Here is a 144179-nt window from a genome sequence, read left to right as displayed (position 1 = left end):
AACTGAGCCAGGTTGGGAGTGGGGATAAGCATTCAGATTCTCAATGAAATGCACATTCCTATTCTACTCCAGAGAGTCAGTGTTGTACAACTAGATTAGGATGAGGCGTGGCTGCCTCTGCGAAGGGGATGCCTTTTCTCTTCTGCAGACACTGCATCCTTGCAAACAATTTTGCATTCTTTTAGAAAGAGAGCATGTGTGCCCATTTCATAGATGAAGGTTATGATGACTGATCCAACATCACCCAGTGAGTTTCCTGGTTGTGGGTAGATTTGAGCCTGGGACATCCCGTTCTTAAGTCTGACACGCTGACCACTATCTCACATTGCCTCTACGTAGATCTATAGCTAGGTACGGAGTTCTCACTCACTCAAGATCCACCCATCCCCAGGGTGCTGATGAGCAGCTTGGAGTGTGGATGGTCTGGAACCGAGTCCCAGCAATCTATCCAAGTCTGGTGGCTCTTATATCTTTCGAATGAGGAAAACGGGTGCTTGTTTCAACACGGTGGACTCAGCCTGAGGAATTTTCACGTCCTCCTGACACCACACGGAGTGAATAACTGCTGATATCTGTCACTCCACTGCAGTGTGGAAAGTGCAGCCTTTCAAAAGCCACAGAAAAAGCAAAGGTGTGCATGCCTTCAGACCCTCGCTAATGCCATTGTTGCTTTCCATGAGCCAGAATGACAGATGCACAGGACAGATGGGAGAGAGAGGGTGAAGAGCTGGCCGAGTGCAGCAGCGGGAGGGAGCAAGCCACCAACTCCACATGCTGGTGGCAAACCACAGACTTAGTTGAGGGGGCTCAATAAGCTGGTGTGCTGTTTTGTGTGCCCCAAGCTGGCGCTTTGAAAACCTGCAAGATCTGTCCAGACAGAGAAAGGGTCATAGTGTAGTCGGAGAGGATCTGTTTTGAATGCAGAAGGGCTTATGTTCAGCACCCAGCATCTCCAGGTTGGTGGTGTAGGTGTAGACAATTCTGAGCTAGATGGACCAAGGTTCTGACTCAGTATAAGGGAGCTTCTATGACAATATTGGGCCAAAGGGGGGAAATGAATGCATTTGCACACCCAGGCAATGATACCCCACCTTCAACACTCATCTCTCTTTATTTTTAAATGTCACAGCATTTGTCAAACCAGGCTCTCCCCCTCATTTTCTGCCCATGCCCTACCATCTATCTATGTACCACCCCTTTCTCCTTCAGCCAAGTACTAAGTGGCCAGGTGCCTGCCTTCCTGCTTGCATGCATGCATGCAGATTTAGAGTACCTGATCTTTCTAATTTAAAACACACCCTCCTTGTGTGCCTGTTTTCTTCCTAGTGAAGTGCAAAGGCTCCAGATGATACCTGCTGCTGGAAGGGAAAGAAAATAACCTGAGGCTAGGAGCACAAGTTGGGAGGGACATCCTTTCATTCCTTTGCCAGTTCTTTATCCCAGCTGGATCCTCTAGTCTTTGCTACGATACCGAGATAAGACCAGGCCCACTAAAAATTAATGAGGTGGATAAGCATACGACAGCTGCTGAGATAGGGCAGGATGGGTTTAAAGAGTCCAAATGAGCCTCGCTCAGGGTGTGGGGGTAGGGAATAAGCAGAAGGCCCCACTAAAGGCAGCTTACATTTTCTTGGTGGTGCTGAGAAATGTTCTATGTACATTTAAAGCAAGTCTCTGTATATCTTTCAATACAAGGATTTCAACATATGTTCCTGGGCTGTATGCACTCAATGGAGGGGTGAGAAATCAAAATTCAGCCCCAAGGAGATCTCAATTCTGCAATCAGAAGGTCCACAGCTCAGCAACAGAGCATTTGCTTTGCATGCAGATGGTCCCAGGCTCAATTTCCAGCATCTCCAGATAGGCTGAGAGAGCTTCCCTGTCTGAAACCCTGGAGAGCTGCTGCCAGTCAGTGTAGACCAGGGGTTCCCAAACTAAGGCCCGGGGGCCAGATGTGGCCCAATCACCTTCTCAATCCGGCCTGCGGACAGTCCGGGAGTCTGCATGTTTTTACATGAGTAGAATGTGTCCTTTTATTTAAAATGCATCTCTGGGTTATTTGTGGGGCATAGGAATTCATTCACATTTTTTCCCAAAATATAGTCCGGCCCCCCACAAGGTCTGAGGGACAGTCAACCGGCCCCCTGCTGAAAAAGTTTGCTGACCCCTGGTGTAGACCTTACTGAAATAGATGGACCAATGATATAAGGCAGCCTTTTATGTTAGTAGAACTTATGCAAATTAAGGGGCACTGTGCAAGGAAAGGACATGGAGACTGGGACTGCTTTCAGACAACCTGCTTATTGAGCATTCATTCTGATTGGTTTGCAGGAAAATTAAACAACTTCTGTTACTTACTCCTCCTGATGGTTTTGCAGGGAGGTTAGATGATGTTGCATCAAGCAATCCTTATCCCCCACTTTCTGATACATTTCCCCTTCACTTTCCTTATCACAAAAGGTATGTTTTGGGAGTGGGTTTGTTGCACAGCAGCTTCAAACTAGGCTTTATTTTGCCTGGGTCAAAGACCCAGTTTGGCAAAACAACAACAACAACAATAACCCACTGACATTTGCGTACACACACAGAGAGAGAGAGAGAGAGAGAGAGACTTGGAGACTCAATGGGGCCCCTCTGGAGGCTTCACCCAGGGCAAAACCCCCAGCTAGCCCCCCGGTAGCTACTGCTCTGAATAGGGAGGTGTTTAAACTCTTGCAAGGATAAGCACTAGTGCAATGGAATCCCCCAACCTCTTCTCCACCAAGCATAGCCTGTGCTGCCCCCAAATCTGTTCAAAATATCTCCCAAGGCAGTGCTTCTCAGAGGAGGATTGCCCCCTTCAGGTTGAACCCTCACTACAGCTTCCTGGATTCTGGTACAGTAGATAGAAAAAGGAAGAACTGGGAAAGGAATGGGAATTCTGAGTCACACATTTTCCACCCCAGCATGCCAGACGTGTCTTGGGGCACACTACCTAAGTGAACATTGCAGAGAACCTACATAGGCAAATTCCAGGAAAGTGCCTCCTGCCCACACCCAGCAAAGGTGACAAGTCCACCCACCGAACCCTTCATTGTGTCCAAAACTGACTACAATAAATGCCGCCTGCTCCCCATCTCCAAACTACAAGTGAGGAGGCCCTCCTTAGCCCATGACTCAAGCACCAGCTGTTTCACATTCCAGGAGTCTCCCCCTTTCCAGTCTCTCAGCTATAAAAGTCACCCACTGACGCAAATCCTCCCACCCCACAAAAGTCAGAGACAGATTTAGAATCTAGTTATTGACAGTAGCAGGGAGGGCTTGGACACCCCCAGGTACTAAAAGATGAGTTTATGTATCATTCCAGTAATCCATTTCCTTCAAGAGCTTTGACAGAGGAGGATACGCCCTCCAAGAAAACGATTCCATCTTCTTAAAGATGCTAGTGGAGCACTCGGAGGAAGGTGGGGTGGGATAGTGAGCCAAATAAAATGGTGGATCTAGGACCAAGTCATTTGTCAGTTTTTGATGCGGTAAAGTACCAGGAGATGGTTTAACTTGTACCACATCCGTTTGACTTGGTGAATTTTGCAATTTGATCATGCCCTCATGTGTATTTAATGTGCCATGCAGAACCAATAAACACTCATATTTATGAAATTCCATCTTTAAAATATTTCTGTCCTGCTTTCCCATTTCTAATGCTCAAAGTGTATTGCAAGTTTTAAAATACAACAGCAAACTATAAACAACTATTCACAAATGCTTGAAAAAGAAGCAGCAGAAGTACTGAAGCTCCATGCAGTGACAACGGGTCATCCTTTTTATTGTCCCCATGGGACAAGCCTGCACCATCACATAGTGCTATGAGAGGGATCCTGCAGGGAGGAAATGGGGGTGCGTGAGAGAATGCTGTCAGGATTCAAACTAGGAGCCTTCATATCAGCGTGTGGCTGCCCCGCACCCAGTGAGCCAGAAAGTTGAAGCAGTTCCCTAGGCAACTACCAGTAGGTACCCTCAAGCCTTGGACTTGCCCTGCCTATACAGGCTGGCCATTGGACCTGCTTGAACAGGAAGAACTATAAAAGAGCTTTCTGTTGCAGCTGAGCCTTTCGTGAGAACAAGGTCTTCCTGAACACTGGTATGTTTCTGTCAGTCCTTTGGTGCAGGCTTCAGGATTGTACCTTGATGCTAATTCCTGCTTTGTCCTCAGCTTTGATACCTGATTAGTTCCTTGTCTTTGACCACCTGGCTCATCTTCAATCACTGTCTGCAGCTCGGCCAGGACAGATGTTTAGCAGCTGAAAGATTTGTTTTTGTGTATAGAAGATCTGAAGGTCATCAAGTGTAGGGAGGTTTTAGGGCCTTCTGTATTCCCCAGATATTAGACCCGATGCCAGAATTTAGACCTTTGACACTTAGCCTGCAATTATTACTGAGGAGCATGGCCTCACTGTCATTTTATGTATACCCTTTGCACCTTGACTGTGAAATCTCCCAAGTGGTTTGGAAAAGTTTGCAAAGCGAGAGCTTTGCCCTGCAAGGCAAGAAAGCTGCTGGGTGTTTCTGACCTGTGCTTACATGAATCTATAAGAAGGCACTCTTGTCAATTATACATAGCAGTATGAGACCTCTAGAAAATGCAAATGACTTCCTCTGAACCTGATCTCTCATATAATCAATCCATCCAAGGCACATCCTTAATCGGCTTACTTTGGGCCCTGCCTGACGCACTGCAAACCACTGGTATACCTACTGACACTCCAGCAATGTAACTAGCATGCACTAGCTACCTGGGGTAGTGCATGCCCTGCGCATTGGGGGCTGGGCAAGGTAACTGTGGGGTGGGGCAGGGCACACCAGAATCCCAGTGCCCTAGCCATATTCCGCTCTGGCGCTCTGCGGGTTTTTGAGCAACGAGGAGCCTGCAGGGAGTCCGCCCACTGCCTCCCCTTCAGCTGTAGGGTGACTGAGGGGGAGGCAGTGGGCAAACGCAAGCCCTATGCTGCCCTTTTGGGCAGCGTGGAGCCTGCAGGCGCCCGAGCCACCACACCACTCCCAGGAAACATGTGGCTCAGGCGTACTGTAGGCCCTGCGGTAAGTGCCGCCCAGTGCCCCCCCCCCCGCGCTACGCATTTGTGACACATGGAGGAGTCCTTGCACAGCATACCCTTTTGTACTCATCATCTATGGCAGGGAGATTTGGATCCTGCTGGTACTCTAGGTACTGTAGCTTGTTTCTGGGGAAAACCCCTCCACTGTGGTCACCGAACTAATAAGCTATGTCCACTTCTGAATCCTGGTCTGCATAAGGCTAGCCTCAGCTCGGACTAGGTTCTATTCCTAGCTTTGCCCCCCTTCTTACTTCCTCTGTCTCAATGTTCCTGACCAACTCATAAGGCTTGGAACTCTACAATTCCATGATTCTGTGATTCTGTTACATTGTTTCAAGTAAATATCCCCCACTTTCCAATGCATTTCTGCATCACTTTCCATATCACAAGAAGTCTGATATTCTGGTGAAGTGGGTTTCATTGCATAGTCTGATTCTGGCAGAGTGTGATTGAATCCCACCCCAAAATAGTGACACTCTGGAAGTGCCCTGTGTTAATACTTGCCAGTACCCTAATACATCCAAGATTTCATTTGTTTTCTGTGCAGCTGTAACAAATTGGTAGCTCACAATAACTTTAAAATGGACTGTGAAGTGCACATTGGATAAAATACTTGAGAACTGACTGTAAAATCAATCGTGAAGTTTGGAATTATTCCTCTAATTTTATTTTGGCCCTGCCAGTGAAATTTCAACAAATGCACTTGGAAGAAGAAATAAAGGAGTTCTATATAGCTCCATATGCTCTTCTTGCCATTGTCAGCTTTTTTACACCATTGACTTTCATGATGCTGACCTATGTGAGCTCTTGACAAATGCCAGTGATGACTGGAATGGACATCTGCAGTATCAGATCTAGAAGCTCTTACTTGTACATTCAGGTCAGAGGATTTTGAGCTGTTGGTCAGAAAGTGGAAGAGGTTTTAATCTTTTCCATCTGAATGACCATTCACTCAAGGTGAATCTAGAGTCCCCATTCCAATTAAAGCATTTTATTTTTAGAAATATGTTTTTCCCACAAACCTATCCATTTGTTTTATTAATAAATATGGTAAATAAATACTGAAGATAAACACTCTGAGTGTATGAGGGAGAAATCACAGCAAAGGAAGCAACAGAAAGATCTGGACCTACCTGCTGGGGCAGGGATAGCCAACATGGCGCCCTCCTGAGTTAGTGCAGTTATTTCCATTTTACAATAGTCTAGAATAGACTATTGTGTGTTTGCCCAGCCACATGATCTGCGTAACACTAAGGATTTGTTAAAGCTGAAGTGGTTTTTTTTCTTGAGGGCATGACTTTGGTCATGAAGGCTGCAGCACAATAACTTTCTCAAATGCACTTGACCTTAGGATGCATTGCTCCTAAGGAGGACAGTGACTCAATTGAGATGGACACTTTTACAATGCACACGAAGTCTCTAAGTGTGGATGGGGGCCTATCTTACCTAAGTTAGAATTCTGTCTGATCTGTATGTTTTTGTTCATACTAATAAAAGTAGATAATGAGAACTTAAAATACATTGAACATAGTATTTGCCAGGGGCGAAACTAGGCTTTTTAAAAACCTGGGTCAAAACCCAGTTTGGCACACACACACCCCACACACATCTGTGTACACACAGAGAGAGAGAGGCTGCAAGCTTCAATGGTGCCCCTCTGGAGGCTTCACAAGGGGCAGATAAACCGGACTAGCCCCCCTGTAGCCATGGCTCTGTATTTGTTTTAAAGACAGACACTAAGTCACCCAGTGAATGTTCTGCCTGCATGGGACTTAAACAAGAGTTTCCTCAACTCAACACTGGCACTCTGTAGACTAAATACCTATCACAGTGTCCAGAGATTTAAGGGTCCCTCTCACTGGTTTTCCCAGTAGTGATGTATGGAAGTGAGAGCTGGACCATAAAGAAGGCTGATTGCGGAAGAATTGATGCTTTTGAATTTTGGTGCTGGAGGAGACTCTTGAGAGTCCCATGGACTGCAAGAAGATCAAACCTATCCATTCTTAAGGAGATCAGCCCTTACTGCTCAATGGAAGGACAGATCCTGAAGCTGAGGCTCCAATACTTTGGCTACCTCATGAGAAGAGAAGACTCCCTGGAAAAGACCCTGATGTTGGGAAAGATTGAGGGCACAAGGAGAAGGGGACGACAGAGGATGAGATGGTTGGACAGTGTTCTTGAAGCTACGAACATGAGTCTGACCAAACTGCAGGAGGCAATGCAAGACAGGAGTTGCTCTGGTCCATGGAGTCACGAAGAGTTGGACACGACTAAACAACTTGCAGAATCACCCACCGTCATGGGCCTTTTGTTAGGCAGGCAGTGATGCTATCTGGGAATTTAGACTCTGGATTTAAGGGTCTTCCTTTCCCTCCCTCTTTATATGGTAATGTGCATTGCTTCCCTTACTTAAAATGGGATAAACTGGCCCTGCTGTGCTTGGGCCCTCCTGCTCATTTTTCTGACTGGGGCTCCGGCCTTCTGCCCCACAACTCCTACCTCACAGGCACCACCCATAGGCAGAAGCTGGCTATTAAGGCTGCTGCTGCAGCAGCAGCAGCAGCTACTCCCGAGAGCTGCTTTTTCTCTGTTCCAGCTCAAAACTGCCCGTTAATCCTGTGAATCACGCGGCCCCTCCCCCTTTAATCAGCTTCTCCCCCACCTCGCTTTTCCTCGCCAATGTTTGTTGTCAGCCAAGCCTGTGTTTTGGCCATGACAGCCCTGCGACTCGAGGCATGTGGGGCTGCAGGAGGCCGGAGGCGGGGCTTTCACCCTCCGCAGCCTCCTCTCTGACAGGGCAGATTATATGCTTCTTGCTCACTTTAGGGTAGAAAAGGAGCTAGTGACAAAGGTAATTAGCGCCCCGTTCCCTCCGCCTGCCAAGCTGCTCTCAAGTGTCGGGAAGCACCATTGCCCAAGGAGCCGATTCCCCCACGCACTGCAAAAGCGACAACAAAACAAGCTGCGGGGCTCAGACAGCCCTCTGCTGCCCGCCGCCCTCTTCCTACACGGCTTCCGTGGGGCTGGAGGGAAGGGTTTGCTTGTTTGTTTTTAAGTGAAGGGGAGATCATAGGCGGAAGTGTCGCGGATCCCATTCCTCATATTTGCAAAAACGAGTCCCTCTCTCGAGCTTCTCTATCAGTCCGCAGCCTGCTTCTCGGCCATTATTTTTTTTCAGACGAGATGCAAAGAGACCCGTTTCTCTTCCTCCGTGTAGAGCTCCGGGGCAGAAGTCCAGCTGGACAGAATGAGCAGGGGGCCCCCGGGGTGCAGCCAGCCAGAATCACCCCATTTCGAAGGAATGCACACGACCGTCTAAAGCCGGCGTGGAAAACCACTAGTGTAAATCCAGAGTTTCACGTTTACCGTCAAGCGCACTATTCCTAGTGAATCTTAAGCCCTCTTCGAGCGCTCTGTAAACGAGTTAACTAAACCAGTGGGAGGAGACTGCGGGGGCGGGCCCGTAAGCTCCGCCCCCGTCGCCCTCCGCAGGCTGCTGTTTGAAGATGGGCGTGTCCCCACGTCCTTTTTAGAACGCTGATTTCTCCAGGGTTTGGTTTGTCTTTAGCAGAAGCTGGATGCTGTAGCAGCAGTTTTACTGCATGGGGGTTTGACTAGACGACATTTGAAGTACCTCCTGGCTCTATGTTGAGAGGCAAAATAGCCCTGAGAATCAATTGCTGGGGTTGCTAAATTATGACTGTAGACTTCATGCGTTGGCTAAGCAAAAGCTTCTGTGTGTCTACTATTTGAAGCAGGTTTCTAGAGTAGATCCATTTTCACCACTCTGGTGTCCTCCTGCTGTTTGGGGCTACAACTTCCATCAGCTCCACCCAGCACAGCTGAGCTGATGGGAACTGTAGTCCAAAACATCTGGAAAGCACCATATTGGCAAAGCCTAGGCTGGATGGAGCCTGATCGGCATTGCTCTTCTTTTGTTTTAGTTCACACTGAGCCTCATTCCAAGTTTAGGAAGTATGATTTTAGAAAGGTATGCCCTGACACAGGCTGAAAAATGCAGCACTGGCCCACAAGCAAGGAATAAACTATTGGAAAGAAACCAGTTACTTGGGCTATTTTGGTTGCCTGTTCTATCTCCAGACATTGTCAGTTTACCCATTTTTTTAAAAAATGGGCAATACATCCCATAAGATCTGACCTTGTCTTTGCAAACAGCTACAGCTGGACTGGAGTTTGTATCTTCAATTTGCAGCAAAAAGGTGGAGATGGTTCCTTTCTCATGGCCTGGCCTAGCTCTTCTCAGTTAAAATTGTGAACGGCTGACGTTGCTGTCCCAAAATCCTGCTGCTAGGGATGGCTGCTCTGCCTCCTGCTGAAACTGGCCACATCTGTCATCCTAGAATGGGAAACAGCACCTGGAAGTGTTGTGGCAGAAACGGGAGGGAAAGCTGGAAGGGAGAAAAAGGACATGGCTTGATGGACTGGTAGGAGTGGGGCAACAGGCCTGATGTGTCTTGTCTATGACTCTCCTTTTTGGTCGCCAAAGAGACATTCTGCTGCTGCTGTCTTTAGGCGATCTTTTTGTGGACAATTGGAGCCCCTGAAGTCGTGAACGCATGTTAATGATAGTGTGTGCTGATCTTTATATGTGAACGCAGCTGGGTGTATTTTGCTTCCCTTTGTCTAAGCAAACAAGGAAACTGTTATGAGAAATACTTCTAACAGTGCGTTGCAAACACTCCTACTTTCATAAGAGGCACATGACAGATAGTCTTTCTTCTGACTAAACTGTGGAGCCACAGCCTCTTCTCTCTCTCTCTCTCTCTCTCTCTCTCTCTCTCTCTCTCTCTTTCTTTCTTGGTGTAGCTTTCAGTATAGCTGCTGCTTTAAGGGCTCTTCAAATCACAGGCCAAAGAAGATGACATATGAGAGCTGTAGCTGTGTCTTTCTGAACACAAATTGCCAACTTGGTGGTCTTGGGGCAGTTTCAGACCCTAGATTTGGGGGTCAGGTTTTTTATTCTTATTTTAAAAAATGGTTCCAATTCAGATTGGGCTTCTTGCACTGACAACTTGTATAGGAATAAAGCTCCCATTAAAATGAATGGGAAGCCCCCCCCCATGCAAATTGCTGGTGTGGTATGGGGTGGGGCAGCAATCCAAATCAGGATCATCACCAAGGCAAAGTCCCCTACCCCCATGCTAGGGTCCCACTCTGTAATGCCCCTTCCAGTGCTCATAATTTGCTCATACTGGAGGTTTTTTGTGATTGAAGGGCTCAAGGTGCCACTTTTTAAAAAGTAATTGCATTTTTTAAATCACCAGGTGGCTCTCCTATGTCACAGCTGTCTTCATTCTGCCCCTTTGCATTGATTAGAAGTCCTTCACCACACACACACACACACACACACACACACGTGTCCTTTTCTGCTCTCCCCTTTGTCGGATATTAAAAATCATTTGTGCCATCCAGAGGGAAATATTGCTAATGTGAACATATTAATTTATTTAAATTCATGCCAACTGAAAATGAAATGATTGCTTTGTTTTGCAGCCCAGCCTCAATATGCTCACCTGCTAGGAAAACATATTTAATCCACTACTGCCATAATAAGAGCTGGTGCCAAATGTTTCCATCCCTGGGAATGGAGGAGAGAGGGCCCTGGCAGGAGCATCCCTAGACTCTCCTCCCCCCCTGCCCCTGTGGGCCAGCTCAGAATGGATTTCCCATAGACATTTCCAGCAAGAATTTAAGGTCTTGTCGAATGGATATTCCTTTTAAATCAGTAGGAAGACATTTTAAACCAGGAGGGTTGCAAGTTCAATACACACTTGTTTGTTTTTAGGCCAGTTTGAGTCTACTATGCTACTGTAAGGAGGAATGAAAAAGAACCTATTAGAGATGGCCATTTCTTCTGTCTGTCAGTGGTAAGTTTTTGTTTCTTTCTAATTTAGCTTGCATTTCCTCCGTTATCTCAGAAAGGCACCTCTGTTGAGGTTTTAGCCATCTGCACATTTATTTACATTTAATTGATTAATTAAATCAATTAATTGGTTAAATAAATTAAAGCAATCCTTTATCTGGCTGACAGGCCTTATACACATGTCTGATATTCATTTTATCCTTAGTCATCTATCTGCGCTTCTACTTTCCCAAATCTCTTACAAATATGCCTGGCCTTTCCAGGCATATTGCTCACACAGGGACAACTTCCGCTGGGTAAGTGCAAAGTGCTATGTTGGAATAAAAGCTCCGAGATCTCCCATTTCTCATGCTTCAAGCTCTGCTCTGTCTAGAGGTTACTCATTCAAAGAAAATGATTTTACGGGAAACCTACTTTTCATAATCTCCACAGCAACATTGCCCCGCCCCCACCAAAATTGGTGTTGGGAACTCCTCTCTCTCTAACAGAGCTATGAAAACAGCATGATGAAAACACAACTTTGTAGGGAGCTAAAGAAAGTAGAGGGGAAGACACCCAAAGTGCAGCCTTGTCTCCCAAGAAGGACCATGCCTACTCCTTTCTGCTAGTGGCAATGTACTAGTGAGAAAGTCCAGGGGCTGGTACAACAAAGAGAGACTTGCCATACATTGAACATCTTATTCCATCATGGAAAGGATGTGCAAAATGGCAGTGCATTTGGGTCATTGTTTGAAGGAGGACTTCAGGGTGCTTCCAGACAGGTGGATTTTGTGGGATGGGTGCTTCTCAAGCATGCAAATGTTTCATGTCAGGGGTTGGACTGTGGCATGGTGGGTGGAAAGCAGTCCTGCAAACCGAGCAACGGATACGGAGAAGATGTTGCCCAAACATGATATTTCGTGACCTTTGATCTGTTGAGTTCCTGAGCATACAGCATGGTGCGTGACATGCTGAAACCACGAGATGCACATGGCTCAAACTGGCTCAGTTTTCAACACAGTGATACACAAACCTGGGTCCAGCCTTTTCAATATAATCAAGTCAGGTCAAGAGAAGCTGGTGCTCGAAATCAGTGGAGGAACAGTAAACACATAATAAAGGCAATGGCGTCCAGTGGCTATATTGAGTTCTGCCTCTTGCATTAGACTCCATGGTAAACAAAGGAAATGATGAGCCACAGCAGGTAGAAAAATGCCACTTGGAATCATAATTTCTTCTCTGTCAAACGTTCCTTTTCTACTCTGGGGCACTGTTGTAAAGGAAACCCCTGGGGAATAGGTTAAATAAGTTGGTGGGTTTTATAAAGGTAAAGGGACCCCTGACCATTCGGTCCAGTCGTGACTGACACTGGGGTTGCGGCGCTCATCTCACATTATTGGCCAAGGGAGCTGGCGTACAGCTTCCAGGTCATGTGGCCAGCATGACAAAGCCGCTTCTGGCGAACCAGAGCAGTACACGGAAATGCCGGTTACCTTCCTGCTGTACCTATTTATCTACTTGCACTTTGATGTGCTTTCGAACTGCTAAGTTGGCAGGAGCAGGGACCAAGCAACAGGAGCTCACCCTGTTGCGGGGATTTGAACCGCCGACCTTCTGATCAGCAAGCCCTAGGCTCCGTGGTTTAACCCACAGCGCCACCCATGTCCCGGGTGGGTTTTATAAAGTCCCCCCAACTCCTACTTGATGGGAAGCAGCAGCAGCCAGCAGCAGCAGCCGCTTGCAGTATTGGTGTGTCTGACCAAGCACCAGGAGCAATCTAAAAGCTCCCCCTGCTGGACATTTTGGGGAACTTCTCAAGCAGTCATGGACTTTTGAATCAATCCTTGCAAGTGATCCTGGCTGTTCACAGAACAGTAATTTCTTGGATATTTACACTCCGACTGAAAATCTGAAATAGAGTACCCTTGGATGTGTTTTGCAGCGAATGAGCAGATCCAGCACCATTATCAGAATCAGTTGTAATCGAAGTGGAATGTAATGTAGTGCCCCCAAACAACCAAATTGTTCTTTAGAAGGACTGTGTGAACGCGACAACTCCAGGTGCAGAATTTTTGGTACTGGGCACGGAATTTAGCATCTTGAGAATGTGTCAACTTCAGCTGGTATCTGAAGAAGTGTGCATGCACACGAAAGCTCATACCAATGACAAACTTAGTTGGTCTAGGTCAGGGGTCCCCAAACTAAGGCCCGGGGGCCGGATGTGGCCCAATCGCCTTCTAAATCCGGCCCGCGGACAGTCCGGGAATCAGCATGTGTTTACATGAGTAGAATGTGTCCTTTTATTTAAAATGCATCTCTGGGTTATTTGTGGGGCATAGGAATTTGTTCATATTTCCCCCCCAAAATATAGTCTGGCCCCCCACAATGTCTGAGGGACAGTGGACCGTCCCCCTGCTGAAAAAGTTTGCTGACCCCTGGTCTAGGTGCTACTGGAAGGATTTTTTTTATTTTGTTTCGACCTGTAAAAGAAGTTAACCTGTAATAAAAGAGCATTCAACAAAGGGAGGGTAGGGAGGGTGAAGCTCTGGAGCCGACTGCGCTCTCTCAGGTAGGCTCTGCCCCTTTTAACTATGCGAAGAGCTCCTCCTCGCCCGCCCCGCCCGCCACAGATAGGTTCATTAGAACTGAGGTTTGGCGAGAACCTCAAAGGGCTGCGGCATGGGGAGGCGGAGCAGGAATTTATGCCGTTGTCTCAGGGATCGGGGTGCTGTGCAGTTGATGGTGCCCCCTAAAGTAGAGTGGGGGCACCTCAGGCCTGGGGGCCAGATGTGTTCATCCAATTTTTTTGTAGCTCCATGCAACTCTCCTCCCCCTTGCTCAGCTGTGCTTTACACCCTTGTTGAGTTTGCTTGGCTAGAATGTGTCCTTGAACTCTAATAATGCCTTTTGGTTGCCTCTTGGGTGGAAGCTAGAGAGGGGTGTGGGTGAGTGTGTACAGAAACTAGCCTACTCTACAAAGGTAATATTCATATTATTGCTCCAATGAATGTGCATATTCATTGCTGCAACTGTCCACCTCTAGCATTCGGCCCCCAGGTGGTTGCCCAGGAGGGCATGTGGCTCTTGGGATGAAAATAGCCTCCCACCCTGGTCCCAATGAGCGGCTGCCTTCTTGAAAGCCCTGCTGCCCAGGCAGTGAGGACTAATAGCCCCTCAGTAAGGTGGCCTTCCCCTTCCTTTCACTGTCCCTGGTTCTTGGTAGACACCAGCCTGAAGTGCTGCAAACCGGATCTGCCAATTTTGCATAATTAATTTGAGAATTAGGTTGCCAAGGCGGGCGGGGGCAGGAATGGGCCATTTGCAACCCTGAGGATCAAGGCCAGTTTGACTGTTTCACCCCTCGGATGCATCCTTAGCATGACAAGCAGCCCTGGCCCCCACAGGCTCTAGCAGTGCCCAAGGCATGATTTCAGCCTCCTTGCTCATTCCGCACAGAGCCCTTCCATGCTCCCTGCTCTCCTGGTGACCCGAGGAAGCTGAGGCCTGGAGCAGCCCCTTCTTTTATGCTGATTCATCTCCATATTCATGCTTTTGCCCCCAAGTCTGCGTTTTTTAATCCATCTGATTAATGAGAGCAGATATTCCGCGTTTGATTTGATTACCCTCTGTTGAGTCCCATAGCATCTGACATCAAGAGACACCCCTGGCACGGCCCTTTTCCATAATGGGTGCTTCTGTCTGCCTGCACTTCCCACTCTGCCCTTGGCTTCAGGAAAGGAGTCTGATGTGAGGGATCAGTTGTCCTGGATGTACCCTGTGAAAGCAAAAGGGGGAGGTATGCTGCAAATCTGGTCTCCTTATTGTTGTACAGTGTGTGAAATAATCCCATATGACAGGAGACACATGGAGCATGAAAGAATGAGGACAACTTCCTTCAATGCCCAAATTGCCCAATTACATTGTGACGGATCAGCGGGGGAAAGGGAGGAGACTTTCCCTACTGGCAGACCTCTTCTATTTTTTGCAAATGTTTCCTAAAAAAGAATCACAATGCACTGTCACCACTACCTAAACCTACCTGGGGAAAAATATTCCCAGCTGCATGAGCGCCCTACTGAAGGGGACCCTTCCCTCCAGCCCAGCTCTAGGAAATTTTTTTAAAGGTGCTTTAGATTTATTTCACCAAAGCCCATGGCATAAACATAAAACCTTACAGGAACTTTAAACCCATCCTTAGATCACAAAGGGGCAGGTTTAATCATTCTGTGCGCAGACTTAGAACATGGGGAAGATATTAGTGAGAAATTTTGTTTTAAACCCAGGAAGGCAAATATCCCAAGTATTAAAGAAGAACTTTGTTTGGTAAAAGGGAGGAAAAATAGAAAAGGCAACTCTCACACACACATACTTGCAAATGAAAATTTTAAAGTCTGCCTAGCGGCATGCTACCTGCTTCAACAGAGTCCTGGATTTCAGAACATGTGCAGAGATTACTGCACATTTCTAAGAGAAGGCATATTTGGTCACTTGGCGGGATGGTTCCAAAATACAAAGATTACAAGTGAAGTCTAACGTTTTTATGTGAATCTGAGACAAGTAAAAGCTAGCCTCTTTGTGGAGATGGACTGTTGCTTACTCTATCTGTGGTGTTGGTGGTCTTTGTGGTCAAACAGAAATGTATTTAGAGTCTAGATCTACCTTTCTTCAGATAATCATGCTTCAGATGTTGAGAGGAAGAATGGAATCAAAGAAGCACCCCAAAGAGAAAATGTTGCAGTAATGGGTAACTTCAACTACCCTGACATAGACTGGTGACATATGTGCATCGCTTCTGACAAAGAGGTAAATTTCCTAGATGTCCTCCAAGACTGTGCTCTGGAATAGCCGGTCATCAAATGGAATGGCCTCCCTGGATTTAACCTCAGGTGGCATCCAGGACTTCGTGCAGAATGCAAGGGTTGTTGAACCAACTGGGTGCAATGACCACGGTGCTATTAAATTAAAAATACATGTAAACAGCCACTTGCCAAGAAAATCCAACATGGTCACATTGCATTTCAGAAGAGGAAACTTCCCCCCAAACAAGAATATTGGTAAAAAGGTGAAGTCAAAGAGCAGGGTGTGTGTGTGTATAATTAAAAAGTGTGTTCCATCAGGTCTGTTACAAGCTGATTAGCATTTTGCTACAGAAACTTCAGTTTTAGTTGGCAAATATCATTTTTAGAGGCATAGAGCTACCTGTCTCAAAGAAGAGGGTGAACCCAGTGGATGCAAGGGGGACAGATCCCTTTTCTTGTTGGCACTGTGCTGCATGTTGCCACTGTGTGAAGTGTCTGCCTCCATTTTTGAGAATATAACTACCAAACCAGCTGGTAGAGATAATGTCTGAGAGAGAGAGACCATCACGCCAGTGCTGGCTTTTGCAACCCCAATTGCCCTGCCATGTGTAATCTGATAGGTGGTGCAGAGAGACCTACAGATCTGCGAGCTGCAATTGACTTATGGCTGCAGGCATCTCTATAAACAGCTCCCATCTCTGCCCCAAAGTAACCCCACGTGAATTGCATCACAAGGCTAAGGTTTCTGGCTGCTTGCAGGGAGACATTAAGTCAATGCATGGAGTATGATTTTCAGTCGCAGTTGGGCGGCAAGGGGGGGGGGCTGGAACTGTGCGTACAAAAACCACTTCTGCTGGTAGCAGCAATTTTGTTCCCGTTGGCACAAGCTGATTAAAAAACTCCAAAATCTGAAAGTTGAACAATTAGTGCCGCCAGGGCTGAGCTCAGTTACATTTCAGAACTTTGCTCCGACGTGCCAGGAAAATCAAGCACTCTGTTAGGCAAGGATATGCAGGTGGCTGTGGCTCTGTAGCTTGCCGGGTGACCTTCATTCAGGGGCAGGGCCTGCTCCATTATGGCATGTCTCTTTCCTGCTCAATGATACCCAGTTGCCCCTTTGAAAGAATCTAGGGGAAGATCAAACCGCAGGAGTCAGAGCACGGCCAGATGCCCAGGTGCATCACTCAGCCATTTGCACAATTTTGCTCCCATTCCTTGGTGATGGAGAGCAGACGAAGGCAGTGAGATACTACAAGTTCCATCCACGTTGTCAAGCGAGTTCCACAGTGGAGCCAGGTTGGTCAAGTGGACGAGCCTGGCAGGTCGGGAGGCAGGGCTTGGGAGAGCCTGGTGGGTCAGGAGGCACCTTTCCAACCAAGTAATGTGTCTATTTACTAGGGTAAAATGTGCCTTAGAAATGCATACATTACATATGTTGGTAACAATAGTTGTTGTTTAGTCGTTTAGTCGTGTCCGACTCTTTGTGACCCCATGGACCAGAGCACGCCAGGCACTCCTGTCTTGCACTGCCTCCCGCAGTTTGGTCAAACTCATGTTGGTAGCTTCGAGAACACTGTCCAACCATCTCGTCCTCTGTCGTCCCCTTCTCCTAGTGCCCTCAATCTTTCCCAACATCAGGGTCTTTTCCAGGGAGTCTTCTCTTCTCATGAGGTGGCCAAAGTATTATTGGTAACAATAATATACCCAAAAATGAATTACGTTCAGGAAAATTGCTTGCAAAAATGTGTATGTTAGGCAAAGTTGCATACAAATATATGTATATTAGGAGAAATTCACCCTAAAATGCTGGTGAATTTGCACGAGGACTTTAAAAATCATTACCATCAAACTGATGTGGAAATGTGGAGAACCAAATTTAAGATTGGAAAAATGAGAAATTGAGAGAAACTGAAATGAACAGATTCGCCCATCCTTACCTGTGGCACTGTCAGAAAGCAAGAAATTGCGTACGAACAGACCAGGAACATCCTGAAAAGAAGACTACAGTTTGTGTCACACATGCTATGTCTTATATGCTCAAGGAATAAAGGGTATGTCCTGCTTTTGTTGTGCTATAGCTCAAGGTTGCCCCTCCAGACAGCAACAACGCAACGAAGCTGGGGAAGTAGCACAGAACAACTAATAAAGCAGAATGCTGTGTAGATGCTCCAACGTAAATCTGCCGCCAATGAAGTTTTATTGCACCAGTGGCATGTTGCAGTCTGCAGGAGCCCTTAGTGCGGCCTTCTGTTCCCACCCGTTTGTCATGATGCGTCATCCTCCGGTTGGCTGTTGTTCTGTGAGTTTTTGTTTACAAGCCAGCCAGACTGACATAGAGCTGCAAGGGAAAGAGGCAGCTGGGAGGAAACAGGTGGCAGAAGCAGCAACGAACACTTCCATTGATTATAGCCTCTGTGGCTATAAAGCATCCTGAAGATGTGTCAGCAGCAGACAGTTCCTTGAGCAACTAACAGGGGAATCCTAACCAAGAAAGAGCAGAGTGGTGTATCTGCCACCACATCCCAAGCCCTGTCATCTCTCACCAGCCAGGGCAAAATATGGGGAGGCAGCCCTCTCTTTGCAACACCAGTTCCAGCCTGGCATATCTAAGGGGCTCAAGGATTGAATACCCCACCCCATCCCATTTGGGGACTTCCTGCTTCCTACTGCTGGCAGAAGAACCTCTAATAGTAGCTGCCTACCTGCCTGGGTGCAACTGGGGCCTCTTCCATAGTAGAGAGCCCACTCCCTCCAGTAATGGTCCTTTCAATTGGTGGGGGCTGGCAGAGAAGCAACATTGTGCCATCCTAACTCCTCCACCAACACAGCAGTAGGATTGCGCTCTGAAGGGTGAAGCAAGCAGCACCTGAGCACGTGCAAAAATGGAAGTGTTCCGAGGGGAGTGTCCTGAGAACCTGGCCCTATTTGTCTCCCTGGGCCTGAGACTCCCATTTCCTCTGCTAGACTTAATGTAGCATCTCCTGCCAGAACCAAGTTTTGAGAACAAACGGAGGCCGCTCTACTGGTTACTCTTGCTTAAAAGAGTGTCCAGTACACCGCAGAACAAGTTTAATTTATATCATATAGTCTTTAAATGTGTCAGATAAGCCAGATGAAGATGTCTGAATGTGTCAGCTGAGGGAATTAGCAGGCACAAGGCACTATTACCCTACGAGGCAGGAAATATTGGGCAATATTACCCAATTCCTGCCTGAGCTGGCACATCCAGTCATCTTTATCTGGCTTAATGAACTGCAGCGCAGGCAGCGTCTCAAGGAAGAGCGCTGAAGACATCTCCCTGTCCTGCTTTGCTCTGTGCGTAACAACAGATATAGCACACACAAGGAAAAATCAATACCAAATCTTAAAAGCAGCAGCAGCGAGTTTCTTTTTATAGAACACTGTCCCATTTGCAGTCTTCTTTTGTCCTGACCTAAAGCATCTTGTCTCCAGTTAAATTTCAAAGAGGACTGTTTGGACTAATACTTTTTAAAAGCAGAGGAGAAATGCAGAAATGGTAAAAGCAGCTGGTGGTGTGTGCGTGCGCGCACATGTGCGCACACGCACTGGTGAGCGCTGGGATACTTCATGGGCAACATGGATCCCCACTCAATGAAATCTCTGAAGAATGAGGGCTGCCTCCCTACCAGGAGATGATGCCAGATAAATCATACCTAGAGTGAAGGAGAGACTCTGCTTCCATTGTTCGTCTTTTTTAGGCTGCAACTGTATGCCCACTTAGCAGGAAGTGAGCTCTGTTGAATTAAAAAAATGTACTTTTTGTAGACCTGTGTAAAGATAAAGGTAAAGGGACCCCTGACCATTAGGTCCAGACACGGACGACTCTGGGGTTGCGACACTCATTTCGCTTTACTGGCCGAGGGAACCAGTGTACAGCTTCCGGGTCATGTGGCCAGCATAACTAAGCTGCTTCTGGAGAACCAGAGCAGCACACGGAAACACCATTTACCTTCCCGCCAGAGCGGTACGTATTTATCTACTTGCACTTTGACATGCTTGCAAACTGCTAGATTGGCAGTAGGATTGCGCTTTTAGGCATTTCATTTGCCCTGCTCTACCCTTCCCCAACTCCTAAGGAAAATTAGGCTGCATATGTGCCATGCATTTAAAGCACACCCACCCAAAGAATCCTGGGAACTGCAGTTTGTTATGGGTGCTGGGAATTGTAGCTATGTGAATGGGTAAAATACAGTTCCTAGGTTTTCTGGGGTGTGTGTGCTTTAAATAGATGGTGTGTATACACAGCCTAAGAATATAGGGTGATAAGGAGATATACACAAGAAAGGGAGAAAGGCAGCCAAAAGCTCCTCTTTCAGGATGTTTAACTTGTGCCTCCTCCAGCATGGCTTCGCAGGCAGAATAGCCAAGAGGCTGCGCTGCTCACCCACAGTGGGGCTGCCCTCATGGGTGAATTTCTCTAACCTGGATCTTAGTCACTGAATGTCAGCACCCTTCAGAAGTCTGAAGGTTGATTTACTGAGAGAAGGAGGATTATACCTCTACAGTGATTGCTTTGAGAGATCTGGACCTGGTGTCATTTCACAATGGATGCTTAAGAACACCTTTAAACACTGTGGGCATTGTTACTGCATGGCAGCAGATGAAAACAGAGCCAGTTTTGAATTCCATTTGTATTATGAACATGGGAAGAAGGCGGGGAGATGGCAGTTTAAGCACAAGTTATATAAAAGGCTTCTACTGGGCGGTAAACCCCAGCAGAAGTCACAAGGGGGCAGCAACAGCAGAGAAACAGATTAAAATTGATGGCAGGCAGCTGACTGTAAGAGCAATCTCCCACCCAGAGATATACAGGGAAAGCCTAACTGTCTATTCAGAAGCAAGTCCTGTTGAAATCAATGGGGTTAGGATTGTGCCGTTAGTAAGACGCCTTGGCAAAAGGAGGCAAGGGAAAGCATCAAAAGCCTACTGAATCGTCCTCTTGGGGTTACTATGAAGCATCATAGGGAGGGAGAAACAAAAGTTCAAGTCAAAAGCTTCATAAGATAACATCAGTCACAGTAGCTTGGGTAAGATAATTTATTATTATTATTATTATTATTATTATTATTATTATTATTATTATGCTCTACAAGACTGACCAAACTGGAAGCTTCTGACAAAATGTGAATATGTTCACACCACTCACCTCACAGAGTGTTTGTTGTGGGGGAGGAAGGGAAAGGAGAATGTTAGCTGCTTTGAGACTCCTTCGGGTAGTGATAAAGCAGGATATCAAATCCAAACTCCTCCTCCTCCTCCTCCTCCTCCTCCTCCTCCTCCAAAAATGTTTTGTATGTGGCTTTGGCTCTCCTTTAAAGTGGAAATGTGAATTTCTCATTTTCAATAAAATGTACCCCCTCCCTTTTCACCTTCAGCTCTCAATGAAAATTGAGGTTTACCAGAAATTTTTTAATGTAAGAACACTTTTTAAAACAGCAGCAACAACATCATCAAGCTTGCCATTCTTTTCCCCAAACCGGTGCTGTTTGACTACCATGGGTGCACAACTTCAGTTCTTTGTCGGACAGGCAGAGGCTTCCAATCACTGTTGGGTAATTTGAGGGAAATGTCCTCATGAACTGTGGATGAAAAGTAAAATAAAGCACTAGTGTAAACAAGCCAGCATTATTAGGCCACAAAAAGCCTGATCTAGCATTGGTGTTAATTGTCTCATCTGTTACCCAAATACCTATTTATTCATTATTTAGAGCATTTCTTTTTCCTGAAAAGACTCCCAGAGAGGAACTTGAAACATTAATAATAAGACAGTCCCTGCCTTCAGGTTTCCCCACCTTTGCTTTACAACTTCAAAAATATCGAGGGCATGTACAGGTTTGCCCAAAATGGACTGGTGAACTAACCTCTGAGGCCTCGCAGGCTTAATTAGACCCGTGGACTGTAGGTTCCCCATCACTGCTGTAAATCCTACAACGAAAGCATCTCATCAGCCACATAGCTACAGGGAACCTAATTATTAGAGCTGGGGGATTATGTATTTTCACAAAAAGAAAAAGAAAAACACCTTTGTGGCCTTCCTGTTGATGTCTGGTAAGAAGAAAAATGTGATTTATTCTGCCAGAAATAAGCTGACACAGAGCTCCTGAGCTTTCTAGCTAGGAAGATGAAGAAGCTTGATGGGGAGAGTAACCACAGAGTTGGTGTGTGTGTGTGTGTGTGTGTGTGCTCGCGTGCAGAAGACATGATCAAATTACTGGCAAATATGATCTGAAGTAAAACTGGCAGTTGGAGTGTTTCGGAGAATGAGTCAGTCAGTGTCACTGGTAATGCGGCCCCAGTGGCCAGGCAAGAGCTATTTCAATGTGATTTTGCTTCAGCTCCAGTTTCCACTCAATAATGCAATAGGCACACATCAGTTTGAGCTAGCTGGGTTGTCCTAAGGAAGCCTGGAGGGTTCGTGCCCCTCCCACTCCCTGTTCACGACAGCTTTAGACGTGACTTGAAGGAGGATGACTGGCAAGCAGGCTCCTCCTTAAGTGAAGGTCAGTGCAGGCTAAAGAATGCTCCCGGGAATGATCAGAGGGAGCAAGCCTCGTGCTTGTGCTGCCCTTCAAATGGATGTCAACGTGTTGTCAGGACATATTGCAAATACAGGCTTGCCTCTTAGCACAGAAACCTGGTGAAGGTGGCATTTTCAGCAGTGACACCCAGAATGCCTTATAGCAGGGGTCAGGAAACTTTTTCAGCAGGGGGCCGGTCCACTGTCCCTCAGACCTTGTGGGGGGCCGGACTATATTTTTTTTGGGGGGAATGAACGAATTCCTATGCCCCACAAATAACCCAGAGATGCATTTTAAATTAAAGGACACATTCTACTCATGTAAAAGCATGCTGATTCCCAGACCATCCGCGGGCTGGATTTAGAAGGCAATTGGGCCGGATCCAGGCCCGGCAAAGGAAGCAGCCTCCTCCTCCCACAGTGAGGCGCTTGTCCGGCCGGGAGCGGTGGTTGGCAGAGGGGGGGGGAGAGTGTGTGTGTGTGTGTGTGTGTGTGTGTGTGTGTGCGTTCCAAGTCTCTGGTCCAATCCCTGTGTCTGTGGGGCACATGCGCAGTAGCGCGGAAACGGGACACACAGAATCTGGGCGCAGAGACACAGGGACTTTATTATATAGGATGATACGCACAGCCTTGTAAATAAGGCCACAAAACTTACTAGCCTGCTGGGGACTGGCAGAGGAATGGTGGAGTGTTCCTTCCCTCCTGCAGTAATCCACTGTATTTCTATACCTGAAGGAGCGTCTCCACCCCCATCGTTCAGCCCGGACACTGAGGAGGTCCAGCTCTGAGGGCCTTCTGGCGGTTCCCTCACTGCGAGAAACGAAGTTACATGGAAGTAGACAGAGGGTCTTCTTGGTAGGGGCTCCCACCCTGTGGAATGCCCTCCCACCGGATGTCAAGGAAATAACTATCTGACTTTTAGAAGACATCTGAATGCAGCCCTGTTTAGGGAAGTTTTTTATGTCTGGTGTTTTATTGTATTTTTAATATTTTGTTGGAAGCCACCCAGAGTGGCTGGGAAAACCCAGCCAGATGGACGGAGTATAAATAATAAACAATATGTTGTTGTTGTTGTTGTTGTTGTTTGTTGTTATACTGGGTACAAAGTAGGGGTCTTCCCGCCCCTAGCAACCCACTTGGTTCGGTGCTGGGCCCAGAGGAGAAACAGAATGATCTCTCCTACTTCTACCAGCCCCTTGCATGCAATTTCTTGTTACCTATAGTTACCAGGCTAGTGCTTAAATACAAGGCTGGCATAATATCCGTGAAACAGGAATAAAAGCCTCAACCAATGTCAGACATATGCAAAAAGAGGGAGGAAGAAGAAGAGGAGGAGGAGGAGGAGGAGGAGGAGTAGTTTGGATTTGATATCCCATTTTATCACTACCCTAAGGAGTCTCAAAGCGGCTAACATTCTCCTTTCCCTTCCTCCCCCACAACAAACACTCTGTGAGGTGAGTGGGGCTGAGAGACTTCAAAGAAGTGTGAATAGCCCAAGGTCACCCAGCAGCTGCATGTGGAGGAGCGGAGACATGAACCAGGTTCCCCAGATTACGAGTCTACTGCTCTTAACCACTACACCACACTGGCTCAGCACCAGCTCCTGTGAAATTTAAGAGCTAGTCTTCTAGTTTCTTAGACTATCAAGTTAGCCTGTTCTGAATCCCTTTTTAGGACTCAGTACCATCTGGTTTGCTGTAGCTTTCTAAAGGAAGGAGGTTTCCTCTGTTGTTTAGGCTGTTCTTCCTCCAGTTTCCTCCCTTCATCAGAGCTAGGTGGTGATGGGCAAGCAGAATAGCTCCACCTGACATAATCAGTTCAAGACCCATTATAGGTTCAAGAACTGAAACTGCAGAAAATTTTCAAGAGCAGAACATTTTATAAGTTACTGTACCTTTATTATAACTTTCCAACCAGCTAATAATTAAGAAATCAAATGACTGTTCTAGTCAATATAGCATTTTCATTTGCTATGAAGTATGCAAAAAAAAACCTATTGTGCTGCTAGCGAAAATGGCCATGACTCCATTCAATTGACAAGCAACATTGCAGTCTTGTGACTGCCTCACATTCCGCTGTGAAAATGACCAGCCAGCACTGAGAGGAATTCTGGGAGCTTCATGTCAAACAAGGCCTCATTTATTAGGTATGCATAATCATTCCTATTTCCATATTTGTTTCCTTTAACATGATGCTGTGCTAGTAGTCAGATGAGCTGATCTTCATGTGCATAGCAAATTGATAACAACACGGCATTTGTACAGGATTTTTTTTGGGGGGGGTGTTATTTGCAGCACTTTACATATAATATATTGGGGTAATTCTTGCATCAGCTGTGTAAGTGTTGCAAGTTGTGGTCTGTGTTGCAAATTGAGAGAATTTAAGAGACAGAAGGTGGTTGAGAGAGAAAGAGAGAGTAAAGCTAACCCAAGGCCACCTAATTTGGCACATATGTGAAATTGACTTGAAACATACATGCACTCCCTTTTTCCTAACACTCTACACAACAGAGAGTTTAAGACTGTCCCTGTTCACATACATAAGGGTTTCAATATTAAACCTTCAGTACCTTCCAGGAATAAATAGTAAAATAATATTTCATTTCATTTGTTATTTATTTGTATAATCCCAATGTATTTGTTTATTTGTGTGTGTGTGTGTGCATTTGTTTATTATTTCACAGGATCTAAATCAGTAGCCAGGTATAATATGCAAATGTAATGTGCTGACAGGACCTCACTCCTGTTAGCGATTGTGCTGCAGCGTTCTACAATAACTGCAGTTTCTGGACCAAGCATCAGGGAAGGAATCCAGTCTTGAATTCACGGGTGCCAAGACTACTGTGATCAAGCTATCCTAGTCCAGGAAAAGTCAATGCTATTGTACCATCCGAAGTTAGTAATAGGGAGTCCTAGCCCAGGGGTTGTCCACCTGGTCCCTACTGCCAACTACTGGGCATTTCAGGATTCTAGGTGGGCGGTAGGGGTTTTTACGGCACAAGCTGAATCGCTCCTACCATCGAGCCCTGGGGGGCAGTAAGGAAAATTTTACCATCAAGAAAGATGCATTAGTGGGCGGTAGGTATAGAAAGGTTGACTATCCTTGTCCTAGCCATTAAGGCCACCTGGGGCTTCAGTTACAATGCTAGATCCCGAAGCACCCCCAGACTGCATACCTGCTTTTGCAACCCCATCCAAGGCAGGCAAATGTCCAAGTTATCAGTCACAGGACCCCCACCCTCCAGCACCTTCATCTTCCTTGGATTGAGGCTTATTTTCTCTCATCCATATCCATCCCACTGCAGCGTTCAGGCTGCAGTCAGGGCCTGCACAGTGTCTCCTGATTCAGATGTGGAGAAGCAGAGCTGAGTATCATCAGCATACAGAAAAAAACCATGTCCCAGATTCCCCCCCTTTTTTATAACATTTTATTAATTGTCCAAAAATAACAAGCATTATAAACAGCAAAAAAAAATCAGCAAAAAAGCATTATAAACAGCAAAATCAATATCAGCAAAAAATGTTCATCGGTAATGTCCCACATCATGTAAAAAGGTCAAGTTATCAACAAGGTCATTTTTTTTATAAAGTTGCAAAATGCACCACCACAGCTGACAATATTGCTAACAATATAAAAGTCAAAATAAAACCAATTATAAAACAAGTGTTTGAGACAATGAGTTTTTAAAAAGTAAGTAACTAGGCAACCATGCAGCTTCAATAGGGAATTTTCACAGACCTTGTCAGGCAGCCCTCTAAATAATAAATAATCCTATTAACATCTGGAAGATTGTGTCAAATTCCATATGGCTGGCAGTTCCTCTTCTGGACTTCCTGCAAAATACTTGTGATGTACTGAGCAGATGTATGAATCTTCCTCAATATTTAAAACATGCATTCCAGCTGCAGTTCCACATGGAGGCTGGAGACTCATCTTGCACAAACAGCCCAGAAAAAAGGCCCCTTGGTGGAAGGAGGACTTATAGTGACCAGGAAAACAATATAAAAGAATCTGCAACACAGAGGAAAGAGGACCTTTGCACTCCATTCCCAAGAAAGTACTCAAAGGTAAGCCCAAGGGATGCCGAGAAGAAGTAGGCTTATTGTAGCTTTTGCCTGAATCTTACTTATGGGCATTTCGTAGGCAAGCGGGGAGGGGGAGACACTTGGCTTTGCTCATGTTTTGTTCTGTGTCTGTGTGTCAAATAGTTTCTCTGCCTTGAAAGTTAATACCTTATCCAAAAGCATCCATATGCATACCTTACATCAGAGTCATAGAGAACCTGTGGCCATTCATGACCATTGATCACGACAGCTAGGGCTGATGGAGTGTAAAAAAAAAATGGAGAAGAAGCTGCGGTATCAGGTTAAAACTGCCTTGGACACCCAAGTTTCGGATGAAAGGGCATCAGCGGGCTAGTTATATTATTGTTGTTGCAATTTTGGTGCTGGGGAGAAGTGCTTTTGGGGATTTTTTCATACAGGTGCCGGAATAGCGTAGCTGGCTTTGGGTACTGTGCACCTTGACTTGGGATAGAGTGTGGGTGGAGTGGCTGCCATTTGCTTCCCAGTCCTCAATCCTAGTACCTAGCAAATGCCTAATCCCGGTCAGCAATCCTAGTACCACTCCTTTGCATTAACTTAAATTTCTGAGCAGTTTTATTCATTAAGCAGCCCCTTTCCTATGTGAACAAGCCCGAGTGGATAAAAATCAGCACACAAAAACTGGAGGTTCTGCTCTCCCAGTTGCCTTTTTCTAAAAAGGCGAAAACCTTCCTGTTAAGGTTTATTTCCTGCGCTCAAGTGAGTAACGGCTAAAGCCTTTGTATAACTGATCCGTTATGCAGAGATTGCTCTGCAAGCCTTTAAAATATTTATTTTCTTCTTTTGAAAGTCAATTTACTGCTGGCGAAAGGTGCTGGCTTCCCTTCCCCAGAGACTGAAGCCTGCTCTTGATCAGTATTCACAGAACTGAGGTGAGCACCAGCCGTGCTTGTTCCTCCATACTTCCTAACAATGGGCCTCCCCTGAAAGGAGTACCTCTTGTTTATTTGTATTTACGTATCTAAGACCATTTCTTATACTGCTCAACATATAAAATACGTTTCAGCAGTGTAGGCAAATATTACACAACTATACCATAAACCCACCCATGCAAACTACAGAGAACATCAATAAAAATACTACAAATACAACAGGATTCAGGGAAAGCCTGGGGGCAGGGAGGGAAGGTGTATTTTCAGAAGATGCAGGTAATCAGTGGTAATGATGACAGAGGCGGCATCATAGAAGCAGCATAATGCTATGCAGCAGTGGTTCCCAATTAGCTAATTACTGAGGACCCCCTATTTTTCAAAAGCCAAGCCACAAAATGTGGGGCAGCCCCTAATAAGCAAAAATTTTTAGGTGTACTAAAAAACAACAGACCATAAAATCTGTGATATTACTATAAAAAATGACAAAAAAATAGTTGGGGGGAGGCAAGGGTAGGGGGCCATGCACCCCCTGGGTGTGTTTATTGCAGACCACAGTAAGAATAAATGATCCAGAGGCATTCTCCAAATTCTGGACCCTGAATACAAAATTCAAGGCACTTTAATAACATTCTCTTTACATGGTTAGCTCGTGAATGATCCCTTTCAGAAACATGACTGGATAACAGAACATGTGGACAGCTTGTGGACTCCTGATTGGTATACAAAAAAGCACGCTCCTGTCTACTAGCTGTACCATGGCAACAGATAGTTCTGAACAAAGTTTATAAATTCACTATTCTTCTGTCTCGTGCAAAATGTTTTGGTAGTCTGTTAAATGAAGTGCTCAGTTTGGAGCATCTGGTCTCTTCAAGGCCACTTCACCTTTCTGGTATGTGAAGCTGGTAAGCGAGGCCCTGCTTGTTAGCAAAAAGACAGGTTGAGGTGCATGAAAAATCTCTGCTTAGCTAGGTATATACTTTTATGCAGGACAATGGCACAGATACATTGTGGTTGTGACTGGGAACATGTTTATGCAGGCTCAGCACTTAGCAGGCTGAGGTCAGTTGTGTATCAGAAACGTGTTCTGTGACAGAGGGTGAGAGCATGTCAGTATAGGGGTACTCTGTACTTCACCTTCCAGCTAGCCTGAAGGAACTTGGCAGATCTCCTGTGTTCCTAATAGGCACAGCCTCTCCTTGGTATCCTGCTAATCTGCTGACAGCAGACTATAAGCCAGGGGTCAGCAAACTTTTTCAGCAGGGGGCCGGTCCACTGTCCCTCAGACTTGTGCGGGGGCCAAACTATATTTTGAAAAATATATATGAATGAATTCCTATGCCCTACAAATAACCCAGAGATGCATTTTAAATAAAAGGACACATTCTACTCATATAAAAACACCAGGCAGGCCCCACAAATAACCCAGAGATGCATTTTAGGGAAGCTTTTAATGTTTGATGGATTTCTGTATTTTAATATTTTGTTGGAAGCTGCCCAGAGTGGCTAGGGAAACCTGGCCAGATGGGCGGGGTATAAATAATAAAATATTATTACAGTGGAACCTCGGTTTACGAACACAATTGGTTCCAGAAGTCTGTTCATAAACCGAAGTGTTCGTAAACCGAAGTGAACTTTCCCATTGAAAGTAATGGGAAGTTGATTAATCCGTTCTAGACGAGGAAAAACACCCCCTAGAACGGATTAACCGCTTTGCTCTGATGCCTTCGCGGAGGCCGGGGAGCGTTTCCGCGACTGGGCTGCAGCCACGAAAGCGGTCCCTGGCCTCCGCAAAGGCATCGGAGCGAAGCCCCAGCCTCCGGAAGGCATCGGAGCCGGGACTTTGCTCCGATGCCTTTGCGGAGGCCGGAGACCACTTTCACGGCTCCCCGGCCTCCGGAAGGCATCGGAGCGAAGTCCCGGCCTCCCCGAAGGCATCGGACTCTCAGTAGACCTCCAGCACCTCGGTTTACTAACTTCCGGGTTAGGATAGTTCGTAAACCGAGGTGTTCGTAAACCGAGGTACCACTGTATTATTATTATTATTATTATTATTATTATTATTATTATTATTATTATAAATAAAAGGACACATTCTACTCATGTAAAAACATGCTGATTCCCAGACTGTCCGTGGGCCAGATTTAGAAGGTGATTGGGCCGCATCCGGCCCCCTGACCTTAGTTTGGGGACCCCTGCTGTAAGCTATTGTTCAGTAGAAACTGATTCAAAGCAAAAATATTAGAGCTGTGAAAGCAATGTATGAGAGCATAGAATCATAGAGTTGGAAGAGACCACAAGGGCCATCCAGTCCAACCCCCTGCCAAGAAGGAAACACCATCAAAGCATTCCTGACATATAGCCGTCAAGCCTCCGCTTAAAGACCTCCAAAGAAGGAGACTCCACCACACTCCTTGGCAGCAAATTACACTGCCGAACAGCTCTTACTGTCAGGAAGTTCTTCCTAATGTTTAGGTGGAATCTTCTTTCTTGTAGTTTGAATCCATTGCTCCGTGTCCGCTTCTCTGGAGCAGCAGAAAACAACCTTTCTCCCTCCTCTATATGGCATCCTTTAATATATTTGAACATGGCTATCATATCACCCCTTAAGCTTCTCTTCTCCAGGCTAAACATGCCCAGCTCCCTAAGCCGTTCCTCATAAGGCATCGTTTCCAGGCCTTTGACCATTTTGGTTGCCCTCTTCTGGACATGTTCCAGCTTGTCAGTATCCTTCTTGAACTGTGGTGCCCAGAACTGGACACAGTACTCCAGGTGAGGTCTGACCAGAGCAGAATACAGTGGTACTATTACTTCCCTAGATCTAGATGCTATACTCCTAGTATACTCCAGTGTATGCTCAGAAATGCCTGCCTGCCGTATTGACCCCAGTGGGTCTCAGGTCATGACATTCACGTGAGTCCCAGGTAAAGACACTCAGGTATCACTTCTACTTATTTCAGAGATAAGCTATGGCTGCTGTCAGCCTTTGCCAGCTCTGAAGAGACCATCCACTGGGCACTCCATCAACTGTTTATCCCATACAAATGAGCTGTAGCTAAAGGATGAAGCCAACATTGCTCTAGATTTTACATCATACACCTGATCTTTGAAGGCTTGTTTGCAGAAATGCCTAGTTAAGGCTTCTCCAGCAAAGACCCATGAAAGAGACCCACAAGAATGAGACATTTGGTATTTGGTAAACAAAAATGACCTTTCTGATTCATTTAGAGCCAGCACAGGGCATCCGTAAAGCCCAACAGGGAATCGGAGCTCAGTTTCTAGTGTTGTGGCTTCAGAGGAAGAGAATAGCCACAGTAGCCTGCCTGGCAAACTGCCACAGTCTTTGGAAAAGCATGTTCCTCTGTGCTTCTTACTGTTATGTCTCTGAAAATAGTTTCAAATAAGAGGCCTTGTTCTGTAGCTGAACTGCACAGCTCCTTGTAACAGCCTCTTGTGTTCCAAAGGCATCCGGGATTCCTTGGCAACCGAGTGGCCCCTTGCCAGGCACCCATTGTTAGTCACTCGGTGGGTTTGAATGAGCTGCATTGTGGGGGGAAATTCACATTCATTATATTGAATGTGGATCTGTGCTTCCATTACTGCTGCAGGGGAGAACCAAACTCAACAACAACAAAATAAATGTAGGCTTCTGTCAGATGTTATGCATAAAATGTATTTAACCGACCTAAGTGCCAGACTTTGGCTGTTAATAGTAGCCAAGCAAGCAAGCACGTGAAGGTGTTGCAGCGATTTCTAGGGATGTAAAGAGCTGGTGACTTCTGTCCCATTCTGTGTTTATCGTAATCAGTGCTATTCTAACTGACATTCAGCTTCCATTGAAACCTACATTATTCATTTCACTGGCCACTATGCCTGAAACGAACATGATTAATTGTGTGATTAATTTTGATGGAAGGGAAATGTCCAAAACAATGCAGAAAATAACATAATTATGTGTGTAACGTTTGCAGACTAAAAAACTTCCCACTCATATTTCACTTCTGTGATTTCCGTTCCTGACCTCAAACATGCACATTGTGACAATTTCCACTCCCATTTCCAATGAAGTTTCTGACATTCCCAGCTTTTTCCTGGGTTTTATTCTCCATGGATCTTTTCTTTTGCAAACTGATATTATGGTACATTGGCTATTACCTTCCAGTCCTCTGGCAGGGAGGCTGGTGATATATACCCTGGCCTTTGACACCTGGTGTAATTCCATTTTTTGTAATTCTAAGTTTTAAAACTATTTTTAATATTGTATTTTCAGTTGTTGTAACTCTCCCAGAATCCTTAGGTTGGATGGGGGATTTATTATTATTATTATTATTATTAACCTTATAGAGGCCAACAACTGAAGGAACCTGGAATAAGTTAACAGAAGCTAATATAAGAATTAATCCTCCACTGAGTATATCAGTCCAGTTTCAGGTTCAAATGTACCCCAAGAAAACCATACAAATAAAACACCTGTGAGAAAATATTAAGCATGACATCATTTGCATGTAACTAAAAAAAGCCTTAACATAGCTGCAAAATAGGGTCAATAATACCCACAATGTAAAATACATAAGGCTACTACAAGGATGATGTGTGGGGTTTAGTAGACCCCACTGTTTTTAAAACATACACCGACATACTGTGCCATTAACATACATATAATTATTACAATTGAAGAACAGTAATCATGAGTTGTGAATTACCCATAACAGTAGCAACAAATTTCACAGAACCATAGAATATTGCACTCCAGCAGCTTGGGCACAATTCACCACATTTCACAGCTGCGTGAGTTGGACAGGCCCATTGTTGATGCAATTTTCTTTCACTGTGTCACCCACAGAGATGGCACTTGCCCCCCTTTTTGGTGCCAGCAGCGGCAGACCCTACCCCAGGAAAGCTGGCTATGTCCCTAAACTCAAGCCAGGTTAGGTCAACTCTAGAAACAAATCATCTATGAAGTTATATTGGAGTGTTCACAGCACTGTGGGCTGTTTGGTTTTTAAATAACTTGGGCATTTATATAGGCAATCCCTACTGAATTTGTAAAAAGCCAGCATTTTCTTTTAATATATTGTTATGAATGTGGGGGGTGGGGTGGGGAACCAGCGTTAGAAACTAATCCAGCCTTTTAATTCCAAGAAGTAGCCAACATAGCTTCCTGGTGAGGTGATGGGAAATTAAGGTGTTTGGTGCAGAATGGCAAATGGGTGTAGCCCCCTCCCTCAACAGAATAAGCCAGAGCTGAGAGTAGAATTTGGGTAGTAATGTGACCTAGAAGTAAGGCAACAAGCTGGAGAGAGTCAGAGCAATGTTTGATTTCTGTTTGAATCCAAGGCTGCAGCTATGGGAGAAGCAAGATTCCTTTGGGCTGTTAATGTTGTGAACCCCTCCATTGTAGGATCAGGTTGTATACATGTGTAAATAATCCATATATCATAATGGCACCACAGTCTCCACTGTGCCTCATTTCCAAAAGGAAACACAAACCCTGAGTATGTGCCTGGAACCCCTGGAATTTCTCACCGCTCAGAGATTGGGGTGGCATGCAGCAATATTTTTACTGAAATACCAGCTGGAAAGTCACACACCATCAAGACTGAAGAATACTCAGAGCATGGAGTTGTAGAAGGCTAACACAGAAGTTTTACCATTTTGTTCCTTGCTGTTGGGTACGTTTGTCCCCGCCTGGTGATTGGGTCTCTAAACTGGGAACCTGTTACTAAATTTGGAATCTGTCCCTAAATGGCTATTGGAAGGATCCTTCTTGTCATAATGCCGAGTGGGGGTTAATTCTTGGGCACCTTTCACAACTTCAGGAAAACAGGCCAGAAGCTCATTGGTAGTAAACAAACAAAAGAAAAACACTGCTGGATCAGATGAAAAGTCCACCTAGCCTAGCATTCTGTTCCCACAATGACCAGCCAGATGCGTGTGGAAAGTACTAGCACTCTCCCACTTGTGTTCCCTAACAACTGATATTCAGAGGAATAACTTTGATATTGGAGGTAATATATTGCCACCCTGACTAGTAGCCAGTGATATCCTTATATTCCATGAACTGGTCTAATCACCTGTTAAAGCTATCCAAATTGGCGGCCCTCACTACATCCTGTGATTGGCAAATTCCGTAGCTCATCAGTGCACTGTGTGTACTTCACCTGTCTGCTCTGAATCTCCCAACATTCAGCTTAATTGGAAAACTCTGGGTTTGAGTACCATGAGAGGAGCATGGAGATTCTTTCTGTCCATTTGTCTTCACACCATGCATGTTCCCCAGTTGGCAAGAATTTCCACAACACAGAGAAGGCCATATTTAACCCTCCTGGTAAGCCAAGAGTGTGAACTGCACACCTACTTCAACCGGTGGTAACAAGAACTGTATACACACCCAATAGAGAAAGACCTAACTGTGATTCCCTTATCAATGAAATTATGGACCCTTTGATGGAATAGGTGAACATAATCCCTTTGTTTCTCTCCTCCTTGGTGGCTGGAGCCTGAGAAACAGCAGAAAAAAAGGTCTTATGTTTTTCTTCACTCTGACTGATTACACTGGAGGCAGGCTTCACCATATACTGGTTTTATTGAAAGTAAAATGTATCAACCTTTATGAACATATTGCTGAACCTCTTATATAATGTTCCTGGTGAACATTTTCACACGACCGCGGAAACACATTGTGGCCTTTTGCTGAGTTTTTTCAGTGGCTGCTGTGAAATTGTTCACCTACTCAGGAAGCATCGTTCTCAACATGTTTTGATTTCATTTGGCATCTGCAGGGAGTCAAATCTGGTTACATAGTCCTGTGACATTATCCTATTCACTCTTAGATTCAGGAGCATTGTGTGGGCAGTGCCAGGGGGGCTGTGGCTCCAGGTGCATAATTTCAGAGTGGGCGTGAACCAGGAACCCCTCACTACAGGTGCCCCCAGCACAGCCCAACCCAGTGCTCCTCTCTGCCCACCAAGGACCCCATCAGCTGGCCGGGCTTCTCCCTGTGTGGGCAGGCAGGTGGCTCAGTGTGGCCCTGCTTTGATCCAGTGGCAGTGGGGTTGATCCGGTGGCATCGGTGGTGACAGCTGGGTCACCCTGGGCACCGACAACTCATATGTATAGACCACCCTCTCACAAAATATCAGGGTGGTGCAAAGGAATATAAAAACATTTTGAAAATCAATTTCAAGCAGGACAGAATATCATTCCACAGCATGGGTCCAGCGACACTAAACGGCTGACTTCTGGTGAAGGCCAGTCCAGGCTCTGTGACATGAGGGACAGCTAACAGCAATCCTCCAGGTCTCAGCAATCTGGCTGGGATATGAGGGGTTAGGGAGTAAGTTTTGTGGAAATAAGTTATGTGAACATGTTTTAAATGAGCAATTACAGTCAAATTGTGAGAGCAAAAAAGGTGCAAAGACCGTAAGTGATGGGGGAAGGACGTAAGACCCGCTGTTAACCAGTATTGGTCATTGCTGAATTATTCAAAAGTGTAGCAAAAAGAAGAGTGGTGTTTTTTTAAAAAAAGTAATTTATAAACATACAAAACTAGAAAATTACATGGCAATTTAAAAACAGCATACAAAATTACAGAAAATGTGAAAAGCTTGTGGCAATTACAGCAATTATATACAGAGGAAAAATAACTGCACTTAAAACAGGATTAAGCCAGGGAAAATGATGTAGAGTTATTGATACTCAAGTCTTTCTTATGTGCAGAATCACTGGAGCCCTACACTTCACTTATAGGGAAGCTATTAATTGAGCCTAACAGTAACAGTTTCCATGCAAAGTCTCCACAGGAAAAGAGCCTTTTCAGTGGTGGCATCATGGCAATGTAATGTTGTCCCCAGAGAGGCTTACCTGGTGCCTACATTGATGCTATTTTGGTGCCAGGGGAAGAAGACCTTTTTTATTATCACAAGACTTTTCTTTTGATTAAGCGTTAGTTTGCTTTCTCCCCTCTGCCACATGCTTTTATGCTGCTACATTTTCTTGCTATCCTATAGTGTTGTATGTATTTTTAAATTTGCTTTAAAAAACTACAACGGGATGACATTGTTGTAAGCTGTCCTGAGAATCTGGTTCTAGATCAGCCTATAAACATTTAGGCTAAAGGAATTAAATTTTTTTAAAAAATGCCTTCTACAGCTGAAAGAAAGAAAAGAAAAGGTGTATATGTTATATAGCAATTGCATAGAACCTTTGACCCTCCACATAGTGTTGAACTGCAGCTTCCTATTACCCCTAACCAAGCTTGCCATGGCTGATGGGAGTTGTAGTTCAGCAATATCTCGAGGGTCAGAGGCAAGCTTTCGCATGCCTGTAATACAGAATGGTGGCTAGATTTCTAATTCACTGCAGTTTAACAGTACCACAGCCACACTAGGCTTGTGACATATATTTTGGGAAGTGTGTTTTATTTTCCAACTTTACATACCAGTACCGGGTTTTTGTTTTCTTGCTTTCAACAAAGCTGACAAATTATTGGCTCTGTTCTCACCTCAACCCATCTCCCAGCTCTCCCCCTCCCCCAATGGCTGCCTGTCTTTATTATGATTCGGATTGTGGCGACTGCTACATGGACATGTTGACTGGATTCTTAATCACAGGCACTTCATCCAAGTCAGAGAGGCTCATGAGCCAGGCAGGCCTTGGCACAGTTGTGATAAAGGCAGAAACCCAAAGGATCAGATGGCATTAAATGTCGTGGTGCTGTGCTCCCTAGGAGACAATATGTCCTAGAGCCAAATCACACACAGAGAGACACTCCATTCCAGAACCGTCATTTAATGCAGCTACTCCGCAGGAGTACCCCAGAGACGTGACATTAACTCGGTCGCTCTTGATTCCAGAGGCACAGCATTAGCTAGGATTCCTCTACCCAGCGCTCTTAGCAAATTGCTAAGAGGAACAAACTGGCTGAGGTGGTTAATAAAGCAGAGGAGATGGAGGTAGAGGCGATTGTGGGGAAAATGAGGGCAGCTGGGGGTGGGGTGGGGGTGGCATAGGAGAGATGTTGTCAGGTGATGGACAGAGCAGAAGCAGTGTGCAGATGACACCTGTGCATTTGTTGGAAACACATGCCTAGGGCTGTGTGTGTGTGTGTTTGCACAGGCAGCTTAATTTCCCCCCTCTTCCTTCACAACAGGATCTGGAGAGTTTTAAGGCCTGAAAGAGTCAGCAAGTTGTTTGTTCTAACCATCTGTCTCATTTCCCTTAGCAACAATTTGTCCTTCTCTTCTCCTTGGCGAAGCATCTGAAGCAAAGTCTGGCTGTTAACCCCCTCCCCCTCCCAGTCATTTTTGTGTCTTTCTCACCTCTGTTGGCTCTCTTGTAGGTCATTCCCTATATATACCATACATAGATCTGTGACGTCTCCTCTCCATCTGTCCTTTGAGTATGATGTACATGCTAACATTCTGGGGGCGTGATGCTGAGAGAGGAAGCAAGTACGTTAACATTCTGAGGGAGGGAGCTTTGAGATGTGCATGAGATGTACTTGGAGGTATACAAACTTGGTATAATCTTGCTGTACATTGGCCTCGTTCCCCCATCACATTCAGCCACACTTTAAAACGAACTATGGTTTAATGCTCACAAGCAGCGTGGTGGTCTACGCTACAAAAAAGGTCTTGCGATGCACCTCCCTTGTTCCTGGTGCGCTGTGGATGGAACGAGCCAGAGTATGGTTTGTTGTGTCATCTGAATTAGGGCTCGTGGTTTGTTTCTCTCCCAACAAACCACAAGTGGTAACCAAAGTTTGTTCTTGGTTTGCTGCTCATGGCTTGTTTCAGGAAAATAAAACCATGCGCTCAGGATGGGATGACTGAAGAAGCCACAACAAGACTCTGGCTTGTTTTGTCCATATTTATTTATTTATTATTTAGGAGTATTTATGTCCTGCCTACTAACTGAAGTTCACAGTGTAGTTTACAATATATTTTAAACACAATAAAATAGACAACGATGCAATAGTCACTACAGCAGGGCAAAGGGGTGTATAAAAATTCCCTTCCCCCCCCTTGTTCTTTGGTGGTCCAACCATGATGGCCATTCTGCAGCTGCCTCTCCTGGCCTAGAATGGATTGTTGAAGCAGCTAGATATTAGTCTCACACAGGCCAGAACTTCTTCATTGGGTGGCTGCCACTGTTGTCTCTCCCAGCCTCAGGTGGCCGATGCAGGAGGTGCTGGGGGAGCAAAGATTTCAAAAGCCTCCGTCCCATTCCTCAGGTGTTCCAACGGCCCATTGACTCCACCACCCTGCCTACAACTATGAAACACCATCTAGGTTCCCCGTATGCTAATGCTATTGAGCTCGACTCATTCTACAGCCTCAGTTAAAAATAAAATTTTAATGAAGGGCTTGTCTACACTCCAGCCTTTTTTACTCAGGGTTTTCCCTCAAGGCACAGCTATGCACAGTGTAGCCCCTGCTCCTCGTGTTTGTTGAAGAAGGCTCCAGCTTATATCCAGAAGGCTCCAGCTTATATCCACAGCGCAAGAAAAGGTGTTCAGACATTACATCACATACATACCTTGGGTGTCGTTGCTGATGTCACATTTGTCTGTTTGTTTAATTTGTATACTGCCCTTCATCTTTAGATCTCAGGATGGTTCACAACATAATAATCTATATATATATAAATGTAAACTGGGCATGTGGGTGTGTTTCCACTTTTCACCAAAACCGCTTGACCGATTGAGGTGAAATTTTGACACAGCATCACATGCGAATGTCCGAAGGCTATAGGAAAGTTTGCTAAGACAGATGTCACACCTGTGCCAGATAACCCCCCCAAAAACCCGTGTTTCAAAACACACCACTCAGATGAAAATGCATGCTGGGAAAAGAACCAGGTTGCAAACCATCGCCCTCTAGCAGTGACTACACTGGTACTGCACCTATAAAAACTTGCCTCTCAACAGCACCTCAGCTCCCGTTTACATACTAGGCCAAAGTCTTTACAGACCAGGCCGAATGGAGGTACTGACTCGCCTGGGTGGGGGTTGGGGGAGGAGGGGGCAGGATATGTCACAGATCAGCACAGGGTGGGGGGAATCACACGGATGAGCCACAGCAATGTGTGGCAGGGCCATCTAATACAATATAAAAGCACAAAATAACATTATAATAACAAGAACAAAAACCCCATAAACCAATAAATCCCTGTTCAACTGTAGCCAACTGCAGCAGTCTGCTTCTGCAGCAGCCATTCTGCCATTTCCGTCTCAAACCTTGCATTTATGGCACAGTGTAATTCTTGCAGGTTATTTCCCCCCCTTTTTTAATAGTTCAACTTCGGAAGGTGAAAGACATCGAAGCCCTGCCCTGTGCATCCTGAGTGACATCCCAATAAGATCTGCCACAAGATATGCATGTGTTAGGTGCAAGACCACAGGGGATATGGCAGACAAATATTATGTAAGTCAGGCTTCCTCAAACTCAGCCCTCCAGATGTTTTGAGACTACAATTCCCACCATCCCTGACCACTGGTCCTGCTACCGGTAGCTAGGGATCATGGGAGTTGTAGGCCAAAAACACCTGGAGGGCCGAGTTTGAGGAAGCCTGAATTGTAAGTAGTGCAATGTAGAACCAAGAATACTTAGGATGACCTTGAAACCCCCAAGAGTTCACTTCTAACAATAGTATGTATGCAATTTGGAGCAATAAGAGAAGCCAGTGTCTAACATCCTCATTAAACTATGTTAATTATCCGAGGGAAATGTCTTAGCAGGAAAATTAGAGATTTCTGTGATATTGGACAATACCAAAGGGAGAATTTTTTTAAAATAAAAAAATTATACTTAAGCCTCTGTGGCTAGAACTCTATGTTTAGCATACTCAGAGTTTGAAGAATACCATAGCTAAAGGATCAATTTGTCTATAGAGTTAGTAGCAACTGGTGTGCTCTGAATTACCAAGTGCAGCCAGTAGAGAAAACTGGTTAGAAGCAAAAGGCCAGGGAACTATGCATAATGTAGGTAGCATTGCAATTGGACTTGCAAAGATTTTACCGCCCTGCTCCACCCCAGGCATCCAACAGGGGAAATCTAAAAATGCTGTTTGAATGATTAATACCATTTTACTACCTTCAGCATCATAGAATCAGCCAGTAGTTCCAGAGCATGAATTTATGTCTGCAGTGCAATCAGACATTTTCCTTTTGAGAGTGACACAATTTAAGAATTGCAACAGACCATTCTCAAAATAAGTATGTTAAGTAGGAGAATAGGAATGTTAAGACCAATGCTCTGGAAATATTATCAACACCACATATTTCATGTATTAGTTCAGTGGCAGAAGATGACATCTAAATCTATATCTATATATATATATAAATGTAAAAATCGTGAAATCCCGTTTGCCACTTTTCTCCGTAACCGCTTGACCGATCGTCCTGAAATTTTGACACAACGATCCAGGCCACTCCTAGAGCGTTGTTGGGGGCAAAAATTCCTCAAATCGCACACCTGCCCAGGTACAGACCTGCTTTTCCACCAAGTCAAACAGCGCCCTCAAGTGGTGTAGTACCCTCCTCCACCCCCTCCCTTCCTGTGAAATCTAAGCCACACCCACAAACCAAATGACATCATCATCAACCAAGCAACTGAAACACACCAAGGCAGCCATTTTATCTAGGCCTTTGTTTTAGGCCCCTGACAGGCTGCCAGGCCTCCACTAGGCCCGGGGACAGGGCCGGCTCTTCATAGACCCCCGGTGGCACAGCGCACCACGGCGGGGGGCTGGTAAGCTGGGCGCCGGCCCGGAAAGGACGGCGCCGCGCGGCGAAGCCGCGTGGAAACCAATTGCGCCCTGCGAGGGCGGGGCGGGCGGCGGAGCGATCTCCAGGGCGCGCGATCTGCTCAAGACGGCCCTGCCCGGGGAGGGGGATAACCCACAGCAACGCACTTGGGGGCAAGGCAAGGGGTTTTACTTTACCTTTTAGCAACACTACCCCCCCAAAAAAACCCCACCAAAGAACCAACATTGCCAAGTGGAGGTCGGAGCCTGCCTGGGGGGGGGGGGTTGCCACAGGCCGCAGCACGGCCTTTGATTTATGTAGGCCCCTACACTGCAAGGGGTTTTTACTTTACAATTTAGCACCACTACCCCCCCAAAAATTCACAAGACAAAAATAAATATGACTTATTTTATGGGTATGTCTTATTTTAGACACAGAGACACTGATTGTAAGCCTCTGTGTCTTTATTATTATTATAAAAAAACAACCATTCACTTTCTCTCCCCAGTTTAAGTCCTCAGATATTTGCAGTGCACACCCCCACCCCATTTACAATTCCCTACCTTCCCCTTGCCACTTCCTGGGTTTTTTTATGGAACTGAACAACTCAGGTACTTCAGAACGCGCCTTCTGTTGCCAGGCCCTTGCAGGGCCAGACAGAGGCCCGGCCCAGGTAGATAAGATAATGTGTCCCCGTTTTTAACCCTTTTGTTACTTTTTTCATTTTAGTGATTGTGAATATGCTGACCGAGGCCCCCTATGCTGATACGGAGGCCCGCGTCAAGTGCCCCATATGACCCCCCTCCTTCTGTCTGGGCCTGTCTGTTGCTATGGGGCTATGGGGCTTCGCTATTTGACCCCCCCTCCCCAGGTTGGGATTCTTTAAGAAGTTCTCAGGGTCCCAGGGCACATCATCACCCCCGATCCTTAATCTAAACATATAGAAATGTTCACGATGCGTGCACAGGGGCCAATGTATGGCGACACAGGGGGGAGGGGATAACAGAGGGCTCAGACAAAAGTAAATACTGGGAAATGGAACCCAGAAACTGACAGCTCCTTCTCCAAGGATGGGGGCCAATGTAGGAAGATACCGGGGGTAGGGGCCAACACTCCCCAGGGACAACAGAGGGTTCAGACAAAAGTGCATGCTGGGAAATAGAACCCAGAACCTAACAGTTCCTTTTCGAAGAGTGGGGGCCAAGGTATGGAGATACAGGGGGGAGGGGCCAACACTCCCCAGGGACAACAGAGGGAAGGGTATCCTACCGAAACACAGGGATGAGCCGGGGTGGAGGGAGGAGGGGCAGGATACGTCATGGATCGGGACAGGGTTGGGGGGGTCACAGGAAAGAACCACAGCAACGCGTGGCCGGGTCAGCTAGTAGAAAAATAAAAAGTCTCATACAGATGGTAAAATATTATTTGATTGCAGGGAATGAAGCTGAGTTGAATCCCAAATCTGTTGCATTTTAACCACACAAGCAGATTACTGGACTGTATAAAATAAAATTGTGACAGTTACTCGTTTTCCTGTAAACAAAACAGAAGTAAACTATCATTATGAGATTAATATGGATGTTTAAAATCAGGTACTGTGAGAAACATGCCATTATAATTCATGTGCCTATGGAAGGAAACATAGAATTAATGTACCAAAACAGAGAGTGTTGCACATTCACATTGATCAGCTTTAGCAAGCTTTTTAATTCAGACCAATGTCTTGAGATTATTGAAATACAGAAAATGCTACCTTTGGCCATGTTTGCCTCGCTGTATTTCAATTTGAATTTGCATGTCTCTATACACATCAGAATGGCTTGGTGTGTTTTGAAACCTCCTATTTTGTGTACACGCCATTGGTTGGAGACAGGGTCAGCTCCATCAGGCGCTTTAAACATTTCCACCTTCTCCCATGCAGGATCAGTAGCCTGAAGTCCCAGGAGAGATGTGCTCTGGCTGAAACAAGGCTGAGAAAGAGGGAGAGCTTCCAGCAAGGCACTTGCCTTGTCTGCTCATGATGCTTATGAGAAATGAACTACTGTATATGACGTTTGATAGGCACAGGAAGGTGAGTAGAGTGCCAGAAGTGAATGATTCCAAAGTGCAGGTAGGAAGTGGGATTACACACACCCTGCTGATGTCGTAGATTTAGGACCACCCCAAAACAGGTATTCTTTGTACACATCTGGGATTCACTCACCACACTTTGAACAAGCAATGTTTCCAACTTAGAAACGGCATCAAAATGCAGGGTTCTTTTTAGCAGAAACTCCAAGATGTCTGTGGATCCTGACTAGCTTTGTGTGCACATGGGCTAAAACAAAAACAAAAGCAGTTTGGAACGCCTGGAGCTAGATTAACCACGAATGTGTGCACAGCCCAACACAGTAAACTACTCCTCTGGAAATGGTTTTCTGCTGCATACTAAATCAGTTGCAACAAGATTTAACGTCTGGCAAATGGCAGGAAGAACATTACAGGATTTACTTACCTTGGCCAAGGTCAAAGGTCACCACACTGCATCAATACCAAGCTATAAAGTATGACTAGAGTAAATGTTATATAGCAACAGAAGTACTCATAGGAGTAGGAGTACTTGCATGTACAGTGGTACCTCTACTTACGAATTTAATGTGTTCCAAACACACATTCATAAGTCGAAAAGTAGAAGCAACCCTATCTAAAAATTCGTAAGTAGAAAAAATCCTATCTAAACCGCATCCAAGATGGCGGATGGAGCTCCATTCGTAAGTAGAAACATTCGTAAGTAGAGTTATTCGTAAGTAGAGGTACCACTGTAGTTTTATAATAAGAGCAGTGTTTCCCACGGCTTGCAAGCCTCCCAGCTGTCAGTCACATGACATCAGGTGATGACTGCCAGGACTTCAAAGCAGTACACATGGCTTGCAAAGAGCCCTGCATGGTGCTTTAAAGTGCTGCTGGACACCTAAAGTGGTGGCTTCAAGTCTGTCTTCTGCAAGAATTGGCTACATGATCAAGTTGCCCATGGAGAACTTGGTTGCACAGCCTATCTAGTGGGCTTGGAGTCACCACCAGTCAGCTGATGGGATGGGACTTCCTACCTGCTTTTGACATCAAGTGCACTGCCTGTGGGTGTAGTATGTGTAAAACAGTCTTGTGGGCCAAATGGAGTCCCTTGCTGGGCTGAATTTGGCCTGCGGGTCAGGTTTCCCACCACTCTTTTATACTGATGTATTTATACCTTACATATTTTCAAAAGCAGTTAGTTATAGAAACATATTTCTCAGCTGTAGAATTGCCAGGGAATAAAATATTTTATTTCCAGAAAGCAGTTGTAAGGGCAGGAAACAAAAGATATAATCCTTGATGTAAGGTGATAAAAGCACAGTTCTATAGCATTTATTCAGGACACAAATTGTGGAACAGCATCAATATTTGATCCTGAAGATTTGTACAATATTAAAGTACAAAAAGAAATTAAATTGTGACTGGCAATATGACTTATTAAAGAAGAAGAAGAAGAAGAAGAAGAAGAAGAAGAAGAAGAAGAAGAAGAAGAAGAAGAAGAAATGACACAGTCCTATAGTAAAAAGCCACAGGGGGGTGGGAATAATTCAGAATTGCCAGCAACAAGTGGCAAATTTAATATTGCTAGAAGCAAGTGACATAAGTGTACAGTTTGATAGGACTGATAAGCAGTGACAGGTTTGGCCTCTGGCATAGAAAGGTTGGTATAGTGCTTTATTTTTTATAGCTGATGTGAATCCTGTTGCTGTTGGTGGGCTGAGTAATGGAAGAGGCACTTGCTTACAATGACCACTGTAGTGGAACAAGTTCTAAACTATAACCCAACACCTGGGGGAGGGCAGAGGTGGTTTTAGGGCAGCATGAGTGTAGCCCTCAGCCGGCCGCCATTTTGTCACCCCCCCTCAGGGTGACACCCAGGGCATTCTGCCCCCCCTTACTACATCCCTGGCCTAGAGTCCTCCTGCCTCCTTCCTAAAATCTAGTTAGCACTTGGTCAGCTTTGGGAAGGAGACGGGAGGACTCTAGGACCCTGAGAGAGCCCTAATGCCTCCTTCCCAAAGCCCAACATGGCAGGAGGGTTGGGGGGAGGCTGCCACAACTGGAGCATCACCCAAGACTGCAATTATAGGCAATTCTATATACGAGACTTAAGGGGTGGTCCTCTTGACATTGTTATCATTATGTTTATTACTTTACCCACTTCAAAATGTGGTAAGCCAGTCCTGATGCATTTGGCAGCGATCTTGCTCCTTCTGCTACTGAGGTTCTAGTCTTTTGCCCCCAGAGTTGAGCCCTGGTGGTGCCACTGCCAAGACCTACTCCAGCAGTTTCCTAGAGTTAGTCTGAATGTTGCCCCGCTTAAAAGAGTTGCTTTATCTGCTCTGTATTTTAGATCAAGAAAATAGCAGTAAAAGCACCAGGGGGCGGGTATCGAATCCACACGAATGGTTTATAATACCATCTCATAGGGAATTGCAGAATAGTCACCAAGTATGGGGTTGGAGGCTGGTGGACAGCAAACTTATCATTTACAACTTTTGTTGTTGTTGTTTAGTCGTTTAGTCGTGTCCGACTCTTCGTGACCCCATGACCCCGTTTACAACTTAATTTCTTTTAAATATCATTTTTGTATTCGTTTTGCAGAAGCAAAAAACAGGCCAAATTTGATGTTTCCCTGGTTTACCAGAAGATGGCGCTGAAGAATAAGTGTTCCTTGAAATGCTCTTATTTGGTACCAGCGTGGGTGGTAGAACAAACAGGTAAAAGCTGTCACTGGTTCAATTTCCACTAGTGAGAGAGGCGGCAAGCATTCAGCATTCGTTATGTTCCTTGCATGCAATTCACAGGGCTTTGCAAGATTTTGTGCAAACCTAGTCAACAAACTATTAGCAACATGCAACAAAACAAGACAGCAGCCTCTACACTGCAAACCAGGTCCTTCTCCAATCTTGGCTGCTGCTTGACAGAAGCAGGCAGAAATATAATCTCTGGCTCCTGCTGACTCAGGCAAGCAAAGTCATCCAAGCAAGGCACATTTTGTAGTAGGGAACAGCAACAAGCTAATTCCTCTTGTTGCTGAAGACAGCAAGGAAATCCGCCTGGGGTGGTTTCGTGGAGCAAGGAGGTTGAGCCTTATCAGAGGACTTGTCTATTGCTGTCAAAAATGACGTTCACTGCGGCCACGGGCCTTCAACAAGAAGCCAAGGAATGTGGAGGATTCAGCCTGTGCACCGCTATCAAGCTCTGGCAGTGGAGGATATATTGTGCCTGTGCCCAGCCCTTTCTGAGGGCCCTGTTCATTCACCTCAATAAACTTGACTATGTCCAAAATATTATGGTGCTAAATGCAGAAGAACGAGTTAGCTTATCACATGAGTTATCTTTTTAAAACTATTATATTGTTAAACAGTACTTTTTGTTTCTATATATTGAAAAACAAACTTTATTTAAAGGAACTAAAGGAACCAAACGAATGAAAATTCAAATGTTTCTGTAAAATATTCATAGATATACACAAAACGTATACCATTTCTTTGACATTTCTTTTGTGCAAAACTGTCGGTTAACTTGTCATCATTGTATTATTCATTCATTCATTCATCCCCTGCCCTTCATCCTAAGGTCCTGGAGTGGAATGTTGCATATTGCAAAATTCAATGCAGAACTTTTGATCACTGAAATTGCTGAACAAATTAAATGTTCTTGAGATATAGTAGAATGCAAGCATACACACACTCTCTCCCTCTCTTCCCTTTTAAAGTTATTGAATGATCTTTAACTGGTTGTATTCACATCTGATAAAAGAGAATTACATCACAATGTGATGTCACTGATGTAAGGAACTTCTCTAAAATCTATGCTGGTTTGGTTGGAGTACATTAGGAGGCACTAATACTTCTGAATACCAGTTGCTGGAAACCACAGGAGGGAAGAGTTCCCTTGTGCTTAGATCCTGCTTGGAGGTTTCCCACAGGCATTTGGTTGGTCACTGTGAGAAGCAGATGCTGGATCAGATGGGCTATTGGCCAGATCTGGCTTGCTCTTATTGTGTTCTTTTTGTGTTATCAACATTTGGAGGGCATCCCAATGGCTACCTCTGCCTTAGACTGCTTGCTGATGGTAGCCTGGAAGCAGAGTTCTAATACCAAGGCCACCCATGGCTTCACATTCTACGCTAGCTTTGAAAATGTGGTTGTTGTCTCATGTAAATAGAATTTATTCCTCGGGGGGTTCCCCCCCAACAAAATAGACAATGTGAACAATCTTCATTGAGCAATCCTAGCAAGTTCAAGATGCAAAGGCTGATGTCCTCTGTACACTTATTCTGAACAAAATTTCATTTAAATCAATAGAACATTAAGTAAATGTGATTAGGGCTGGGTTGCAATGCTGCAAAGAGGCTTAACAGATACAAATAAGCCACCAACATGCCTGGAATCTCCTAAACAGAATTCCCTTTGGTAGTGCGTGATTTTGTATTCTTTGCTGTGGTGCTTTTATTTAGCAAAACCTGCAGCAGAGGCATACGGTATGTAAGCAGTCAAATGCTGCTTAGCAAATGGGCCCTTTCCTTAAGGAACCAGACAAGAAAAATTTGTAAGTTGCACTGAACATAAAATGCCTGTGTAGTAAAAGGTACTAGTCGCAATAGCAGTTACTGCTTTGTTTATTCCTTATGTACACTATAACGTAAGCAAAACAGTCTACCCCAAGGAACATGCCATCTAAACCTCAACAAAAGAGAGACAATGGAAGGACAAGAAGGAGTGGAAGATAGAATCATGGAAACTATGAATGCAGTTAGCTTAATATTTCTACCGGTAGGAAGTGAAGTTTAAGAGGTTGGGCTAAAGTCTTCATGGAAAATGTATTTTGAAGAGACATTTGACAGGAAAGAGGTGGCATAAGGAGCTGGCAATGGTGAATGGGTGTTGTTTCAGATTGCAAACCTATACACCCATATCTAGACTTGATGGTACAGTACTTGCTTCTGAATAGGAGCTGAGATGCATATGGTTCCAGGCAACTCATTCATCCCAGATCTTAATTAAAGTGGGCAATCCTATGATCACACATATGTGGCCTGCCAAGGTGGTGGAACTGAGATGTACACTTGGGAGAGGAAGGGAGAGAGGATAGGCAATGTCTCATTTCTCTTTCTCCAAATTCAAACAGGAAAACCTCCCTTTAGCTTTTCCTTCCTGTCCCACTTCCAAACTCTGATGGACACTACAACAGGAACAGTGAAAAGGACTGAGTCAGAAGGTGGTAGACTCTCCTTCAGTGGAGGTTTTAAGACACAGGTTGGATGGCCATCCATTAGAGATTCTTTAGCTGTGCACAGGGGATTCTTGCATTGCATGGGGTTGGACTAAATGACCATTGGGACCCTTCCAATGCTACAATTTTATGATTCTGAAGTGGAGAAGTAATCTAGAGCTCAACTCCTTCTGTTAAGTCTCTGGTTACCGACCAGGTTAGTCAGGCAAAACCACAGTGAAAGACCCATTCACATTAATCAAGGCAGCTAATGATCTGTTTTAGGAAAATGATCCCGCTGTCTTACTTCTGTCTAAAAGATGTATATTGTTGCTGTTCAAATGCTTTCCCTTTTATTCAATTACAGTAAACACCTTGCTTTTTAGTCTGCTGCATCCAGATGGTAGTTTCTTCCAGAGTTAATTTAGCACTTAAACATTTATCTGTAAGTGGAGATAGCAAAGTATCTCAAGAAAGAGGGAGGAGGGTTGCTAAGTGAACAATTTGTTTCCAGAGTGCTGCTGGCTGTATTTTATTGTTTATTGTTCATTTTAGTTATTAAATTTGTATACCGCCAATTGGACTCCCTACTTGATTGAATAAACCTTTATTGTATTGTATCACACCTCTTTACTGTTAAAAGTGAACCATTAAATGAATATTTCTTGAAGCCCAAGCCTGTACTGCTAAGCTACTATTCTGCATTTTCATCACAAACTTCTTGTGGACAATTGCCTGGACGTCACTATTTTGTTGATGTGTAACTTATCCTTTTATTAAAGACTTCTGAAGAACTGTTGAAGGCCAGCCTTCCCAAATCTTTCGTTGCTGATTTGTGCAGCTCTGGGCCCTCCCTTCCTTGGCCCAGAAATACAGAATTATGTTTTCCTGGTAGAGGATCATCTGTAACTTGTCATAGATGCAGTGCAACCACAATCCTCCCTGCCTCCACAGCAAGAGAAAGAAAGAAAAGTAATAAGCAATTTCTTTCACAATTAAAAAAAACAAAGGCAAGTATTTGTACTAAATAATTATAACTTGGAGTATTATTTGAGATGATTGGACGAGTGGGAGTGACTACCTACCTGCCACAAGAGGGGATTGTGAAGTGCCTAAGGTGGGAGGTTGTACAATTTTGTGGAACCCTGGGGCATGCTCACAGAAGCTGAGGGTTCCATGGAACTCTGGGTAAAATAAAACATTCTGTGCTACAGAAATAAAGTAACTGTTTGTGAATCTTTCATGAGGCTGCCAAGTATTTGTAAATCTTTCAGGAGGCTAACTATATTGAGTCAGGAGCCAAAGAGAATCATGGACCATAGAGCACATTACAGCACTTCAGCCTGGATTGTAACCAATGCATGTGTCACTGAGGGAGGACCTCCACTGGATGATTGCTGTTCTCAAAGGTCCACTGAATTTGGGAAGCAACTTGCAGGGCAATATAATATTATTATATAGCTGTGATCAGAACTGCAGGGCCGCTGAAGTGGAACAAGCATATGGAAGCTCACTGGGAACTGTATTTTAGATCCTGGCCCCTGGGTGTGCTTCCTTGTTCTCAGTAGTTCCTGAAGACAGAAGGAACAATAAATGCACTGGATTATTTCACATTGTCAAATGATAAATGTCAGTGCATTCCTTATGCCCTTGCTGCTCCTCCTTATGCAAACTGACTCCTCCATGAAACAAAAAACTAATTGCACCAGTCTGCCACCGCTCAACTCTCTCCCCCTTCCCCTTTCCTACTGTATTGTTTAATTTATGCCAGGGCTCTAGAGTGAAAACTGTTTTTCATATCAGAGCTAACCTCAGAGTTAGGAGAATATACAGGTTTCTAAGCATGTGCAGAGAGCTCTTCCTTCGACACTGAGAAACCACTGCTCCCCCCCCCCCCCAGTTATTAAAGAGGAGCAAGGGTCCCTTTCAGGGGACATGGCAAGGATTCTAGACAGGCTCGAGCATAGCAAAGAAAAACCTCGTTTTAGGAATTTAGCAGAGAAGGTAGGCTTCTCTTTCCCCTCTCAGCACCCGCCTCTTTTTGCCCCGAGGTGCGTGCAATCGGCCGCCCCCGCGAGGCCTCCTCTTTTCGCCAGCTCGCTTCGCCAGGCCCGCGCTTGCCGACAGCAGAGGGCGCAGGAAGGCCCCGCTGTCGCCATAGTTACCGCTGGGTGCGTAGCGGGACTTACGGAGCTGACGCAGTGGGCGGCCCGGCGGGCGGAGGCGGCCCTGGCACGAGCGGAGGCGGCATTAGAGAATTGGGGCGGCGGGGTGCGGGGTGGCTGCCGAGCCCCGGGATGGAGGCGGCGGCGGCAGCAGCGGCTGCGGCTTCGGCCCGGTGGCGGCGGCGACGGAGACGGCGGCAAAGGGGTGAGCGGCTGCAGGGACGTTCCCGGCGACGGCGGCGGTGGTGCCGGGAGAGCGGGGTGGGGTGGGGTGAAGTGAAGGGAGGGCGGGTGCTCCCTCTGTCGCTGCGGGCGAGGAGTGAAGGCGCCCCCTTGGCGTGAGCGGGGCGGGGGGCGGAGGACACCTCCTGGCTCCTTCGCGGCGAAGGGAGGCCGTTGCGTCTCCCGCGCGGGAGCGAGCTGAGAGGCGCCCCTGTCCTGGCATATGGCAACGCGGCGGGAAGGCAGCGGGTGCATTCGCCTGCCCACCCCCGCAGCGCCGCCGCTGCCAGAGGTGGAGGGCCCCGTTGCCATGGTGAATGGGGAAGCATCCCTCTCCCCGCTCCCCAAACCCCGGCACTGCCGCTCCGCCGGCATGGCCGCAGGATGGGTAAGGAAGCAGCGCGCCCTGGAGCCTTCCTGCTGCCCAAAAAGGTGCCATCTCCGCCCGCTTCCCCTGATCGGGGAGGGGACTGTGCGGGGCACAGCCTGCGGCTTGGAGCGGAGGGAAAGGAGCAGGACGTGGGGGCGGGAGGAGGCGGAAGCGCATCCTCGGGTGGCTCTGGCAATGGCTTTTCATGTGGCCTTGGGCTGCGTCTCCCTTCCTCCCCCCGGGTCCGCCCAACGTCCTCTGCCAGGACTAGGTAGGGTGGGTTGCTTGTGAGATTCATTTGGGCGTCGGGAAATCGAGGAGCCGGGGTTGGGGCTCCCGGGTAGCAGGCGCAGATGGATGTGCACGCGCGTGCTTGCGTGGAAAGGAAGGAATTTTGTGGCCTTCGGCACAGCAGTTTTATAACGATCCGTTTTTGCTGAATTTAATCTGGACATTCAACACCACGGTGGTTTATGTTGGGCTCATACGGAGCTGGCGGTCTGAAGCTACTTCCTTTATATATTCTGGTGTTCCTGTCTTGGATTGCAGAAGAAAATGTCATTCGCGTTTGCATGTGCATTATGGGGGCTGGATTTGTATTAATAGGCATTTACTTTGCAGGAAAAGGGGGACTCTTTCTATATCTTGAGGGAGTGGTGGAAGGAACTGGTCCTTTATATCTGAGTGGGTTGTCTCCTCAAGAACATACCTGCTGGGCCTGAATATCAGGCAATATTATCACTGGGTGCAATCTGTTGAAAGTTACATGTGCTCAGATTACATTGAAATGTAATGAGACCTTGTGGTATGCAGTGTGATCCTATGCATGCTTGCTCAGAAGTCCTTTTCAATTCAGTGGATACTACTTCTGTGTGTTTAGCTTTGTAGCTTTTGTTCCATTGACTTACACATAATTTAAGCATGCCGCATTTTGATAGGACATTGTGTTTATGTTTGGATTATTAGGTTTGGCTTAGTTCAATTCAGTTTATAAAATCTGGGAATTGCATTTCTTAACCAGTGGAAGCCCCAAAGAAACTTAACAAACAATAAATAAAATGCAAAAAATACAATACACTGTATATTAAAGTATTCCTTAAAATGATAGAATGCAAACATACCGCAGGATTCTTCCAAAATATCATCTAAAGAATAATTATCCCCATACAAAACTAGAATTGACACCAAATGACCACCAAAAGCTAGGTCACTAGCTATCCAAATGCCAAGAAAAATAAATATGTATTTGTGTCGCCACAAGAGGAGCTTATATTTTCCAAAATTGGAAACCTGTTTTTTGTTGCCATGCTTTGGACATCTCTTGGAGGGAGTTACACAGAGAAGAGGCTCAGATTGATATATTTATTTCACAGGTTTACAGGAAGCTGCCTTATCCTGAGTCAGACGACTGGTCCATCTAGCTCAGTACTGTCAACACTGACAAGCAGCAGCTGTCTAGGGTTTCTGATGGGAACATTTCCAGTCCTGCCTGGAGATACCAGGGATTGAACCGGGGATCTTCTGCATGCAAAACATGTATTCTACCACTGAGGTACAGCCCTTTGTATATATTTATATCCTCCCTTTCCTTCAAGAAGCTCAAGGTGGCATACACGCTTCTCCCACACCCGCTTTATCTTCACAACAACCTTGTGAGGTAGGCTAGGCTGAGAAGCTGTGAGTAGCCCAAGATCATCCAGTAAGCTTCACAGCTGAGTAGGAATTTGAACCTTAGTCTCCCAGATTCTAGTTCAGCACCCTTATTGCAGGATTCTAGTAGATTCATATGGAGGGAAATGGCTATAATTGTCTAGAAGTCACACACTGAGATGAGAACAAGACAAATTTTGGAACACACTGCCTCAAAAGCCTTACAGACACAGGCAAAAATTGTTAAAATGGAATTGGGGGTTAAGCCTATAGCTAGGTTGCAACTATGGTGTGTGTTTTTACACACTTGTGATCTGGACTGGACAAGTACCCACTTGGGCATTTTATATTAATATTACATGACGCAGCCAATGATATGATTGTGGATCTGTGAAGGATGCCTGTGGGAAGGGTGGTCAAATAGTGAATGTGTTTTAAGACTTTGGTATACAATGTCAGTGGGTGGATCGCTAATTTAATGCACTGGATTATATCATTTCTTTGGTTGATGTGCAGTGGTATTCCTAGAGAAGACAGTGCTGCTCACAGTGAAAATAGATAAAAGAGCTGTTTTCTAGGAGTGTAAATGGGTAACATTTGATGTACTAGTGATTTCTTGGATCAAGTGCTCCCCTCCCCCCTTTGTTTGATGACCTGGCACAATTGCTTAATTCCGCGCTGTTTCTACCAAAGTCTTGCTAAACAGAGCAGGTCATGAAATTCAGTGTTATAATAAATAATCGAGAGTATTCTGGGTACTGTGTGTGCTATGATATCAAGGCTCACAAACCTTCTGATTCAGGAATGTACATTTTGTTTCATTCATCTGTTACAAAGACATCCTCGTGATAATAATGAGCTTAGTGGAACAGATGATTTTTGCCTTTTTAAAGTAGAGAGGTCATACCATTAAGTATTGTATTGCCTATTATGCTATATTCATGCAAACTAATATTAACAGTATTTATGATACTTCTGTTAGGGCTTGCAAATTTTGTCCCTGCTCCATCTGTGAAATAGCACAGATAAGCTCCTTACTGCCAATAGACTCTTATTGTGTGGATCAGAACTTCTGCTGAAGGTGAGCTCGGAAGACAGAGTCCCACCAGGTCGTCCCCCACCCCAACCTTTCACTCATTGCAAAGTGAAATTGTATTCAGCACTGGTGGTGAAGCTACAGCCACTAAGTCCACAAGAGGGTTTTGGTAATAGTTTTGTTATTATCTCGTCTGCAAGCCATCCCATACTCTGAAAATCAGTGTTCTCCACTGAATATATGGAGGAGGGAGAAAGATTGTTTTCTGCTGCTCCAGAGAAGCGGACACGGAGCAATGGATTCAAACTTCAAGAAAGAAGATTCCACCTAAACATTAGGAAGAACTTCCTGACAGTAAGAGCTGTTCGGCAGTGGAATTTGCTACCAAGGAGTGTGGTGGAGTCTCCTTCTTTGGAGGTCTTTAAGCAGAGGCTTGACAGCCATATGTCAAGAATGCTTTGATCAGGGGTCCCCAAACTAAGGCCCGGGGGCCGGATGCGGCCCAATCGCCTTCTAAATCAGGCCCGCGGACGGTCCGGAAATCAGTGTGTTTTTACATGAGTAGAATGTATTATTTTATTTAAAATGCATCTCTGGGTTATTTGTGGGGCCTGCCTGGTGTTTTTTACATGAATAGAATGTGTCCTTTTATTTAAAATGCATCTCTGGGTTATTTGTGGGCCATAGGAATTCATTCATTTTTTTTTCAAAATATAGTCCGGCCCCCCACAAGGTCTGAGGGACAGTGGACCGGCCCCCTGCTGAAAAAGTTTGCTGACCCCTGGCTTTGATGGTGTTTCCTGCTTGGCAGGGGGTTGGACTGGATGGCCCTTGTGGTCTCTTCCAACTCTATGATTCTATGATTCCATGAGATGAAGTGCATTTTCAGCTGTTGCTTGGGCCTTATTTATAGTGTTTTACTGATCAGAAGGTCGGCGGTTCGAATCCCTGTGACGGGGTGAGCTCCCGTTGCTTGGTCCCAGCTCCTGCCAACCTAGCAGTTCGAAAGCACGTCAAAATGCAAGTAGATAAATAGGAACCGCTACAGTGGGAAGGTAAACGGCGTTTCCATGTGCTGCTCTGGTTTGCCAGAAGCGGCTTTGTCATGCTGGCCACATGACCTGGAAGCTATACGCCGGCTCCCTCGGCCAATAATGCGAGATGAGCGCGCAACCCCAGAGTCTGTCACGACTGGACCTAATGGTCAGGGGTCCCTTTACCTTTACCTTACTTCTGTATTGTACTGTGATGTAAGTAGAAAAGTTGCTTGCAAGCTACTGTTGGTCTTATTGATCAGAGCCCCACCCTTCCTTCTTTGATCATGCCCATTAGCAATACCACGTCATATCTGTGTTGTTTCTTCAAAGAAAAAGACAATTTATGAATTTCAAAAGAAAATGGTGCCATGCATTCCTAAAAACTGTGCCGTTACCAAGGTTTAAACTGTTCTGGGTTTCAGCCCTGCAATAATCTATTTTCAGTACTAAGGGTGAGCCCTCTAATATGTGAATAAATAAATAAAAATGCTTCTGAACATGTACTTTTACATTAGTATTAAGTTACTGCAGTGGGCACCCACCCTTAGAAGTGAGGAGAAATGGATTCCAGGGCAAATGCCTTTACTCCCATGCAGACCTTACCCCTGCACCAACTCAGTTAATAAGATGTTTGTGGGGGTGTTGCAGTGTTAATACTGCAGCAGAGACTGGTCTGCTGTATGAGTCGTGCTCAATGTGGAAAAAGGCACTACTGTAAACGGAGGGAACATCAAAGTTCAAAACTATTTGACACTTTGATGCTCATAGTTCTGAAGTCGCCAGCATGGCACTCGTGGGGACAGTGGAACCACTGCACCCGCCCCATGGCAGTTGTGGATCCTCTTAAGTGCTGTCCTCACTGCCCCTTCATCACGAAGTGACTTCCCCTGCCCTGAAACATACAAGGAGTTGAAGGAGGAGGTTAAAGGCTCGGAACAACATCTTAGCAGAAGAACAGAAGAAGCATACATGACTGAGAGGATAGGAGGGCAAGGAGAACAATCTGGGAGACTAGGGGGAAGAAAATGTAGCATCTGGGGAGGAGAAAGTGGGGTGCCACAGGAATTGGAGGAGAGAGAAAAGGAATACTCCACTCGGAGTAAAAGCCAAGGGATAGGAAGAGTTGCTTTATTTGTCATGTCTGTGGATGCCCGCAGCAATTACACCAGAATATATAAATGCAGTTGCAGAAGTGATGCCTTATTTTCAGGGCTTAGCTTGAAAAACGATGGAGTATGCAGCAATGATTTGGCCAGAGGTTATAATGGAAAACAGAGAAGTGTGTATCATCAGGCAGTTACATCTCTACAACACTTCTGCATTTCTGAAAAAGTGATTGCTTATACAAATATATAGTTGTTTGCCTCATCACACAGACCTCACACACTGATTTCTGATACTATACTCCAGTGTAATAGAGAGGTTACTGCATTTTATATTGGGTAGCAGGAGGAAACTTCTGTGTGATCAGATTGTGCAGAAAATGCTCTGAAGTGGTGGCAGCTGGGAAATAATAGAATTACAGTACAGGATAGCATAAACTCCTGTATTGGTAAGTACTCACCTGCCATAACTTGTTTTTTCATTGGTTACATTGGTTGCTGCTAGGCATATCTGTATGGTGAGCTGTGTTGGTAATAATGGATAAGTATAGCTGAAAACATTCCAGTGGTCTGTAGCATTCAAACTGAAATTTATTCTGTATGGGAACAAGAAGTTTTGCTCTGAGAACCACTGTTTAGAATGTGTTTGTGCAAACTGTTAGATAGCACATGTGAAATCTTAGTAAAAATGACACTACTACCATATCAGACTCATTTTATGAACTACTCACGCAGCATTTTTTTTTAAAAAAAAGAACACAAGGAGGCTACCTGCTTCCCTTGTGGTAATGGTACACTGATTTATGAATCTCTTACCTTCTGCCTTAATTTTTAGGTCTTTGACAGTGACACATTGTCATCAATGTTGAGACATATCTGCCTTCCCCTAGGTAGGTAGGTAGGTAGGTAGGTAGGTAGTTAGTTAGACAGATGATAGATAGATAGATAGATAGATAGATAGATAGATAGATAGATAGATAGATCATCCTAGGTAGCAAAGCTTTCCTCCTCCACAGCATGGTGACTGTCATATATTGTGAATGTATTGCATAGGAGTTAGGGGTAGTCTACTATACAGTAATGGCTGAAATATAGTTGAACAATGTGTTGGCTGGTAGTATGATTAAGCTCTAATAGTCTTTAGGCCAAAGGAACAAGCTACTGCCTACACATACCAGAAAGTCTAGTATTTTGAAGCAAGCCTTAAGTAGGCTATTCTCTGTCTATTAAATGCGACCAATCACTTCACAAAGCTTGGATTAGGATTACTATTTTGTAATCCTAATAAAGATATTGCCCAGCTGTGGATTTTGAAGTTTATAAAACTTGACTCAGGAAAACATACATGGACAAATTCTTACTGGAAAGTATAAATAATCACATGCTTGTAGCAGGAACTACTGACTTAAAGTTGAAGAGTCATGTAAGTAATGTGACAATAACTGTTGAAATGGATGTTTATCTTCTCTATTGGTAGAGCTAAGAGGAGAGTAAGAAAGCTAGTTCCTCAAATGATTACAAATGATGGTTTTCATTTTAAAGAACTGAAAACAATTGTGTAATTAGGGAGAATAATAAGCAATGTAGATATAATATCTGGGTACATAACTTTCTGCTATCGAATCAGAAATAATGATGCTAAATGAGTACAGATAATTACGCCCCCACCCACTTTTTGTAAAAGAAATATTCCAGAGAAGACAGGTTCAGTTATTGAAATGAATTAAATGTTGCACTATGGCAGTCTTTCAGTCAGTGCAAGATTTTCAGCTTGCCAGATGGCATAGTCCCTCCTCTCTTCTCCCTGAACGCTGTTCTGGAGTTCCTCATGACACACACACCCAGCCAATTTCAGGGGAGAAAGCCCTGTTGCGCTAGTGGATATTCTTGGGTGGGCTTCTGCTGTGGGACTGGTTAGTTGAATCCTGCCCATTATATTCACTGTACCAAGTTTTGTAAGAAGACACTTCATTTAGTATGTGTGTATAGAGTATCATGTTATTTGAGACTTTTGAAATGTATGTATGTAGATTTGAGTGTTGAGTTACGGTTCACTTGTTCGTGTATTGAGTAATACAGGAAACAATGTCATGATAGAGTGGCAGTTCTTTGTCTCTCAGTAATGTTATAATGTTTATATATATATATATAATGTTATCAGGGACGCAGGTGGTGCTGTGGGTTAAACCACAGAGCCTAGGGTTTGCCGATCAGAAGGTCAGTGGTTCGAATCCCTGCAACGGGGTGAGCTCCCATTGCTTGGTCCCAGCTCCTGCCAACCTAGCAGTTTGAAAGCACGTCAAAGTGCAAGTAGATAAATAGGTACCGCTACAGCGGGAAGGTAAACGGCGTTTCCGTGTGCTGTTCTGATTCACTAGAAGCAGCTTTGTCATGCTGGCCGCATGACCTGGAAGTGTATGCCGGCTCCCTCGGCCAATAATGCAAGATGAGCGCCGCAACCCCAGAGTCGGTCACGACTGGACCTAATGGTGAGGGGCACCTTTGCCTTTACCTTTAATGTTATAAATGTCTCTTAATACTGAAAGCCGAAAATACAAATTTGGAAACTTTTTCTCTCCCCCCCTCTTTCACACATATAATTTACTTTCAACAGAATGCTTTGTGCCAGTGCTTATCTGTGAAATTTCTTAGGGCTCCTTGTTAGAATGAGCAACAGATTGTCATGCAACCCAAGTAACATTACAGTCTGAATGAGGATAGCATCGCAGTGTGGTCTCCCAGAATGGGAAGCTAACAACCTAAGACTAACCATGTCAGTTTGGAAATGAGTCTGTTAATTTGAATAGATCAGCTCCGATGTGTTCCAGTCAGCATCATGGTCAATGGGAGTTGTACTCCAAAACGTCTGGAGGGCACCAGGTTGGGGAGGATGGAATAGATTGAGAAGCTGGGCCAACTTTTATTGATTATACAATTGTGGAAGAATAAACGTCTCTCTCTCAATGATAGAGCACACATTTTGTATGCAAGAGACCCCAGGTGCCATTGCACAGACTAGTCACTGTTCTACCATGTAAACTCAGATCTTTAGAGCAGGGGAAACACTGTGAAATTAAACAACTGTGTTATCATATGTAGTTAGTTCCCAGAGGTACATCTATCTTTGTGATTCTGTGTGTATACAATGGAGATATGTAGTGTAACGTGCATTTGGTATGGAACACGTAAGTTGAAAAGTGCTGCTGTAACTTCTGTCAGTACTTCACATCTGTGTGGTATTCCCTGTACCTCAATCCATACACATGTACTTCAGTGCATGTATAATGCTAATATATAATATTGCCATGCCAAGGCGTATGCATACATGCAATATATTGTCCTAGATGATCCAATATTTCTCAAGCAGGTGGGTCAGTCCATGTGAATAGGCTATTGTTCCCAGTAGGCTTTGTGCCAGTATGTAACATCTTTGGGGGCAAGTGAGCATGGAATCAAATGCTATGGAGTTTATAGTCTTCCTTCCTTCCTCAGGGTGTGGTTTCTTTGATGTGAATCAGTGCCATGAATGTCAATGGTTACTGCTTGAAAAACATGAAAAAGCTATTTTGTCTTATGATTGAATGACTTCTTACACATCATACCAAAAGGAATCTTTGCAGAATAAGAAACACACTAAATTTGAATACATGAGTTGTTTCTTTTCAAGAAATCACACTGAGATGGCAGATGCTGTCTAACTAGTTTTGCTGTAAGGCAAGCATTTAATAGGCATAACACATACTGTAAGGCAGAGGTTTTCAACCTTTTTGAGTCCACGGCTCCCTTGACCAACTACCTTCTTTCTGCAGCACCTCTGTGGGGGTCAGGAGCCCAGTTATGTCACCCCTTGCCTGCAGAGCCGGCAGCCTCTCACCCTTTTTCAAACACCCTCCCTTGGGGTGTTTTCCCTCAGCCCCCTCTCCACTCTCCGCTGCTGCCCCTGGTCTCTGAGCTGCCGCACCCCAAAGATATCACACTGCCCCACAGTGTCCTTGGAAGAGGATGCCCCCAGCCTTAGTGGCCCAATGAAGACTGACCAGAGGTGAACATGGGGCCAGCACCTTACCTTGGGAGGTAGCAGTGGCAGCAGCGGGCGCTGCCAGGCCTGCATGGTGGAGAGGCTCACCGGGCACTCAGTTCCCAGGCAGGTCTTGCACGCAGAAAACACAAAAGAAGCCAGTGCAATGCCTGTCTGCCCACCTGCCTGTCCGGCCTTCCACTTGTCTGTTCATTCCCAACAGTAACGGCTGGTGGACTGGCTGGCTGGGCTCCCTCACCCACTTGCTTGCGTACTCCGAAGCCTTCTCAGCTTCTGTCAGCCAGCACCCCCTGGTCAGCCCCAGAGGCACCATTTGCCTGGGGAGTATGTAGCCAGGGCTGCTGCAACAAAGACTCGTGCAAGTCTTTGGGAGGCAGAGACGCAAGAGGGCATCAGTGGAGGGACAAAATGAGGGACAGAGGCCAGTGTTGCTCACGGCACCCCTGACCATCATTCAAGGCACCTCAGGGTCCCATGGCTGGCACACTGATTGAAAACCACTGCTGTAAGGCAACTGAAAGCTAATTTGTGCAAAAATGTATGCTACTCCCACTCTTTATTAGCTTCTGTAGCCATTGGTTTAGGTGTAAGATTCAAGTCTTCGTTTGAACACATAAGATTGACACTTCTTTACAAACCTCTGAAGTATAGTCAGAACTTGGAAGAAAAAAAGTAGTTTCATTTGAGCAAGGAAAGAGAGATGAGATGTTGCAATCCAGTATGAGATAGAAAGTATCTGTTGTGGGTATAAACTTTTATCGTAATAAAAACAGTGGACTTCATCAGAACCAAGCTTAGTATCTTTTGACTGCAATCCTTTGGTGGATAAATCCACACTATGTGTTTTTGACCCTGCCTTCTGTTATTTCCATTCCCTCTATTTGAGCACAAACCAAACATGTACAAAGAGAGATTTACCTGCTCTCACACCCTTAAAAAACCACAACCAGCTATGGAAAATAGCAAAACTTTTAATTATGATTTATTTCCATTGTGCTCCTTTAATTTATGTTGCTATTTTATTGTTTTTTCTAACACCCAATATTGTGCACAAATAAGAAGGCTTGCAAGTACATACAGGTAGGTGGAAGCAAGTAAAAGTAAAAAAGGGATCACAAATCTCAACCCTCTAAAGTTGGAGATTTCAAAAATATTTGAAAAACATTTACTACCCCCCCAACAGATCAGTACAAATAAATTTATCTTTTTTAAAGTGGCTGCTTTCGTGCCAGGCAGAGCCTATCCAGAAATAGACACAAGCACTGTCATAAAAGAAATGAAGGTAAAGGTGAATGAGGGGGCATGGATATGGAAGTACCGTAGCTGAGAAGATTTATCCATCCAGCAGCACAAAAAGCACTGTTGGGATGGGTAGAGTGGTTAGGTTTTGAATTTTTAACTATTTGTTGGATTGTCCATGGAGGGGGAAATGAGCAAGATTGCAGTTGGTTGAAGGGGATGTCATATGGATGGCCTTAATTTAATGAGAAGACAGAGTGTAACCCACACTAAAGGGCTTCTAATTTTTACATGCCAATATATCACAAATCGTGGTGGGTGGGTGCGCACGCACGCGCGCGCGACATGCAAACATCACAATGTGGGAAAAACCATGAAGCCAGCCAATGCTTCTCTTGATTTCTGCAGTCCCTGTTAACTCTGCCAGCTCAGCTCTGCCCTGCCTCCTGTAGGGGACAACGAATCACAAGAGCAGGCAGTGGCAAAAATCACAGTGTGGGCAAAACTTTGAAGCCAGCCAATGCATCTACATAGCTCCATTCATATTTCAGACATTGTGATATATCAGTATACAGTATCAGGATGTTTAGCTGGTGATATATCACAGGGTTGAAAACCAGATATTTCCCAGCTCTAGTCCAGAGTGCATGTCCAACTACACTCAGCTTTCTCTTGTCTGTGTATAATGAAACCCAAGAGGACAGGATCACATCCTCCCAAGGTTCCCTGAACTTTCACTTGGTTGATCAGTTCCTCCCTGTTAGTGAGGACCAGGTCTAAGAGAGATGGCCCTCTTGTGGCTTCTTCCACCTTCTGGGAAATGAAATTGTCAGCAAGAGAATTGGGGAATTTGTCTAAACCACTGAGCCTAGGGCTTGCCGATCGAAAGGTCGGTGGTTCGAATCCCTGCGATGGGGTGAGTTCCCATTACTTGGTCCCAGCTCCTGCCAACCCAGCAGTTCAAAAGCACGTCAAAATGTAAGTAGATAAATAGGTACTGCTCCAGCGGGAAGGTAAACGGTGTTTCAGTGCACTGCTCTCGCTTTGCCAGAAGCGGCTTAGTCATGCTGGCCCCATGACCCGGAAAAACTGTCTGTAGACAAACGTCGGCTCCCTCGGCCAGTAAAGCGAGATGAGCGTCACAACCCCAGAGTCGCTTGCGACTGGACTTAACTGTCAGGGGTCCTTTACCTTTACATTCTTGGCAGAGTTTGAGTTCCAACAGATAGTTGGAACAGATAGTTGAAGTCTTCCATGACTACTATGTCTCTCATTTTTGAATATTTGGTAATCCGCTCTAGTAAGGCACCATCCAAGTCTTCAGTCTGGCTTGGAGGTCTATAGAAGACACCAGTAAGGTCCCTGCTTAGCATTGCACTATATGCCCTGTTCATTTCTGTGGGAGAGATTTGAGTTCATGCTGAAGTTTCTTACATTTAAATCAAGAGGATATAAATAGTGTTTGACTTTGGGTGGGTTGGACTGACTGGGTTTTGTAACCAACATTTTAAAAACCTTTATCACTCCCATGAGTTAGCCAGCATTAGAGTTGTCAACATTTGTTGTTGTTTTTTGAGGAGGGGGAAGGAGCCTTGGATTTACTAAATGATGGCTGAGGAGAATTACACCTAAAGCTTTTCTTTATCATCATGCTAGCAAAAGCTTAACCTGCTTAATTTCTGTCTGTCATGCCCTAGTTGAAGATGTTAGGAGTTCTGCCAGGAAAAAAAGTGGTCCTAGCCAGAATGTTGTAGTACTGTATTCAAATACTGCAAGAAGAGAGGAAAGGATTTATCTGGGCAAAGAGTGGATAATGTCTGTATAATACCTAGCACGATTTTAGCTATTTAGACAAGTTAGGCTTATGAAACCCTTCTTGCTTCCCTTAACCTGTTAGAGATAGTGATTGGAAAGATTCAAGAGCATAATTGCTTTAGCGCCTAGAAAACTGAAGCCCTCATTATTAATTTGAAATCTTTTTCCAGTCACTTTAATAGATTCTGCTTATTAGTTTTGTTTTCTAGTCCAGATCTATTGAAACAGAGGTCTGCCTTAATAAAAATCAAAAATGTCTGGGTATGTTTTTAGTTTTGATCCATAGTTAGCTGCAACAGACAGAAAATAACTTTTTCATATATAGCAGAGGGGGTACTTGTAGAACTCATGATGTTTTTGGTCTACAACTCCTGTCATCCCTGATCGTGCTAGCTGGCAAACTTGGGAGAGGAAGAAGGTATCTGAAGAAGTGTGCATGCACACGAAAGCTCATACCAAAATAAAAACTTAGTTGGTCTTTAAGGTGCTACTGAAGGAATTTTTTTATTTTACTTGGGAGAAGAAGTTCAGCAACATAGGGGGGGGAGGGTCCCCCATACCTGTCATAGTTGGATTCAGCTGCATTTCTGATATGTAGATGTATGCATTGGTGATAAAATCAACGGTGGATTTAATAGATAAACCTTTTGCAATTTTACAAAGGCTTGAGTGAAAGATTGGGCTAACTACCATAGTCCCTTTTCTGTTCTGTTCTGTTCCCTTTCATTCTCTTCTGAAAATCTTCCACTGTAGCTAAACAGCAGAGCTAGGTTTTGTGATACAAGACAACAGAACAGAGTAAAACTTCAAATCTATTTTGCTTTATTCTTCAGAGTGGTATGCTTGTGTTTTCTCCATTTTGCATTTATCTTAGAAAGTGTAGAATGAGTTCTCCAGTGGAGCACTTTCAGTTTAATCCAGGAAGTTTCTCCTTCTTCTAGTCTCAGAGTGAGCAGTTCCAAGAGGAGGGAAAGAAGTAGAATTTCAAATCAAGTGCTCTCTGAAATATATTTAGCTTCCTCATCCTAATGCTTGTTCCAGGATACAGAATTTCAAACAGAGCTTGATTAATCAGCTCTCTCTGCTGGGAAAATTTGTCATCTAAACCAGTTGTTCCCTGCTGTTACCGGTAGTTTAGTGGCCTTTGTTATGCATTGTTTTCTGCTTACTACTTTGTAGTCACCAATATGAAAATCTAGCAATTAGTCAATAAGATAATAGCCCCTATAAAAATCCAAACATAGGTGGAACCAAATGGGAACAATTAACTAGCTGTTGGAAGCTATTCAGCTTTGGAATGATAAAAGTAAACTTCTTGTTCAGCCTCTCCCTGCTCATAAAATGATTTTAAAACCATCTATTTGCTAAGTATCATATATTCTAAAATTCCATATATTTGAAAATCATCTCATTGTCATCAACTCTTTATTGTGCTTATATACATTTCCCTCCAAACAAGTCATTGTAACATACACAAAAGGAGATTTAAATCATTTTACTCAGGTAATCAGATATCAAATATGTCCACCCACAACATTTTTTTAATTTATAAAACATATTTGTAGACTGTCCTCCATGTAAAATATCTAGGGAGTGTACAACAAATACACAAGTACATAAAAATACCATAAATACAAAATGATACTAAAAATGACTGGTTCATCTTGAAAAAGTTTAAACAACTGAATAGGCCTGCCAGCATACAAAGATCTTCAAGAGGCATTTGAAAATTAGCAGCAAAGATAGTGACCATTGAACTTCTTTGTTCCAAAACCAGTGGCAGATCATGAAATAAGTAAAGCGTAGCCTCTCTTCAATATCTCTTTTTACCTCTTATCTCTGCTTGTTTTGTCTAGTTGAAAATGGAAGTTTTAATAGCTGCTACTGTCCTACCAGAAATTTATTTTCAAGCAGGTAGATAGATGTTCTTGGTTAATTCCAAACAGAAGTACATTCAACTGATGGGAAATCTCTTCATGTAAACTTTTTCAGCTCTGTGTTGAGAGCAACATACTGGTACTTTCATGAGGAGTATTATATTCCAGTTTGTGGTACAAAGCAGCTAAGCCTCACTGGAGGAAAGAGATTCAGTTAAATCCAAAGTAAAACATTGAATGTTTTTCTAAAATATATCCCCACCTTCAAATATTCATTCAGGGGAAGCAAAATAGAGTATAAAATGAAACATATAAGGTTACTAAAGGCAAGGGATTACAAATACAGTGATCCAAACCTGTGTCTTTTTGTGTGTGACTGTTTAATTTTGATTTTCATGCAGTTGTATTTTTTCCTTATTTTAATATGTTATTGAACTTTTGTGTTCTTGAATAAACAAAGAAACAAATAAAAGTGTATGTGTGTGTGTGTGAGAGAGAGACTAAAGGATAAAATAGTTTTCAATCTGCCATGTTTAGGTAAGAGTCTTGGTTACCTGAGTTCCTTAAGGGTCCTTCTTTTGCTTATTCCTCTAGGGAGCTAAGGGCAATTAATAGGAGTTCTCTCATTTCCTCCTGTCAGCAACCCTCTAATATAGAGCAGACTGAGAAACAGTGCCTTCTCCAAGGCTGCCCAGAGAGTTTTCTGATTTAGCCCAGCTTTTCCTTGTCCGAATCCAGCTCCCTGCCCATTACCCCAAACTTAAGTGACTGTGAGTGCAGTCCTAACTCCCCCTGTTGCTGGCTTAGGGGAGGTTAGGATGGTGTATAGAGGTCTCTTCCAGCAGGTGCTGAGGGAAATAAGTCCTCTGGGATGTTGATGGTAGCATCTGAAAGATCCAGGGCTTTGTGAATTCCCAAAGGGGGCCAAATCCTTGAGCTCATCTGCAACAAATTAGCAACTCCCCCTTCCGCTCTGGCAGCAGGACTTTGGATGTAGTCGTGGATTTGCTGCTCCACTTTCTTCTGCTGCTTCTGCTGGGGTAGGTGGGTGGGCTTGCTTTATAAATATAAAGGAGACCAATACCTTTGTGCCTTTAAGCCTTATATGGAGAAGGGAATTTCTGTAAATACAGTTTGTTCATGCAAGGGTAAGGAAAGGTACAGCTGATACAGTTCCTTTCCTACATTACTATTAAAGACACGGAAGCCTTGTTTGTCCTTGCTTTGGGTCACTCAAAACACCCAATGTCAGGTTCTGCAACTGTATTCACCACGGTTGATGAGAGTGATGAGCTTCAGCCCTCCTCTCAATTTTGAAGCTGGGATGAGCAGGTGGAGGGTCACCTTTCCAGTTTTGCTGTGGAGGCACACAGGGCACTGAAGAAGCACAGCGCCACAGCAAGGACAAGTTCGTTTCCTCCCAAACTGGAGGAGGCTGGCTGCATGTTTGGCTCTTTACTTCCAGGGTGCTTGGTGTGCCTCAGAAGCACAGCATAGTTCTAGGAACAATCCTTCCTCCCTCCAACTTGGAAGCTAGGAAGAAGATCAAGGGACTGTTCTTCACCTCACATAGTGTTTCAGGGATTGAGTATAAGGTCAGGGGTGCAGCCCTTTAGGGAAAGGAGAGGTTTGGTGGTTGCCCAGCTTTGACTGACTATCAGACCAGCAAAAAAAATTGGACCACCCTGTTCAGTATTTAGCATGGCTAAATCAACTGTAGATTTGATCCCAGCTGGGAACCAGAATTTGTGAAGCAGACAGGTGGAATCCACAGAGGTCCACAGTGTCCTGGGTTCCAGGAAACACCAAATTGCCTAGAACAATGATCAAAAGGCTAGTTTTTGGATGGCTTCCCATGCACATTCAAGAGCAATAGTTTGCTAATGGTGAAAGGATAACTGTTGACATCTGCCTGTCTTATATTACACAACTTATCTGTCAAGATAAATACCAATATTAGTAACACAGAACAGCCTATATTGTATTTCTACCACACTACAACTTGCAAATGTTTTGTGGTAATACCTTCAAGAACATATCAGCTGATTTTGTTATAACATCGTATTAAGAATGATTGTTTACTTTATTAACTACCACTCATTTGGACAGTTGATAAATGAGTGCTTTTCCATTCTATAAATACCTACCTATAATTATAAGCATCAGTAAATTTAAACACTTTGGGTGTAGTTGATATTTATTGCATTCTTGCTTATATAAATGTTTATGTTACTTAGTTTTTGTATAGGGCATCTGTTAAAGACACTCTACATTTCATATGTAAGTTTGTGATGGTTTGTTTTTAGACAGTCAAGTGTCATTTTTTAAGGGTTAGGCAGGCATTCCCAAACTTCGGCCCTCCAGATGTTTTGGACTACAATTCCCATTAACCCTGACCACTGGTCCTGTTAGCTAGGGATCATGGGAGTTGTAGGCCAAAATATCTGGAGGGCCGCAGTTTGGGGATGCCTGGGTTAGAGAGACAAAAATGGGAGTCAAAGGAAAGCTCCTACTCAGGAAATTGGTATGAACTATGTTGCATTTGAGAGGTGGGAATGTCTCCTCCTAAAATTCTATTTTAGTATTAAGTTGATATTTCATTTCATTGTTGTTGTTTTTATGTTCCGTTGCCCTTGTTTCCAAAAATGAGAATAAAAATAAATTTAATATTTTTCTGATCTTAGAGCAATAAGCTTTTAGCTTGATTAAAGCAAGCTGTACAAATTGTCACAATAAGGTTAGCAGAAATCCAGTAAAAAGTGTTTGCTGTGTTTTGGAGGATGGGCCAGTGGGAATCACCATTCGCTCATCCAGTTATACAGTATATGTATAAAAAGTGGTGATACCTTTCAATCTGGAGGCATGAGTTTATCTTACTCCCACTTACTGTGTTCCTATTTCCATGTACTGTACTGCATTGTTTATTTCTGAGAAGGACTTTGCTGTCCTACTTTACAAGGTAATTGCATGAAGTATGAGGGACTATGTTGCTTTCCAAATAAATATGGCAGTTTTTTTCTGTGTTCAAATTAAATTTCTACAAATCCTAACTAATGCCTAAAGGCGATTTTTCTACATGAATATATATTGCAGTTTTGCTTTGCATATGTTTTGAACAATATGCTTAGGAAGTGGCAGACTTTTTATCCTAAAGCAACTGCTTGTTTACTATGAAAGTTCACTGCTTTGTATTAGCAGACAGAAGCTATGCGTTTGTTTTGAGGAATGTACACAGGAGACCAAATCTCAGCTGCTAATCCTTCCTGCTTACTGTTCCATGGTCTTAAAACTACTGTTTACTGTAGATTTGTGTCTCGTTCCCTTTCTAAAGTTTGCTTTTAAGAGGAACAATAGCTGTTGTTCAAGTAGTGGAATTTTGCTTTGTGACGCTTCATCTTATGTGAGAAGGTAATTTGTTTTTGGACTTTTGAGTCTTATTTTTCAAAGCATAGATGTATTTATTGCAATTATAAACTGGCTGCACGCATTCATTTGAAACTGAAGCCCAATTATAAACAGTAAAACACTGTGTCACACACATGACCCAACTCAGGCTTATGAATATTCTTTTCAGGGACATTATTAGCTCAAGGAATACTTCTCTTTACCCTAATCTAGAGGATTTTTATAGGTGCACAGGGTCAGAGGAGAGTCTGCATAAATACGGAACCAGACTTGCAGACATCTACAGAGGTTCCCATTTGAAACATGGATAAGGAATCCTGTCCGGCGTGCAGTATTCTTATGGATGTCTATGACCTAGTTAATCATGTAATGTTGCCTTCTCTTTTGTATGAGAAGGAGGGGCAAAAGAACTAGGCAGGCATTCTTGGCTGGAGAAGGTAGGTGAAGGGAGGAGGAGGAAAAAAGTGGGCTGTTGCAAGAAGTGTTCATTCTGCATAAGGATACCTGATAGGTAGTATAGATTTATATATTGTCTTATGAAGTGTATATAGCGTAGGGCGCAAATCATTTCTGCAGAGCCTACCAAATTATTTTCAGGAGAACACTGCATGTCCTTAAGTATGTTTACTGTGGATACTGGAAGTATACACATGGAAATAAACATGGATATATATGTTGGCTGAGACAAGTAAGTGTGAGCTTTCTGGTGGTGCAAGTAGATAAATAGGGACCGCTCCGGCAGGAAGGTAAACGGCGTTTCCGTGCGCTGCTCTGGTTCGCCAGAAGCAGCTTTGTCATGCTGGCCACATGACCCGGAAACTGTCTGCGGACAAACGCCGGCTCCCTCGGCCTATAGAGCGAGATGAGTGCCGCAACCCCAGAGTCGGACATGACTGGACCTGATGGTCAGGGGCCCCTTTACCTTTACTTTTCATAAATGTGCTTATAGGTGCCCACCTTCTCTTATACTGTTCCTGTAACTCATTGTTTGAATTACAGAATTTGTGTGCAGTTGCTATCTATACCGGTAGGTAAGGACTCTTATGCACTGATCTTTGAAATTGGACAAAAGTGCTTTGCTTCCTTTATAACTGTAAGTCATGGGTTTTGTCTGGCCTTTCTGCTCTGAAACATGCTTCATTCGTATGGTAATGAATTAGCCTGACCCAAGATGCTACTTAATGCACTAGTCCATAGAGTCAAAGTGATTAGCGAGATAGAAGCCAATAACCAAAGTAAAACAATTCATCTTATTGTCTTTTGGAAAAGACATATTGCTCATAGGTACATATTAACAAGTGATTTATTTCTTTGATTATATGATACTTCCAGTTCTGCCAGTTTATGCAGGAGAATAATAAGCAGCCCTAGGAAAAAAATATGTAGATAATAGTCTTATGACTTATATGAAATTAGTAGCTTCATACTGAATTAGCTCTGTTTTTCCAGAGCATCCAATCTATATATATAAAAATGTAGGCATTGCGCGTGCGGAAGTCACAGCCTTTCTCCATAACTGCTGAACCGTAATGTAACAAATTTGGCAACAACGTCCATGCCCATCAGGGAGGGATCTGGCATAATTTTTTTTTCAAAAAAACACACCTTTCACACCTAAAATAATGATTAAACACAAAAAGTGGCGCCCAAATTAGACGTCACCACCAGAAGCTCTGAAGACTCCAGCAGCATCCAGTAGAAAGGAAGATCGCACGCTGCTGCCTCCAAAGCTGTGCCGCCAGATGACATCACAAAATTCCACAGCAACCAACTGAAAACAGTCCTTTTGCAGCAACAAGGCCCAGCTTTTTCAATAGGCCACAGCATTGCCAAGCAGGGAAAAACAAACAGAATAGGGCCTTTCACAACGGGAGTGGGATGGGCCACAGGGATGAGGCACAACAAAGGGAGGGGGGAATAGCCATTGGGGGGGGAAGAACCCTGAGTCAACCAAAGCAGTGGGGGTGGGTTGGGACAGGTAAAACTGAGTAGGCTGCAGCATTGCCCAGCAGGGAAAAATGAGTAGGCCTCACCATTGCCCAGTAGGCCACAGGCAAAAACAAGGGGCTTTCACAACGGGGGGGGGGGTCACAAAGGGAGGGAGGGGAAACACATAGCCATGAGGAGGAAGGAATAACCCTGAGTCAGCCAAAGCAGTGGGGGGTGGGTGGGTTGGGACAGGGAAAACTGAGTAGCCCGCAACATTGCCCTGTAGACCACAGGCAAAAACAAACAGAATATGGGCCTTTCACAGGGTGGGGGAATCACAGGGATGAGGCACAACAAAGGGAGGGGGAACACATAGCCATGGGGGGGTAGGACCCTGAGTTAGCCAAAGCAGTGGGGGTGGGGACATTTTCAGGAACACACGTGGGTGGGGGAGTCTTATTTTTGAAACTTAAAGTAGGGGAGTCATGGTTGGGACAGGGCAGGTGAGGGGACTCTAAAGGGAGACTCTGCAGGTCCATTTAACAGAAAAAGGTCCATTTAACACAAAAATCCACAGCAACGCGTGGCCGGGCCAGCTAGTAATAAATAAAACATTCCCAAATGTCAGGAGGTCAGACCAATGGGTCATGGTGGGTGCTGAGGGTGGTGGTAGAATAGGAGGTTAAGCAGTTTTCAATCCTGGATCGTGAGATGGGAATAATAGGTACCGGTAGGTGGCATGCACAGATAAAAATTAATTCAGTTCAGAATCTCTGTTGTAAAGGGTGCTCCAGGTAGTGGCAACAATAAATTTCACAGCCTGCTGTAAATCCGAAGCTTTGTGATAATTTCCTTTTTAATGTTAAATGTCTACCCATTTGGTATGTTGCCTGCTGGAAAAATGCCAGTGTTATTATTATGAAAAGCAGCCAGTGAGTTTATTAAGGCTGAGCAGTTCTGATCTCTGGCTTCTCATTTCCAAGTACAGTACAACACTATTTGGTTATTACTATTTGCTTTAGTTTGCAAAGTGCTTATTTGTTCTTGCACTAAGGTGGGAACTGAGACTGAAAGAGAGCAACAGAGCAACAAAGCCACCCAATCAGCATAGGACATTGAATCCAGTGTTCTAGGTCTATACTTATCAAACGACAGTATCTTTCATAGCTAGATGTTTAAGTATTATTTTCTCCTTTACAGGGTTCTGTAGTTGTGTCTATGTCCTCTTCACCCATAGCTTAAAAACAAAGAAAAATCAACTGTTGTACAAACCCTTTAGTAGTTTACTAATAAGATGTGTTCAATATGACCTTGAATTACTTCTTAGCCACTACTTAATGTTTAAATATTAAAAGGAAAGGGTAGAAATAATAATCCACAGTCAAACTGCACCAACCATGCCAGAGGCGTCCTTCCCATAGAGGCTAGTGGCTCGTTGCGCCAGGGCGCTGGCCTCTCGGGGGCACCCCAGCAGGGTGCAACGAGCCACTAAGCCCTATGGCTCCGCCGCTGCTGCCACCTCCTCTCCCTTGGCTGCTGTGAGTAACTTCCCCCTCCTCCCTCCCTCCCTCCGCGAAGGACAGGGCGGCTACGGGGCGTGAAGTAGAACTGCGGGGAGAGGGGGGATGTCAGTGCACACACTCCCCCCCCCACGCTGCGGCCACGACCTCTTTATTATTTGGGGAACGCAGAGATGTATTGGTGGGACTCAGAGAAAGCCGTCCCTCCCCCACCCCCGCGCCTTGATTTATAGACTCTGTTGGGCTTGGAAAAGCAACTTTACAGAGTGATTCTTTTTTCTCTAGTAAAGCTTCTTTGGTGGTGCAGGCAGGGACTTCCTGCTGCTGCTGTTTCTGAAGTGGGGTCTCGCTGTAGTACTTTGCAAATGTGGACAGTTTTGAGAGAGTGTGTGTCCCTCCCCTTCTACCTTCCCTTGGCTTTCTCTTTATGGTGGCGGGGGTGGGGGTGGGGTGGGAGATACCTTGCATACTGGATGCCCTGCAATTAACTCTCCTCTCCCCTGCACTATATGCAGTTTGCGAAGGAAAGATATTAAACCTTTAAGAACGTTTCACCTGGGCAGCAGCAAGAGCGCCAGAGGCGGGCTGTAGTCAGGTAGCCCCGATGGTGCCCTCTGCCCCAGGCTAAATTTTGGGAAAGGGAGGGGACGCTGGAGGGACCTTTGCGCCAAGGCGCCGGATGTGCTTAAGACGGCCCTGAACCATGCTTATGCTGCTACAACACAAAGGCCACATGTACAACAGTTAGAGAAACACTGAAATAGAGGCTGGGATTTTCTCGAACAGAAAACTCACCACTTGTTGAAATCTACATTGTCTTATTTTGTTATGTCTTTGCAATAGATACCGGTAGCCCTCAATATGGACTAGAACCTGGTTGTATTAGGCACTGAACAATCACTTAACAAGGGGATTCCCAGTCATGCCAGAGTGACCCACAGGTTCCAAATGAAGTAGTCTCTCACTTGGTCATGACAGCATCTTTCTGAAGTCAGCATAGTTGTACACCAAGCTACATCTGCAGGGTTGTCTCTTTCAGACCTTTCATTATTGGTACACTTGTACCATTATGCTCCTACAGAGAGAGAGAGAGAGAGAGAGAGAGAGAGAGAGAGAGAGAGAGAGAGAGAGAGAGAGAGAGAGAGAGAGAGAGAGACTTGCATTTTAAAACAAAGAGCTATTCTGAAGTAATTTAATGCTTGAGTTGAACAAAAGACAGGAAACTGTTACTCTCTTGCTCTGCTTCAGCGCTTAAAAACAGAGATTTTGAATCCTCATGGAATGGGGCAGTGATCACTGCCAGGGCAGTAAAGCCGTTTGGAATGCAAGGGGAAGGGCAAATACATGTACGTTTACATGATGTGTGTGTCCTGTGGTCATGAGACCTTGGGAGGCCTTTGGAAATCCAAATTAGTGTAGGGGGAGAAACTCTTACTTTCTGGAATGTGCAAATAAGGTGTTTAACTCATGGTGAACATAGGTTTGAATTGCATAGCATCAATATGTTCTTTAGCTGGTAAGGTAAAGGTAAAGGGACCCCTGACCATTAGGTCCAGTCGTGACCGACTCTGGGGTTGCGGCGCTCATCTCGCATTATTGGCCGAGGGAGCCGGCGTACAGCTTCCAGGTCATGTGGCCAGCATGACAAAGCTGCTTCTGGGAACCAGAGCAGCACACGGAAACGCCGTTTAGCGGTACCTATTTATCTACTTGCACTTTGACGTGCTTTCGAACTGCTAGGTTGGCAGGAGCTGGGACCGAGCAACGGGAGCTCACCCCGTCACAGGGATTCGAACCGCCGACCTTCTGATCGGCAAGCTCTAGGCTCTGTGGTTTAACCCACAGCGCCACCTGCGTCCCCCTTCTTTAGCTGGTAGACAGCGACTACTTTCCTTGCTGATGGTATCTACCCTGTTGAGTTTGAAAACCACAAGGATTAAGCATTCTTTAGACAGGAGTTCTGATTTCATTCAGTTTAGCTCACTTCACTGATTTCATATTTAATAAGTTTTTCATTTTTCCTTTTGCATTTATTCTCTATTTAGATCTTAATATCTTAGGCAAAGTCAAGAATAAGGTCTAGTACTTACAGAGGTTGTAAACCTGTGGCTGTCAAAAGGGGATGGAGAATCTTTTTGGCCCAACGGACTAGATCTTAATTCCCCCATCACCCCTTTGACATGTGGGTGGGGCCACCTACCTGTCAATTATCTGGTGTCTTGATGATGTCAGGTCACTGATACACGAGCAGTCCCTCCCAACCACCTGTCAAAGTTGACCTGAAAGTTGGGGGAAGGAGTCTGCTTCAGTGGCAAAGTAGCAACTCACTCACCCACCTCAGCTGATGCCACCCAGTGATGCCAGCTGATTGACAGGTGGGCATGGTTTGGGGGGGGGGGATTGGACCTCCTGACAGACCAAACACTTCTCACCCCTGCTGTAGTACATCACGTTTCAGATAGGGGCTTACATGACTGAATATTTCTCAGTAGCCAAAACAGTGCTGTTCATAGAACGCTAGCTTGTCAGTAAGAAGGCTAGACTTTCCCTCTGACATCTAGCATTGTGCAGAGAAGCATTCAGTCATGAAATTTGAGAAGAGATACGCCCCAGACAGAGATACCTTAATGAGAAATAGGCCTAATTTCAATACGTTTTAAAAGACCCTTTAAATGAATTGGACTAAAGTCAGTTGTGCCATGTCCCATTTATTTTTGTGAGAAATAAACATGTAGAAGCAAACATGTAGTGCACTGGGCTGCACTTACTACAGCTTGTTTGGTTCAGCTTCCAGAAGCTGGAAGAACACAACTTCTTCTTATCCTAAGATTTGAGTGGGAATATTAAGAGTTGTTTAGTGGGTAGTACCAGTAGTAGGAATAGCAGCAGCAGCAGCAGCAGCAGCAGCAGCAGCAGCAGCAGCAGCAGCGACTGCAAACAGATGTTTATAGCTATGTAAAACACAAAATTTCCACCCTCAGAAAGAAACACCTCAAATTACCCTGTGGCTGATTATTAAAACCATTCCAGAAAGTGTTTCTCTCTCTCTCCCCCATTACATTGTTTGCCATAGCCTGGGATGAAGCTAGAAGCATTTGCTCAAGTGTCTTGTACCTGACTACATAGTATTTGCTGAACACTTTTGCTATAATTTGTATTTTACACTGGAGATTTCTGTGCCCTATGGGACTTCAGAGGTGGGAATTTAACTTACGGTAGGAAAATGGCAGAAATGGACAGGATGGCTGCTTTACTTTTAAGTTTAAAAACCAAAGAAGAATACTGAGGTGATCCAATTGCCAATCTCCGGATGTCATGTCTGGTTTGGCCCTCACTTCAGGCCATTTAGATATTTTTCCTGCACTGTGGGGAGGGTGTTAAAAGGGAAAATCCCATGTAGCTTCCTTAATCACAAATGCATTTAAAAAATAAAATAAACAGTGGTGTGATCATTTCTGGAGATCTAACAAATGAGATCTGTTGCACCATCAATATGTAACATATTGTAACATGTCAATTTTATTATTTGTGTATTTATTACATTTATATACCGCCTTTTTGCCAAGGCACCCAAGGTTAGTTACAATGTTAAGTTTATGAAACAAATAGATTTCCAGGGGTGGTGGGATACATGCTGCCGTAACAGCTCTCTCAGGCTGTTGATGAAAACATATGTGTTTTTCTTGACATAGGTATCCTGGCTTCTGGCTTCCCTCAGGTCACAGAGGTCTTAAGTATTCCCAGGGAAGGTGCCGCACTGGAGAATTCTGGATCCTTTTTAAATGGTGAATTTTGATACAAAGTCAAATTCTGAAAACAGACGGAGGGAATATTTTTAAACAAACAAAATGAATGGTAAGAAAACCATGCACTCTTTATGCAGGGCTTACAATGACATGGTGTTTCCTCTGTCTCAAACTTGGTCAAACTTTGTCATTAGTAGCTCTCTCCCCCCGCCCCCCAAGCACTGAACATTCACTGACAACATTCTAAAGGATTGGGACCCCTTTTACTTGAGACAGAAGCCTTTTCTTGGAAATAGTGCCTGGTATATTAAAGCTTCCAATTCACCACTTAAAACAACCTGTAAAACATACCCTCAAGAATGGCTAAAAGTAGCACTGACCACTAAGGTTGCTAGCCTGCAGTGGTTTATTTTTTATTAGCCCACCTCCCCACACCTACCTTGCTAATCACTTGTGGTTTAAAAGGGGGGGAATGATAACTATTTGTCTGAAAGCAATTCTTACCACAGACAAGCAGACAAACCTGATTAAAAGCAAACAATGACAGTGAACAAATCCCCTCTCACCTCCCATTAGGTTTGTTCCCTTGATAGAGGCTCTGTGCCTTTGCCAGATACATTGAAGACAGAAATTCAGCAGATTCTGCTTTTTCCATTGCTGCATCCTCAGGTTGGGGGCAGGGTGGGGACTGCTGAAATTCTCCTTGACATATTGTTGTCAAAGACACCAAAGCCCTGCCCAGGGCCGGAGCTAGGTTTTTTTGCGCCCTAGGCGAGATCACCTTCTGGTGCCCGCCCCCCCATTTCCCAGGGTTGTTGACTTTTTAAAGAAAAAATAAAAGTGGAATAAAAAATAAAATGAAAAAATAGAAAAAATAAAAATTGAAAAAATAAAAATTGAAAAAATAAAAATAGAAAATAGAAAAAATAAAAATAGAAAATAGAAAAAATAAAAATAGAAAAAATAAAAAATAAAAAAAAAATAAAAAGAGAGTTCCTTGGTTGTTGGTGAGGGGAAGGGGTAAAAAGCAGTCTCTTTACCTGGCCATCAGGGGCGCGGAAGGGGCGCCAAACTCAGTGGCGCCAAACTCAGTGGTCAATCAGCCGCCAACTCGCTCGCGGCGCAAAAGGGGCCAGCAGCGCTCCCGCCGCTGTCCATTGCCCCGGCGGCGCAGAAGGGCCCGCGGGCCTCCTGCCGCCGCTCAGCCTTGGGCCATGCAGCCCACGACGCTCCGGTCGCGCAGAAGGGGCCAGCAGCGCTCCCGACGCTGTCCGTCGCCCCGGCGGTGCGGAAGGGCCTGCAGGCCTCCCGACGCCACTCAGCCTTAGGCCATGCAGGCTCTGAGGCGCGTTGGCGGTGGCCGCCTGGCTGGCTGGCTGGCTCATGGTGCTCGGCCGGCCGGCGCTGTCGCTGCTGCGCTGGGCGCGCACACACTCAGTTTCCCCTGCCTCCCCGTCATGCGGCGCGGCCCTGCGCCCTCTGCAGGGCATTGCAGGGAAGCGCCTCTGCAGCCAGCAGCAGGAGGGAAAGCGGCGGGCAGGCTGGCAGCGCCCCCTCCACGACAGCGCTCTAGGCGGTTGCCTAGCTCGCTTATATGGACGCGCCGGCCCTGCCTCTACCTGTCATATAAAGGAAAAGTTTACTGTAGCACTGTAGTGGGAGAAGGCCTATCATTTAAAGAGTTGGGTGCCCTCAGGCTCTGATCTGAGGAATAGATGGGATGGAGTATAATAGATGGGATGGAGTTTGAGTGTATGTGAGGGAGAAACAGAGGCAGTTATGCAGGAGCTCCCTCTTTCTAGTAGTTCTGGAAGACCTTGGCTGACTGCAGACATAATTGTACTACTATATGGAATGCCCTAAGACCAGGCATCCGCAAACTTTGGCCCTCCAGATGTTTTGGACTACAATTACCATCTTCCCTGACCATTGTCCTGTTAGCTAGGGATCATGGGAGTTGTAGGCAAAAACATCTGTAGGGCCGCAGTTTGGGGATGCCTGCCCTAAGACTCCAATGTTTGTATGTTATCATGTAAGCCAGGGGTAACTAACATGACTGGGGCTGATGGGAACTGTAGTCCTACAACATGTTGGCTACCCCTGATGTTAGCCTTGTATACTGGCACAGATTCCCCCCCCCCCCAATAGATGACCATATTTCCCCCTTTTCATCCCTCCATCCTGCTTTTAGCAGCATCTCTTGCTGTGTTGTCAGGATGTCTTGAGACTTGCTTAGCTTGCCTTGAGCAAGGAGCAAATCCAAACAAAAGGCAAGGTACCAAATGAATAGTGCCCCAGGTACTGCTCTTCAGGCCATAGCTGCCAAGTTATCCCTTTTTAAAAGGGATTTTCCCTTATGCTGAATAGGCTTCCTCGCGAGAAAAGGGAAAACTTGGCAGCTATGCTTCAGGCACAACCTTGTATTGAGAATACTGAACCTCTGCAGAGGTATAATGTGGTGGTGTATAAAGGTGTGGCATGGCTCACTGAGGTATAAGGCTGAATCCACTCTGAATCCACTACAGCTCTATCAAAGAAAGAGTCTTATTTGAGCTATTTTATATATTGGTAAAAGGTTTGCAGTAGTTTGCAGTGTCTCCCCCTGGGATGTTGGACTTATGAAAGAAAGGTTAAGTAATTGATTATCTGGATACTTAATATGCTGGAAATCTCAAGTCTTTAGTAGGGCAAAAAGTTTGTGGGATGATATTTGTGAATATCTGATCTAGTCTCCTGATCACTTGAGGTATTTGCTGTAAGGATAGTGAACAATGAGTTTCAAGGGTCTCTTCGGTTCCTGTTTTATTGATTTCAGTGGCTCCTTTTTGATGGCTTGATGCTGGACATGTACAGACACTTCTCTTTTAACAACAGAGCTTTTAGCATGGCCAAAATGTAAACTACTGCAGCAGTGAGAGGGCTGGTAGTATTTTGTCTGCATGGTTCTATTTCTGACTCTTAAGACAACTTTCTAGAATGAATTGCAGAGTTTTCTTGATTTGTGTTCTTCTACACTACCCTATACTGAAGATTAGAGGGGCCACAAGCTGAAAGAAATCTTCCTTGATAAAGGAATTCATATCCTTGAAAACAACTATATCTTATTTATTCTACCAGTGATGAATTATGAGCTCTGATTTCTGTACAGTAGTAGAGTTGTAGTGGAAATTTACCCATCAGAAACCAGAATATGTGGCTGCAATTTTGATAAGCTCTATGTGTGTGATAGAGTTTTTGTTTAAAAAATATTTTACATCTCCCACTCACTTGTCTGCCTGGGCTACAGCGCTGACTCAGGCATACTCTAGTCAACTTCTCCAGAATCAGAAGAGCTTTTATGAAATTGAAAAAATGGAGAATTAGACAACAGGTAAATGTACTAGTTGGAGGAGAACTCAGGTAGCTAACACTGAATAAACAGATCAGAATTTTAAGTTAGGCAATTAATATGTTAATTATACCAAGTAATGAAGAAACAGGATGAAAAAAGTATAAAATATAGTTACCTTAAATAATTTAGTGGTGTGTGCACGTCTTTTGTGCATGATGCATATGTTCTGTCCCCTCAGTCCTTTCTCTTGGTCTTTTCTCTCCTCGAAGGAAGACAGCCTTCCTTTGCTGTTTACTCTGTCCTGGGAGAAGATTGTCCTGGATCCAAAGCACTGTCATTCATTAGATATCTTACTGTTGACTAAGGGCTGCTTGCTCCACGTACAATCCGACTCCTGCACAGAGGGCATTTCCATGCTACAACCAAAATCTCTATGCAAACATAGCATTTGACAAGTCTACTCCCTGGATTCTTGCTTGAGGTACACTTGCTAGGAAGCTGCAACTGACTGTACATGTACATCTAGTAAATGTTTGTTCAGTGGAAAATGCATGTGTAGTATGTTGTTGTCTATAGGTAGCTTTACGTGAGAGTTTACTTTAAATCTGTCTTCTATCTAGGAATTTGGTAATGTGTGAAGTTGCTATAAGAAGGAAGTAAGCTGGGATCTAGTGCTTTGCACTAGTGGATAGTGGTCCCTCTGAGGTCAGTTGGCAGCACTGATGACTCATGGAATGCCCTCTAGTCTAGTTCCTTGGCCTCATTGGTAGGTAGCGTGGGATGCTTTCACTTTTGAGAAAATATTGTTTATTCTTCATTTGTTTACAGATTTTCTGCTTCCTTTCTTTATCAGAGGAAATAATTAAGGAATATCTTTTGTTTTTAGCATAATTCAAAAATTAGATTTTTGAATTAGATTGCTCATATTTGTAGCTGACTAAAGGACTTTTGTCCACGCAAGATGCAACTTGATTATTGTCACCCTGATATATTTCTATCTATGAAATGGCCAGGATATTTATTCTTCTGTTAAGGATGCCCTGATTAGTTTTAAGGCCTATTCGATTTTTCTGTATAATGAGGGCTAGTTAGGATTGTGATCTGGAGAATAGAACTACAACAGAATGTGAGTAGAAGTGTATTGGGTTACTTGCATTTTTAAGAAACTGAAGGACACGTGGTCAAGTTGTATTGCCCATCCTGTACTATTTTATGCTGTTTAGAGTAGCTGCACTTGCCAGGACTGTAGAAGTTGAAAAAGATAACTTAACAGTCCTTGATTCTGGTTCCCATTAGATTTGAGCCACAACTGAGGTACTTAAGTTTGGGCATGTTTATAAAACATTATTTAGGCATTATCTTACATGGGCTGATAGTAGAGCCTTTGCTAACAGAGGACCTTGTGGTTATGGAACCATTGTGCTGAAGATTTGATTTTTAAAAGCAGCTTGCCAGAAATAAAATAATCAGAAAAGGAGTTCCAACAGCATGTAATCAAGAGATGATGTAAAATAAAATGTGAAATGGGGCTGCAAGTGACCTGAATATCATTTCCACTGAAGCAAAACCTCATATACTCAATATTTTCACAATTTTGTATAGATTATATAGATTATAGAGAATCACTGGTAGAATGTATAAATGATTAATATACCATGACGGAAATATGTGAACAACTTGAACTTACTGCAGGACTTAAGTTACAAATGTGCATTGTTAAAGTCACTATGTCCCAAGAACAACTGCTGGCACCATTACCTGTATCATTTTGTGCTGAACTCCTTGTACCATGTAAAATGTGCTCTTGTCTTTTATGATCAACTTGGTTAAAATTACTGCTTTGAAGGATCCTTGAAACCCATGATGGCTTTGGATTTGGTGGACTTGGGGAGAAAGCCTAATTTCTGGCAGGAGCAGTGGGGCTGAATGGGGTGGTGTAGCAACCACCACATCTGTAGCCCTGCCACTTGTGCTGTCCAGGGCAAAAGGTTGAGGGTGGCAGTGCCACTTCCAATTTCTGCTGCATCGATTTCAAGCTGGCACATAGAGAGTCCAGGATCAGTCTCATTAACGGGAGTTGAACCAGGTTAGGATCCAGTGGATCCTTTGCCAGCCCAGCTCTGCCCCTAAAGAACCCTGTCCACGAGACTGCTACTGGCAAGGGTATCACTGGCAGAACCTTCCACTTACCTGTACATTGGGCAGGTGCAGTGAAGTGCTGGCAGAGTTCATGTTTTATAGTTGTCGATTCCTGTTCATACATTAAACACACACACACACAGAGAGAGAGAGAGAGATTTTGTAGGTCAGCTCTTGTGCAAAACCTCTCTATTAAAAATAAATTAAAAGACTGATTTATGATCTGCACGCTTGCATTCATTTACATATCCCTTCACTCCCACTTTATGTTTAACTGCAAATTCCTGTTTGTCCTGATCCAGCAAGGCTCTTCTTATGGTCTTATTTATGGATGGATGGATGTTAATTCATTTGCACACAACATTCAATTGTTCTTTGATTAGCATTGTGTTTCACCATTTAAAAAAGAGCAGCAGGGGCAAGCCCCCCCCCAACCCCCACTGAGCTAGCTTGAAATTGGCTAATGCACTATGACAGAAGATACCTGTTCACTGAATGTTTGCCATTGTGACCAGTGGCTGCAGAGTACCGAACTTCTGACATTGTGAAGAATTGCTGCACAATAACATTTGAATTATGGTGCTGGAGGAGACTCTTGAGAGTCCCATGGACTGCTAGAAGATCAAACCTATCCATTCTTAAGGAAATCAGCCCTGAGTGCTCCCTGGAAGGACAGATCGTGAAGCTGAGGCTCCAATACTTTGGCCACCTCATGAGAAGAGAAGAATCCTTGGAAAAGACCCTGATGTTGGGAAAGATGGAGGGCACTAGGAGAAGGGGACGACAGAGGACGAGATGGTTGGACAGTGTTCTCGAAGCTACGAACATGAGTTTGACCAAACTGCGGGAGGCAGTGCAAGACAGGAGTGCCTGGCGTGCTATGGTCCATGGGGTCACGAAGAGTCGGACACGACTAAACGACTAAACAACAACAACAACAACATCCAAAATGCTGCCAAGTATAAATTATGCAAAAAGGCAAATTGATTTTGCAATGTAGTAGTGGGGAGAAGGCGTTATCCCAGATGTCTTGTGTAATGTACATTCCACGGATGTCGATTTCTGTTAGTTTTGTGACCGAAGAATCCATAGAATATTATTCAGAGTTGTTGATTTGTTCTTACAATCAAGGGGAAAGTTAAGGCCTTTGTTGTACCTACTTAATTTTTTATGTTACTCTTCCTTTTTAGACTGATTCATGTGTGCAACCTGTCCACATATACTGCCATCCAGCAGGTGATTTACTTATGGTTAATAGCAACATTTCCCTAGAATCTCACTTATCTTGACACAGTCAGAGGGAGAAAAATAGTGTCTGGCTTGCATGTGTGAAGCAACTGCCATCTTTAGGATTTTTGTGAAGTTATTTCCATTGGACACACTGGAAATAGCCCGCCTGGTTAGCTTTGCTTCGTATTGAGGTTATTTTTGTGCTTAAGATGCTAGCAAAATGTTACACTTAGCGTTTTACAAGTAGTCATATACCATATGCAAGTTAGGCTTGAGATTTCTTTTTTAAATGGTTTTTTATTAAATATTTTCTGAGGTTACAAAAGTACATACTGAAGCATTCCCTGGAGAAAGTCAGTGAAAGCTGACTGCCATTCTCTACTTCTTTATCTATGCCTATCTAAATTTCCTTAGGAGTTAGAAGGGAGAGGAGTAGGGACAATTAGCTGCTAAAGAAGAGTTATGATAAGCATAGATAAACAATGGAAAGCGAGAGATGGTGGCAGCTGCTTGATCTGTCTAGCTTTCTCTGGGGGAGACTTCAAACTTCTCAGCAGCCAGAATTTGGTTTACATGAAGCTAATTTTCACATAACGAATGTAATAGATAACTATTTTCTTATTCAGAAGTTGAAATACACCCACAATTAATATGTTCTGTTATCCCTGAATATGGTTTCTTTCCACGTGGATGTGTTGTGTTTTCTTCTCTTTTGTCCTTCCGGAACAGATATACACTCTTCTAGGTACCTTTTTGGGAATTTCTTCCTTCTCCAAGTGCCTAGAATGTTTTTAAGGCTGTTGTCAGCAGATATCCATGGACTCTCAGTGAATTATTGATAGCTCCATTCCACTAGCTTTCTTATTTTCTCTCTCAGCAAGGCTTCTACTTTGGCCAGTTAGCACGACTGTCTCCTGAATCAAAGTAGGGTTCTGCATGCTAATACAGCTTTTTTTTTTTGGCACAACACAGCTGTGACCAAGAGAAGGAGCACTGTAAGAAGAAGGAAGAAAGACATCTGTGAGAAATTTTGAAGCTTTCAAATTGTTGGGAAGCAATTTTTGCTTTGAAAGCCAATTTGTATAACATGCTTCACTGTATTTGGGATTCATCCCCATTGCTCTTAGAAACATTTCATACATTAATATTGGTTGCTTTCCCAAAAGTAGTCTACTTATGAAAGGAAATGTAATACATGCTCTGGAAATTCATAGTTCACTACAACAACCTTTGCAATCTCTAAAACATAATGTGTAGTTGTGAAAGTTGGCATCAATGAAACCCGTGACCAATTGGTTGTCACCAAAAGCAGGTGCTTTATACATTTACCTTAATCTCTTACAATAGGTGTGTTGCTTAATCTTCCTTTTCTGATCCGGCAGTTATTTTCTTTACTCTTGCCTGCTCTTGGATGAGACAGCTAGCCATTCTTCCCTTCCCCCTCCCTTGCTTCATTAATTCCAGTGTCACAAAATCCTTACAAAATGATGTTTATCTTGTTGGGGTTGCTTTGGGATTCTTCATTTATATTGAAGGAGAACAAGGGCAAGTTGGCCATAAGCTAGAATGATCCCAAAAGCTTCTTTAGGTGCATACAGAGACTTGACTTTTGACTTTTTCCTCACCCAGTAGCAACCCATGCTACCCCCAAACCTTAGGTTGGGGAACCCTCAGAACAGATTTAGGGGGTGCATGGAGGGAGAAGAGAGGGAGAGGAGGTTGTGCAAGGAAAATCCTTGCACTGATGCAACCATGGCCTTAGGGCTGCACTGATACTACGTCTGGTGTTTAAGCTTAGTGACTGAATCTCTAGAGTACTTAGCCACAGGAGTACTGTACCACATTTTTTAAAGCAGCAAGGAGACAGACGGTGACTTTATCAAAATGGTCCCGGGCTATGCCTTGAACTACAAAATAGCATCAGCACCATGGATTGGATTGGTACCCCTCATTATTTCTCCTGGACTCTGCAACCATCTTCTGAGGCCCTTCTTTGTGTGCTTCCTCCACAAGAGGTCCAGAGGGCAGCAACATGAGAATGGGCATTTTCTGTGGTGGCTCCCTGCTTTGGGAGTGCTCTCCCCAGAGAGGCTCATCTGGTGCCTTCATTGCATATATTTATGGGAATGTTAGGGATGTGGATTAGGATATATTATTAGATAGATCCTATCCAAGCTTGTGTTAGCAAGCTTCCAATATCAGCAGAGTGACATTCCCCTTTTGTGCGCAGCAAAGCATGTGCGTTAGATTCGCTAGAATCTCTATAACAATATTACACTTTATAGTTCAATATTACACTTCCTGGCAAAGGTCCCCTTTGTCCCTCTTAAAAGAAATACACAACACAGTGTTTATAAAATAAGATAGAGTTTACTTACAGTTTCATCCTGAGTTACAGCATAATCTCAGAAAGGCAGGCTTGCTTAGAAAAGTTACAAGTACTTATATATCTAGAGACTACTTAGTAAAGTAAGACTCCATTTGGTCTCACTCTTGGCTGCAGGCCTAGAGTGAGAACCATGCTAACTGGAGATTCTCTGAAGATGTGTTCCCATCGAAGGAGGAAGTAGCTAAGAGAGAGAGTGATTGCAGGCTAGGGCTTATCTAATCCAACTCATTTGCATGTCTGAGGGAACAGGAACTGACCTGTAGTCAGGTGTCTCTCCAGGTGAGTTCCTGTTAGTGGACACTCTAGGAACTGTTGTGACTTGTCTGCCCCAGTGTTCCATCCCACAAACCCCTTCTCAGGCAATTCACAACATTCATTACATACAAAACAAAACATAAGCAACTTTATTCAACCACCCAAGAGTCCCAGCTTGACACGCAGGTTCTGGAAACTCTGTCTTGGCAGGGGTTTTGTTAGGATGTCTGCTGTCATCTCTGAAGTGCAGCAGTATGACAGTTCGACAAGTCCATCTTGTATCATCTGGCGAACGTAGTGGAACCTGACCCCAATGTGTTTTGAGCGTGCTAGGAACTTCTCACTCTGCGCCAGCTTTAGACAGCTTTGGTTGTCCTCCAGCAGGCTTATAGGTTCCTTTCTCTCCACGCCAAAGTCTGTTAGGAGTTGGTCCAGCCAGGAAATCTCTCTGCACGCTTCTGTAGCCGCAACATATTCCGATTCTGTAGACGATAAAGCTATACATTTCTGTTTATAACTGCCCCATGTAATAGCTCCGCCCCCATACATAAAGACATGCCCGCTTGTGGATTTATAATCAGAATTATCACCCGCCCAGTCAGCATCAGTGTACCCAATGAGCTTAGGGTCACTGACAGCTGGTAACTTTAATTTACAATCCATTGTACCCTTAAGATATCGAACCACCCTCTTCACACCAACCCAATCATGCTCAGTGGGACTACTCACTTTCCTGCTGAGAATCCCTACTGCATTGGCTAAATCAGGTCTGCATGTGGTAACTAAATACAAAAGTTTACCAATTGCTGAACGATACTCTGTGTTGTTTGGCAGCAGCTTCGAATCCTCTTGGTTCTTTAAGAAGTCTGTAGCCATCGGGGTGTCGACGGGTTTTGCATCCTGCAATTGCATACTCTCCAACAGTTCAATTATCTTTTGCTTTTGATTAAGTAGAAATGAACCATCCTGTTCTCTTTCCACTTGAATCCCAAGGTAATACTCAACTGGTCCTAATTCTTTCACTTGCACTTCCTTGTTGAGGTGCTGGACTACATTTTTATAATCCCTGTCATTTGACGTTGCGATTAAAAGGTCGTCAACGAAGGCAAGAATATAAGAAAATTGTCCATTACTCTGCTTAGTGTACAAACACTTGTCAGCTTCACCTTGCTTGTACCCAAGTTTCACCAGCATTCCATGCAATTTCAAGTTCCAGGCTCTGGCTGCTTGTTTTAAACCATACAGTCCCTTTTGAAGCTTGCAAACCAAATGTGCCTCATTTGGCTTTATAAAACCTTTAGGCTGCTTCATGTAAATTTCTTCAGAAATTTCCCCATGCAAAAACGCAGTAGCTATATCGATGTGTTTCACCTCCATCCCTTTAGATGCTGCGATGCTTAAAAGTAATCTTACGCTACTGTATCTCACTGTCGGTGCAAAGACTTGGTCATAGTCGTGGCCATATTGCTGTGAAAAACCTTGTGCCACTAGTCTTGCTTTGTAACGTTGCACCTCCCCTTCTGAACCCCTTTTAACCTTGAACACCCATTTGCTCCCAATTGCTTTCTTACCAGCAGGTAATTTTGTGAGTGTCCAGGTCTTGTTCTTGTGCAGTGCGTCAATCTCCTCCTGCGCGGCTTTCCTCCAGAGACTGGCTTCGGTGGCTGGCATCTGCTCTACCTCTTCCCAAGTGGAAGGTTCTGGTGGAGACGCTGACCCTGCAAAGTAGGACAGTCGTAGTGGCGGAACGCCCTTGTTGGTTCTGGATGAGCATCTGACCTCTGGTTGTGCAACCGCATCAGCATCCTCATCCTCCTCCAACGCTGGCATGTCCACGTACAGCTCCTCCTCTTCGTCTCTGGTGCCGCCAGGGGTCTGGACCTCTGCGTCTTCTGGGGTGTCGCCTGTAGGGGGTGTTGTGACACTAGAAGGTATATTAGTTCCTTGTGCTAAAGGAAAACTTATAAACTCTTCATCTGGTGACTCTCTAGAACAGTCAATAACAGTGTTCTTTGTATCAAACTTTCCTAGTTCATCAAAATGAACCACATGGTATGGGTCTACTCTGCCACTCTTTGGATCTAGAACTCTATATCCCTTTCCTCCAGGAGCATATCCAACCAGAATACCTGCTTTTGCTCTGGAGTCAAGCTTGTGTCTGCGCTCTTTGGGCACGTGGTAATAACAGACACTTCCAAACACACGTATGTGCTGCAGACTTGGGACTCTCCCGTGCCAAAGTTCAAATGGTGTGCGTTCTGCACCCTTTGTAGGCAATCTGTTTTGCAAATAAATCGCCGTATTCGCCGCTTCACCCCATAGCTTCTGTGACAAGTTGGCCTCTTTTAACATGCACCTTGTCATCTCCATAATAGACCTAAACTTTCTCTCAGCAATGGAGTTCTGTTGAGGCGTGTAAGCAACTGTAGTTACATGTGCTATGCCTTCTTGTGCCATGATGGCCTTCATCTGCCGTGAGCAAAACTCTCCACCATTATCCGAAATTAAGGTGGAAGGAGCTCTCTGGAATTTGTTCTTCACCATGTTTAAGTACAGTTTGAACAATTCCGGTGTCTGACTCTTTTCCTCTAGAAAATATCCAACACAATATCTTGAGAAGTCATCTATAAATATCAGAATGTACTTATTGTTTCCTAGGGAAGGTACATTCAGCGGACCACATAGGTCAGTATGAACAGTGTCCATGACTTTTGTGCTTCTCTTCTCTGTACAACGTGGGAAGGAAGGCTTGACTGCCTTTTCAGTTATGCAAGTTGTACAGTTTGGCATTGGTGTACTGCAATTCTTTACCTGTAGACCTTTTACCAGATTTTCCTTCTGCATTTTCAGGATAAGGTTGGTATCCCTGTGTCCAAGCCTTTTGTGCCAGAGTTCCAGATCTGGTTGATCCTTTCTGCTGGGTTGTGCGACCCTTGCAGACTCATTCTCTGAAATATCAATCTCATACACATCATTGATTAGTTTGGCTTGAATAAACACTTCACCATCTTTTATCACATTGCATTGTCCATTTTTAAATATAATTTCAAAACCTTTCTTGTCCAAGCTAGACACACTTATTAGATTACAGTTCAGCTTTGGTGCATACTTAACATTACTCACTGTAGTATCAAAAGACTCATTGTTCACTTTGAAATTCAAGTTCAAAGATCCTGCACCTATTGACTTTATAACATTTCCATCAGCAATTTCAATTTCAGACTGTTTATTATTGTCTATTTCATTGAAATATTCCCTTTTATAACAGAAGTGGCTGCTTGCTGCACTGTCCAGAAGCCACTTATTGCGCTTTCCTTCACAGCTCTGGAAAGCTACATTTCTTTCTTGCAATATCATTGCACGCCCACGACCCCCCTTCTTTTCGCCTTTTGGTGGAAAGGGGCGGGATTTATTCCTAGGTGCCCGGCATTCCTTCGCCATGTGCCCTTTTAAATTGCAGTTAAAGCAAATTATTTCCTTTGGCGTTTGTCTGGACCTTTGAAAATGCTTGGAAGCATAATTAGTGTCCTTTCTCCCTGTATTCCTTTCTGAAGAATCAAGGTAATCTCTGCATTCCTCTCTCAAATGATCAATCAGTTCTTCAAAAGTCAGGTCCCTTTTGTGATCCATGCAACTCTTGAATGAACTGAAGCTTGGTCCTAGAGATGCTATCAAAAATGAAACCTTTGTTTCTTCATCAAGGGCTTTAGGAGTAAGATCAATCCTCTGAACAATTTCACTAAATTTGCTGATATGGTCAGTGAATTCTTCTCTTGAATTCATCCTCAGCGCAGTTAATTTGCTCATCAAATTCCTGTAGGAGTTCTTAGTAGATGCTCCATACCTGCGCTCAATATCTTTTAAGATTTTAGCTGCATCATCTTTGCTATTAACTGATGTTAGATGCCTGTTGCGAAGTCCACTCAAAATTATGTATCTGGCCTCGCTGTTCATGCGTTTCCAAGTTGCTATCTTGGCTAAATCCTCTGCTGTTGTGCCAGTAGGCATAGGATTTTCAATGGCATCCAAAACATTCCTTGCATCTAAAAATGCTATCAGGCGTTGTTTCCAAAATACATAATTGTCATCATCTAGAGCCATGAATCCTGGCTTAACTCCACTATCAAAATCTGCAAAAGCCATCTTGGAATCTCAAAATTCTAAAAATTTCTCAAAATTCAAAAATTTGCCAAAAATTCCAAAATCAAAATCTCTAAAAATATCTCAAAATGCAAAATAATCTTCACTGCCTCTGAGTTCTCAGTGCTGTAAACTCTGAGGGAGGGGAGGGGTAGCTAATCCCCTAGGCACACTGGATAACAATAGACCATGTGCTTACCAGGAAGTTCTAACTGAAAAAATCCTACTCAGTTCAAAATCACAATCCAAAGCAATCCTTCAAAAAATACACAAAAATACGCAGTCCTGGGCCGTAATAACCCTTTATGGGAATGTTAGGGATGTGGATTAGGATATATTATTAGATAGATCCTATCCAAGCTTGTGTTAGCAAGCTTCCAATATCAGCAGAGTGACATTCCCCTTTTGTGCGCAGCAAAGCATGTGCGTTAGATTCGCTAGAATCTCTATAACAATATTACACTTTATAGTTCAATATTACACTTCCTGGCAAAGGTCCCCTTTGTCCCTCTTAAAAGAAATACACAACACAGTGTTTATAAAATAAGATAGAGTTTACTTACAGTTTCATCCTGAGTTACAGCATAATCTCAGAAAGGCAGGCTTGCTTAGAAAAGTTACAAGTACTTATATATCTAGAGACTACTTAGTAAAGTAAGACTCCATTTGGTCTCACTCTTGGCTGCAGGCCTAGAGTGAGAACCATGCTAACTGGAGATTCTCTGAAGATGTGTTCCCATCGAAGGAGGAAGTAGCTAAGAGAGAGAGTGATTGCAGGCTAGGGCTTATCTAATCCAACTCATTTGCATGTCTGAGGGAACAGGAACTGACCTGTAGTCAGGTGTCTCTCCAGGTGAGTTCCTGTTAGTGGACACTCTAGGAACTGTTGTGACTTGTCTGCCCCAGTGTTCCATCCCACAATATTTAGGTGCCAGTCAAAAATATCCCTCTTCTCACAGGCCTTTGTCCAATTAAACAATCTATGGCCTTTAAAACTTTATGGGGGGATTGTTGTTACTATATTATGTATTTTTGTGTTTTTATATTGTAAACTGCCCTGTGATCTTTGAATGAAGGGCAGTATTGAAATTTAATTAAAAATATAATAAATAAAATATAGTCCTGTTACTCATAATACTTTACCTCTGTAGAACAGGAAGTAAGAGAGCTTCTCTCTGGTCACTGACTACAAACAGTTATTGGCTTTCATATTCAGCCAAAATTCATGGGTGCCTGCAGTTGATAAAGGAAGCCAAGCAGAGACAGTGTGCAGCAAAGATTTAGGGCAGTTGTCGATTCTTGACTTTGGTGTAAGAGATAAAGAGGTTTGGAAAAAATATATTCCACTGGCTGCTGCAGAGTATTACAGTGCTCTGAACTATATAACGAGAGAGGATCTGGGAATTGAAAGATATTTTTAAAAATTGGGTTATCTAATTAAATAATTAGACTAGAAACAGCTTCTAATTTTCTCCAGCAATCTTCCTTGTGTAGAGAACATAAGGGGTGATTTGAAAAGCACATTCTGTGTGATAGAAAGACAAGTCACAGTTACATTGAGGACCCTGTTACATGGGCTTATGCAGAAGGTAAGTGCATGCAGATTATGTGCTTGCTGTACATTTGTGCACAATGTACTGTGTGTGGGTGTTGAGTAGGAGGCGTATATGCTGGGTGTTTGGGAGTGTAGTCATTAGAGAGTCTGTGTGCAAAGAGAGAAGCCATTTAGCTCTGGGTTGCTGCATGTGTGATTTAAATGTGACACAGACTTGCAGACATTAAGCTTATTTTGCATGCATAGAAAAAGAATCCGCATCTTGACATTTCCTCCTTGCTTCTGTGTTTTCAGCTTGTCCATGATATTACTGATCTACTTCTTTTTTCTATCTTGCAAAATATATAAACTATGAGCATGACAGAGTGGAAGAAAGCCGGTAACAGTAGGCTAAGATTGTGAAGGTAGTTTATTTCATCTAAAAAAATTATCCTGTATCTTAAATAAACCAAATTGTCTGCAAAAATTAGAAAATGCAATAAAATCTGCATAAACAGTAAGAATATGATTACTGTAAGTGCCTAATACTAGTTAATTTAGCTTTAAATTTAGTCTAAATCAACATTAAAAATAATGAAAAGATCTATGGAAAAGAGCATTCCCACCCACCCGTCCCCATCCCTGTAAAAGCAGGCAGTCACATTCATACTAACTTCCATAGAGAGGCAGTTATATAACCTAGAGGACAGTACCATGTGTCTTTAGAGATGCTGGCTCCAAGCTGTTTAGGGCTTTTTAGGTTATAAATCAACACTTTAAATTGGGACTGGAACTGAAAAGGCAGCCTGTATAGTTCAAACAAACAAAAAAACCTCATGTATCTCTGCTGCCTGTTTCTGTGAAGAGCTTGGGCCTAGGAAAGAAAGTGGCCTCTAGGTATACCTTCTTCCCTCTTGCGAGAGCATTCTTAATGCTGAAATAAGAATACTGCTTGCATTGTCTCACTTGTTGGGTCTGTACCTAGTCTCCAAGATAGAGTGCAAAGTAAAAAATTGGATTGCAGTATCCAGTAAATATTTTTCTGGCTGCTTTGTGAGACAAAACTTTATTCTCCAGGGCCTGTAATTTAAGCCAAAGTATTTCCTTTGTTCTTAGTTTTGCTTCATGTCCTTGGGCCAAACAATGACGTGAAATCACATTGATGGCTTAAAAGTTTAAGTGTGGAAAAACCTGTTTGCTAATCTGAAGAATGAAACCACCCCATACTGCTAACTGCACTAGATATGAATCATTAATATATATGGTTAGACAATACTAGATTTCACTTTTCCCCCCCTTATCTTTGATGATGATGATGATGATGATGAAAGGAAGACACGCATTGTAGATCAAGCAAAACAATGACAGGTTGAAACAACAATTCTGTACCTCAATCCTTTGAGAATATCAAATGACTTCTTGTTTCCCTTGAAAATAGACCCAATGTAAATTCTTTTGTTTGCATCAGAGACAAACGATACTGCATGAAAGCATTCAGAGTTTTGTGAAAACCTCCCATGTCTATGTGCAGATGTTCATAGATGTGCATTCTCATAGGGGTGCACAGCACATGTCCTTTCCTTGATACAGTGTTGGATACTTTGGCATTTAAACACTGTTTCCTTAATGCTCTATGGAGAATATTCTGTGGTGATTCTATGCAGGCTACATTAGTGGCGGGCTGAAAGAAAACTGACTTTAAAAAGTAATGTTCCCTAGAATTCTGTGGTGATTCTATGCAGGCTACATTAGTGGCGGGCTGAAAGAAAACTGACTTTAAAAAATAAAGTTACCTAGAATTTAGGATGGACTAAAAGGACACCTCACAAAATATTGAAAAAATAAATTCAGATTCCTGTCTATGATAGTGGCTGCACAAACTGTAGCTTAGCTAAAAGACTAGACCCAGAAATGAATGGATTGATGTTGTTAATGAAGATATATTGTAGAAACAGTTGTAACTGGAAAGTGGCACGTGCTGGCAATAGCATGGATGTCCTCCTTCAGAACATGTCATGTAATAATAGATTACCATTGAGATATTTTCAAGTTCTTTGATGTCAAGAAATGTTGCCTTGTGGCAGTATGCACTTAGAAGTAGAAGCTTGTTTCACTAAGCTAGAATCCAGCATGAAAAGAATGGAACTGATTTCATAATAATTTCGACAGTTTAATGATTTACAGCTGCAATCATGACCTCACTTATCTAGGAGTAAGCTTTATTGAATTCAGTAGGACTTACTTCTGAGTAGACATAGCTAGGATTGACTCATAAGGCTGCTATCCAGTGTACAATGCAATTCAGAGTAAATCCTTTTGAATTTTGTGTTGCTTATTTATGAACAAACAGGCATATAATTGTGGTGTGTGCATAGGAAACTACATACGGTAGTATTTCATACCTATAAAGTATATTGTCTAATATTTCCCCCATGAACCTCTTTGTAAGGATTTTAGCATTGATATCACACAAAATTGCTTTTATCTGGAAGCTTACCTTAGTTTATTTTTAAGAGAACAGCAATTGAAGATTTAAGTTCAGATATAACCGTGATGCATTGGAGCTTACTGTAACTGTAAGGAATTTTGGAGGTGTAAATTCATTTGGAGTGAGGAATGTACTCAGGTAAATTCCAAGTTGGAAGTAACATGATGTTATCACCTATAAATGGAAAACATTGTAGCTTAGGAGTTACCTTCATATGCACGAAAGTTGGTTCATATCTACAACAACAGAAATCTGCAGGAATGGTCTACAAAGGATATAGTCAATTACATTCAGACTTTAAATCAGGGTGAAGAAACTGTGGCCCTCCAGATGTTGTTGTTTCAGCTCTTTCCACCACCAAACATGGCCAATGGTCAGGAATGAAGGGAGTTGTGTTCCTTTGTTGCAGGTCTACCGCAGAGGTGGTGAACTGGATCTGGCTGGCAGGCCAGATTTTTTACTACCTCTAGCCCTCACAGGCCAAATTTAGCAGGTGGTGGGTTCGTTCACCTGTCAATCCCTTGACTTCACTACGACATCAGGTGATGGGGCACTTTGGAGTCCCACCATACAGGACTGATTGTAGATGCTCCAAAGTTTTTGCAAGCCCATTCAAGGATTGGCTGGTGCCAAAACAAACAAACAAACAAAAAACAGAGAAACTAACACGGAGAAGAAGTCAGATTATATCATTTCATGTTCCTCAGGCAATAGGAGTTTCTACTCTAAAGGAGTCATACGTTTTCTTTAGAAGGATATTATCTGCAGTTGAGATATATTTCAGTCTCTTGGTTTATATATTATATAAACACATTATTGACATACATTAAAGTTATATTATTTGAGAATTGTTTTCAGATGGAATAGTTTTATGTAGGATGCTTATTCCAGTAAGACTATGATTCAGGTTGCCATTTTAAAAACATACAATAGTACAGAGTGAGTTTGATTATCATTAGACTTTTAGTAATACCGAATTCTGGACTCAGTACTACTTCTACTGAAGATAAAGTCATTCTTTTTAGAATTAATTGCCATATTCCTTGAATCATCATCTCTCGTTGGATTTGAACTCAGTTTAAGCATTACTACTCTCCATGTGCTTATTTTTCATTTCTCAAATAGCTTTGGGAGTTAAGAAGCATGTTCTGACTAGTTCTCTGAGAGCTGTTGGCAGTGGTTTGCTGCTAATGTTTTAGCAGGGTGGGTGGGTGTTTCTCTTACCCACACCACCTCTGGCTGCATTTTTGTTTGTTCTTTAAGAAGGGGGTAGGGAACCAGAGCTCCTAATAGTTTGTTTTCCTTCTTTTTTTGGAAAAAGTTTCCTCACAAGCACAGCTGAGAATTTAGGCAACACCATTGGCAAACAGATCTATTAAGTGCACTTGCTGGGAATGTTTATCTATGTTATTTCTGAAAAATATGCTGAGGGTATTGATAGTATAGCACTCTGTTCGGCTTGTGTAATTTGCAGAGGAGGTTAGTCAAGGCATTATTGGTGGGTGTGCAAGTCTGGGGACGTCTTCTTACAGAAGATGGATTTTAAAATGCTTGTTGCTTAGTGCCATCTGGTGTATTTTCAGTTTAATTTGAACTTGACAGGAATTAGACAGAAGGTTCAGTCATAGACAAGGAAAGCACTCTAGTTTTTTTCAGGAATGAGATAGAACCTCTAAAATACCTTGCCTTGGCCATCACCAAAGAGTACAAAATTGTAAGAGGATAATGAAATACTAAAATCACCAGGGCTATACTTCAGTGAGTGACATTTTTCAGCCTCCATTTATGCTTATTATCAGTTCTGAAGAGGAAGTAAGAAACATAAAGAGGCCTGTGGCTTGGATTTGAATTTTCAAAATTTCCTTATACAATCCATACAGGTAGGAATCTAAAAGGAAGTGAGAGGGGAAGGAAGGGGGGCAAATAATGATTCTCATTCCTTTTACCCACAATAGTTAAATTGTTGGACAAGGGCTCAGATAAAACTTTTTCTTAGCCAAATAGCACCCCCATAGTTCTTGTAAAAGGGCTGAAACCACCATCCTGCCCTTGAAGCAAGTGTTGGGAGGAGGGCACTGAGCTGTGCCAAAGTAGCATACTGTCTGTGAACCCAACTCTCCTCTCTCAGTTGTGGAGGTGAAAGGAGGGTTCAGCCTCCCTTTGCCTCTGAAGTGACCGTGGATGGAGGAGACATTTGAGTAGATCTAGAGAATGTGATGCTGCAACTCAAGAGCTCTCAGGATGTGTGTTAATAGCTTACCTAGTGTCATCTTACCTGGTGGCTCCTAGTGTTAACTAAGTGGGAAACAAGCTATACTCACTTTCTGCTCCACTAGCACTATTATCCTTTCTCTCCAGGCCCATCACTGATTGAGTGGCAGGCATTTGTTCTCCTCTCCTGCCTTCTTTCTGTAAGTATTCTACAAGTATACAGTACTGTTGGCAGAGGCTGTCTCCTACCCTGCCATTCTCCTCCCTCTTTTGGTCTTCTGGACATATGTCTTTGGACATACCACTTTAGAAATAGGTTTTCCCAGTCCAGGATTTCCCCACAAAGGAAGCTCCAGCAGTAATATATGAGCGAGCCCATATTTTTTCCACTCATATTGTAAACACACTGACATTTTGTTTTGTAGCTGTTTCAGGCTTCCATTTTCCATTCACATCAGGAGAACAATTACCCAGTACTCCTGATACTTAGCTTCATCCTTCCTCTATGGTCTAATGGCCATGGGCAATCAGAGCAAGAAATTGATTTGAGAAAGCACACCACCTAATTTCACAGTGACATTTCTTCAAAGATGATGCCCAAGATTCTGAAAGAGAAGCTCATTTTTTAGATCAGCTATAGGTTAGAAAGCCCTTCCCAGCAAGCTGAAGACATTTTCTAAGGATGACATCACATCCTCCAAGGAAGAACAATCTCCAGATTGTGAAGATGCACGTTCTGAGACAGAAAGAGCTCTATTCATAGGCTTTAAAATAGCAGCCTGAAGATTGATGATGTTTTATACATGTTATAATTGCTGGTTTCCGCTTGAATTGGGCATGCTAAGTGCATGCCATCTGGAGTATTTGTAGTCAGGCTGATAAAGATTGGAGGTTCAGCCATAAACGTGTCTTATCTGGCAAGCTTGTAATGTGGAGGGCAGGGGGCACAAAATGTACATTCCTTTTGTAAAAATGAGATCCAGGGGCTTCTTGTTAAATAAACAAACAAACTATAATAATACATTTCCAGTTTATCAAGGCTATGTTAAAAAAACACCCTGTGTACCTCCAAATTTCCAGCAGGTTGTAGAAGTGGACACACTTATGAAATTATTGTTTTTCATAAAGTGCATCCTGACAAAGAAAAGTACAACAACGATAGTAGAGGACATGTTTTTCATGCAGAAAGTCCCAGTTTCAATCCCTGGTTTCTCCAAGTAGGGATAGGAAAGACTATTGCTTGGAACTCTGGAAAGCTGCTGTCAGTAAGTGTTGATGGTGCTCAGCTAAATGGACTTATGGTCTGCTTTGTTTATAATGCAGCTTCTTATGGTCCTCCTAGCCAGTACCACAATGGCTAGCAATTGAGTTTTCTTTGGGTGCAACATTCATATATAAATTCAATAAATAAACAATAAATAATAAATTTCAGGTTCAGACATTGCACTAAGCTAACCCCTTCACAGTTTGCTTGCACCTTGCATGAAGGAAGGAGCGAAGCAGTCTCTGGCTGCATTCATCAGCTAGTATACACCTTGTGTACCTTATGGCTTATGGTTTAGTGTTACATGTGAAACTGAAGGGGAAAAAACAGCTGGACATCTCCCTATCCATTTGGACTCTTAGGTGAATTCTCTGTCCTCAGTACTAACCTCATGTAGACACTTACAGAAATGACCACGCTGCCTAATTAGGTTGGAATTACCCTCCCCCTTTATTTCAGCTACTGGTTTTTCTCTGCCCTTCCTTATTACTCACCCCATCCTTCATCGGGCTTTGCATAATTAGCATTTTAAAACTTCATACAACTATTCTTGTCAAACAAATAAAAACTTTGAAAGGACTGCATTGGTGAGGGGTGCTGAATCTTTTTCTTCCTACAACTTCCTTAAGTCACTATTCTCTGTTCCTAGCTCACTTCCACAATTAGAGAAGAGCGGCTGAAGTAACTGACTATAGAGTGTTGGGATGCCGGAGTGTAGCTCTCTCTCCTTAAAGTACATTAAAGTTAAAGCAAGACCTTACATACGCCCCTCTTTTTTGTGAATGAGGCAGATATGTGAATCATGGCTCCAACATGCCCAGTTTGGCTCTACTTACAGTGGCTGCGTGGCATAACAGCATTAAGGTGGAGTATATGAAGTTATTTTTAAAACTCCAGGACAGTTTTGCCAGCACTTTGCAACATGAAGCTTGAATTATTTTGTGGGTGGTTTTCCATTTTCTGAAAAGGGGAGTCCTAATAAATGATTAAGAAAAGGGACATTCATGGACTGGTCTGATCGTATTTACGTGTTATACAACCCTCTTATTGCTGCATCAAAATAATACGGCTGGCCATTTCTAGTTAGCAGGTGGTCCAGCCACCACAGGGTTGACAGAGCTGTCGGTTTGTTATGCCTTAAAATATGTCACATTCAGCTTAATGTCTGATCTGTGGGTGGAAATGGCAAATGCATCAGGAGAGCAAATCACTTAAAACCACAGATGTCTCTAGCATGCTGTCACTCTCTAGCTTTGTGTAATTGTTGGCACCACAGTGGAGCAATGGTTTGGACACTTTGGTTTGGCTTTCTGTGGTCTGTTACTGGAGGAGTATGCAAAGTACACAAGGGGTCATGCAGGTCTCACTTCTTCCCTTTGGCTACAAATGTGTGCATCAGCCTTGGCTGCATATATGCAGCCTCTGGTCATATAATTGCTGGTACCATTATTCTGCTGTTTGGGGTGGGGAAAGACCCCCTTGCTCAGCTCCCTCTCTTGAACAGTTCATCAGGACTGCCACACAGTTTGATGCACACAGCCATAGCAACTGAGCAGGGGAAGGAACCACAAGCACAGCAGATGCTTGTGAGCATGGTTCCTCAACCAGAAGCCTGCCTCCACCTACGCCTCTATGCATACAAACATAATTCTATTTGTATACCACCTTTCTGCAAGTCAAGGCGACTTACAACATGAAAAAATACACAACTACAACATAACAAAAATAGTTAGAAAAATAGTTAGAAACAATAAATTAAACATTAAAAATACACAACCAAACTGAACAATTGCCACATAAACTACAATATCTAAAATAAAGATACAAAAAACCAACAGCAACAGGTCCCCCCAACAAAAAGCCCCAGCCCAAGAGCCTGTTCATCAGCGTCAGTTTCTGTACCTGTAGTGAGTTAAAGCCCCACCCTCTGAGGAAAGGTGGGGAAAGGCCTGCAAGGCAGGGAGCAGGTCTTCCAGGACTCACAGCCATTGTCTGCACTGCGGTGAAGATACCACTGAAAGTAGCATTAGCATCTGATTCTATTTGTAACTCACAATTTTTCTCCTGTCACTGATTTGCCTCTGCTCCATTTCCTGGTTGGTTTGCATGAAAGAAGTGGCCACACTCTGATAATGTGTTGTGGTAAACCTCATGCTCACATGTTACACATATACCCCCTTTCCTCCACCCGCAAGAGGAGGAGATTGACAGCTTCCAGTTATTATTTGGAAACAACCCGTTCCCTGCTTCTGTTCCAAACCTCAAACAGAAGCTTTAATTCTCTTCCCCTTGTGCACAAAGAAGGAAAGAAGAGGAAGGAAAGCCTGTAAGACTAAAACTTGCTATGCTGCATTCTGAATGAAACCTGTATATTTGTAAAGATAGTGCTTGTTTATATTTGGGGGAATCCGTTCACTGTATCAGTCATCCTGTCTATGTTCTATTGGTCCTTACTCATGATCGAAGTCCTTTTTAAAAATAAAAAGTTGAGTTTGGATGCAGTCACCCATTGCACTCAAAAACTGTCCCAATGAAGGGGAAGCCCTATAGGGCTTGGGTGAAGCTATAACAATTTTCAGAAACTTGAGCAAAACAAGAGTCTACTTCATCAAATGTTTGAAGTGATAAGTTGGCAGGTGTTAACACATGGATGTAGAGGAAAAAAATCTATAATGAGGTCATTGGGAAATGAAATGTAAAAAGTATAGGCTTTGACCATTTTTATTCCATTACACATGTTAACTTATGACAGGTTGTTTGCATTATCATCAGCACTGCTTTGTCAATGATCACTGTACTTATTTTACATACCTTTAAGCTTTAACGTAATTGTCATAGCCTTTTTTGCATTTCATTTCCCTCTGACCTAACTGTTTACATTTTTTTCTATATACGTACCTGACAGCTTAGGTCTTAGGATAAAACCTCATGCATCTAATGAAGTTGACTCTGGTCCATGGAATCTTATGCCATAATAAATGTGTTAAAACCTAAGGTGTCACAAATCTCTCTTGTTTATTTTGAAGTTGGTGATTGAGTTGAAGGTTTAACATATTTCTGGCTCTGACTGCTTCTTTCTTCAGAATCTCTAGGTTATTGACTGAAGGAAGAGAGCCCACCAACTCAAGGGAGTTAGATTATATTGTACAAAGGTGTCATTTATATCCTTTTCCCTCCTCTTCCCTCAATGTATGCTCATCCACCCACACTATAAGCTGTGTTTCACACATTCTCACATCTTGCTGCCACAATATTCTTTCTCCTCTCACAGATACACAAATACCACCTGATCTTCCTTCCACATGCACCTATTCAACAAACTCCCCCTCACATAATGACCATATTCTCTTTCACACAAACATATACCCTGTTTCTCATATTTTAAGACATACCCATAAAATAAGCCATAGCAGGATTTTTAAGCATTCAAGGAATATAAGCCATACCCTGAAAATAAGACATAGTGATAGGCGCAGCAGCAATGCTGGCCGTGGCAGGAGGAGGAGGAAAAAAATAAGACATCCCTTGAAAATAAGCCATAGTGTGTTTTTTTGAGGAAAGAATAAATATAAGACGTGTCTTATAATATGAGAAACACGGTACATGTGCACTCTACATCTCTCACTCAACTGCTGCTCACGGCAGGCAAATTGCAAGGTGGACATGTCATTTTATGAGTTTTAGATTCACATTTTTTGGTAATTTTAAAACAGGACATGTGGTTTGGGAATGGATGTTTGTTATTGTTTTTGTCATTGTGAATCAGTACAGTGGTACCTCGGGTTGCGGACCTGATCCGTTCCGCAACCCAAGTGGCTGGGTGGGAGCAGGGCACGGAGGGTTCCATGCCCTGTCACTGCATGGCGCTTGAACGGCCACCCTTCAGTGGTGGGGATGGGGCGAGTGCAGAGGACTTACTCTGTGCTCCCCCAGCCCCTGCCACTGACGGGTGAGCACTCACATGCCGGGTGGGGGCAAGGTGGTGGGGATGCACTTTACCCTCTGGGCCCCGCTTCTGCCCAGCGGGCCAGGGCCAGCTCGTCATCGGGTGAGCAGGTGCTTTTGTCCCGGGTGGGAGGACAGAGGGTGGAGAGCATTCTCCATGCTCTGTCCCCATCAAGTGCTTGAGTGCCTGCCCACCAGCTGACAGGCGGGGGCTCGAGTGCCTGGCGGGGCATGGAGTGTGCTCTTCACCCTGCCCAGCTCACGGGGCCCGTCCATCAGCTGGTGGGCAGGAGCGAAGCTGGGCACAGAGGGTGAAGAACACCCTCTGTGCTCACCCAGGGGGCTCGCATGCCAGGCACATGCTGGGGTGGGGGCTCCTGGTTTGCCCTCCCCAAGATTCTGCGCCTGGGGCCACAGCCCCCCACTACACCACTAAGTCAGACCACTGGCTCATCAATTCTAGTATTGTTTACTCCAGGGTGTTAGGCAGACATCTTCATACAACTTGAGCTCTTTTGATTTGAGATGCTGAGAACTCAACCTGAGGCCATTCTAATGGAGAAAAGAACTCACAACATTGAGCTACGTGAAATAGTGCACTAATTCTAAGACATCTGGAAACCCAAATGAAAACTTGGGAATAGGAGTTGCAGCTGCACTGTGTTTGTTGTGATGGGGCAAGGTGACAGCAAGGTCAGTGGACCTCTGAATTGATAGCAGTGCCATTCCACAGGTGAGCACACACCTGCTAGATGCTGCCACCACAAACCCACAGCTCACCCATCTTGCTGCAGCCTCTCTTTGCTCCATCCTTGTCCTAGCAAGGGCACTTCTGCTGTTCCTCCCCTTCATGAGCTGCTGTTGGCTGCTTTGAACCCACAGTGTAGCACTGTATCTCCCTTCCTTAGGAATGAGTAGCTTTGGGCTGGTGTGCATACCTAAGGGCTGCATATGGTGTCTCTTATATCTAATGGGATATGCATAAGCCAATTTCCGTTTCTTCCTGCTGTGCTCAGCTTCTGTATGTACTGTGCTTCAGCAGCGAATGCCAGATCTAGTAGCATTGTGGATTTAACTAAATCTCCCTAGTTTTATCTGAAAACTTGTGACTTTATCTGAAATCTTGTGGCCTCATTCTTGTTCTATAAACTAAGCCTTAACCCTCCAGATGTATATTCTGCAGTGCTCCTTCCCCACTCCCTGCTACATCCTTGTGTCACAAAGAATTAGAGCCAAACTATATGTTACATTAAGCACACTATTTAAAAATGTGATTAGGACTCCTCAGTTCTCTTTCCTATCAAAAAGTAGCCATGGTGTGCGTGTCTTAGTCGTATCATATTAGGACTGCAGCATTTGCCCTGTCCTAGCTTGGCTGAAGGCTCCCAGGGAAGGCAGTGGCACTTACTGAAAGGAATAGGGAAGGCCAGGAGACCATGGCAAGGGTTTGCTGGAAATCACTCCAGGAGAATGGTTGTTCTCAGCAGCATGCAGAGACCTTATGAACGCTGACTGCTTTGGACCTGGTATTAATCCCACCCCCTCTAAGGAACTGTCTGTTTCTTAAATGGCCATTGCCTGAATCTGCAGCTGCTGGCTCTTATGGCACAGGAGTAGTGGAGACTGCATTTAAGTCAGGGGTTGCCTTCTGAGTATGAGGAGTTAGGTGAATCCTGGAATGGGGGATGATGCCTCCCTAGGTGATGCCTCCCCTCCTTCTGATTCTTCCTTTGAGCCAGAGAGAGAATTGAGACTAGAGAACATGACTGTGTGGGAGAGATGGGGTTATCTTCCTCCCCACTATAGTCCTGATACAGATTGGGCTGCTGACAGCTACTTTAGGTTAGGTTAGGAAAGGAAAGTGGCAGCCCTAGTTGTACATTTAAATATTATGCTTAACAGAGCATGTAGTGGAGCCCTCCACAGCTAAAGCAGCATGTGAGAGGAGATCTTTCACTCTTCGACTAAGAAGATGGCCCCTCCTGTGTGCCTCTTGTTTACAGAATATTAAAGAAGCAGCCAAAGGTCCAAAGCCTTTTCAGCCTTTTGCTCCTATAGTTCTGTCTCTGATGTAATCTGTTGCAGGGAAAGAGGATTTCTGATATTTAGGAAGGATTTAGAGTGTTCCAAAGTCATTTACAGTGCACTCAGTTGCTCTGATTTGTCTAGTGAAAGAGGTGCTGCTTCTCTGGTGCTGCACTTGCTTTCTGAGAGCATTCTGTGTCCCTTGGTGTTTCTCTCATGAGTGACATTGTGTGCTCTCATTCTCAGTCCTTCCTCCCATAATTCATAAGTCTCCTGAGAGCAGGAAATGAGGTCACTTCCTTCTAGAGTGAGACCAAAATGTAGAAAGAGGTGGGGGGGGAGTCCTGATTCACAATTTTTTTGCTTGAAGTAGCTTCAGTTGAATAAATGATGGTTGTGTCTTGGAGGGAGGGACCTGTTGTGATGGAGGTAGTGTTGATGCTGCTGCTGCTGGGGATGCGGATGACTGGCTTTGTTGGCAGACAGTCACCAAGCTGTTTTTTCCCTCCTGCTTGGGGTTTTCAGTGGTGCCAGGGCGAGTATGCTGATTCCTCCTTCACTCATGAAGACTCCGTCCATGGACACGGGCTATCCCAAGAAAGCTTCTTGGGACAGAAGAATGTGCTTCTACTGGACTACATGCTATGTAAGCATATTTTATTCACACACACTCCAGTTTCCATTTGAGCCTGGGAACCCAGTTTGTGTAACAATGCACTTGAGACATTTTAAATGCATTTCTGTGCAAATAAATGCCTTCCCATGACTTCATAAATGCATGCTCTAATCCAGGTGTAAAGTCCTTTTCAAACACTTGGTAATCCTTTACTGTTTTAAGTAGTCAGGACATGTACTCATCATCACAGCAAATTAGTTAATTTATACAATTTGACTGCACTATTCTACACAATCGGAGAAGATAAGGTGTGGTAACATATTATTTCCCATTTTTTTAATGCATGCATGTTGAAGAATTGGGATTCTAATGTGTGTTAGTGATTATGAGTACAAGAGTTACTGTATTCCAGGCTACTTAATTAATCTAGAGTAACATGATATGATACCTTCTTTTTGCTTTCTTCCTGGACTCATAATTTCAGGTCCAGTGATTTTGAGTACATCTACCAATTCCTGATTTTTGAACCACTCAAATAAAAAACATGAATGATCTGCCTCTTAACTTTCAGGATAACATACTTTTTCCATTTTCTGCCTGTGTACCAGATGCTTTTTCATTCTCAGTTGCTACTGTTCTTACTCTTGACTTCAACACTATCTTCAATAGTTTGGAGAAAAGCAGGTTCAGATGTCTGTCATATAAATAGTAGGCTTGCTAAGGTAAAAAAAGGTAGTCTATTCAAAGTTACTTGGTTTTAAACATGAATCATTCTTTGTTCATATTTTCTGTGAGATTTCATTGCTGGAAAAGTTTCATGATTGCAAAATATAATACAGGAGGTAGAGTCCAGCTAGTTTTTTTCTAGAGGGAGTAATATTTTACAAAGGTATACAATGAGTGTTGGGAGCGAACATTGATCCTTAGGAAAATGTGAGGGAAGGGAAGGCTAGTAATGCTTGCCAATTTTTTTGGGTGGGAAGAGGTACTGTATTGCTGTGTAAAGAGAGAACAAAAGATATCACTAGGGATTTTCACTGGAGCAACTTGGTACCAATTCTTCATAATGTCAGCAACTTGATGGGTTAGGTGAATGAATCTCAAATTAAGAAATCAGCCCCTGCTACTCAGTGAATGCAGGTCGGCCCTTTACAATTAAATTCATAAAAATGGGAGGACATACATATTTTCTCAAGAGGGGCAAGGCAAAGAAGATAGCTTTCTTCCTTTTCCATTCTCTCTAGAATTCTTCTCTGTCATCTATACTTCCTTGCCCAATCCAATGAAGTAGAGCCACTCTCAGATACTTGGATGTGTATCTAAATGTACATCCTTATGGGGAATATATATTGCAACAGTGCAGTACAGATAGACTGCATCTACACTGAGATGTACATTTGCATGTTCATCTCATTTATCATTCTCCTGATTTAAGCTGAAAGAGAAGATTCCTCCTTTCATTTTAAAGGATACTGTTTGGTGGCAGGGGTAACTGTGCTTGGATGTTCAACTCAAGGTATAATATTTTCTCTGGGAGGGCCCTCAGATTTAAGAAACAAAAAGACAATTAATTAACCCGGAGGGTGGAAGGCACACTTTTCCAACAACATTTTTGAGAATTCTCTGAAACCACTTCACCAAAGTTCCTATGGTTTGAATCTTGGAAGTTCTTTAGATCATTTGAATGTGAACCTTGTGAAAACAACATCATCATATGATAATTGTAGATAGATGTAGAAAGTATATATATTGGTTCTTACCACAAGAGTGCTTTGAGAAGCAAATCCTCACTGTGATGCATATACAGTGGTACCTCAACTTACGAAGACAATCCGTTCCGCGGTCGTCTTCGTAAGTCAAGGTTTTCGGTTGTCGAAGTGCCGCTACGGCGCATGTGCAAAGCGTGATTTCGCACTGACTGCGCGCCGCTCTGCGCAGACGCAGAACGCGTGCATCGGGCGGACTTCCGGAGACTTCGACTTCGGAAGTCAAAGCCTTCGGAAGTCAAAGCCTTCGGATGTCGAAGCCTTCGGATGTCGAGGTATGACTGTAGTACAAATGAGATTATTTAGGTGTTGCCCATTTTGTTGATTGCTTAAGAGAACACACACACACACACACACACACATATGTATATTGAAGCAATACTCCTGGGACTTGCTGGAGAATAAGGAAATAGGATAAGGAAATAGGACATGTTGGAGGATAAGGAAATATATATGAAGCAATACTCCTGGGACATGCTGCAGGATAAGGAAATAGAGTAGCTCAAAATTATCAAACATGTTGGGCCTCATTGAGATTTATTACAGATCATGTTCAGGTCCTTCTTAAACTATTTTATTAGTGCTTGGTGAGGTCATCAGGATGGATTAGAAATTGAGATGTAGCCAGGCAGGACTGAGGAGAACTAAGATGCTTTGGATATCAGGAAGATATCCCCCCTCCTTGTTCCTACTCTTGCCAAATTGTTCCGCGAAGAACAGAGGAAGTACTACTAGTGTGAATCAGGAAGCTAAGCTATTTATTCCAGAATAGAAATGGAGCCACTTTCAGCTGTCAAATCTGTTGCAAATATTTCAGATGAGAAAGGCTCTCTGATTTATGTGGAAGGCTTGAGTTCCTACTGCTAGATTTAGCAGGCAGGCCCTTCAAGATACCTCAACTATGCTTCAAGCAGCAAAACCTCTCCTAGGTTTTGATAGTCTCCCGGAACCTGTTCAGACATTGAAGAGGACATTGTGGACAAGTGATGTTCATTTTCAAAAAGAAACTCAATACCAGTACAACCAACCTGGATGTTTAGAACAGGGTAGTGACTCCACCCATGAAGCAGTACAAAAATCACCAGTTTTTCAAGGACACATTCTGCGGGGAAAGGCCATATAGACAAGTGCTGTATGCTTTGACTTATGGAGTTGGGAATTATATTGTAGGGATTAATTTGAAATTCATCACAAGAGTCTGTGAGTAGGAAAGACTATATACATAGACCCCGACTGCAATGTTGCCATTAACAAGCTTCTGAAAAAAGGAAGCACTAGAGAAGAATCTGGCCATTAAATATCCAGAAATATTCAGGGGGACTTGCCAAAGGATGATCTGGGTTGGCTTCAGCACGTGCCTTCGGCATGTATGCCTGTGGCAGCTGTGCCTGGAAGCAAGCTAGGGCTGACTGAAAACCACAGCTGCCACTTGCTGCAAGGGCACTGAGAATAGGCTCTTTAGACGTTGAATTTGAATGGAGCTGCTATGCAAGCTGGGTTTGGGCGACTCACAGAGCAATCTGTTGTATCAGTTCTAGTGTTTCACAAAGGGGCATAGGGAGATCTCTTCATAATGTGGGGAGCGGGGGGAAGTGTACAAAAATTTCTGTTTATGTGATGTTCAGGCTAGTGGAAGTTTTTGAACAGTTGCTTGGGTGAACAGAGTACTGGCTGAAGAGAATTATTGTACAGCTGCTGTCCACAGAAAAATGAATCATTCCTTATGGCCAAATGAGTTAGCATAATTACTGTTTCTGGGTGGATAAATTATGGACCTTACAGTCTGATATTCAGATTTAAACTAGGAGTGCTCTTGAATTTTGTCTAGTATCCCAGTGTGACACTGCTATCTGAGATGACTGATGCCAGTGGTAAAATGAATTATGTAACTCAGAAGCTCTTTGAATATCCAGCCCAAGGTGCTTGCAGCCAAAATATTACTTGTAGGATTCCCTCCAGCTGTGAATGCATTCTCATTTCTATTCTAGGAGAAGTTTGTTATCATGGCCACAAAAGTATGACACAAATCTGTGAAGATCTCCTCCCCTGCCATTCATTAGTGAGATCTTCTGCTGAATCGAAAGTCTTCTATAAACAGAAGGAGCTCTTCGACTTGTAGAAGGCTTAGTATCCAAGCCAATGGATTCAAAAGCCTCAGAGTCTAATTGCAGTCATAAAAAAAGCTGATAGCAAGATTTTAGATTATGTGCATCATGCTTTGGTTCATAATGCTAAAACTGATACACTTTATAACTGATGTGGCTGACCTTCCTGTTGCAAATCCCATAACCTGACTAACACCTTGCAGACATATGGGTAGGAATTTCTGCTTTAATAACATCATGAGCATATATGCTGGTCTTGGAGAACCAATATCAAAAGCCTTCCTGTTGTCCTGTGGGTTTTTTGGTTGTGATTCAACATCCATTTCCATGCACAATCCTATGAAGATATGACAAAGATGTCTGTACACCTTGTTTATCACACCTTGAAAAGGTTAACATATGACAGGTACCATACATATTTACTCTGGAGTGAGTCCTGCCTCATTCAGTGGAGCTGACTTTCATGCAGGGATACATACATTTGTATACTTAGACCTCACTGCCAAAACTGGGAAAACTTGTCATGTATGACAAACTTCAGCTTCCTGATTGAGTGGATCTCTTTCTTCAGAAGAATCATTCTGTAGAAAAATTGCCACCCACCCATTCAGGAAGCTCCACTTCATTGGTTTTGACAGACTGTGTTGCAGGCTGGAATTTGGGTCACAAGCACCATGTTGTAGCAGCTGACTCTCCAGAGGACTTACTGGACCAAAATGAACAAATTAAAAGGTGCCAATATGGATACGAATTCCAGAATTTTTAAAAAGTAGGTTAGCAGACTGGTCCGAGCAATCTTGCCAGGGAAACAGTTTGGGAATGCCAACTTAGCATCCATACTCCTTTGCAAGTGCAAATGCAAGCAGTCGTGCAAAATTTAGAGTGAATACCTTATGATAGTTCATAGGACTGGCTTTATATTATGTTCAAACCCCCCAAATTTCAATGCTTTTATCCTATGTGTAATATGGAATAAAGATGCTAAGCCACCTGTTAGAGCTTCCACAGGCATCTAGAAAAGATCAGTAACCAATACAGAGCTCTGTAATAAGATTCCCACTAATCTTGTGAATTGGAATCCAGGGAGCATGGGTTTCACTCCACTTTCAGCTAATGCTCACCTCCCTTCAACTATAGCTGTGATTCTTTTGATCCTCCTAATGCCTCTTTTAAACATTCAGATGTTGCATCATCTGTAGCTCTGAATAGCAGTATCAAGAGAGTTTAGGAATCTGCATGCCCATAGGGAAAATTCCAGAAGAATAGTTTTTTTTTTCAGAATAATGACAACAAGCCCATGAGCATCTTTAAAAGTAACACATTTATTGTGGCATGACTGCCTTGTCTTCATCATGTGGCACAATATTATTTTTGCTGGGCATGATCGAATAATCAAACCATCAAAGCATGAATAAGGAAATCATCCTGACAATTACTGCAGAATCTACCTAACCTCCAGTTTTAAAAGAGCAAGTGTTTAGCTTTTAGTAGTTATATGAACATTTATTTGGGAAGGGGAGGATCTCTGGCTTCTAAAGATTGCTAAATTGGCCCCGTTTTCTAGTCCTGGAGTGGTGAAAGTAACAAGACTAGGTTGCAAGTGATTTTTACCTAACCCATTTCATTTATTGTACAACATGGTGAATGTTTAGCCCCCCCCCCCTACTAAAGGCAGCATGAATGCACATGTGACTATGTAGCTAGGCATCCCTCCTTTCATATAATAATGTAATTTTTAAAGGAATGAAGAACCCTTCACAAAATCCTGCTGTGGGTGGCATACATGTGGGTCACTCACCATGGCCTCTCCAGTGGGTACTGATGACAGCCATACCATATATACCAGGGGTCACCAAACTAAGGCCCAGGGGCCGGATGCGGCCCAATCGCCTTCTAAATCCGGCCCACGGACGGTCCGGGAATCAGCATGTTTTTACATGAGTAGAATGTGTCCTTTTATTTAAAATGCATCTCTGGCTTATTTGTGGGGCCTGCCTGGTATTTTTACATGAGTAAGATATGTCCTTTAATTTAAAATGCATTTTGGGGTTATTTGTGGGGCACAGGAATTCGTTCATTTTTTAAAAAAAAAATAGTCCAGGCCCCCCACAAGGTCTGAGGGACAGTTTACCGGCCCCCTGCTGGAAAAGTTTGCTGACCCCTGATATATACCTATGCCAGGAGCACTGGGTCATGCACCTAGAGGCAGCTTTCAGCTTTTGGAGGGCCCAGTTTTAATCTTAAAATAAAAATAAAAATCTGGACGGCCATGTTAATCAGAGACCATGGCAGTTCACAAAAATGAATTTGGTCTTGCCTTATGGCCATGGGTTGAGAAAGAGACTTGGATAGCCAATATGGTGTAGGAGATAGAATGTCCAACTGGAAAGGGGAGCCCTGAGTTGAAATTAAACTTTAAAACTGGATCACTATCTCTCCACCTAACCTATCACTCAGAGTGGCAGGGTACAAATTTGAGAATTGTGCGGGAAAATTGTCTGAGATATCATTACAACTATTCTGTTCTTGGAACAAGTGAACAGCCATCTTTTTTTGATGGCTGGAAAAACCTTGCTTAATTGCTATTTGTTCTTCTGTTTCAGAAGGTGAGCATTGTGCCTGGTGATCCTCCTCAGACCCATTAGCCATGCCAGGGATTGTGGTATTCCGTCGTCGCTGGTCTGTAGGCAGTGATGACCTTGTTTTGCCAGCCATCTTTCTCTTTCTCCTTCATACCACTTGGTAAGTGAAAACATACACCTGAGCAGAAAGCTTCCATGACTCTACTAATGAGCAGAGTTTTTTGTTCTGTTTTGCTACTCTTTTTTCCAGTTATTGGTAGCATCCTGCTCCCCTATAAAAAGTGTCATTCAAAACGCTGCATTTTAAAAAAAATTATTTCATAAAATGTATATGCTGCTTGTATGTAGAAGAATCCTCAAAGTGGTTTACAAAAAAGATAAAGCAATAAAATCATCACTAATCATTTATAACCATTGTTTAAAGCATAAAGTTGTAACCACAACAAAACAATTTAAACTCATACAAACTTTCTAAACGTCTGATGGTAAAGCTCAGAATGTCGTCAGTAGGCACTGAAAAGAATACAGTAAATGTATCAATTGATGGGGTTTCCCAAGTGTTGACTCATAACATCAGTCTTTTTTAGACTAATGGCATATAACTACAGTACATATCATTAGAAAGATAAGTTAATGCAGAATTTAATGCAACACACTGTGTTGAATTATCTTGATAAAACCACGGTAAAGAGTATTTCATACCTTCTCACAATTTCTGTTAATACTTAGTATGGAAAACTTTTGCCGCAATTACCGCCCTACAATGGCATCCCTTGGAATTATTATTATTATTAGACTTTATATACCGCCCTATACCCAGAGTTCTCAGGGCAGTTCACAGAATAAAATCAAGATATAAAACCACAAAATACATAATAAAAATAAAAACAACAACCCAATAGCCCCCCCCCTTAACAAAACCATTTTAAAAGCACATAGGATGTAAATCAGATCAACCAAAGCCCTGGTTAAAAAGGAACATTTTTGCCTGGCACCTAAAGGTGTATAATGAAGGTGCCAGGCAAACTTCCCTGGGGAGAGCATTCCACAGACAGGGAGCCACTGCAGAGAAGGTCCGTTCTCATGTTGCTACCCTCTGGACCTCTTGAGGAGGAGGCACACAAAGAAGGGCTCAGAAGATGATCTCAGGATCCAGGTAGGTTCATATGGAAAGAGGCAATCCTTGAGGTATTGCGGTCCTGGAATGAACCAAGGATGTTAGTTTGTCAGGTGTTATAATGTGAAACCAACATTGTATGATTGCTTCTTATCAATTGTTCCTTGGTTGCTTCTGACTACCAGTAACAAGTTTCTTTATGGATAACTCAGCAGTGGTGTGCTGGGGAATCTACATGTTGCCACACATCTTCCCAGAGGGCAAGCAAAGTGATGGAAGTTGTGATAGCTTATTGTTTTACCCTTTGTCATGTGGGCATACTCATGTATCATGTATAATAAAATCATTATGTAGGCAAGAATAGTAATACCATATTGACATAATCTTGATGCAGAATTTACAGCACCGTATGCCTGCCACATTTTCTTCTGCCCTCTAGTGACTACTGAAAGCATGTCCACGCCTTTACTATTCTCATTTTAAGACCTCCTGATGGCATTGGAGAAGTAGACAGATCTGTCAAAAGGAATTTTCTCTTTCTCAGTTATAGAGGGACACAGAATATGTTCTGGGATGCCATCCAGAAGTCTGCATGTGGGCGGGGGAGGGGGAAAATCCCCACTAGCTAAGCAGCAGCATTTTACTATCAAAGTATATACCACAAATAAATGGATGACATTAGTGGAACATTTGAAATTGGCTAAATGTGATATTTGCCTGTAATCTCAGAAACCCAGACCCCGGTGTATACTGATTATAATACCACTGATAGCATTCCTTTAGTGGCTGACTCTGGAAACTATTGTCAAATTTATTTCATTAAAAGTAACAACATAATTACGTTGTGAATAAAATGTTAAAAGGGGTCTGATGCCTTTAGAAGGTAACTGTTTTATTATGGGATGAGCTTTCATAGGCAAAAGCTCATTTTTTTATTAGATGTATGAAGTTGTGAATATGTACAAAACTAACTACTTATTTGTGTAGTGCATAAAATAAACTAACCGCTTCATGGAAACATTAAAAAGAGACATTTTTACAGACCTGCAATCATAATATTGCTGTTGACATTCTTTGAATACTGTTTTTTCATGTACAGTATATGATACCTTGAGGTTTATCAAGGGAATATTATATGTGCTTATGTGTGGCAGGTTCATAATCCTTTCAGTGGTGCTCTTTGGACTGGCGTACAACCCCAATGAGACCTGCTCTCTCAACCTGGTAGACCACGGCAGAGGCTATCTGGGTATTTTGCTTAGCTGCATGATCGCAGAAGTCGCAATCATCTGGCTCAGCATGCGTGGCAGCATCTTGTACACAGAACCTCGGGATTCAATGCAATATGTCCTGTACGTCAGACTGGGTAAGAGACAGTGACCAAGGGACTTTATAAATTTTTGAACTTGATGCAACCATCTGTTATACACTCAAGGGATTTCCCCTTCAGCACACGGATAAGCAGACACAAAACCTAAAACACATTCCTTTTCAGCCATTTAAATACGCTGCTCATTTAGAATATACATACTGCAGAGGAGAATCTCTTTTCCAGAATTTCTGTCTTCATCCAAAGGCATTTTCATTGGTAGCACCAAGAATGTTTTTTAGTCTAGAAGCATCCTCTGAATTTTAAGCAGGGGAAAGCCATTTATAAAACTAGTTTTTGTTTCACTTCTACTACAGATGTGGGAAATGCAGAGAGTGAATTTTTGCCAGATGTCCCTATGACACTGCATAAATTTACCCTATGTAAACTTTTAATTAGTTTAATTTTTTGGATCCCTGTCACTCACTTTGTTAAATGACATAAGACATCATTTCATTTGTCTGCTTTTTAGCATTTTACATTTGTAATAACTATATTTACCATGCCATCCTGTAGAAATGCAGACACTGCATGTAACGATTGCCTTTCTCCATCTGCCTTGATACTTCTTTTGTAGAAATCTAATTCATGCTTAGCATGCACACAACCAAACCTAAACCCACCTGCCGTGCTTGAGCACATAAGTTTATTTCTCCCCTTGCTCCCCACATGTCCTAATAAGTTTCCATTGATAGCCCTCCTCACTCAGAAAATATTCTTTGTAGGTACTGACTACTTAAAGGAATCTCTTCCACTGGTGACGTGTGCATGGAATTTGCTTTGTCTTTTGAAGGACACATAACCTTTCCCTACAGTCTCCCTCAAGAGAGCCTGATTCTCAAAGATGTTACCAGAAAAAAAGAAACAGGCATTGCTCACTCACAACATTTTTAACTGGCCTTCCATTCATATCATAGAAAGAACTAGGCTTCCTCTGCTCTAGATGGGTGTTTATTTTTGTTGTCTGAGACACATATTTTTTATTAAAATTGTATAAGAAAACATTGCACACAGGAAGGGCATCAACCCAATTCTAAACATTGTAACATTGCTGCCTATTCTTGTTTAGTTACTTCTTCACAGGATGTAATTTTTTTGTAGGCATGATTACTCCTTTCCCAAGCCTTGCTTAAATAAGTTTGTGAATCCAAATTAAAACTCAGCTGAAGTGGAGGGAGAGGGGAGGAAAGCAAATAAAATCCAAGACTCACTCTAGGAAAGTGTGCAAGAAGCTCTCTCTGTATAACAATGCTTTCAGCTTCTCATCTTAAAAGTGTCTGTATCCCATGCTACATTGCAAGCAGCTTTTGCAGTTTCTGAAGAACCTTCCTTAGTGGATGGGTGGCAGCACTATTAAGAAATTAAATGACTCCCTCCCTGTTCAGAAAAAAACCATGTGCATAGAAAGGTTCTCATATTTTTCTCCTTTCCATTCCTTGAATTCATCCATTGAGTGAACATTAGGGGGTAGCCTTGCAGGGGCTAGAACCTCTTTTTGGTTTTGGTTTTTTTATTTTACTTACAATATTTAATTGGTGAATATACAAAGTAGATGTTATCATTCTTTAGGGAAGCAAACGTGGGAAAAGCCCTTTAAAATCTGCAAAGTTCAGTTGGTACAGGGATACAGTGCTATCTCTCATCGCTGTTGGTGTCGAAACTACTAGCCCTTGATTCAAGCTAAGTGCAGCCTGATCCCACAGAGCAGTCAAAATGGCAAAAGATGAAAGAGCAGGGTGGGAAACTGCATTTTTCCAGCAGCAAAATATTGAGGATTCTAGGTAAATATGATAACGTCAAAGAAAAAGAAAAAAGGCACTCGTTTGAAGAAGAAAATGTGGGGCTTTTCTCCACAGCATAAGTTACAGCTTCACATTTGTCACAAGAAAAAGGTTCTCACTTTACTTCAGTAGAGATTATTCCATCGAGCATTTAGGAGTGGCTTCTCACTGTCTTGGCACAAGATCTAATTTAACAGTGGCAAATTTATAAATAAATAATATTTGGGGATATTTTGGGGAAATTTTTTTAAAGTAAGACACCCCCCCCCCTTTCTTGAATTTGAGGTACGTTGCTGAGATATGGACCCTAGCATGTTTTCTTCTTGAACTATTGTACTTTTTAAATGGCTACGTGAGTATCCAAAAATACATCTTCTTCTTTTTTAATCACTTTAAAAAATCTTCCTGGACTGTTCCAGGCATTGAGATGAAGAGAGATAATATGTTGCTCATTGTGACCAATTTCTGTTACAAGTCTGCAACCACAATATATAGACATCTATTGCAGCTGTGCTACTCACACTTTAGCTGTTTAGCTTGAAGTGTTGTGAAAACTTAGAAAACAGGCTTTTATCTGAGAATGTAGTGTGACATTCAAAAAAGAACATTTCAGCATTTTATTCATTATTTTATTGATAAAAGGAATTATTGGGGGCGGGTGTTGAAATTACATGCTACAGGTAGCAGCACCTCCAGTCACTGAAAAGTTTTGTTAGACTGTGTAAAATGTCACCTTTTGATACCTGAAATTAATGTTTTCAGTTCAGGACTGAGCAATGCAGTATGATAGCAATTATGCCCTTTGAATTAGATCTGTAGCTGAATGGGCTTTTTCTTTTACTTTCTTGCAATAGTAGCATGTTGTTGTTATCATCCGTGCCCTGCTTTGAGTCAGAGTAGGGATGGGTGAGCTCTCTCCAGTTTGCCTCAGAGTTCTTTCCCCAAAATGAAAAACAAACACCTGGGATAATTTTCTGAGCCAGTCTGAGGTTGGGAAAATCATACAACCATAGAATTGCATGAGCTCAAGCTTGAAGAAATTCATCAGCATCTCTGGGTCCAAGATTCTGCTGCCTAGTCAATTAGTGTACAATTTATATTTGTGCATTTTGCCTCCCCCTTTCACCCCCCCATTATTATTATTTTTTGCCAGAATCAAATGAAACTCATGTGTACCTTCCTGAGATTGCTAAAGCCAATGAGGAATTGAACTATATCATAGGTGGATTTCAGGAGAGAAATGGGGTTGGGCAGTATTTACTTATTTACAACATTTATAATCCATCTTCACTAAATGGTCCCAGGTTGGGCTACACATATAAAAATAATATGACATCGGATCTAAAATACACAGCATCATAAAACATTTAAGACAATTCTTTCAGCTGTTCTGTCATTTTAGTGGTCGAAGTGGAACAGAGGAAGATTATATTTATGAAACTCTGTACAGTATTTCTTGTTGCTGTACTACCTATCTTGAAATATGTCCATATTTTTAGGGAAGTATTTGTTATGGTGCTCAATGGGGATGAGGGAAAGATTCGTTTTTTGTTGAGAGATTTTTGGGTGCTTTCCTTGAGCATTAGTATAAAATGCTCCTAAATGTAATTCTTTTTATGCGTTTTCCTTGAAAAATGGGGGTGGGTATGTTTAATTGAGCTTAGACAAAAATCTGGTTTTGCTGGAAGTGAAATAACAAATTGGAATGGATACATGAGATCTGCTAACAAGAAATACTGTGGTGGTCTCTGACATCTTTGAAACAAGGTATTCATTAGAATAATGCTGCTATTGTGCACTATGTTCTTATTGTTTCAGCCATCCTGGTGATTGAGTTTATCTATGCTATTGTGGGCATTGTTTGGTTAACCCAGTACTACAGCTCCTGCAATGATGTTACTGCCAAGAGTGTCACTTTGGGTGTGTATTTGAAGGTTTCTGCATGAATTCACTTTCTGCCTATATAAATGTACCCACCCTGAATGTTTTGCAGATAGACTTAACCATTGCACAAACTTCAATTAGTATGGATGGATGGAAGGACAGTAGCTGTTGTTTTGCTGCCTGGCTAGGTATTGTATGGATTTTGCAATTGCTCTGGAAACCAGTGCAAGTCCTTACAAAACAATCCAACAGTACATCTCTAACTGCTGTTTTATCCATAATTCCTTTCACTCAATAGTATCTGGTTTTGCGATACCTGGTGTTACTGTGGATGCATGCCTTCACTTTGGTCAGTGAAATTCAGCTTGAGTGTGTTGCTTCAGAAAAAAACCCCATAAACGCAAAGCTAACTCACCAAGAGAGTCATAGATGACACTTAGGAACTGAGCATTTGAATCTTCTTTGTTTTACCAGGAATGGTCGTCTGCAACTGGGTCGTCATTTTGAGTGTTTGCATCACTGTCCTGTGCGTCTTTGATCCAACAGGAAGAACTTTTGTCAAACTGCGAGCCACAAAGAGGAGGCAACGTAACTTGAGGACGTACAACTTGAGGTAAGTCACAAAACAGCATTTCAACAAGATATAGTCTGGATTATGTATCTAATGTCTCTAAATCAGAAGCTATTTTTCTTGATTTGTTTCATGATCGAAAAAACTGTGTTGTGACCTAATTAACTGATTTATATGGACTTTTTCTCTTTTCACCTAAATATCCCTCATCCTCCTGCACTCAAGGCTGTTTAAAAAGGCGCTTACAATGCAACACATGGACAGGGCTTGCTCTTTGTCAGTTGTTGGGGGGGGGAACACCCAGTTGAAGACCATTGCTTCCAACCACCACCACCACTGTATATACTAACAGTGATCCTAGTTCTCTTGAGTGCTGGTCCTGATGTAGCTAAAATGACAACACACACACAGGAGATACTGGGATGCATGGGAGCACCATCAGGTTTGCTTGAAGCATAATAATAATAATAATAATAATAATAATAATAATAATAATAATAAATAAATAATTTAAAAACATGCAGGGGGGAAACCCTAGGAAGCAACCTCCATTCACAGTCACCCAGTGAGGACTGTGCATTATCTGTAGACATGGGATACTGAATGTTGTGGGGGTCAGAGTGGGGATAGAATAAGGTGGCTAGGATCCACACAGCAACATTTTGTTGCAGGGTTGACTTGTGTGTGTGTGTATATATACTCAGTTTTCTGACTGCTCAGTCCTTAGGTAGACACCACCCACAACACCATCCACAACAAGAGTGTGGAATATGAGATTCACATAGAGGGAAAAAACCAGCAGGGGCAAAAAAGAAAAGGAAAAAAACCCTGCAAAACTATGCAGTGCAGACTGAGCATGCTTGGTGGGTATTGGATACTGATTGACTGGGTGAAACAAAAGAAAATTGGCAGGAGCAGGGGTGGAATTGAATATCCTGAGCAGGAGCACTCTACACTGCTGAATTTTGTTACGGGTCCAACTTATGCTCCTCTCTGTCAAGGCTTGCAATTAAAAGTCAACTGTCTCATTTTGTTGTTGTTGGTGAGATGAGACTGGAGGACATTCTTTAAAAGGGATGACTCCTCCTACTGGACATGGCAGGCAGAGTCCCTAGCCTAGAGCCTTTTTGGCTCCCCTCCAGGGGGAGGAGTTCTCCCTCCTACCAGACTAATCCTGCTTGCAGCCAATGGTAATCAAGGTTGTTTTGTGTTCTTCAGAACCTTTACATTTTAGAGCCTTTCCTCTGTTATTGCAGGGTGGCCATACATCCGGAATTTCCCAGATATATCTGGAATACTGTAGTTGGTAGCAGTGTCTGGGCTGAAATCGGCAAAAATGTCCAGGAAAATTTGGACATATGGCAACTGGGTGGTAATTTCCACTGCTTTCCCATAAAAATAGTTCAAACATCAATTTTTTATGTTATTTTGCAAAAACAGCTCAACAACTTTTCTGTCTGGATTTTCACTGTTTGAAATATGGCTACCCTAGTTATTGTGTCTGTCTTTTTGGTTTCTGTTCCTTTGTTCCTCTCCCGTTGGTGTGCGGAAGCAGGGGTGCTTTGTTGTTGTTGTTGTTGTTGTTTTTGTTGTTGTTGTTGTTTGTCTTTTCTCTCCCTAGTTGCTTCCTGCACCTCTTGTTTTCAACTGGCTTGTCTGTGTTTTCTTGATTCTTCCACCCAGTTCCTCTTTGTCTCTGGGTGTTTCAGGAGTGGGGGTATAAGCCGCACCAGTAGAGGTGCTAGGATGGCTAGCTGGGGTGCACCCAATGTCAGGCCATCAGTGGGACAAGAAAAGCATGGAGCAGCAGTTCTCACTGGTGGTTCATCTGCACCCAATCCCACATATCCTCATGTCATATGCAGTAGCAGGGAAAGAGTGTTTGTTGGACCCTTCCTGGGGAGGAGCTCACTGGGGAGGAGAAAGCTCCTGTACCTGCCACCTCCTCAGTGTGTGCTGATAAGGCTTTCCCATCAGCTTCTCACAAGGTGGTTACTGTTCCCTTTCCATACATTTTTGACTCAGCTAAGAAAGCTGAGTGGGCCCATCCAAATAAGGCTAAACTGGTGTCTCGGGTTGCTAAGAAACATATTTTTGATGAGAAGATTATGCAACAGCTTCATTTTCTTGCTGTTGATCCACCCATGGCAGCTTTATGTTCCTTGGCTGTGATTCCTTCTAAAAAGGAAGTGGGACCCAAAGATTCCTGTGACAGATGGGTAGAGGGGGCTCTGTGTAGGAAATTTGAAGCTGGCTTTGTGACCTTTAGGGATTCAGTTACAGTGTTTGTATTTGCCAGGCAGTTTTTATGTGGGTGGATGAGTTTGGGACACAGGAGGATGGGCCCAAGCCCATCAAGGATGTTCTGAAAAAGATATCTCATGCTCCTGCTTTAGCTGCAGATGCTCCCATAAGATCCATAGCTTCCTCTATTGTTTTATGCTGTAGATCCATAGCTTCCTCTACTGTTTCATGATGTTTCATGCTGTAGGGCTTCATCAGTGTGAGGTAGATTCACATTCTCAAGTGAAGCTAGTCAGCTTTCTATTCTCAGGGTCTATTCTCACTGTTTGGTGAGCTGCTTCAAGAACCTCTCGCTCCCTTCTGCAAACAAGGAGGAACACAAAGGATGGCAATTCAAATTTTTTGTCTGTTCCCCCCACTCCCCCCACCTGGCATAATCCATTTGTAAACTCTTCCTTTCTGCATGTTGAAGGCACCGTTTGGAGGAAGGGCAGGCTAGCAGCTGGACCCGACGGCTCAAAGTTTTCCTCTGCTGCACACGAACAAAAGATTCCCAGTCAGTAAGTAGCACCTATCTTTTCATCACAGAGCAAATATCTGCTTTCTCAGACCATTACACTGAGAGATATCAATGGTAAATCTGCTTCATGTAATATTTCATAGAACTCCTATCTGGAGTTTAGTCAGCCAGTCCCCATGTGATTTGATGTGTACATAAATCTCCTGATTGCATGCTTAAGAGACCTGGAAACAGTTCTGAATGTTCAGTTGTGTTATCTCTGAATATGCTGTGAACATGGTGGAAGGAGCCATGGCACCTTGGGATCTTCCACACATGGGTGCTGCACCTCTGGCACAAGTCACTCACAAGAACTGGTGCAGACATAAAGTTCCCAATCATTTAATCATGGGTGAGGAGCTCAGAGTGAGACACTTGCAGTAGAGTAGAGGAAGAATCAACCCCCTCCCATATGCAAGGCTTCATATTTATTGGAACTATTGGAACTAAGCTATTTATGCAATTGCAAGAAAGAATAACTCCGTCCAGAACTTATTAAACCACCCAAATTGGCAAAGGACACAGAATGATGGACTAATTTTAAATGGACAGCACTTTCTTTTTAACGACCTGAAAAGGTGATGCGCTGTCAGATTAACAAGTATTACTTAGATTATTTTCAGTTATGAAGAGCTGAGAAGATTTTTTTCAAAGGGCATATAAAGATTGTATGTAACACAATGGTAGATGCCAATCAGATTAGTTATTAACATAATAACCCCATGTCAAGGAAGCCATGTCCTTACTTATTTACAACATTTGTAGGTTGCCATAACATAAAGATCTCTGGATTACTCAAAATAAATAAAATGACATCTCACCTAGTTGTCCGTTTCACTTGTGCAAAAAAAAAAAGTTTTTAAAAGGGTAGTCACCCAGTGTGTAAGAAGCAGGTGCTGATGGTGATCCGGACTTTTGTAGTACGGTATAGCTATGCCACTGTCAGGTGCTGCAGAGCAATGGTGGTCAGTCACTGAAGGGTAAAACTTTTTATTATATTTAGAGGTATATATTCTTCTTACAAGACAAAGCAAATGAGCTCAAATAATTGTATGTAAGCCACTCTGGGAGACTTTCTGGCTATAAACAAACAAATAAACAAACAATTTAAATATAAAGATGGATCTAAACTGAAAAGCATGGTTCCAAGGCATGATATTTAATATGTACTATAAAATTATGCAGGTCTTTTGTACATATCTAAACTGCTTGCTGCAGAAACATAGCATAATATTTACCTAGAGCAAACATATTTTTAAAAAATATTTTTTTCTAGAATACAGAAAAAAAGAATAATCACAAATAAACCAATTCCTCCATTACAATTTAGTTACAACTTAATACATCTATTACTATACTAATCCTATCATGCTAATGTTCTGCTGAACACAACTTCCTTCCTTCTCCACTCCTGGTTTTCAATTCTTTTCTCTTATTTTATGCGCTTTCTCCCTCTCTGTCTTTCTCTTAAATAAGTCTATCTCGTTTATAGACAGAAACAACTATTATTTATGTTGTAGGTTTTATGTTAATCCTGTCAGTGTCTTCACATTTTTGCAATACTTTACATAGTCCACAAATTTACTCCAGTCTTTTTGAAACTTCTGGTCTTTTTGCTCCCTTATCCTTCCAGTCATCCTTGCCAACTCTGAATATTCCATCAACTTAACCCGCCACTCGTCGACTGTTGGAATTTCTGTTGTTTTCCATCTTTGAGCGAATACCATTCTGGCGGCTGTGGTGGCATACATCAATAATCTTTGGTCGTTCTTATTAATTTCATTTCTCATTAGCCCTAACAAAAAGGCTTCTGGTTTCTTGGGGAAAGTATATTTTAACATCTTTTTAAACTCATTATACATTGACTCCCATAATATTTTTACTTTTTCACATAGCCACCACATGTGATATAATTCTCCATCCTTTTGGTTACATTTCCAACATTTCTTGTTTTTCTTTCTATAAATTTTTGCCATTTTGACTGGTGTCAGGTACCAACGGTACATCATTTTCATGACATTTTCTTTTAATACCATACATGCTGTAAATTTCATACATTGGTTCCATAACTTATACCACAGGTCATATTCAATATTGTAGCCAAATTCGATTGCCCATTTTATCATAACTTCCTTTGTCTCCTCCTAGAGCAAACATAATTGTTATGTTAAAGTGGAGTTGTCAAAACTACTATTGATTCTTTTGTATCCGATTTCTAGATTCTGGGGACAAATGGCAAGGGATGTCTGTCTTTATTGTGCATTACCTGTAAGCTTCCTAAGGTCTTCAGGCTGTGTGCTGTTGGAGACAGTAAAGTGGTCTAGATGGACCTTTGGGTGAGAGTGATGCAGAACACAGAGTTAGGGTCTGGGAGGTCTGACTTGAAATCCATTATTCACCATAAAGTTTAATGAGTGTCCTTTAAGAAGCCACTGATCCCATTTGCATGTACCCCCAAACCATAGCTTAGCATGAACATGCAAATATGTGGGTTCCCAGAGTGAAGAATAGCACTCCTTCCTTATCCTTGCTTACTACCTGGGACTAAACCTTGTTTGGTCTTTGTATTATGCTCCTTCAAGTATACTAGGCCTTGGCCCAGTATACCTGAAGGAACATCTCCACCCCCATTGTTCAGCCCGGACACTGAATGTTATAGTAGTAGTAGTACCTGTTCTTAGCATTGCCTGTGAACTGGGCTTCTATCTCTCAGCCTAGCCTACTTCATAAGGTTGTTGTGATGATAAAATAAGGTAACCCTTTGTATGCCACCTTGAGTTCCTTAGAGGAAAAGTGTGATAAATCCTGCAGAATTCTTTTCTTAGAAGAATAAATTAGAATGAGATGGGGAAGCCAGTTCTAACCTAGGTAGCAAAGTGGATGTTTTGGAAGAGCATCTGAGAATTACATTTTCAGTACCAGTGATTGTTACTAGCTCTCTCTCTCTTGCTTGTTACAAGTTCATTTACCATCTTCCCCTTTTGGGATTTTTCAGGATGCCTACTCTGAAATTGCATATCTCTTTGCTGAGTTTTTCCGAGATCTTGACATAGTCCCATCTGATATCATAGCAGGCCTGGTACTTCTCCGCCAACGACAGAGGGCGAAACGCAGTGCAGTACTGGATGAAGTGAGTATGCAGACTGCTTTCTGTGCTTTTTCACTGCTGAAATACAGGTGTTACTAATATGTTTATCTGGATTTTAATCGCCTATTGTCATGCGTTTCAGAAATGAGGAATCCCCAAATCTTTGCCTAGCTATTCCTAAGATATAACAGTCCGTCACCTCCCAATGACCAATAATGAAAAAATTGTAACACACATTTTTCAGTGTTTTGTTGATAAACTTCACAAACAGCTTGGTACTGGAATGTGGGAAATCATGATTTTTAGGCATCACAAACTTTGAGTTGTTACAAAACTAGCAGTCCCAGGATATAGTCTGAAGGCAACTGAGGTACCACCACGCTTCAGCTAAGCAGGTCTGGTCTGTGTCTGAATGGATTACCCCCTTGAATTCCATGATGGAAGAAAGGAGGGACAGAACTGAAATAACAATAATAAACAGTTTAAAAATAGTGGTTAGTTTTTCATGTTTTTAGGCTTTAGAGTGGAGGTGTTAGGAACACAAACAAAATTATTATGAAACTTTGGCAGAATATAGTGAGAATCTTGTTTCTGATTAACAGTGATCCAAGCCAAATGGGGCTTCCCTCTCCTTGAGTACAAATGGAATGCTTCAGGGTCATGATCTCAGTCTCTTATTATGTGATTTACAGGCAAACAATGATATTCTAGCTTTCTTGTCCGGGATGCCAGTAACCAGGAACACCAAATATCTGGACCTGAAAAACTCAGTAAGTCATCAGACTCTAATGCTACTTTGACACAATTGCAGAGTACACACTAGCTTATCAGGCCCAATAAATCAGTCATCTTTTATTTCCTCTAATGCAAACTATTATTCTAATCAGAATAGGCCCAGTGCTTTTTTCTGGGGGGACGCAGGAGTATGCATACCCCTAAACATTTTATGAATCTTTGTACTTTTGTCCATTTACTGTATTTATTTTTCCCAATTTGAACTATAAAATGGTGATTTTCTTCACCATTCACCAATGAGAGTACCCCTAAACGGTTTTTTGGGGGGGGAAGCACTGGAGAGGCTTATTAGTATGTTGCAACAAAAAGAAAAGCTGGAAGTGGCAGCATGAATTGCTCGGCATTTAATTTTCCCAACCCAATTTTATGTAATGAAAGCAGTATGATGCTCTGGATGTTACCTGCAGGCCAGATTATTCATAACCTCTCAAGCCACATGTGTCTTCTTCCCTTATCAGTGTAGGGATAAAGTCCTTGTCCTGTTAAATAATGTACGAAAAAGGAAGTACAAATGCACTTTCACTTTGTGAAATCTCTTAGGCAGTCAAGAAGCCCAAACCCTTTTTGTCTGTGTGTGCTGTGGGAATAAGAGCCTCAAATGCTGAACCTGGTGCAACTTGGGTTAGCTTAAAGGTTGTTTGTAGTTTAAATGAACCAGCATCCCCCTGATTTGGATGTAATGTGGAACTTCATGTAGTTTAAAAGCAGAAGTGAGCATTTCCAGTCTCCTTTCAGCTGTCCCCGAGATTGGGGGCAGGAGAGTGCAAGCCCAAGACAGTGTGGCCAATGGTTAATGGTGATGAGAGTTGTGATCTAGTAACTTCTGGAAGACACTACGTTAGCTACCCCTGCTCTAAACTATGGGTTAGTATTGCGTCTGAAAAATGGCCTTTGGCTTCTAGAGAAGCCTGGAAGGAGAGAGGACAGGGTTTTTTGAAGGTCCAACAAACAAAAAATATATTTTGCGGGGTAGGGAACTGATATGGAAACAGTGAGAGGGAGACATCTCCAATGATGCCATCAGGACACTAAATATTTCTTGTTTCCTCCAGCAAGAAATGCTGCGATACAAAGAGGTTTGTTACTATATGCTCTTTGCATTGGCTGCCTATGGCTGGCCCATGTATTTGATGAGGAAACCTACCTGTGGACTTTGTCGCCTGGCCAGATCTTGCTCGTAAGTGTTCACCCAGGCTGTCTCTATGTACATTTCCTCCCCACTTTCTACTCGTGTATTTATTGTTCCTTGTCGTCTTTAGTAAATCCTTTCCTCATTCTCTCTTCCATTTTTGTAGTCTCATTTTTGGCCTACACAAGGCTTTGCTTTTTAAAAATGGCTTTTACGTATCTCACTTTGAGGAGGTTACAAAGTAATTTTATCCTATCCACATGTACTTGCTATGATGATTTAGTTGATATTCCTCCATTGCAGGGGGTTAGACTGGATGGCCCTTGGAATCCCTTCAATTCTGTGATTCTATTAAATGTCATTTATCTCCATGTAGCATCTCATTGTTCCTTAATAGGCCTTTGAATATTCATATGCATCTTTACTTAGGAGGATGTCCACTGATTTCAGTGGGATTTACATCTTCGTAAGCATGCACAGGTTGTAGTCCTAAGTGCCTAAATCAGGGTTTGGAAGGTTTCTTATATTTGAGTGCACATATTCATAATGTCAACTCTGCAGATAGTTAAGGTTTATGTCAGATATACTGAAGTTGCATTATTAAATAGTCAATAGTGGTCTGGTGCCTCTATAAAGTCTGATTTCTTTTTTCTTTTCTCTTTTCTGACCTGTTGTCTTTCTCTTTAATTTTTACCCATTTGTTCCTTTATCCTATAAATTCACAGAACTATCTTTTAGGTTGCTGGTATATTATTTTTTCCAGAATGAAAACAGAGCTAGCATTTTGTGTAAGTAAAATGTCTTCAGTAAGCTAGGATCTTCTATTGCTTTTCTTCCATCCTTCATCTCTTTTTCCATTCCTTTCCAAATGGTATTTACCTGTACTTTTTATTTAAAGATGCTGTTGTCTCTGCCCCTCTCGGCCACGTTATGCACCTGGTGTCACAATAGAGGAAGATAATTGCTGTGGCTGCAATGCTATCGCCATCCGTCGCCACTTTCTTGATGAAAACATGAGCTCTGTGGACATTGTGTACACTTCCTGTCATGATGCGGTAAGGACCATCTAAGAGCTTCCTTGCTCTGAAGGACATTTCTGGGGCATTTCAGAGCCATGTTTTAAGCCAACAGGTCTAGCAGCTAATTTATAGCCTGAAGTTACTATCAGTGGTATACAGATAAGGCCTTATGTATGCTCAAGTAGATTGAGCTCAAGGGTGCTGCTGTCCTTTGAAGGCTTATCTGCTGGCTGTTTTACTTGTTTGTTGGGAGGGTGAAAGTCAATTCATTTCAGTAAGGCTATATTTAGGCAAGACTGATGTGATGCTGCATTTCCTTTAGGTCTATGAAACTCCCTTCTACGTTGCTGTGGATCATGAGAAGAAGAAAGTGGTCATCAGTATCCGAGGAACTTTGTCCCCAAAGGTAATGCTGGGTCCTGCTCTGTTCACTCTCACAATAGATGCCATTTCATGCTAGGCTCCTAGGAATCCTCTGCTCCCACATTTCACATTGCATTGTAGAAACGTATCATTAGCGTTTTATGATTCATTCTAATATACAATTGGTCCTCCTTCTTACTTCTCCAGGATGCTCTGACTGACCTGACTGGAGATGCTGAGCGTCTCCCTGTGGAAGGTCATCATGGAACCTGGCTTGGACACAAGGTATTCGTCACTTTCTTATTTTACCTAGTTGGTCTGTAATTTCAGCCCTCTCTTTTCTCAGTTTCTCTTGAAAGCAAAGTAGCAAACGATTTAAAATGATTTGTGATCCTTTTCATGAAGGACATGGCATAATTGTAAAGTATTGCTACTGAAAAAGTAACAGTGCAAGTGTGTCAAAGTTGCTAGTCAAATAAAAATAAAATCAAGAACCAACGCCTGGTAATAACTTCACAAGGTTGCTGGAGTCCAGACAGTTGACTGTTGCAGAACTGAATTCAAAAAAGCCAATGTTCATAAAAGCTGCTGCATTGAGAAATAGGTTTACAATGGGGCACAATGGCCCTGTGCTTGATAAGGCAGCATTACCATTTGCGGTCTTGCAGCCACACCCAACGCAAGACACCATGCTTGTGCAGCACTGTGAGTAAGCGCCTGGAAAATTATCAGTATAGGTCAACCATAAAGAGAAACCATGACAAAATGGTTTGTAAATTGTGCATGGCCCCTGTGATAAGCACTGGAGATGCAGGAGAGAAAAATCAGATTATTTTTCCATATATTAGATATGTCAAAAAAGGAAATTCTGGAAGAGTATACCGTAATCAATTAAGGATATAGTGGTTTTATTATTATTATTATTATTATTATTATTATTATTATTATTACTAAAACTGTTGTGTTGGGCTGTAGAAAGCACGGTGCCAATGTAAGGGACATGGAATGAACCCTTCTGGTTATGGCTAGAATTGAAAAACCAGTAGACAGAAAACAGCTGAGGTATTAGAGAAGGACAGAAAAATGTGGAACATGCCCTTTTTAAAATATCTGCCACATATAGTTAGAGCAGGAGAAAGAAGACTTTTTTTAGAAAAATGGAATAGGTTTGTGCAACAGCCCTCCCACCCCTAGTGGTTGCTGAGCCAGGATGTCCACGAGAACCATCAGCCATGGGTGACATGATCCTCAGCCGCTGAGAGCCCACTTCACCAGCGGCTGGTTGATGCTGGAGAAGGTGGATGACCTCATAGTTCTAGGGCCCTTTAAATGGTCCAAGGAGAGAGGGGAAAAGAGGAGTCAGGGAGGGTCTGGAGGAAAAATAAATGAAAAAGTAAGAGCACATTGATGTGAGTATGTATTTGAGTATGTAGAGTATGATCAGATATGTTATTGAAGTGCTGATGCAGGCCACTCAGCTGTGCTAAAACTCACCCTTTCACTTCTCCTTTCTTCCTCCTTTTAGGGGATGGTGCTGTCTGCGGAGTACATCAAAAAGAAACTAGAGCAGGAGATGGTGCTCTCTCAGGCCTTTGGGCGTGATTTGGTGAGACTTTGTTTTTCTGCATTGTGGTCAGGAGATAGGCCACGTTCCTCTGCTAACTATAGAACATTATATCTGAATTACTAGAAACAATGTCAACATCTGAACACTTCTAACATTTGTAGCTGTTCAGTGCCCTTGGCCACCAGAAGAATAATTTACTGTTCTGTTGAACAGTTACTGGAAACAGTGTTGGGGGGAAATAAGTCATTGAAGTTGGGAAATGGAAAGGAAGGCAGAAAATCACCTTATTCCAAGATGCTAAAAAGAGGTAAAATTTAATTGAAAATCAGTTTCCACATTAATGGCTTGCTTGAGTCTTGCAATAAATTATAGAGTAATTTTGCACACATGTGTGCACACATAAAGAACAACTTAACCTATCTGTTTTATAAAGCGAATTACAATGTGTGCTATATCATTACATCTATAATTCTTTTGACAGCAGAGTATGTGTATGTTGCCTATACAAAATGTTCTTCAGGAAGTGCTCAAAGAAGAATTAGCCTACTATAAGGATGTGTAAGGAATTCAGTCTTTGTGAATATATATATGAAATGATCCGATTCACACATCTTGGACTAACGTGCAAATTGGAATTTAGCTTTCCACAGGATTTTAACACTTCTCTAATGCTGAGATACAGTCCTTAGCCTGTATATTAAAATATTAAAATACACATTTTGATGTTGTTTTTAAGTAAAATAAACATTTAAATTTGTGTTTAAATATGTATTTAAATATATAATGTGTTTTGAGAGAGCCTTCTAAAATTGCAGAACAGAATGAAAAGTACAACATGCAAAAATGACACAACTCAGAAATAGATAATGCAACCTTGGAGTGCTCTGCAATCTTTTTGCCTTTCTTTCACATCAGTCTGTTTTCAGAATTAATCCTGCTGTTCTTTAGACTGTGGCTCCAGACTTTTGTAATTACTTAGGAGCTCAAGATTTGCTTTTTATATTTATCCTATAATTGAGTGCATTTATAGTGCCTTACATACATTCTCTTACTGTAATACTCAAAGGATCTTTTCCCCATATTGGAGATTTGGGGCAGGGATCTGTGAGTGGCTTGCCTTAAGCCACCTAAGTGAGTTTGTGGCTGGGATGAGACTTACATTAGGCTCTCTTATATTTTAGCTAAAGGGGGAAGGATTTGATTAGATTTGCCCAATTATGCAAATACCTAATTGTTTTTTTGTTTTGTAGGGCAGAGGAACAAAACACTATGGCCTAATTGTTGTGGGCCATTCCTTAGGGGCAGGCACAGCTGCCATTCTGTCCTTCCTGCTGCGTCCCCAGTACCCAACTCTAAAGTGCTATGCCTACTCTCCCCCAGGTGGACTCTTAAGGTAAGTATTTGTATTTATACAATTTGTATTTATATATATAAGGGAAGGGGGAGCCATAGCATCTGAGATTTTAGCAAGCATATTCTGTGCATTTTCAGGCTTGCATCTTCGGGTTTAAGGATTTTTTATTTATTTTTTAAATGAAAGCTAAGAATAGGATGTTGACCTACCTCAGATGTCAACTTCTGATGTGCCCTATCACAGATAGGAGTTGCTTCTGTTGAATGTCCAGAGGGATGCCTATGATGACAGACTCTGTGGCCATAGTTGTTCAATACATCAGTAGTGATGTAAATCATATCAGTGTATTTGGAGGGGGAATCACAAGTCAATTGACCCTGAAAGAAATTGATTTCTATTTTTTTTCCCTTTGTGACACACCTGGAAGGTGGGTTCCTTATTTGGAATCAGGACCACATTCTATTTCTAAGCCTCATGTGGGCTAGCCTAGTTATATATTGGTGGTGGGCATTCTGGGATTGCTCTCTTTCTCACTATATGAAAACATTTCCATCCAATGTAGTGTTTCTTCACTTTCTGTGTTTCTCAAATGCACTCTGGATTTGCCCATATGAAGTACAACATACGAAGAATACTCTGATGATCCAGTTCACGTTTGGTCTACCACACTGGAATATATTTCAGAGTTGTATCTCTAGAATAGTTGGTTTAGTGAACAGGCAGTGTGCCAGCCTTATAAATTCAGAAACTGGACATTTCTGATTCAGATAATTAATTGGATAGTAAGTGTCCCTTTCTGATAATGAAATCCCACCAGTTCCTTCTTGTTTCCCTTCTAGTGAGGATGCAATGGAGTACTCCAAAGAGTTTGTTACTGCAGTTGTGCTAGGCAAAGACCTAGTCCCCAGGCAAGTCAAGAAGTCTGAAATTTCTTGTTTCAGTGTTTCTTTGTTTTATACCAAAGCTCCGTGCTTCCTTTCTGAAAGATCCCAATTCACATTTTTCTCATTTTCTTATTTACCAATCTTCAACCCCCGTCTTGCTTGTCCCTCTTTTCCTAGCTACCTGTATTGCTGTGTCTTTTACCTGGACTCATTCATTGATGTAATGCGTATCTGTGTATTGGCATATCCCTCCCCTATCTCTCAGTTGCCTGTATTAGTGAAAAAGGTGAATATTCTGATTCCACAATTATGTTCATTGTGGCATCTGGCATCTATTTGCCATCTCCTTAGTTATCTGTGCTGTCATTTACACATTTGTGCTCTCTCCCAGGTCACCTCTTCTGAGCCATCTTACACCTGTGAATTGTCTCCTGGCTATATCTTCCGTGTCATCTTCCATCTTTGCACTGTATCTTGAGCTATACGTGTTGTCACATCACTCCTGCCTAGCATCTCTGTAGTATGTGAACTGTGTCATCTTACACTTGTGTACTGTGTATCGTTTTATGTGCATTATCATCTCTTGCTTACCTGTGTGCTTTTTCATTTCTCACCACCTCACAATTGTGTATAAGGTTCTTGGCTCTTTTTTATGTTAAAGGCTCATATCCTTTTGCATTTCTTTGTCCTAAGAAAGACACATCTGTGGCCCATGGGTGGCATGCATCCCTTTCATGAGGTTAGCATGGGTGCCCAAACTATTACTCCACTAAATGCCTCCCATCACCAAATTTATTGAGATGGCAGTGGAGAGGAAGGTGCGAAGGGTGGAATCGTACCTTAGTCCTCATGTAGATCATGCTCCTCCACACATCTGAGGCTGAGAAGACTGCAGTCTCTCCATGCTGCAGTGGGAAGCTGCCTGCTTTTCTTGGCCTGAGATGGAAAAAAAGTTCACTACCCGTTATGTAGAAGCACCTCCCGCCTGTTTATCTATGATTATCTGGATAGTGGTACTTCACACTTCTAGTCCGTCTTCCTAGTTTGCTTGTTTTACCTGTCCTATGGTATCTAAAATCTCTGAACCATTATCTTGGTTAAAAGCATTTTGATAACCTGCTTCCCTTTTGAGTATTGACTTCTCACACCCATGTGTCGTATTTTTTGTTATCTATATTTTTAGTTAAGTAGTTTGCCTACTATATTATTCACTTACTCATTGGATTACCTGTAATATATCTGCTCGTATCTTTCTAACGGGTTAGGAATTGTCTTCAGTATATTTGTATAAAATAGCCTTATACTGAGCCATGGGTAAGTCTACTCTGATCCCATCTCTCTTTACTTTCCTGTATATGCTCCTTATAATAGTTATACCTGCATCAGTGCATATGATATTCTTTATCCCTCAGGATTGGGCTCTCACAACTGGAGGGATTTCGCCGGCAGCTTCTTGATGTTCTGCAGAGAAGTAACAAACCAAAGGTAAGAAGAGTTGGAATCTCTTGTGTTTTTAGGCTTTTGATGTTTAAATGGAGCTTGCTATATATTTCCATTGTGATGTTTTAATCTGTTAGCCAGATTAGACAGGTTATGAAAATTAGGCAGGTTATAATTTGTAAAATAATAAATAAAGATTTCAAGTCTATCTGAAATTAAATTACCGTATATACTGGCGTATTAGACGGCTTTTGAACCCAGGAAATTTTTTTCAAAAGTTGGGGGCCCGTCTTATACGCCGGGTCCAAGAATCTGCGGTCACCGCATACGGTGGGGGGAGCTCAAAAACGGCCGCATCCCCACTGTATGCAGTGACCATATGAACGCAAAGAAGCGTGCTCGGGAGGGGGCTGCTCCCCGCCAGGGAGAATGGCTCCCTCATGGCTTTGTCACCTGGATCAGCGCAGAGATACAGTTTTGTGTATTTCATTGGTGTCAAGCTGCTGCCTCTTCTCTTTTTGTCAGCGCAAAGCAAAGGGATCTCTCCGTCTCTCTCTCTCTCTCTCTCTCTCCGCTCTCTCTTTCACTGCTGCTCAGCGTCTTTCGCTGGCTGTGTGAGCCTCCGATGTCTCTGCCCCTCTATCGCTATCCTCTCTATGGTTTCTTTCCCCCCTTTTGCTCGATTTCTCTGCCTCCCTCTCCCTCTCCCTCTCCCTGGCTTCTTTCCCCCTCTCAATAACTAAGCAAACCAACCAACAAACAAACCACCATTTCCCCGGCTGCAGACTTGAGTGCTGGAGAAGACAGCCTCCCCTCCCCGCCAAAAAAGGGCTGGAGTACATCCCAAATTCTATATTTTAACTTGAAAAGTAAGGGGTCGTCTTATACGCCCAGTCGCCTTATACGCCAGCATATACGGTATTTGTGTCACATGCATTCTGAAAAGGTTCCTGCTTATTTGTTAAGGACTTCATGTTTCATCTGTTGCTGCCCCAGGTCTATGATAAATTGGCATAAGCAACCTAATTCTAGTTATTTTAAGATTAGACCTTGTCTGCCTTACTGCAGATTCACAGTCTAAGTGTAAATTTCATGTGTATCTGTCATATAGCATCTGCCTGAGCTACAGGAAGGGATTAATGTAGCTTCTTACCTTCTTGTTAAAAACTGTATCAAATGAGAGAGGGGCTTCCTGTTACTGCTTGAATTCCATTTGTATTACTGTAGTTAGAAATCTGATAATTTAGCCTCTGGCATATTGGCATAGTTTGACACGTGCCTGCCTTGATCCCCTTGTGACTATTCCCCCTGGGTTAAAAGGTGATGGTATTCTTAGTTGAATCTATTTTCGTTTTTCTCATTTGCCCATTCCACAATTGTTCAATTGCATGAATATGCCATTAAGCAGACAAGGTATTTTGAAGGCTGTTACACTTGCACAGCTGTGATCACACATTTAAAAAAGTTTACTCTAGGAAAGTAACATACAAGCAAACTCTGTAACTGCTTCTTGTGTATTGTGTGATATTGGGATAGCCCAGTATAGAATCATAGAGTTGGAAGAGACCACAAGGGCCATCCAGTCCAACCCCCTGCCAAGCAGTATGCAGGACAAGAGAATGTAATACTTAAATACACTATCAGGGAAAGGAGCCAATATTAAAAGGACACAGTGCTATTCTGATGAGGTAAAGAGAGATGCAGTTCTATATATTAACAGTATTCTTTATGATCAAATGCAGTTCTGTCCGTGTGTGATGTCAGGCCTGGAAAGTCACCAGACTGGGTTATTGTTTTCCCCCTATATTTAGATTCTGTAGATTTCACATGTCTTAATCTCTGTTGCCAAGAGGGAGTTTGCCTGAGAGACTGTCTGGTAAATGTTAATCACTTCCTATTGGACAACTACCTGCGACAGTGCGATGGCACTTTTTCACCTTGGCGCCATTGGGCTGGCCCTCACTTATAGTGCAACCACCTCACAGTACACCAATTGCACAAATTTCTACAAATTACCCCAGATTATCTAGGGGGGACTTGTATGAGGGAAAACTTAATGATTTGCAGTCTGAGGCAGGATTTGATCCAATAAACAAGAAAGATTTTATTAAACAAAGGAAGTTTATGACACAAAGCGGGTAAAACAAAGGTTACTTCAAGTTATAATGTTATTTCAGGTAACGGTTCACCTAATCATATTTATATTAAATCTAACTGATGTTATGGACTTCTAATCATATTTATATTAAATCTAACTGATGTTATGGACTTCTAATCATATTTATATTAAATCTAACTGATGTTATGGACTTCTAATCAAGCACAGCTTCTTTTAAACTTCAGTTGCTTAAGTTCAGTTTCTTCACTTTAGGTAGATGTTACATGTTTTTAGACTAAAGAGTAAATGCTCAGTTTATTTCCAGTTATTTCACTTCAGTTCTTTCTCAGTTGTTGCACAGCTGTTGCAGCTTAATACTTTGGTTATTAAACAAGGTGGTACTTTCTGTCAGTTACACACCCCTTCGACAACCCTACTCCCGACTGAGGTGCTCCAAGTAACAGACCCAAGAGATCTCCACACCCCTCTTAACTGGTTTGGGAGTCTTCTCTTTTCGTAGACGAATCTCTCCCCTTCTGACTAGAATGAGACCTACGTAGACTGTATCTTTCCAGCTTCTACTTCTCCAGGCTCAGCCTCAGCCTCCCAGTTAATTCCTGGTCTGTTACTCTCACAGGACTCCACACACTGTCCTTCACACTAAGCTCAGAGACTCCTTTCTGTAGCTTTTGATATATTCTTCAGAGTGGATGTTTCTACCCAGAACCAACTCTCTCTCCTCTCACTCCCTATTTCCCAACCTAAAACTTGTCTCTCCAGAACTTATCCTTTTCAATACCCTCTCCTGGAACCCCGGCCAATCAGAAGTGGCCATTCGTCAACCGTTTGCTGGCAGGGAAAAAGAAAAAGAAAACACTTGGTGACCAAACCTGCCCAGCAAAACAAACTTTTCTGTCACACTACCGCCCTTTCTTTCTTACAATAATATAACCCCAAATTCTGTCTAATTTGAACTGTAATAAATACAGTTGGTTTTCAAACAGCCTAGTTCTCGAATGTTTTGGCTCCCGAACGATCAAAACCCCAAAGTGAGTGTTCCGGTTTTCAAACATTCTTTTGGAAGCCAAATGTCCAACGGGGCTTCTGATTGGCTGCAGGAGCTTCCTGCAGCAAATCAGAAGCTGTGCTTTGGTTTTTGAATGTTTTGGAAGTCGAATGGACTTCCAGAATGGATTCCGTTTCGACTTCCACGGTACAACTATAATTGGTTAGCTCACAAATGATCAGATTTATGACATCACTAGGTAAAGGTAAAGGGACCCCTGACCATTAGGTCCAACCGTGACCGACTCTGGGGTTGCGGCGCTCGTTTCGCATTATTGGCCGAGGGAGCCGGCATACAGCTTCCGGGTCATGTGGCCAGTATGACAAAGCCGCTAAAATTTGGAAGTTTTCTCCTTCAAATGAGATTGCCACTTGTCCTTGCTCAAAGTAGAAACCTGAGTGATAGATGCCTCTAAGAGATGAACTCTAGCTTCTTTGAATGCATGAACTCAGAATCAGATATGCTCAATGATATAGAGATAGAGATATGGCTGTTTTTCCATGTTTTTATTATTGCTAATATACAAATCAAGAAATCTAGTCCATAGTGTGATTGGTGCCTTCTTTTCTGCATTATGAGTGTCCAATGCCTTTTTTTAAAAAAACAATCTGCCCAAATACTAATGTGAACTTTTCCGCTTTGTACCATGATACCATGTCAGCACTTCTGCCTTGCACTTAATTGCATTACTTCAGAGTCCTCCTTTCCTTTCTCTTTTCTTGGACAGTGGAGAATCATTGTGGGTGCCACAAAATGCATTCCCAAGTCTGAGCTCCCTGAAGAGCAAGAAGTGAATTCAGTAACCAGTCACCGCCTCTGGACCCACCCCAGTGACTTAACCATTGCCCTGTCAGCAAGCACACCACTCTATCCTCCTGGGCGCATCATTCATGTCGTTCACAATCATCCTGCTGAACAGTGTTGGTGGGTAAAGCTGGGAACAATATTCAGCAAACTGTTAGATGGGCTTTCTTGGTGGCCAGGGCAGGGTGGTGGTGGTGATGATCTTATTTTCTGAGAGTTTCCAACTTGTAATTTTGGTGGCACCTTTACTGATAGTGCAGCACATATGGATATTATTAAAAAATTTCCCCATGGGAACTCTAGTTTGGTTTTACGTGCTCTGCATTTATCCCATAGTACCAGCCGTGGTGGGTGGAAATTGCCAGGGTCTTCATCTCCCCCCCCCCCAACCAAAAAGCAAAGCCCCTCAGGAACAAAGGATGGTTTACATCTGGGTGGGAGACTAATTGACCCAAACTGAGAAGACTCTCACTAAACAAAAGGTTAGGCCAGGTAGTTCACTGCAGTCAGTGAGTATTTCATCAAGGATAAGCTATTAATATTTTTTAAAAACCTCTGTGTATGCATTTACATGCAGATAGTTTTGTTTGCCTGGTCTGCTGAATGTAACATTCCAAGCTATAGAAGAAAAAAATGAGAAATGCAGCTGAGCATTAGAATGACAAAATTATGTAATAACCAGGTACTCTTGATGACATTGTAACCTTGGGAATATAGCCATGATACCAAGATATCTGCAGAAGCTTGTGGCTTTATTCTCTTGGCAGTTTAGCTCCTGCCTGAATTGGTATTTAGTAGAGGAGCACTGTAGTGCGGAAAGAGATGGATGACAGGAGATAACTGCTTGAGTCTTGTTTGCTTCTGTTCTCTGCTGATCCCATATTATAGCATTTCATAATGTCAGTTAATTGTGCAGGACAAGATGTGATATGAATGCTTCTGCCTTAGAATATGAGTCTGAAAGAACTGCCTTTGTGTTCTGTTATTCATTTGGGTCCTTTGAGTGATGTCCCTTACACCCAGCCCCACTGTGTGTCCCACTGTTTTTTCTCTGGGGTCATCATTCCTTCCCCCTCTAATTTGCTTCTTTCCCCATGACTGTGCCTTTCTTGACTCTCCCCCCCAGCTGCTGTGATCAGGACGAACCCACATACTTTGCCATTTGGGGAGACAACAAAGCATTTAATGAAGTGATAATTTCCCCAGCAATGCTACACGAACACCTGCCTTATGTGGTCATGGAGGGTCTTAACAAGGTAATAATGGGCATTATTTGGGGAGGTACCAGAAGGGATAGAAGACAACCAAAAAGTTCATGCTGAACATCTTGGTGTGAATCATTTGGATCACCAAAACTGATTCACAGATGAAGAAAAGGACGGACATTATGATGAAGGGATTGTGTATCCAGCAAAATGCGAGGTGTACATACAAAAATTTTGTTGAAAATCAAAAGCACTGATATAACATGATGCTGCGATCCATTTTAGGCATGCTGTGGGACATTTGACTTTTATGTCAAAAGTCAGGTTAGGTTGGAAATGATAACTGAAGAAAACTGTTCTCTACCAATTTATTTTGCACAGGTACTGGAGAATTATAACAAAGGCAAAACAGCCTTGCTTTCTGCAGCCAAAGTGATGGTGAGTCCTACAGAAGTGGACCTCAACCCAGAGTTGATCTTCCAGAATCAGCCTCTGCCTAGGCTTTCTGTGCAGATTGGAATTGGAGACATAGTAGTGGACAGAAGGAACAGCAGCACTAAGTAAGGATGTGGCTCTGATTTTCTAGAAAGATCTACTAAAGACCCCTGATGGACGTATTCCTTCCTGCTATGTGATAACTGCTGTGGTGTTGGTGGCTATCGTGATGTCATAAATGAGGAGTTGTATCTGCGGTGTTCTTTTCTGTGGCTTGTTCCAAGAGATAATAGCGTAGCCTTGTATTAGTCTCATATTTTTTGTCCTCTCCTTTTGCAGGAGTAAGGCTCACTCTGAAATCAGTTTGGAAGGGTTTTATGAGACCAAGCTTCTATCTCCAGTACAGAAGGATCCTGTGGAGCTGCTGCTTCTAGATACCAAGGAACGCCTGTCTGTAGAACTGCAGGACCGGCGTGCTCCTCTTGCTACAATGGAGAGCCTGTCGGATAATGAATCCCTTTACAGCTTTGATTCAAGGCGTTCCTCTGGTTTTCGTAGCATCCGTGGCTCACCCAGCCTCCATGCAGTCATGGAGAAAGATGAGACTCACTGTTTTTATATCGACCCAGCAATCCCTGAGGAAAACCCCTCCCTCAGCTCACGGACAGAGCTGCTTGCTGCTGACAGCCTCTCCAAACACTCCCAGGAGACTCAGCCTCCTGAGGCCCTGCACAACAGTGGAGACACCACTCCTCAGCGGCGTTGCAGTGACGGCGGTGCTGGCAGCGATGCAGACCACGTTTCCTTCACTGCTCAGGAGGAACTGACCCTCCAGAACGGGAGGCTCAGTGATGACCCCAGTCCACAAGTGTTGGAGTTTGCCGAGTTTATAGACAGCCTCTTCAATCTGGACAGCAAAAGCAGCTCCTTCCAGGACATCTACTGCATGATGGTATCGGACAGCACTAGTGATTTTGCTGAGATGCCCAAGTCTGTCAGTGATCAGGAGATCCTGCTAAGAGCACAGTATGAGCCCAACTTAGTCCCAAAGCCCCCCAGGTTATTTGCAGGCTCAACAGATCCCTCCTCAGGCATATCGGTTTCCCCTTCTTTCCCTCTGAGTTCTTCTGGAGAGCTTATGGACCTCACTCCTACAGGCATGAGTAGCCAGGAATGTCTGGCCACTGACAAAATCCGGACTTCCACTCCCACTGGCAATATGACCAGCCCTGCCAAACAAGAGGACTGCATGATCTCAGCCCTCTAGTGTAGGAGAGAAGGGGCCAAATAGCCAATCCCATGATTTGAGTCATGGGATAAAACGTGGAGGACCTGGTCACTGGGCAGGTGAGAGTTGTAGAAGATGCATGGGGAAAGGTGGCATTCTTTCCTAGGTGCTTTGTTCATGGCGCCACAGTGGATGTCAGCACGAAGGATGCTACACCGTGGTTTGTGTTCTTTAGTTAGGGAGAAAATCACTGCCTAACACAGCCTGCTGCTTTTTGAGGACCTTGTTCACTGAAGTTAGATGACTGGTTTCCCTACCTCAGCGTATTTCTTTTAAGAAGGAGGCATGATCTCTGCCTTTCCTGCTGAAATTAGGAAGTTACTGTCCACAGGCTAGAGGAAATTAGGAAGCTACTGTCCACAGGCTAGAGCTACATAAGCTGAGGGGTCAGATAATGTCCTTGGAATTGTGTCTGAATCAAGGAGATTGTGACTTTGTGCCCTATTGCACTAGCGTATCATGTTTGACTCAAGCACCTGTCCATCATTGTCATCATTGTGATTTTCTTTTTTTAAAAAATCAGACACACTCTCCTGTTTTATAGCCATTAAGGCTGTGTTCCAGAGGAATGCAGTCCCCCACTCCCGATCCTGACTGGGTACAGTGAAAATTGGGCCGGGGCTCGGGTGTTCTGCTCCCCTGATTAGCTCTGTGTTCAGTGATATCCAGACTTCTTCTGAGAAGAAAGTACATGTACTGGAGGTGGGGAGGTTGAGAGGTATTTTGGGTCTCACAGCATTGCACAGCTCCCCATATCACTATGAACTAGTGACAATCGTGCTTTATCTGACAGAATTTTCATCTCTATTTGCATGAATCAATAGGTTTAAACTAGCTTTTGGCTTGCCAGTGCCCTATATTACCGTATTTTTTGTTCCATAAGATACACTTTTCCCCTCCTAAAAAGTAAGAGGAAATGTCTGTGCATCTTATGGAGCGAATGCGTGGTCCCTGGAGCCGGATTGCCCAGGGTCTAAAGGCAAGTCGTGCTTTTTTTTTTAGAAAAAAAAGAGCTAAAGGCTAACAAGAGGGAATGAGCTGAAAGGAACCCACTCAGCAGCTGATTGCAAGAGATCGGGGAGGGAGATAAGAGAGCTAGCTTCCTTCCCAGCCCCTCCCAGCCCCTTGCCTAGGCCTCAGTTGTTGTTTGTAGAGGGAGACATGTGACTGGCTGATTAGATTATCTGTCTGGAAACTGTAGAAATGGGTCTCTTTCCTTTCCTATAGAAGAAGCTGCAGAGCTGTGAGTTGAACTCCATACAAACAGGATATTTCCCTTTGCAAGGAAACTCAGCAACTTCGAGCTGATCCTCAAAAATGGAGCTTCCCCCCTTTGCAAAAAAGATGCACAACTCTGAGCTGACCCCCTCCCGCAAAATGGGGCTTTCCTCTTTGCAAAAAAGCTGCACACTTTTTGAGCTGATCCTTTAAAAATGGAGCTTCCCCCCTTTGCAAAAGAAGCTTCCTCAAATATTTAATTGGGGGGGGGGGCAAATGCACCTAGGCCTCTAGGAGTTGGCTGCTATGCCTAGGACAATTCAAGAAAGCAAAATATTTTTTTCTTGTTTTCCTCCTCTAACAACTAGGTGCGTCCTATGGAGCGAAAAATACGGTATTCCCCAAAATATAATGGTGCCCAGAGCCAGTTTGTCCCCATTCCTGATCTTGCATTCACTGGCAGTATCATGTAAGGTCAATGGTGGTCTGTCCCTGAGTTCAGGGAAAAGATGGACTTATATTGTGCATTGAAGTCTCATGTATGTTTACAAAGCTACTAAGCATTTTGGGGAGGTAGTTATTAAGTGTATGAGAAACACCTGCCTGAGTGGGACACGTGTTCTCTCTGCATTCCCATCTCTCCCTCAACTTGGGTCCTTAGGAAGCATTGTTATTACAAATCCTTCTTAGAAAGTAATGGTGGGTGATGGGATTAACCCTGTGCATATGCATTCCTTCAGCCACCCTACGATCAGGGGCTTATCAGCATCACCCAACACATCAGAACAACTCACGACATTGCATCTCAGCCACTAGTCCTGCAACAGTGCTCATATCGGAGATCTTCTCACAACAACATGGCGGCACTGTGTAAAATTGCAAGTATTTTCTAGTGATGAAACTTAGGAGTGAAATAATTTTTACGTAGGAAGTTAAGCATATTGTGACCTACAAGTCATATCATATTGGAATGTAGCATTAATGTGAAAGAGCAACTCTTACCATAGGCCTCTTCAGCATGCAGCCTCGTATGCCATACACAGCATACGACCCATGCATGGCAACCCATGGCACATTCCCTGAGGTTGCAGCCTCAGGTCCCTAAAAGCAGGCTGCCAAAACAAAGGGCACTCTGAAGGTTCTGGCGAGCTCTAGCCACTTGTGCCTCTTTGTGGTTTAAAGGCTGCTTGCTTGGAAAAACTGGAAATGAGTGGGAGAATTTCCAGTCTTCTTGGTGACTAATAGCACAATCCTGTATGTGTCTACTTGGAAGTAAGTCCCACTGAACTCAGTGGTGCTTGTTGCCAGCTAAGTGGGTACAGGATTGCAGCCTTAGTTTTGTTTCCTACGGAGGTTCTAGGAACTTGTTGCCTTTCATGTTTTAACACTCCTATGTATGCTAGCTTGGAAACCAGTCCCCATTAAACTCCACAGGACTTTCCCTTCTGAATAAACTTGCATAGGATAGACTGCAAATACGTGGGTGTAAGATAGTACACCCGCGTAACATTAAATGATTCTGCAATATGCAGGGCAATTGTGAATTGGGGCCTAATGCTGGTGGTCAACATGACAGAAGAGTAAATCCTCCCTTTCTACCCTGAAACAATTTTTCATTGGAAGTGCAGAAGGTTTTTATTGATAAAATTCCAGTTTTCAAACAATTAATCTTAATGATTTAGGCTTGAGCCAATCTGTCTTAATAATTTAGCTCTTCAATGTTCCCATTTTTTCAATAGCAGCTGTATTGGTTCATGTTAGTTGACTAAGGCTACTGTAAACCAGAACTTGACTGATAAAATATGCTGCTTTAAGGAAGACACAGCAGGAATATGTAGTTCTGGGACAAAGCATATAATAAACTGCATGGTTTATGAGGATATTTTGGGATGCAGCAGTGTTGCAGAGTTTAACCTGCAGGTACTTACAGCAGGTTAAGCTCACCAAACTGGACAGGCTGCTTGAGCAGCTGATGCCACTCCAATCAGTCTGCCAATCTTGAGGAACACTGCCTTGTGAATCAAGCTATGATTCAGTGCAAATACTTAGCACCTAGAGAGCGCTTTAAACTTTGAAGCACTTTACAAATAGAAAAGAAGGAAGCTTCCCAGCTCTTGTGGGTCATGGGAATGTAGGGGGGAGGGAAGGGTGTCTGTGTGTGCAGCATATCTACTGTATGAATCTGAAAATCTGCGAAGGTGGAAAGCAGGTAGTTTCCTGCCTTAGGACAAGATGGCTAACCATTGGCCCTCCAGATTGTGTAGGACTACATCATCCCTGACTGTTGGTCATGCTGGTTGGGGCTGATGAAGGGCCACAGGTCCACCACCCCTGCCTGAGATGATTATTTTAGGCTTGGAGAGCCAGGTTGAGAGGCTGTTGATACAGCTTTGCTTGGAGAGGTTTTAATATGTTCATTCGGTGGTGATCAAATTGTGAATGATGCAACAAGCTATTGCACTACAATGTTGTGCCTGACCGGAGCACCAGTTCATTGTCATTTTCATGGGTTTTGTTACTTTTTAAAGCTGTTTGATTGTATCCCAAGAGTGTTTGTTATCCTCTTCCTTGTCACTGGTAGCAGGAATCGGACTGTCTTAACTGTGTTTGTCCCAGATTGTCTGTGCTTTTTGTGACTGTTGGGCTTTTGCCTGGAAGAAGGAAAATACAGAGATTCAGGTGTATCAAATGCTTGCACTCAGCAGGAGAGGCAAGTATAAAAATGGGAGTTGAGTTTATTTGCTGCATTACATCACAGCATCTTATTTGTCTTTTTTCTTGAAAAATGGGTCTTTTAGCACTTAATTTGTTTTACACTAAAAAGGCCAATGACTACACCAACACTCCACAAGTACACCTTTATTTATTTATTTTTAGCATATCCATATCCCTTGTAGTTATAGGAAAGAACTAGAAAATGCCATACTACTGACACACATACTGAGTTTCTATTGAGTTTCACCCCTGAAACATGTTGGTACCTATTTCACGCACACTGCATCCTGCTTGTGCTCTGATAAATTGGTTTTTCAACTCTTCTACCTGGCTTTAAAAAGATCCTTCATGGCTTTGCCTTTGGGCTTCATCCCCAAGGTGCTGTGTCCTCTCCCTGCTTATTCAGCACCTTGGGTGTTTAGACTGTCCTTTGAAAACTACCGGTATCTAGAATTTCAATATGCAATCGGTTCAGTGCTAGGAATGTATCTGAAGCAATAGCCATTAACTGAATAGTTCCTAGTTGTAGCAAAGTCACTGCAACCCTTTTACTCACCCAGCATCAGTGGGCTAGTAGAATTTGGGTAGAATTGCACACTCTGCTGAAGCTTTAGAGCAGATGCAGTGAATTAATTCACACTCCCAGGCAGGTTTTCGTTCACTTTAAAAACTAAAATAGGTGATCAAAGGCTTCATATAGATGCTGATGCAGCTTTGCCAAAGATGCCCTAACAAAGGATATCTCCCAGCTGGGAGAAAGACTTCTCTTACTAGCAGAGCGACTAATGATGAGCACTTTCATTCTTTTCCAACGGAGGGTACTTTCAAACTTTCCCAAATACACATACAAAGCCATGTCAGTCCTTTTAAGTGCTTTTGGGCTGAGACGTGCATTGAATTTGGGGAGTGGGAACGTAAAACCAGAACCTCTTGTAATAGCTTTTATAAGTTCTCTCCTTTTCAACACTGTTTGGCACTTCCTATCTAATTCTGCTCAGTACCTTTCCCCCTCTTCAAACAATTACATTCCACATCTGATTTTCCCGACTTGATTATCCTGTTGACAAATACAGTATGTTACATCTCCTATGTCTCCAACATTTCATCCTGGTTAGCACAGGATGCATCTCATTGCTGCAAAAGGTTGTCTAACCTTCTCCACATTTCAAAGCTATAGACTTCGTCCAGTGGAATGCTTACATGTTTCCCCAGTACTCAAGACTTCAGCATTTTGTGCTTTGGAAATGTGATTCTTCTCCCAGCTAGGATATTTATAGTTATTTTGATTGCCACATGAAATGTGGTTGCATGAGTTTCACGTGCATGTATGGAATAGTACCTATGAAAAATACACTGCTTCCCCTTAGCATAATTTTAAGTACTTATGGGGTTACACACACACACACACACACAGTTTGCAGCTCACTCACTGCTGGAGCAATCATCTGGCCGTTTTTTGTTTAATCAAAAACCCTTCAAAAACAAGCTAGCACTAAACCATTCAAACAACCCTGCTTGCCTAAAAGGAGTGGTGGCAACAACTTGGATGTCCCTTCACCGATTATGTGAGGATAGCATGTATGTGCCACTGAAGCTGGATTGGAGCTAGCACACGTATAGTGCTATAGATGAAATCCTACATATCTGATCATCTGAAGCTGCCTTATACTTAAGACTATTGTTCCATCCAGCCCAGCATGGTTTACTCTGGCAGAGGCAGATTTAGGGGAGTGCAACCAGCTATGTATATCCTCAGTCTTCCACATGGTTGTTTTGCAGAATGAAGTGGTAGGGATCTTTTCATGGAGACAAAAGTGCACCCATCACTCTGTGGGAAATCCCATGCTTTGCATACAGAAGGTTCCAGATTCAATTCCTGCCTTCTCTAATTCAAGGTAGCAGGGCTGAAAAACTTGTGGAACTGTTCTCTCTTAGTGTAAGACAGTGATGGGTGAATAGTCTGACTCAGTATAAGGCAGCTGTTAATCTGATTTCCATTCAGGATTGCAGTGCATGATTTCGTTTAGTTTTTCATACAACAAAAAAATTATCTGTTGGTAGAGGCCTTTATGTCAAATCTGAGAAGCAGTTCATAAAGAATTGTGGTATATACAAATGAAAGTAAAGCTACCACATGTTCAAGCAGAAGATTCACCTTTTGTGGCACTGTTATCCAATGAGGGTTAAAGAAAGATCTGTGAGAACTAGATTCAAGGCCCATATTAGTCAGTGTGTGCTCTGTGTCTCACTCAACGTCTGTAAAATGGGAAACAGTGACTGTGTCACATGGCGATTATAATGAATTAGAATGGTCTAGAAGTACAGGCACCTCCCCACTTATGTGGCGGTTATATCCCAGGATACCACACATATATGTGAAATCATGTATAGTGGGGAACACCATCCTTTAAACCTTTGGAAACCACTGAAAAACCCTTTAAAAAACCAGCAGCACTTTCCAGACTGGCATGAATGGTAGCAATGGCTCTCAGTCTTCTTCACTGCTGGAGGACGATGTGGAAACAATGGTAAGTGTGTGTGTGTAAACACCAGTGCCCCCAAGTGCTTGGCTGTGGGTCAGATTCACTTGCTGCTGATGGCAGTGCTCTTTTTGCGCCATTTTTGCACTCTCCCCCCCCACTCTTTTTAGGCCATTTTTGCGCCTTTTTGCAATTTAAATCAGGTTATTTATTTCCTGGCGCTGCAGATATATACGGTCACACATGAGTCAAACGTGTGTAAGTGGGGAGATGCCTGTATAAATAGTTTTCAAGTAGCTGTTTCTGGGGGCTAGTAGTATCTCACTGATGCTAGGGTTGCCATATATTTCAAGAGGTAAAAATCTGGGCACAAAAAGTTGTTGAGCTTTTTTAGGGCAATAGCCCCTCTGCCAGCACCAGAACCAAGCCTGAGCCAGAGCATGGGCTGCCTGGGCTGCCCGAACCAGAGCCACCAGTGCACACACACTTAAAAAAAACCAAATCCAGGACATTTGCTAAAATGTAAAATTTCCCCCAGATGGGCATGCAGGACCCCCAAAACAGGACATATCCGGGAATTCCTAGATGTATGGCAACCTAGGTATACTTAATGACATTTCCATCTTTGATCTCTCACCATATTTCATGTCTGATACATTTCTTTTTAGCCATAGTTGGTTGTGCAAAGGGTTGGGACAATGAGCTTCTCATCATATAAATTGCAGCCATGTAGTTTCATACTCACTCAATTCATTGGAAGATCAAGATGAAAACTATGAACAAAATACTGAATGTGACAAAACCCAAGTTACTTTAGACTGTGCACAACTGTCCTTGAGCTCACTGCTGCCTTGCTGTTTGTGTTGTTTTCTCTTAGTTTCCACCTCAACCCACACTTCCGTTGTGCCTTTGTTTGTTATTTTGAGATGCAAGGAAAAGACACAGTCTCAAGTGCTTTCATTCTTTTCTCTCCTTGTGCTGATATGTTGCTTCTCTTGTAATGTGAAGGAGATACGTCCTCATCTTCCATGATGTTAGGCTTTGCCAAATTTCCCAAGTGTCCTCTCCTCCTTCAGGTTGTCTTAACAAGTGCCAATAGCAATGCCTCATTTGTCTACAGTAGGCTTTCCCCAGTACCAATGGCATATATAGAAGTCATCCTATTGGATGAGATTGTTCACTATCTTGATTGGTAATCTGTGCTAGCGAGGGAGCAAGCCAGAAAGCAGCATGTAGAAGAAGTGAGAC

At 43.1% G+C, this 144179-nt stretch overlaps 1 protein-coding gene and 1 long non-coding RNA gene across 13 annotated transcripts; both read left to right on the top strand.

Moving 5' to 3' along the window:
* Positions 1–20623: 20623 nt before the first annotated feature.
* Positions 20624–42051, top strand: LOC118089877 (uncharacterized). Its single transcript, XR_004693196.1, has 3 exons — positions 20624–20803; positions 26196–26360; positions 41935–42051. It is a non-coding gene; the product is annotated as an uncharacterized LOC118089877 (long non-coding RNA).
* A 7548-nt stretch (positions 42052–49599) lies between these two features.
* Positions 49600–143809, top strand: DAGLA (diacylglycerol lipase alpha). 12 transcript variants are annotated; one of them, XM_060276967.1, is made up of 24 exons: positions 49600–49655; positions 51416–51594; positions 56159–56291; positions 74385–78250; positions 101915–102035; positions 108480–108618; positions 110730–110941; positions 114544–114645; positions 115084–115222; positions 117897–117984; positions 120979–121113; positions 121764–121841; positions 122919–123043; positions 123894–124050; positions 124337–124420; positions 124585–124662; positions 125903–125983; positions 127195–127337; positions 128138–128206; positions 129595–129667; positions 133514–133710; positions 134717–134846; positions 135177–135355; positions 135570–143809. In XM_060276967.1, the coding sequence occupies exons 6-24, from the start codon at positions 108524–108526 to the stop codon at positions 136495–136497; spliced, it is 3093 nt and encodes a 1030-aa protein (XP_060132950.1). In that variant the 5' UTR covers positions 49600–49655; positions 51416–51594; positions 56159–56291; positions 74385–78250; positions 101915–102035; positions 108480–108523; the 3' UTR covers positions 136498–143809. The 12 variants fall into 12 exon arrangements, with proteins under 12 accessions (XP_060132950.1, XP_060132952.1, XP_060132961.1 ...); XM_060276969.1 differs by lacking the exon at positions 49600–49655 and adding an exon at positions 50042–50540; XM_060276978.1 differs by lacking the exon at positions 49600–49655 and having other exon boundaries at positions 50547–51594; positions 74385–74547; positions 78039–78250.
* The last annotated feature ends 370 nt before the right edge of the window (positions 143810–144179 follow it).

Source organism: Zootoca vivipara, chromosome 1, assembly GCF_963506605.1.
Source record: "Zootoca vivipara chromosome 1, rZooViv1.1, whole genome shotgun sequence".
Lineage (NCBI taxonomy): Eukaryota > Metazoa > Chordata > Lepidosauria > Squamata > Lacertidae > Zootoca > Zootoca vivipara.
The sequence above is the reverse complement of the archived record's forward strand: the minus strand, read 5'-3'. Positions and strand labels throughout refer to the sequence as shown.

What these genes read in the sequence shown, in the direction of transcription:
- DAGLA (XM_060276967.1), top strand. Translation starts at nt 108,524, where the DNA reads ATGCCAGGGATTGTGGTATTCCGTCGTCGCTGGTCTGTAGGCAGTGAT. An exon ending in CCCCCAGGTGGACTCTTAAG is followed by an intron (nt 127,338 to 128,137) that starts GTAAGTATTTGT and finishes TTTCCCTTCTAG; the next exon opens with TGAGGATGCAATGGAGTACT. An exon ending in AGAAGGAACAGCAGCACTAA is followed by an intron (nt 135,356 to 135,569) that starts GTAAGGATGTGG and finishes CTCCTTTTGCAG; the next exon opens with GAGTAAGGCTCACTCTGAAA.